The 144179-nt window shown below is 43.2% G+C and overlaps 3 protein-coding genes across 5 annotated transcripts in view; 2 read left to right on the forward strand and 1 right to left on the reverse strand.

Moving 5' to 3' along the window:
* Positions 1–19313: 19313 nt before the first annotated feature.
* NUDT22 (nudix hydrolase 22) lies at positions 19314–54421 on the reverse strand. 2 transcript variants are annotated; one of them, XM_053449707.1, is made up of 6 exons: positions 54338–54421; positions 22961–23553; positions 22511–22618; positions 21742–21839; positions 21565–21658; positions 19314–19737 (listed from the first exon to the last, which is right to left on the reverse strand). In XM_053449707.1, exons 2-6 carry the CDS (start codon positions 23546–23548, stop codon positions 19636–19638), a joined length of 990 nt encoding a protein of 329 aa, XP_053305682.1. In that variant the 5' UTR covers positions 23549–23553; positions 54338–54421; the 3' UTR covers positions 19314–19635. The 2 variants fall into 2 exon arrangements, with proteins under 2 accessions (XP_053305682.1, XP_053305681.1); XM_053449706.1 differs by lacking the exon at positions 54338–54421 and adding an exon at positions 30413–30473.
* On the forward strand, positions 54409–111072 carry DNAJC4 (DnaJ heat shock protein family (Hsp40) member C4). 2 transcript variants are annotated; one of them, XM_053449708.1, is made up of 7 exons: positions 54409–54470; positions 74184–74282; positions 74580–74673; positions 75104–75294; positions 77615–77764; positions 108195–108281; positions 110777–111072. In XM_053449708.1, exons 2-7 carry the CDS (start codon positions 74203–74205, stop codon positions 110874–110876), a joined length of 702 nt encoding a protein of 233 aa, XP_053305683.1. In that variant the 5' UTR covers positions 54409–54470; positions 74184–74202; the 3' UTR covers positions 110877–111072. The 2 variants fall into 2 exon arrangements, with proteins under 2 accessions (XP_053305683.1, XP_053305684.1); XM_053449709.1 differs by having other exon boundaries at positions 54442–54470; positions 74585–74673.
* Positions 111073–133814: 22742 nt separating this feature from the next.
* The window catches only part of VEGFB (vascular endothelial growth factor B), a 13533-nt gene continuing 3168 nt past the window's right edge, over positions 133815–144179 (forward strand). The window contains exons 1-4 of the mRNA XM_053448701.1: positions 133815–134430; positions 134635–134762; positions 137547–137589; positions 143387–143583. Of these exons, the coding sequence (XP_053304676.1) occupies positions 134697–134762; positions 137547–137589; positions 143387–143583 (306 nt within the window). The 5' untranslated portion in view covers positions 133815–134430; positions 134635–134696. The remainder of the gene's footprint in view (positions 134431–134634; positions 134763–137546; positions 137590–143386; positions 143584–144179) is intronic.

Consider the following 144179-nt stretch of genomic DNA (forward strand, 5'->3'; position numbering starts at 1 on the left):
ACGTTTCAACCTCACAATGAGGTCTTTTAGAGTCACAGACAATAACAGAGGAGAAGAGGGCCCTGCTCTTGTGAGCTTACAATCCAGTCGGTGGTTGAGGGGGAAGTGAGACAATAGGAGATTGCTTGGATGGGGATGAGTGGATCAGGTTGCTGTGGCACAGAGAAGATGTTAAAAGTGAAAAGTAGATGTTTAGGGTTATGGGAAAGAGAAGTGATTAATGAAATGAAATATGTTTGTTTAGAGAGATCAAGGTCCGATGTATAGGAACGGAGCATGAGTTTGTAGTGAGTAAAGTCTTCAGGTGAAAGAGACTTCCTCCATAGGCACTCAGCGGTACTTGAACACCTTTGGAGGAGGCGTGTGTGTGGAATGCCAGGAAAATGCCTGGTCTTTGGGGGGTTAAAGCCCCAGGGAGGTGTCTTGTATAGATTTTACGCACAGATAAGGTATAAATTATGTGTATGGATCCCTGGGGTGGAGCAGTTGGAGCAGGGTTTGCCAATGCTCTAACTTCAGTTTTTGTAATAGACAATGTTAGCAGGATTCAGTTCAGGATTTGTAAGCTTGCATCAGGTACAGGGTTCTGGACATTTAAACCACTGAATACTTACAACTGGGTCAACTGTGGAGGGTTCCCCAGTGCTCCCAGGGTAAGGAGAAGCTCTGAAGACCCCTGTGCTTGTCTGGACCTGGGTGTTTTGTCTAGAGGAGGTTTGTAAGTGACAAGTTTAGGCAACTGACTGCGTCGGTGGGCAGACCTACAGTGAGACTGATCAATAATCAGTGACCTAAAATGTCACTGATGTGATCAGGTAATAATTATTTATTATTTTTATAAATAATTTGTGGGTTTTCTTTTTTTTTTCTAAACAATTTATTCAAAGAGGATAATGCACAGATGAAGCAAATAAAAAGAAATAAAGGGCAAACTGATATACAGTGTACAAATACAATGAGTATGTATCAGCATCATAGGAGGCCCAAAAGGGTCAAAGCAGCATGACTGAATGCTCGGCAGACCCATGTGTAAGAGAATACATATAAAGAATGAGCCAGCAGGAAGGATACATAATACAGACAGTTCTGACATTAGCAGTTTATGAACGACGTCCGTATAGAAGGCGTGGCAGGTAAACAAGACAATCAAAAATATAGCGAACATGTATTAACATAGCCCCATCATAACTCCTGAAGTACTCCCCCAACCATAGCCCAAGAAGGACGGTTTTCCAAAAGGTACTAATATAGGAGCAAGCCCAGAGGTTATGATAAAGATCGGCATCAGGCTCCGCACATTTAAAACAATTAGAGCTATCACCCAACCAGGCCGCTACAGAGACTGAGGAGAATTTCTCACGGAACTGCTGCCAGGTAAGAACACACGAGGTAGTAGGGGAAACAAAATCAGTCACAAGGCGACCCCCAACACATTCCAGTGTCCTGAAGACGGGAGCAGATTTACCTTGCTGGAATCTGGGATTGCGTACCATGGTCACATAGGGAGAATGCAAGAATCCCAAACCTAAGCGCTTCCGCACCTGGGACCATGCTCTAGACGTGTGATACAACAGCGGATTTAAGGGTAAGTCACGCGGCCACAGGTGGGTAGGCATATGAAGGTGGGAGGGCAAACGGATATCGGGAGAAAGCTGGGATTCCAACCCAGTAGAGGCGAAACGGTGCCTGTCTAAAATCCAGTCAACCGCATATCTGTAATTGGCCGCTAAATTATAATCAGGCGGGTGAGGGATATTCAAGCCACCATTGTTAGTAGGTTGTTGTAATTTTATCAGTGCAATCCGAGACCACCTACCGCCCCACAGAAAACGCTGGAGATTTTGCCCACGATTTAAACAATTCGTCCACTTGTTGGAAAAGAGGAAGAAAATTTAGCTTATACACTTGGGAAAGAGAGGATGGGATCCAAAGACCCAGGTACTTGAGAGCCGAGGTGGCAGTCCAGCGGAAAGGAAAACGATCGCCCCAGCCATTCCTGGCCTGAGGGAAAATTGGGAAGGCTTCAGTTTTGGTTGCATTAATCAAAATCCCCGGAGCCCTATGGAACAACGCAAAAGGTCCATAAGAGGAGGGACGGACTGCTTGGGATCAGAAAGAAACAAAAGCAGGTCGTCGGCAAAAGCAACCACCTTCAATTCAGTGCCACCCACAGCGATGCCCTTCGGTTGGTTAGAGCGAAGAATCAGACGAAGCAGCGGTTCCATGGCTAAATTAAACAGCAACAGGGAGAGGGGGCAGCCCTGACGTGTACCCCTTCCCAACGGGAAACGTGGTGAGTTAAGCCCATTAATGAGGAGTTGGGTGAGAGGAGAGCTATATAGAGACCGAAACAAGTGAGTAAAACGAATGCCAAAATGATGGAATTTGAAAAAGGATGTTAAATAATGCCACAAAATACGATCAATCGCCTTGTCGGCATCACAACTAATAACAATGGCAGATTTGTTTTTGGTCAACTTAGTGGAGACAACGGCCGAGATCAGACTGCGAACATTTTGGGTAGAGTGCCTCCCACGAAGGAAGCCCGTCTGAGATGGTCCGCTCAACCTAGCTAAAATGGGTTGGAGGCGAGAAGCCATTATAGCAGTCAGAATTGTAAAATCCTGATTGAGGAGAGAAATTAGGAGATAGGAAGACAACAGCTCGGGGTCGCGATTAGGTTTAGCAATAAGGACTGTCCTAGTAAGCTTAAAGTCCCGTGGAGGAGGTTCACCTGCAAGTAGACGGTTATATAATTCCCAGAGATGAGGTAACAGATGGGGTGTTAAAATTAAAATTTTATAGTATTCCGCACTGAGGCAGTCAGGCACCGGCGTCTTATGAGTTGGCAGAGACTTAATAATGGACCTAATTTCTTGTAGAGAAATAGGTGCTTCTAGGTGATCCCTATCCTGTTGGGTGAGCTTAGGGATTTGAGCCCGGCTGAAGGTGTCAATCATTGCATCAAGAGCTACAGGTTCCTCGGTATAAAAACTGCTAAAATAGTCAACAAACAGTTGGGTAATCCTGGTAGGGGACGAGGTACGAGTTTGATCATGATCCCTCAAATGGGTAATAAAGTGTCTCTTATATTTAGAGCGAGTGACCAAATTAGCCAGGAGTTTCCCTGCCCTGTTGCCCCAACGGAAATATCTATTGCGCATATAGGCACAGGAGATCTGCGCCTTCTCAGTGGCGCAAGCATCATATAACACTTTAGTCTCTTTATAAACCTTCGCAGTTTCAGCAGATTGGGACAGAACATGGTTAGAGTATGCCCGAGACAGATCACGGCCCAGGTGCAGGTGCCGCTCAGCAGTCTCCCGCCTACGTCCCGACACATAGCTAATAATATGTCCGCGCAACACAGGTTTAGACGCCTCCCAAAATAGGTTCACATCGTCTATATGGGCGAGATTATCATCAACATAATTAAGCCACTCCCGCTCCAGAAAGAGCGGAAGTCGTCGGAGTGGAAGAGATTAGAGGGGAATCTCCAATTGTAGGAGAACGACCGAGGGGTAGCAAGCAGAAGATCTAGCTCTATCGGAGCGTGGTCAGAGATAGCTATAGGGAAAATGTGGACATCTTTAATCCTATATAGCAGAGGCTCCGGGAGAAAGAAATAATCTAGTCTAGAAAAGGAGTCGTGGGGATGTGAATAGAACGTAAAATGCCTGTCCACAGGGTGGACATGTCTCCAGGTATCTACGAGATGGAAGTGGTCTAACAGGGGTGTTGAAAGGAGTTGCGTGGGGCCAGAATCCGAGCAGGAAGTGTCCAGGCCAGGGTCAGCGGTAAGATTAAAGTCTCCCCCCAGAATAATATTAAGAGCAGACAGTTCTGACAATACAGCATATACCCGAGTCAGGAAGGAATACTGGCCTGAGTTTGGGGCATAGAGGTTTACCAGAGTAAAGGTGTCATCCCCCAATCGTATTTTCAGAATCGTATACCTGCCCTCAGGGTCATTCCTTTCCGCTTCCACAGAGAACGGCAACCGAGTCATGAGAATAATAGAGGTACCCCTGGATTTTTTAGAAAAAAACATAACAAGCTAGTAACAACTAGCAATCCAAGACGCTGTAAGTTTATTAGTTACCGGGTCACACCAATGAGTTTCCTGCAGATAAATTATATCAGGACGAAGTTGGTGAAGACGGGTGAGAATTTTTTTACGTTTAACAGGAGAGTTGAGACCCTCCACATTCCAGGAGATGAGTCTAAAAGAGTCGACAGTATGCACCCTATCCGCGGAAGCGTGTAAGGTAGGAGAATCAGAAGCCATCAGCCTAGACTCTTACGGGGAAGCAGGATTCCAGAAAAGTAAACATAACAGATTCCAAGAAATATATGGAATGCAGCAGGCATTACTTAGAAGTAACCGAGGCAGAAGGAGGAGAACGAGGAGAAGAAGCAAGAGGCGAGGACCCGGTGCCCCCTTGTGAGGCTTGTACGTGAGTCGGTAAATCCAGCGCTTAGCATCTTCCGGGAAGAGAAAGGATATACCAGCCAGCATGATGTATCCTCAATTTTGCTGGGTACAATAAGGCAAAATTTATCTTCTTGGAATACAACTCCATGCAAACTGAGGAAAACTGCCTTCTCTTTGCAGTGACTGCTGCAGAGAAGTCTTGAAAAAGCAACAGCCGATGTCCTTGGTAGCAAAGATCCCGTACTTTACGGTATGCCTCAAAGAGCCTGTTTTTGTCCTGGAAATTCAGAACCCGAAAGATAATTGCGCGTGGTCGAGCCTGGGAGCTCTTAACGTCAGGTCTGATACGATGAACCCTTTCCACAAGCACTTTATCATAGGGAGAGTAAAGACCTAATTGTTTCGGCAGCCAATTGCTGACAATGTCCATCAGGGAGGAGGCCTTCTCAGTTTCTGGGAGACCCAGCAGTCTAATATTGTTACGCCTGCTACGATTTTCCAAATCTTCGAGGCGGTCCTGTAATTGAAGGATAGCAGCCGCTTGATCTTATACAGCAGCCGTCAAAGATGTGCGGTCGTCCTCTAGGTCGGAAACTCGCGACTCCCGTTCGCCAATTCTTTGACTCTGTGAAGTAAGCTCGGCCAACGTACTATCTATTGAAATTGTCAGTTTGTCGAGTTTCACATCTAAGAGAGGAGAAATCAGATTGACAATATCTTGTGCCGTGAGTGGAGGTGGAGGCGTGCAGTCGTCAGGGGACTCCGCAAGAGTAGCCTGCTTTGGAGAATGAGGAGCAGGAGCAGGTTTGGAGGCTCCATGTGTCTTGTCCCGTGCCTTCCCCTGTCTGGTAGAGGATTTAGGTGTGGGATCCATGTAGCATTCCATGGAGCCCAGAAGGCACTGTGCACCCCCCGTTGGAAAAGAAGGAGGGAGAAAGAGAAGGGCGACAAAGGAGGAAAGAAGAATGAAGAGAGACATAGAGGGTGAGAAAGTACCAAGAACAGCTGCCAAGGTTACACAACAACTGTAAATCAAGTGGTAAGAGACACAGCACAACAGCTGCAGAGTAAGTAAGGTACAAGCAATGCGTTTAACAATATATAGTGCAGTGTAGACAGAACAAGGCGAACCGCGCAATTAAAAAATAAACACTGCGTGTTTCCTATGACAGTTCAGGTTAATGAGAAACAACAGAAAGCAAACTGTAACAGTGTATAAAGTCCAAGGGGACATTCATGTAAGTCCATGAGTAGGAAGGAAACCCTTAGTCCTAAAGCCCAGTCCCACCACCCAACCTATCTAGAGCCCACCCCACACCCTTACCTAGCTAGTAGCACAGGATACAGAGAGCAGCAAAAAAAAACAACCCTGCCACCCAACCTAACTAGAACCCACCCTAAACCCTTATCTATCTCATGCCACCAGTGAAAAATAAACACATAAAGGCCTAATAGCCACTTTGAGTCCAGAGCCTACCCCAGCAATCTTGCCAGTTATGAGGAGCAGGTGGAAGAAGAAATCAGGAACAGCCAGGCACAGCGAGGTCAGAGGGAGCAAGTAGTGTTGAGGTGCAGGAGATGAAAAACAGAGTCACCTCCACGTGATGAAGACGAAGGAGCCGTACCACTGGAAGCACAGGAGCACCGTGTTGCTGGATCACTCCCGTTGGCAGCAGTTGGCAGCAGCAGGTATGCGGAGGAGAAGAAGAGGACCAGTAACCGGATCCACCGTCACAGAGCAGGTAAGTGCCTCGAAGACGCAGCCCTATCCGCGACACCTCCGGCAGTGCGGCAGCCAGGCCGGAACGAAGCAAGTGCGTCGCCGGTAGGGTAAGGCAGGACGAGGATCGAGCCCCAGTAGCACTGGGGATGTAAAGGGGCGATGGAAGAGGTAGGTAGAGGCCTCAGAAAGGGGAAGGAGTGCGAGGTCCTGTGGCGTCGGGCCTAAAGCCCCAGACTAGGCCTTGACTCCCGGGCCGCAACCACGTTGCGCTAGAAAATACGTCCCATCAGCCGGAGAAACAAAATAATGGCAGGCCAATAAAATTTAACAGCACACCAGTCACCCGGAGGGGATAGGTTGGTGCCGTAGAGCCAAAAAACCTGCAGATGGGGACAGATTAAAGCTGAGGTGGCGGAGCGCAGCTAAAAAGTGGCCATCTGTAGGGCCCGCCTCCCAGAAGTCTCTAATTTGTGGGTTTTCTTATAATTACCTTAGATGACCCCTCTCTCTTTCTAGGGCAGGGTCATCCAGGGGCTGCCATGATGATCAAATCACTCCTATTGGCCAGGAGTGATCTGATCATCATCTGCCCACTTTTGTTTGGTTCTGCAGCAGTTTGGGAATGTGATCGCCGGTTTACTGGCGATTGCATGTTGAGCCTGTGGAATTGCTCTTGTAGGAGCAATCAAAGGCTCAGAGGGGACTCAGAGTGGCTGTGCTGGTCTGCCCAGACACCTGGGCAGACAGCAACAGCAGTGCTCCCACAATCACCACATAAAAATATATGTTTTCTAAGTCCACTTGCATGTGGTAGCTTTGGAAGCAACTGCTGAGATGGAGAAGAGGGGCAGTAAAAGCTGTTGTCCTTCCTTCTGCCTATTTTCCAGTAGACCCTACAAACATCTCTGTGGTTTATTTCTGGAGACAGTTAGTGGAATCCTTCCTGGGAAATTTTTGCCACAGTGTCTGGCAATATCTTTAGGCTGCAGAAGTGCGGTGTACGGGGGCTATTCAAAAAGGAGATCTTGGATGACTTTCTACTGGAACTGAAGGAAGTTATAATCCTTCCTGGTGCTTGACTTTTTATATAATACAAAGAAATTTAATGTAGCCGTTTGTATTCAATAAATGGCAACATTCTTGTATCAAATTTTTGTTTTGCAGTTAGGTTTCAGACAATTGCATGATTTTACTATTACCATGACGTAAAGTCATGATTTTATTAAAGACACGGAGGCGAGTATTGCTTAACTCTTTCTTTACTGACTCATATAGCAGCAAGAAAAATTTGAATAAAAGTAAAAGAAAAACACAACATGTGGCCCCAACAGCCAATCCCAACACAGCACTCAGCATAACTCTAGTCTCCTCCCGGAAGTCATCCTCTTACTTTGATAGGCGAACTTGATCAGCACAACCAGAACCAACATCCGGCGCGAGGCAGGCTGTAACGTCGTGAACAACAGCAGAAACCCATACGGAACTGGAGAATCCGTGCAATCAGGTCAAACTGCAGGGAGACAAGAAATACAAGGAATCTATAGATTAGTTCCGTGCAATGCAACATTGAAGCAGGAAGGAACCAAGAAGGCACAAACAGATCATGAAACTCGAGAAAAACCAGACAATATAGGAGTAGGGCAAAATAAACCAAAGCGACAAGCATGGCATCCAGAGAACAAAACAGAAATAACAAAATACATAATACCTACCCCATATCAACCGTAAATCATCGGGTGGGAGCGAGTTCCACAAAGCGAAAAAGGGGGGGAAGCAATACTCGCCTCCGTGTCTTTAATAAAATCATGACTTTACGTCATGGTAATAGTAAAATCATGCAATTTTATGACAAGACACGGAGGCTCCTATTGCAAGTTTAAAGCTGATCAACAATAGGAGAAAAAAGATGCGGAGAAGGTCGAAAATAGAATTCTTTAAAAGTAGACGGTCTGGACCAGTCAGCCGCTTTCATTAAATCTTTCAATCGTCCACCGAGACTGATAACTTTCGTTGCAACGGCACCCCTAGAGGAATGAGGCCCAAACACAGATGTGTCCACCCCAGTAAGACCCAGAATCCGCTTCAATCACCGAGCCAAGGTAGTGGAAGAAACTGGACCGAACAGTGCTTTAAAAGATATGAAAAGATTAGGGTGACATGGAGATCGCAAACGCACCGTACGTCTCTCATATTCCTGGAGACAAAGCACAGGACACATAATGGAGAAGATGGAAAAGCAGGGTAAGAAACAGACTTGATAGAAGTCTTGGTGCGTCTGGATATATTAAACGTAACCCCTGCCGGATCGAAAGAACGACCGTCAACATCCAGAGCGCGAACATCCGCGACCCGTTTGCATGAAATTAAACATAATAAGGTAACCAATTTAGCCGATAAGTTCTTCAGGGAAAGGTCCTCATTCGCAGGGCAAGAAGTCAAGAAGGAGAGAACACAAGAAACATCCCAAGTAGACGAATACTTAGGCAGAGGAGGTCTGCTAAGCCGCGTTCCTTTCATCAAACGACAAACTAGAGGGTGTTTCCCAATCGAACAACCATTGATCCCGTCATGAGAAGCTGAAATCGCAGACCGGTAAACGTTAATGGTGCGATAAGCCCTGCCCTCATCAAAGAGGGATGACAGGAACTGGAGAACCGCATTCAGAGGTGCTGAAGAGGGATCCAAGTCCCTAGCCAAGCACCAGCTAGACCAAATTCTCCAGGCTGATCCATAAGCTCTTCTGGTACCCGGGGCCCAAGACTCTGCCAGAAGTCGCCTAGTCGTGTCCGAAACTCCGTGGATAGACCAAGGTCCCCGGAAATTAGCCATGCCACCAGACGTAAAGACCCGTCCTGAATCAAAGGATGGGAATGACTCTCCGGACTCAGCAGAAGAAGAGGCAACTGCGGCAACAATCTGGGCCGGTCGATCGACAGTTCCAACAATGGAGGAAACCACGGTTGTGACCTCCAAAGTGGAGTGATGAGCACCAACTGAACCCCCTGACGCCGTACCTGGAGCAAGGTACGAGGTATCATGGAAAATGGGGGAAAAGCGTACTGGGTGCCCCCGGTCCAATCCTGTGCCAACGCATCCACTGCCAATGCTTCTGGATCCGGTCGCCAGCTGAAATAAGTCGGAAGTTGTGCGTTGAGTCTGGAAGTGAATAGGTCTGTACAAAGGGGACCCCACATCGAAACGATAGAAAAGAACACCGCCGGATCTAATCTCCAATCTCTGGAATCCCGCAGGAACCGAGAGTTCAAATCGGCCATGGTATTGTGTAACCCAGGTAGATATTCCGCGTGGACGACAATGTTCTTGCTCAGACAGTAGTCCCAGAACTCTCGAGCCAAATCCGCTAGCGCTTTGGAGTGGGTACCCCCGAAATGATTGACGTACCGCACCGCCGAAACATTGTCCATCCGGAGTCTGATACAGACGTTGGCATGGTCCTTCGAAAAACTCCGAATGGCGAAAGATCCCGCGAGGAGCTCCAGAGAGTTGATGTGAAGCCCAGCTTCCTCCGGAGACCACCTGCCTCCCGTAGCTAGGCCTTCGCAATGAGCTCCCCAGCCATGCAGGCTGGCATCCGAATCGATGGTGAAATCCGGACGAGGACCTATGATGGCCTTGCCGTTCCACGCTTCCAGATTCCGGATCCACCAGCGTAACTCGTCTCTCGAATCTGCGTCCAGAGGAACAAGATCCGCATAGGACGCCCCTGCGCGGAGGTGAGATATCTCCAAGCGCTGAAGAGCCCGGTAATGGAGCGGGGCCGGAAAGATCGCTTGGATGGACAACGTGAGAAAACCCACAATCCTGGCCAGGAAACGAATTGAAATGGTCCGTCGTTGCAGAGCACGAGTCAGTTCTTTGCGAATCGAACAGATCTTGGAAGTCGGAAGACTGAGCATCTCCTGTTCGGCATCCACCACGAACCCCAGAAACTCCATTTTGTGGGACGGCTCCAAACAGGACTTCTCCTCGTTGATGAGAAAACCCAGCCCTGAAAGGAATGAGATCGCCAATCGCAGGTGGGACAACAGAGTCCGACGATCCTGGGCCATGATTAAAATGTCGTCCAGGTAAATAATAAGTCTCACCCCTTGAGTGCGAAGCCACGACACCACTGGACGAAGCAACTTGGTGAAACACCATGGAGCCGACGAGAGTCCAAATGGAACACATGTAAAGCACCATTTCCGCACTTTCCAATAAAACTGCAGGAGATCTCGAGATTGGTCTGCCATGGGAACCGTGAGGTAAGCGTCCTGCAGATCCAACTTTGCCATCCAATCGTTCCGTGACAGCAAATCGCGAAGAAGATGGATCCCTTCCATCTTGAAGTGCCTGTAACGTACCAAATAGTTTAGAGATTTGAGATTGATGACCGGACGGAAACTGCCTCCTTTCTTTTGAACCAGGAATATGTTGCTGACGTAACCTGGGGTTCCTTCTGTGGCCACTTCGCTTGCGCCCTTTTGCCACAGAATGGTCAATTTGCTGTCTATTAACAGTTGCTCCTGTTGGGAAAACATAATAGGAGGGGGAAGAACCGTCTGATATGGGTAGACAACCAGTTCTATCGTGTAACCCCGAACACAATCCAGGATCCACGCGTCTGCAGTCAGGTTCTGCCAAGCGCGGAAAAAATGACGGAGACGTCCGCCAACCTGAATCGGGAAAGAAGGGGTGGTTAGTTGGATACTCACTATATGGACGTCTAAGGGCTCTTCCCGATCCCCTGGAACGCCATGGTCTGGCTCGCGAAGGGAAGAAAGGTGAGGGCTGCTTGAATTCCCAATGCGGGGGTTGTTGAGAGAAGGAGCCTCTCGAAGTTCGTGAAGAACCAAAGGAATTACGGCCGGCCAGACGGCCCCGGAATCTGCCGGCCCTGGTGGAGACTCGGGTCTCAAACACCCTCTTCATGGACGATTGGGCTTTATCCAAAGCCGTAAAGGCACCTACAAATTGTCCCAGTTCCTTTATGAAGAATCCCCAAATAGGAGACCCTGAGCATCTTTACCCGCCTCAGACAGGGCGAGGTTGGCCAACTTAGGTTCCACCTTGAGAAGGATGGCCTTACGCCTTTCTATGCAGAAGGAAGTGTTGACATTCCCTGTGATGCAAACGGATTCAACGGATTCCCCTTTCTCTTTGGCATTAGATGCCAGTTCAAATAATTTGGTTAGTGGGCCAAATAGTCCAGATGTTTATCCTGACAGGATTTAAGGGCAGACTCTAAGCCCTTTCTAGGGTTCCAGCCAGATTTGACTAAATATTGGATCATTTTTGGATCCACAGAAGGCGTGTCGCAGACCTTATTAGGAACAATGGGGCGAGGGCATTCCGCCCTCAACTTATTTTTGGCGGATTTGGAGAGAGGGCGTCTGACCCATTTCTCCAGGTATTGGGCAATATGTGTGGACGGTACCCATTCTGATGATCGAGGGTGGTGAAGATTCTCTGGATCAAAAAGAGAATGCCCCTGGGGATCCAAAATCCCTGCCGAGGAGGAAGAATGAGAGACCAGCTGGTCCTCTTGCTTGGGGGAACGTGGTTCCAAGGAATCAAAAGGTTCCTCATCCAAATCCTCCTCAAAATCTGAGGAACTCTCAGATGGCACGACCTCCTCAGCGGAGTCAAAGCTCCGAATCTGAGTCCTCGGGGAGTGTCTTGGCGCACTTTCACCGCCACGCCCGTTCTGCCTGGCACGGATGGGCTCTTTTGCGCGCTGGTGCCACGCTATCTAGGGCGGTATGTACATCGCCATGTCCAATAATTCTGGAGGACGGGGGGTTAACGTGTTTCTGCTTAGACAAAGCCTTTTTGGGCGCTGTTGCCTCCAGAGGAGCTGAAGCACCAAGGTGGGAAGGGGCAGTGGAGGCAGAGACAGATGTCTGATGACAAGTAGTAATAGCTTATGCAATTGAATGCGACAAGGTAGATGTCATTGAGCCCATGGCTGCTAAAATGGCCTCTGAAACTGATCTCTGAAAATCTAAATGAGGCCCTGAAGTGGAAGGGAGATTACTGGTGTCAGAGGTAATGGGCAAAATAGGGTCAGCATCTAAATCCCCTTCAGGGGAAAAAACGCTCTCTGCCTGAGAAGGCACATCTTTCATATTTTTAGGCATGGTAGCAACCGGAACCAATACAATCAATGAAACACCCCAACGAAAAACAGGGAAAATCCGTAGCAGGAGAGAGGGGAAAAAAGGACGTTTTCCCCAGCTGGTAACCAGGTTGGGAGCTTACCCCCGCCTGGAAACACGAAGAAACGAAGTTGTAACACGACGCGAACGACGGAACAGACTGCCGCAACCGAAAAGCCTCGTGGACGGAAAAATCGCGAAGCTGCTGTGCAGTAGCGGCGGCCGCGCGCATGCGCAGGAAACCGCCGATAGAGCGTCTCAGAGAGACGCGAGCCAGAGAAAACTACAGCCGGTAACGCCATAAAAGAAGTCGAAGAAAAGAGAAACAGGACATACCGGAGCAAGGTAAGTAAGGTCAGACGAGACTAGGACCCAAACGGGTAAAAGAAAAGACAACCGCCAAAACCGAAGGGAGACACAAGGGAAAAAGGGAAAGGACAACCAAATAGGCAATAAAGAAACAATAAAGGGCGATGAATAATCCAAATAATAAGGAAATTAAACAATGAGACACCGAAAAAATATGTAAAAACGACAATAGTATAGTAATATAATAAAATACACTGGATGGTACTTATCTGATCCAGTGAGCAGCAAAGAAAGAGGATGACTTCCGGGAGGAGACTAGAGTTATGCTGAGTGCTGTGTTGGCATTGGCTGTTGGGGCCACATGTTGTGTTTTTCTTTTACCTTTATTCAAATTTTTCTTGCTGCTATATGATTCAGTAAAGAAAGAGTTAAGCAATAGGAGCCTCCGTGTCTTGTCATAAAATTGATAAACCAACACCGCCCATGTGCCTAACGTGCCTAATGTAGTCTGACATTTTCCCCTCTAAAACATGTTGTCATGATTGAGTCATTGTGTATCATGGACAACACACACACACACATCTTTGCAGTCTGTATACTTAAGTGCCAACAACTCATTATGACATCACAGAACTCCAACATCGCCTGTTTTGTACCAGCAGCTTTGGGAGACCTGGGTCTTTTTCTGTACAGTCCCTCAGTACACGGTCTCAAACAAAAACAGATTTTTTTTTAAAGAACGCAACACTTGTGTAATAATCCATGTACACATAATACCCATAACTAAGAAGGTGTAGGATTAGATGTGTCATATATAGGCTCTCTGAGGCAGTCATAGTGTCATTAGACAGATTGTCAGTTTAGGACTCTTATGCCAGTAAATTGTATGTCTTCTCGTCTGTACACAATTTAGTCATTTTATATCTACATTGTGTACAAAATAATGTCACCACTAAAGCACTGCCTTAGCCGTTTCCCGAAAAAGTACAGGGTTCTTCACGTGCTCTATGTTGTCATCCACAAGGTTCCCCCATGTGGTCACTGATTAGACACGGGGGGAACTGCCAAGGCCTAGTGTAGGATGTTTTGGCATGGAGGTCCAAGCGAAGTGTAATGGGTGCATGATCTGAGATGAGGATATCTCCAATGGAACTATGTAGGATATGTGAAACCAGGAAGAAATCTAACCTTGAAGAAGTATATTGTGCACTAGACATGTGTGTTATCACAGGTGGTTGGGTGAGTTGCCTTCCAAGGATCAGCTAGGTGTAGGTTGCGTGCTAGTAATTAAATTCCTGCCCGGTCAGTGGGTAGTGTGCATTGAGTCGGTCCTGGTCTGTCAAGTTGCAGGTCCTGAACCGTACTAAAATCCTCACCCTTAAGAACATCTGTAAAAACAGTAGTTAGCAGATCAAACTGTTTACAATAAAATTGATAATTAGGAACATTGAGAGCGTTAATATTGGGCAGTAGTATGCGTTTATGTTCAATTGTGGCATCGAGCAATATGTATCTGCCCTCTGGATCCAAGATGGTAGAATGTACCTGATACGACAAAGATTTGTGCTGCAAGATAGCTACCCCTTGGATTTTGTTTTGTATGGGGCCGAAACACAGGTTCCCACCCAAGGGGCCCTGAGTGTAGACATATCCGTGTCCTTCCAATGAGTCTCCTGTAGAAAGATCACTTGCGATCACAGTCGCTTAACCCCTTAACGTCCAATGACGTGCCTGGCACAGAATTTCAGTAAAACAAGCTTAGATCTATGATCACTTTCTATGCTTAAACGGTGTTGCTGTAATACCTCAAGGTCGAGGCATTCAGCAACAACGAGATCCGCATCAGGGGCTATGTCAGGCCCCTACCTGGGCCGTCAACGTCTGCCATACACTGTAGGAGGCTTTACACTGTAGGAGGTTTAGGAGGCTGAAACGCCTCAATCTGTAGTTAACCTGCAAGGGGAGCCAGAGTTCTCAGGAGGGTCTAAAGAGACCCTCTAGCTAACTTTCCCAACTTTGTTATTTTTTAAAAGATGCGCCGCCATCTTGCGAGTGGCAAAGTCTCTCGCAGTGGGGTGGATGTTCTGTGTGGCTGAATGGCTTGCTACTTGCTATTTCAGTGACACCATTGTTGATTGCATCCTAAACTCTTTTAAAACGAGCGTCAGCTGCCAAAGTGTACCTGTGTACTGAATTCAACCATGCAAGTCAATGGAGCCCAGCTTTCTAATCACAATGTGATTGGTAAAATATTTAAAAAATAATTTAAAAAAATATGGAAAAAAAGAAAAATAGCTAAAAAATAAAAAAAATAATTATGCAGTGATGTCAACATCAAGAGAACCCATCCAGTTCCAGCAAACTCTAAAAAAAGTCCAAAAGAATACAATAAATATAATAAAAAATAAAGTTTATTGGTATGAGCAAGTGCTAAAATTAGCACTGTATCTTCCCAAAAATCTTGAAATTAAAAGAGTTAAAATAAAAGCATTTCAAATACCCAAGGGGTGTCTAATTTTGAAAAAATGAATGGTTTGATGGAGTAAATTGGAGTGCCCAGGTTCAAAGATAGGACATAGGCACAGACTGACCAAAATGGAAAAAGGCACACTTCCCAAATGTGGCCTTTTAGCTCCCAAACACTAGACAAACTTATGCATGGGTTGTATCACTGTATTCGGCAGATGTTGCTGAACACATATTGGGGTGTTGTTTGATAGTGATAAATACCTGGAGCTATAAATTTATACCTGATTTTTGTGAAAAAAATACCAAAAAAATTACTACCACAAACTTTGGCAAAGGCTGGTGGTAGGATCTCATGCATGGAAAGGATTAAAATACATTTGAATTACTTTGGGGTGTCTAATTTTCAAAAAAATATGGTTTGATGGGGTAAATTCAATTAGCCAGTGTCAGTGTGGCAGAGCCTGTCCTAGTTTGTGTGTGTTTGGGTGTCGGTGTAGCAGAGCCAGTCCTGGTGTGTGTGTTTGGGTGTCAGTGTGGCAGAGCCTGTCCTACAGTACACAAAGGGGGAAGGCTGGGACATTACATAAATCAATACTAAAAGGGATGCTGGCTGGGGGAATTCATACACAATGTGGAGAAGGCTGGGAATAATACACAAGGGGGGCTGGGGGCATCACTTCAATTAATACTACAAGAGGGTCTGGCTGGGGGCATAAATACGTGTACAAAAAGAAAAGTGACAAGGGTATCAGTAAAAAAACAATATGGTGAATAATTAAATGAATAAATCACAATACTTCCCCTTTTTCACAGCTGCTACCCTAGAACAGCATTCTCTGGATGCTGACATCAAACAACAAACTTCCACTTAGGGGTGCTCGTGAAAAAAAAAAAACAATAGTATAGCAAATAATAGCATATATAATATCTCAGTCGGTGGTAAGTATTGCACTCACGATATATCTGTGATATTTGTGCTTTTCTCCCAATCTTTACGTCTAGAGGGAGAGAAAACAGGAACAAAATTGTGTAGTATCCCACACAAATGATAGTGTTCTCCCTCAGTTCTGATCACTCTCGATTTGATTGATGATCTTCAATAATACACAATGGGGGCAGCTGGGGCCATTACATAAATCAATACTAAAGGGGGTGGTGGCAGAGCCTATCCTGGTGTGTTTGTGCCGGTGTGGCAGAGCCCGTCCTGGTGTGTGTGTTTAGGTGTCGGTGTGGCTGAGCCTGTCCTGGTGTGTGTTTGGGTGTTGGTGTGCCAGAGCCTGTCCTGGTGTGTGTGTTTGGGTGTCGGTGTGGCAAAGCCTGTCTTGCTGTGTGTGTTTGGGTGTTGTTGTGGCAGAGGCTGTCCTGGTGTGTGTTTGTGCCGGTGTTGCAGAGCCTGTCCTGGTGTGTGTTTGTGCCAGTGTGGCAGAGCCTGTCCTGGTGTGTGTTTGGGTGTCGATGTAGCAGAGCCTGTTCTGGTGTGTGTGTGTTTGGGTATCGGTGTGGCAGAGCCTGTCCTGGTGTGTGTGTGTTTGGGTGTCGGTGTGGCAGAGCCTGTCCTGGTGTGTGTTTGGGTGTCGATGTAGCAGAGCCTGTTCTGGTGTGTGTGTGTTTGGGTATCGGTGTGGCAGAGCCTGTCCTGGTGTGTGTGTGTTTGGGTGTCGGTGTGGCAGAGCCTGTCCTGGTTTGTGTATGTTTGGGTGTCGGTGTAGCAGAGCCCGTCCTGGTGTGTGTGTTTGAGTTTCAGTGTGGCAGAGCCCGTCCTGGTGTGTGTGTTTGGGTGTCAGTGTGGCAGAGCCTGTCCTGTGTGTGTGTTTGGGTGTCTGTGTGGCAAAGCCTGTCCTGGTGTGTGTGTTTGGGTTTTGTTGTGGCAGAGCCTGTCCTGGTGTGTGTTTGTGCCGGTGTTGCAGAGCCTGTCCTGGTGTGTGTTTGTGCCAGTGTGGCAGAGCCTGTCCTGGTGTGTGTGTGTTTGGGTGTCGGTGTGGCAAAGCCTGTCCTGGTGTGTGTTTGGGTGTCGGTGTGGCAGAGCCTGTCCTGTGTGTGTTTGGGTGTCAGTGTGGCAGAGCCTGTCCTGGTGTGCATGTGTTTGGGTGTTGGTGTGGCAGAGCCTATTCTGGTGTGTGTTTGTACCGGTGTTGCAGAGCCTGTCCTGGTGTGTGTTTGTGCCGATGTGTCAGAGCCTGTTTTGGTGTGTTTGTTTGGGTGTCAGTGTGGCAGAGCCTGTCCTGTTGTGTGTGTTTCAGTGTCGGTGTGGCAGAGCCTGTCCTGGTGTGTGTGTTTCAGTGTCAGTGTAGCAGAGCCTGTCCTGGTGTATGTTTGGTCATCTGTTTCCTGGCATTTTACTTACTGTAGGAATAAATTGAACGATTTAATTTTTACTTATCCAGAGATAAAACACCCTCCTGAATTTGTAGTCACTTCAGCGGACAAAACTTTTTAGGTCCAGAAATCAGTGAGAGGAAAAGTAAAGGTATTGTGTTGTTTACTTTATTTTAATTTGCATGCCTTATTAAAAAAGGATTCATTGCACTAAATTGTGGCTTCAGGTGTAAGATAACATCTGTACTGATGTACTCCAAATCCCATCACAGAGTCTATCCTATATTATCTGCCTAGCACTGATGTCATCTTTATCCAGTACACTTATTTGGACCTTTTAACACTTTTATAGAATGATTTATAGCTATTTGGATGGTAAATAGCATGGTTCAGATAGGCGTGTGTGAGGGGTATGGGGTGTGGTGTGTGGGCACAAGAGCTCAACCACGCGATACAATATGGCCGGTATCCATATATTTCCAGGGCTGCTTTTCATTTCCAGTCCGGTCCTGTAGAAAAGATTGTCCAGTAGAGGCAAACTGATGGGGTCGGAGGCCATTCTGGGTCATAGATTCACAGTCCTTGATTTTCCTGAAAACCCTTCCAAAAGTGGCGAATGTGTCTTTTTCCCTGGGGGGATAGGGAAAAGAAGCACTCTACTTTCATGCCATCAGGTCTATGTCTGCAGAACCCCTTTTGCGGGCCAAGATGGAAAAGACCTCTGATATTAAGGCTACATTCTCCTGGGAGTATAGTCTGATTGCCGAGAAAATCTGTATGTTGACAACTCCCCCAACCACAGGAACTGGTGTCAGTAGTGATGACAACCCAGTCTCGAATATGTCAGCATAAGCCTCCTAGGAGATGGTGGGGAAGCAATCACCATCTCAGAGATCTCCTGAAGGATACAGGCATCTGTACATGTTGATCCATGGAATCCAGAGACACAGCCTGTGACTGAAACCTGGGAGTTGCTTAATTTGGGGAGGCCACTTCTTATTCCCAGTTGTTTGCTCAGAGTCTCCAGTTCCTGTCTGAACAGTCTCGCCATCACAAGATGCTGCAGTTGAGCATCATCATCTACTGAAGATTATGTGTTTGGGAGCAGAGGTCTCAGGACCTGGTTTCCTAACCCCCTCCATGTGTTTGCTCCTGTTGTCTTCCTAAGAATTTCTTTTCTTAGCCTATATCCAAACAAAAAAAAGTACCCATTCAGATCATCCCCATTACCAGCTCCATAGCCTGGAGCAGGGTCAATCCTGGCACATTAACTCTGATCCCAGGGTTGGCAGTAAACAGGGGATTTTCAGGTGAGGTACCACAAGGAGGTATCCACTCCTCACTAACGTCCCTGGCAGGGAATGTAACAGAGGATTCAGAGTTAATCTGGGCAGCTGGCACGGCTAAAGTAATCTATATCAAATTGCGATGTACTGTCACTGAGATTAGTATTTGATGCCAGAATGACATATCAATCTTGCAAAAAAAAAATACATTCTTAGCCATTTTTTAATCTAAACTCAGTGGTGAGTTTTTGGTGTTTCACTCCGGTCAGCATCCCGAGGGCGATTTGCCCTCGCTAAAGTCCACCAGGACGTTCGAAGTCACTTAAATCCCCTTTCTTCCCCATTTTGATGCTTGATTTCAACTTCAGAAAGTTCTCTTGACCATGTCTACATGCCTAAATGTCTTGAGTTGCTGCTACGTGATTGGCTGATTAGCTATTTGTGTGAACAAGCAATAAAACAGGTGTGACTAATATAGTGGCCAGTGAGTGTCATCAGACTACAATCCAACTTGGATTTCCTAAATTCTAAAGGTTCCTTAAGAGAGGCTTTATTCCTGAGCCGGTTGGTCAAACTTCCCCCTAAAGCTTAGTAATAAAGTTTGTCTCAAAACTATGTAAACAAACATACTTGATGCACAGCATCAAACCAATTTATTGAAACATGAAATGTTCTCATATTTATGAAACAAATTAACATGCAAACATCTCTAAAAAATGTAATCATATATATATTTTTCTTAGTGTAAGAGTAAAAATGCAACTTCTACTTAGCTTTAGTTAAACATGAAACTATTTACAGACATTTTAGCCTATTAAATCTCAAAAACAAAGCAGGACAACAGCCAGATCAAATTGTGTAAAATCCATACTGGAAGATGAGAGCACCCTGTCCTGTTTTGATGTTGTCCATTTTGAGAAAAGGCTAATTTAAAAATAATCAAGACTGTTGCTCCCAAACTAGGAGATAAAGTTTTACACAGCCTTTTGCTGATGGGCAGAGCTCCTTCCACATTTCAGAGTGTTCAAGAGACAACATTTCCTAGGGAGAAAGAGAAAATAAATACTAATTAAAATTAAAAAAGCCAATCACCAATCCCTTGGAGGAGGGAGGAATATACATTTTGAAGATATCCTGGTTATGTTCTGGAGAGTAGTAGGGGGAATAAGAAGCCTGCTTTAATTGACAGACATTAGATGTGGTAGTCACAAACACAATTAAATTGTTTAATTGGATAATGAAAAATACTAAGCTTTCCTTACGATGATAAGGAATAATTATGACTAAAGTAGAAAATGAGTCTTTAGTCAAATTAGATAACATTTATGGTATGACCCAATAAAAAATATTAACTGAATAAAGACTGCATTGGCTAAAACAGCAATATATATTTTCCCTACTAAAGTGGAAATGGAAACAGTCAATGGATCATTACCCTTGAATGCTGTTTTATATTAATCTCTAAACTGCTGAGAAAAAGGCATTCTCTAAAACAGGATGGCAATCATGGGCAAAAAGAAATATTAATTTACGGAAAGGGTGGCCAATACAAGTGGTAAGTTCCTATGATAAAAATCAATGCTATCATAGTTGCAGTAACAATGTCAAATACTGTTATAAACACATAAAAATAACAGTACAATACAACTCAAATATGGACAAGCAGTAAGAATGGGTCAACAGTTTATCAAGCTTTGAACATATGTAGGAAATAATTTTGACATAACCAATTTCTGGTCAGTATGTGTGTCCTGGGAAAACACGGCCAATATGGTCTTCCTGCTTCCATGTCTAGGACTACTGACACATCCATCAGCCATGCTCAAAAATGCTCACTCCGGTCAGGGTCCATCCAGACTGTGGAGCTGCATTTCTCTGATTTTCCCTGTCTTGCTACAGTTCCCCCTTTGCTGTAATCCATCCCTGGATTTCCATATGCTCTGTTCTGTGCTTCTGATTCCAGTTCTGCTCTTTGCTTCAGCTTTGTTTCCTTTATAAAGTGTGCCCCACCCGTTTATGTTTGTCTCAGTCAGCAGTCTAAGGGTATGTCCTTCTTGGTTTTGTGTTAAGATTCAACGTTTAGTTTCAGTTTATTAATAATTCAATAGGCAGGGTTTAGTGTTAGGGCCCACCGAATATTTGAGTACTTTGGCGTAGTGGTGGGCTAAGCATACTATGGCCATATGGTGTGACGGAATCTCCAATTGTTTGTCTGTCTCTTATGTACATTTGCCCTCTTTTCCCTGAATCATCTGAGGATTTCAGTCCCTCTCTCCTCTCCCCATGTCCCAGTTAAGATGTCCTATCCTTGCTTAAAGGAGAAGCATCCGAGGATCCTTGCTCCTCACTCCATCCCTTGTGGTCCTTGTTCCCTGTTCTTTGTGTCCTCTATTATGCATGTCTTGTCTGGATATGTTTCTCGCTTGGTCTCCCTGTCCCTTACTCGCTATGTTTCAGCTGTTACTCTGCTTAGCTTCCATACTCCCAGCCTGCAGCATCCTGCACATTCGTCTGTAGAGCTATGTCTCATGCCTGCTCCAGGGTGCCTGTAGGATATCACCAAGTTCTGCTTTGTTCTGGATAACATCTGCTGCTATGTCACTGCCCACTCGGGGGAGTGCAGTCACCCTGCACCAGGCCCTGTCCAACTCCGCTACTGTGCAATACCTCCTGAACTCCATCTTTGGGCACTCTGGGTCATTACAGTCATCTGTACGGACCCAGTCCCTGACAACTTCATGTTTTATCTGAAGTAATATCCTTCCAATCAAGTACTCTACCCTTGTTAGATATTGCAGATATTGCTGTAACTGCAAACATATTATGTAACATAAGGAAAGACATCTTCATAAAAACATATGTAGTCACCTCTCTGTCTATAAATATAATATCTGTAGACTCATGAGCTTCTGGTCCCCCTTGCTGATATCTTTGCCGTACTTCTTCGGAATTTAGGCTGCACCTGAAATACAGAGGATATAAAGTTAGTACATTTGCCATTTTTATGCAATGTAGGCTTGTGTTCCACAGATAACCACTCATTACCTGACATAGAATTCAGCACTTGGTCTGCCAGCACTGGTATGATTACGGGCAATGCCCAAAAGAAGTGGGTCGCTAAGGGTAGACAGGGGCAGGTTAACCTGAAGGAACAAAAGGAATTAATATTAAGATATACATAATATAACTTTGCATCAAGTTATGTGCTAAATGGCTACATCTTGGAACATCTCATTGAAAATATGAAACTAGTACACACTATGTGAGCTGATACTAAGGAGTAATTTGACTCAGAAGACACTTTATGTAGGCTCAGTAATATGATAATAAACAGACATGATTAACAGAAGTTAAGATTAGGGATGGTTTCAAAGGGCTCGCTTTTGCACCAAGAAACCATGGAGACGCCTAGGACCTCAGGGGCTGCAAAGGTTTGTACACTGACGATGTACATAACAAAAGTAATTGCTCAATATACTGACAGATGCTGGTTATGGTTTTCATTGTATTATTTCACCATATTAAAGTGACATTGTGTGGTCATGGTGCTAATTACAGGAGTGCATCTCTACAGAAAACAAAACTTATCTTGTTATTCAGCGATGGTTGCACAATACATGTTGTATTTTAGAAGATTAAAGTGTTGATGCTCATAAAGAACATTCAATATGTTTTTTTTATAATTGTTTAAAGATTAATACTTAGTGAGCCTTTACATTCTGTGAAGTATTACAACAGTGGTTTTGTGTTGTCATGTGATACATGAACGCATTTATTTTACTTGTCATTCTAACACAGAACACACGTAACCCACCTCATCCCGTATTTCTGCAAGGATGGATGAAAACAGCTCCCTGATGACCAACTCTGGTTTCAGAACATCCAGGGATAGCTCTTCTTCAGGAACATTGGGTGCGACAGCCTAAAAAGGGTGAAAAAATGTTAACTTTTTCCAATCCTTCCCAGTCTTGCTATTCTTTATTCTTTTCTGTCTTCTCTTTCATATTTTAATATCAATCACTCATCCTTCTACATAAAATCCCTTGCCATTCTTGTCGAGCCCCGTCTAACACCTAAGCACTTCGCTTTTTCCTATGCCCTTATTTCCACATTCTTTCCCAGATCTAAGCTATTGCTTTGGCTTCTGTTCCTCCCCATTTGTGTTATGGGACAAGGCATGTGGTCTAATTTTCTTCAGCTGTTACCCATTGTTAACAAGATCATAACATTGCTGAAGACCAGTGTTGTTCTTCTCTCAACGCACCTTGGGCTCAGGGTGTCCTCCTGGTACATCAAGCTGACCAGGTGCCTCTCCAACTCTTTGACTCCTCTTAAGGAAGACAAAGCATCCATCCTCGCATTGCAGAGCAGCTCCCACTCCCAATGGTTGGGCCAGGTAAGCCTCAATGTCTCCATGCTCTCTCACTCCCCTCTCTTGCAAAGATGTCACATCCCCTGACCAGTTGGTGCCCAGAAAGTCTCTGTAGCAGGTAAGTGCAAGGTGAAGGGTGAGCCCTCCCTTTGATTTGTTGCCAATGTCGTCCCTTAATTTCTCAACATCATCCTCACTTCTTTTTTCTTCCAATGTATCTGTTTCTCCATTAAGCCTCTCTTGATATTTTCTACCTCTTTTTCCTTCATCTGTTTGAACAGAATGAAGCCTGAACTTTGCTCCATTAAAGACCCACGGTTGCTTTTGTTTTCGTTCTTCCCATTCCAACAGAATCCTTTCTTCTAGTGGAGGAGGCAGCTGGCGTCTCTGGTAAAGTGGGGATAGCTGGACTTTAACTCTCTGCTGGGGAAGTCCCTGAGGACATGGGCTGCTATAGAGGATGGAAATTTCAGGATCCATGAAGGCTGGAAAGATAAAAGCATGGAAAAAGTTTAGATGAAGCAACATCGAAACATTTATTCCACATTTTGCCCCCTTATATAAAACCACCATTGTTGTAGACTCTAAAAAAATAGGAACCTGTATATGACAAACTGTACTTGGTGTTGCACCATGCATCTTGTAGACAGAAATGTTACTAGGTCCATACAAGACCTGCAACTCCAATAGCTGTCACTACATCCACGCAATCCTATGACTCCCTATTAACACCTCTCCTTCTTGAAAGGTAAAGAAATGTATGCTGGCATAACAGCTTCTATCCTTGCACGTTACTTATACTGCTTTCATTTTGATCAATACTGATACTCTAGTAATAAAAAATTACTGATGAAGGTACACCCCAGTCCTAGTGTCTAGTAAAATGCATGTTGAATGCAATTTTGCTGATTTCCTACTTTCTAATCCCAAGAACTAAAGAATACAGGTACAGATTTTCATGCAGTATACTATACAAGACAAATACACATTATAAGAAAACTACAACATATTTTTAAAAACTACATTTTAATGTTATACTAGTATGAAAAAATGCTTTGGGTGTAATGGGAACCAACGGTCTGTACAGGTGATTCTCATGTGCTCTGGGAACTGCCTCCTGCAAGCCTAATTGGAAACCTAAGCACTGGGTATGTAGCTATTGCAGATCGCCTTTACAAAAGCTTGTGACTTCAATACTATAGCTCCTTTTGTTACATTTCCACACCCACCAGCACTGAGAGCGGCAGAGAATCGAACTTTATTGGGGAGGGGACATGTTTTGTTTTTTCTTTTATCCCAAAGAGATCAAGGGGAAAGATCAAGATAACCCAGATATAAGCACTTAAGTTTTGTAACCAAATACAGTGACAAATACACAAGAAATAATTAATAAGCATTGGGCTAGGTGTGGAGATGCAGAGAAGCAACCTTGATTATTAAAGCTATTCCTACAGAGCACCACCACTCCAACTCCCATCACAACTCTCCTTTCAAACTTCCCTCCACAATAAATAACAGCCACACATAAGCATATAAAAATATGTAATAAAAAGGCAGACGTGCCGAAAAAGGTGATCTACTTGTGGGAATTTATACTTTTTCCCTAGGTTGTGCTTCTTCGGTATGGCATTTAACCCATGTTGTTATGTGTGTCTACCCTGTGCTGTCACACACATGGACAATGTGTGCTATCAAAGTGTATGTAAAACCATATATATTAAATTTACTAAGGGGTAATAGTGGGTAATTTTAAATCAGATTTTTACATACAGATTACAATATATTAAGGCTGCAACTATTATTTCCATAATTGATTAGTTGGCCAATTATTTTTCGATTAATCTGCTTAAAAACGCAAATGTTTTGTTTAATTAAAATAATTCAACGAACAAATTGGGTGTTAAAAAAAGAGGGGTATCGGCAACTCTGGTCTCACAGCTCTTATCCCCTCATATGAGAGTATCGTCTGTGCTGCATGGTCTAGAAACCGATCAATTGTGAGTATGCCACTCCCCAAAGAGTATAGGGCGTCCAGGTCTAGCCTCTTGAAAGGCTGGGTAACCCACCTTCCAAGCTCTAATTGTGGTAATCAGGAGAGGATTAGCTTTAACTGAGCTGAGGAGAGCTGAGAGACAGAGGTGTGCAAAGCCTCCGCGAGAGACAATTCCCGACAAACGGCCTGCTCCAGACACGGATCCGTATACAGACCATCACGTCTAATTCAATCCACCTCATATCGCATCAATGCCACCAAATTATAGTTCCTTTGGAGAAGGCACATTGAGACCCATGGAGGACCTGGGCCGCTGTAGCAGGGACATGCTCAGTCTAGCTATTTTCCCCTGCCAGATGAACTTGGCAAATATTGTATCTAGTTCCTTTGCATCAGAAGGGGGCAACCAAATTGGGAGCATCTGCAAACGGTAAAGCAACCTAGGAAAGCTGATCATTTTTATCAACGCTGCTCTACTGAAAAGGAAAGATGTAGGCCTTCCCAGCTGCATAATTCATTCCTAATTTTTTGAATGATAGGGGGAATATTAAGAGCGTATAGCATTGACAGATCTTTAGACAGTTTGACCCCTAAATAAGTAAGCACATCAGACACCCACACGATGTCCAAGGACTGGACACCCTACCCGTCGCTAAGTATAGAGCTCTCATCTTTGAAATATTTACTGCAAAACCTGTGACTGCACCCCATCTGCACAGCACGTCGAACACCCCATCGAGAGAATTTTGCAGGTCCGCCACAAACAGCAGCAGGTGGCTAATATGACGCCTCCCCTGTCTTTTTGCCATTATGGCCAGTAATGTGCCTGCTTTATTCCCCCAAAAGTAAAAAAAAATTTGGTGTACTCCAATTGTTTTTGTGCCCATTCCAATAAATGAGCTTCTAACAGCTGCTTGATCTGGGTAAATTCTAATCCATTTTGTTCTGACGGGTTGCCTATAAGAGCCTGGAAGGCTTCTGAAACCCCAACATTCAGGGACTCAAACTTCTGCTGCCACTCCCTATGGAGCCTCGCCATATAAGAAATTATACGCTTTGGCTGTCTCCCAGAAAAGAAGGGGATCCTGCACATGCTGCACATTGTGATCTAGATAGTTGCCCCACACCATCTCCAGAAAGCAAATAAAATCTGGTTTGTTTACAAAATATGCAGGGAAAGGGGTCTGTAGTTTAACCGACATCGACACCGGGGCATGGTCAGAGAAATGGATAGTGTGAATCTTGGCATCACCAACACCCGGAAACAGGTGCGGCAAAGCCAAAAAGTAATCAACCCTAGCCATTGTTTGGTGTACTCCAGGCAGGAAGTTAAAGTACCCTCATGTTGGAGCGTCAAGGGACATGAGGTTGGTCATAATCTGTCCTGTACTTGGTCCAGGACGTAATTAAAGTTGCCCCCTAACATAACATTAGAGAGGAAAGTCTGACAAAGTCTCCAACAATCTGCCAAAAAAAGTCTTGTTAGGTGCATTAGGAACAAATATTTACCAACAATTATTTACAAAAATAAAGTGAATAACGGCGCTTTTGATATATATGTGAATAAATAGCGTGTGCAAAGTAAATATAATAAATAGCTGCCAGCACTAAACACATAACCCCTATGTGACAATAAAACAGACAAAAAATAAATAAAGTGCAGTGCTCCTTCTATAATATCTATATATTGATAGTGCTATGCAATTTTTGTTTTATATAACAATTGAATATATCCCTTCTTACAAATTGACACCCATCGTGTATAAAGTGTTTTTAAAAAAAAAATAATAAAAAAAAAGTATACTTAAATTCAAATCACAAACGATATGTTCTCTGGGAGCCTCAGCAGGTTTACATATAAAAAATGAAAATATACACAATTGTATAATACTGTATACACAAGAAAGATATTAACCCCTTAACGTCCATTGCCGGGTCAGGAACGTCATGCAAAACGGTCACTTAACGACCTATGACGTACCTGACACGTCATCAGACTTAAACAAGCTTAGAAAGTGATCAACGATCACTTTCTAAGCTTAAACGGTGTTGCTGTAATGCCTCGATGTCGAGGCATTCAGCAACACCGAGATCGGCATGATGGGCCATGTCTGGCCCCTCCCCGGGGCGTCAACAGCCGCCATACATTGTATGGCGGCGGACGCCCGTTTTAAAAGCGTTTAGGAGGCGATCAACGATCACCTCCTAAACTTCAATGGTGTCGCTGGAATGCCTCGATCAGGAGGCATCCAGCGACACCAAACACTTACCTCTAGGTGGGCTGTGACCGCTCCGGAGAGCGGTCACAGCCGCAGCTGCACGCAGTCTTCACCATCCGTAAGATGGCGGCGGCCCGGGAAAAAAAAATAATAAAGGTTTAAAAGTTGGCTAGACGGTCTCCAGACCCTCTAGAGAACTCTGGCTCCACTTGCAGGTTGAATGCAGGTACTGCATTCAACCATACAAGTCAATGGAGCCCAGCTTTCTAATCACTATGTGATTAGTAAAATATTAAAAAAATAAATAAAAAATTTTTAAAAAAAAAGGAAAAAAAGAAAAAGCTTAAAAAAAACATGGTAACATTTAAAAATTATTATGCTTTAGAGGAACTATCCAGTTCCAGCAAAATGTAAAAAAAAAAGTCCAAAAAGAGTAAAATAAATAAAATAAAAAAATAAAGTTTATTATTATGAGCAAGTGCTAAAATTAGCGCTGTATCTTCCCAAAAATCCTGACGTGGAAAAATTTAAATAAAAAGCATTTCAAATACCCAAGGGGTGTCTACTTTAAAAAAATGAATGGTTTGATGGGGTAAATTGGAGTGGCCGGGCTCAAAGATAGGGCATAGGCACAGACTGACCGAAATGGGGGAAAAAAAAAGCGCACTTCCAAAATGTGGCATTTTAACCTCAAACACCAGACAAACCCATACATGTGGGGTATGACTGAACTCGGGAGATGTTCCTGAACACATATTAGGGTGTTGTCTGATAGTGACGTATACCTGGAGCTATAAATTTATACCCAAAGTACAATTTGTGTGAAAAAAATACAAAAAAAATACTACCACAAAGTGTGGCAAAGGCTGGTGGTAGAATCTGATGCATGGAAAGGGTTAAATACTACCATTTTAAGTACCTTGGGGTGTCTAGTTTTTAAAAATATATGGTTTTATGAGGTAAATTGTAGTGGCCAGGCTCAAAGATAGGGCATAGGCACAGACTGACCAAAATAGGGGAAAAAAAGCGCACTTCCCAAATGTGGCCTTTTATCCCCAAACAGCAGTCAAACCCATGCATGGGTGGTATCACTGTACTCGAGAGATGTTATTGAACACATATTAGGGTGTTGTTTGATAGTGACGTACACCTGGAGCTATAAATGTATACCCAAAGTACAATTTGTGTAAAAAAAAATACCAAAAAAATACTAACACAAAGTGTGGCAAAGGCTGGTGGTAGAATCTCATGCATGGAAAGGGTTAAAATACTAGCATTTGAAATACCTTGGGGTGTCTAGTTTTCAAAGATATATGATTTGATGGGGTAAATTGCATTGGCCGGCTTCAAAGATACCCGAAATGGCACATGGGGGGAGGAATTACCAGATTTGGAAAAAATGGTTTTCAAAATAGCAAAACGCTACCTGTACTTAATGCTCCATAACGGGCAGAAAAAAGCAAAAAAACATAAAAACATTGGGTATTTCTAAACTCAGGACAAATAGTAGAATATATTTAGTAGTTTTTTTCATTAGCTTTTTTGGATGAGTAAAAGATTTTTGGGGTAAAAGTCAGAAAATGTGGTTTTTTTTTACATTTTTCATCATATTTTATTATTTTTTTTATGGGAAATTAGATAATATGATTAAAACAATGGTATCTGAAGAAAGCCCTCCTTGTCCTGAAAAAAACAACATATAATTTGTGTGGGTTCACTAAATGAGTGAAGAGAAAATGACATCTAAACACGAACACCGCAAAAGTGTTAAAACAGCCTCGGTCCCAATGGTACAAAAGGTAAAACACAGCCTGGTCCTTAAGGGGTTAATCCCCCAATATGATTTTGCACCAAGTTTGCTCAAACTATAGGGCATCTGTATAAGAATACCGTAGGATCCAATAGAATATCAGTTTCTGAAGATCAGCAGTTTGTAATGGAAATATTCCACTCAATGTTGTTGTTCCTCCGTGAGCATCAGCTCAGGATATACAGAGGCCAAAGAGAACAAATCAAGTAAACAAAGAACATCAAATCTTGTGCACTCATCACAGTCCCTGGTGCAGGGTAGATTACTTGCTTCACATTAACGCTTTTAGCTCTGCAAGCTTCTCCGATGCCGCCGTTGGGTCATCCAAAATGTAAGTATGTCCCTCATGTTGTATCCTCAACTTGGCCAGGTGCAGAAGGGCAAAACGCACACCCAGGCCATGGAGGGCTGTGCAGATCGGCAAGGCCTCACAACCACTTAAATAAGTGCACACACCTTGAATGGACCAAGCACAGGGGGCTCTGAGACCTCAGGCTTCAAGCCACCAGGCCTTAAGGCCAGAGGACCAAGCTTTCCCTTTCTTTCACTTGATCTTACCCAAAAGGCAGAGATGCAATTGATATTGATAATTATACATCTTAATAATGTCAGATACTATATGGAGCAATATCCAGACATATATAACACGGACCAAACTCCCAAAAGGTGATTTCCTTTTTAAGGAGACCAACCTACACTGTCACCAATGTGTACAACGGCAGTACCCTTTGGATACTTGTATTTGTTGGATAATGAAAACTAACAGTAATAAAGGTGAAAAGGTGAATTCACTGCCAATTCAAACAGACACCTACTGTGGGAATCAAAGAACAAAAATCCAGTTCTTCTATACTGTATCAATACCTCAAATGGATTAGTTTACACATTCCATGAACATGCCAGTGCCAGTATCACATAACGCCTATAACAGCAAACAAGGTGTGAAGTACTTGTTTTAACACACTTTATCAATAAAACCTTACTAACGCACAGTGCTTATCCCACCACAGAAAACACAATTATCACAACAAGCTATGCTAGCCAAAATACACACCTTTCAGCTAGTCCACACTGTGTGCTAACAATCTTTATAAGAATTACAACAAAGTGAGCAGTACCAGTACATGATTGTCAGTATCCCCCTCTACACAGGTTACTCTTATCTCAGTGTAGCTACTTCCAGATTTTGCATTCTTTTCACGACTATAACAGTATGTAGCGCCAACCATGACAAGTATTTTATACAATGTAGCATTTATATATACTCTATACACACATTATCAGTAAAATATCACAATCTATAATTTGCCAATATCACATACTTGTTACTTTGGTCCTCATGTCTTGCGTTTTCTGTAGATTCTGTGGTTTCTCTGTGTACTGTTCCACAAATATAAACCCTTCCACCACTCCCCTTTTGCACACGTCAATACTAGGACCCCTGGAATGTCACTTTGCATGCAATGTCCCAACCCCTGTTGTCATTGTTATTCACACTACAGGCTACACAGAGCTTCCACAAAAAGAGAAGAATCCACATGTAATACATACGGCTATTTATATTTGTTCCTGTGTATTTGTTTATTTATGAAGTTAATGTATTCATCAAACCCACCTTAAACACAGAAATAACACACAAATTGGTGGTGCTTTTACAAGTTTTCATACACAAATAAAAATGTGAGCTTTTAGGCTACATTTTATTTATAATATACATACTCACACATATTCAGAACTTTACAATCTGAACATTCCTATTTGTAACACTAAAAAAGAATAGTTCTATGAATATTAGCCAGGCTAGCCATCTACACAAATACATTTGTTACTGATAAACATAAATTAACAAATTTTGGTTAAAATCCAACTTGACAAAAAATGTATTTATTTTCTGCTCTGTGAATACTGTCATCTGCAAACCCCCCCCAAAAAAACTTTTAAAGATATGTCATAAACAAAAGTAAGACCTTTAACTAGGATATTTAATAAATCATGTATCACACCCTGTTTTACCCCGTGGACATTTCACAGTTAGGTGTGTATCCTTTAATCTCCCTTGTAAATGTGTAGGAATGAAGTGTCACATAGGCGAGGCTGTGATGTCATGAGATTTTCATTTACTTAAATTATGTAGCGGCATTACATTGCATTGGTTCTTGTGAGACTATTTGTCTCACAGGAACCAACTATATTTGTTCAAATAGAACAGTAAACATTGACAAAATAGATCCATAACACAGAAATGTTATGTGTATCATGTGAAAGTATTTATAACTCCGGCACGGTGGACTACCGTTCTAGTAGGATTGGTGCTTTGTAGGGCGACTGAAATTAAAGATACATAAGACAAGGCAAGAAATAACAAGAGATGCATATCGGTATGAACCACGTTAAGCTACAAAAGGTTTTTCCACGATAAACAAGAGAACACAGAACAACCCAATTCAGTGATTTAATCAATTTATTTGATAATTTAATGCGCAAACACTGAGCGGAGCCTTAAACAAGTGCTAATTAGTTGATCCCTCAAATGGAAATAGAGAGTTACAGCTAACACACTTTCTCCAAACAAAAAGACCTTTTGTTTTTCTTTTTTGTGGCAGGCTTTGATTGATCTTAGTTCATTCTTCTATTATTTATTACATATTAAGTTTATAGAGTTGTAAATACTGCTGAGGGTATCAGCAAAACAAAATGAGAAAATTAAATATTTATCTTGTTCAGATAATTTTTAAATTGAATGGATCAATGTACATATGAATTGTGTTTTTTATTTAAATAAGAATTTAAATGAATCTTTGGGACAAAGAAAATCTACATTCAGTTAACAGTCACAAGCCACAAATATCTTATCATGGGATAATTTGGATTATAATTCTATAGTGTGAGATAAATCATGATTAAAAAAGTTGTGTGAAGTCTCCAATAGTTCATGGGTTATGGAGTATAAACAGACCAAAAAGTTTTGAAAAGAATAACTTAAGGCTGCAACTAACGATTATTTTCATAATCGATTAGTTGGCCGATTATTTTTTCGATTAATCTGATAAAAAAATAAATGTATTTTTTTTATTTAAAATAATTTAATAAACAGACAGGATGTTAACCCCTTAAGGACCAGGCTGTGTTTTACCTTTTGTACCATTGGGACCGAGGCTGTTTTAACACTTTTGTAGCGCTCATGTTTAGATGTAATTTTCTCCTCAGTCATTTAGTGAACCCACACAAATTATATATTGGTTTTTTTTCAGGACAAGAAGGGCTTTCTTCAGATACCATAGTTATGATCGTATTATCTAATTTCCCATAAAAAATAAAATATGATGAAAAATGTAAAAAAAAAAAAAACCAAAAACACACATTTTCTGACTTTTACCCAAAAAATCCTTTACTCATCCAGAAAAGCTAATGAAAAAACCTACTAAATAGATTCTACTATTTGTCCTGAGTTTAGAAATACCCAATGTTTTTATGTGTTTTTGCTTTTTTCTGCACGTTATGCAATAAGTACAAGTAGCGTTTTGCTATTTGAAAACCATTTTTTCCAAATCTGGTAATTCTTCCCCATGTGCCATTTCGGGTATCTTTGAAGCCGGCCAACGCAATTTACCCCATCAAATCATATATTTTTGAAAACTAGACACCCCGGGGAATTTCAAATGCTAGAATTTTAACTCTTTCCATACACTAATTCTACCACCAGTCTTTGTCAAACTTTGTGGTAGTGATTTATTTTGTGTTTTTTATCACAAACACTTCAAGTATCACAAGCGCTTCAGGTATGGATTTACAGCTCTTGGTATACGTCACTATCAAACAACATCCTAATATGTGTTCAGCAACATCTCCCAAGTACAGTGATACCCCCCATGGGTGGGTTTGGCGGGTTGTTTGGGAGGTAAAACGCCACATTTAGGAATTGCACATTTTTTAACTTGGAACTTTTACATCTGGTCCTACTCTACCCCATCAAACCACATATTTTCGAAAACTAGACACCCCAAAGGTATGTCAAATGCTTTCCCATTCCCTGCATGAGATTCTACCACCAGCCTTTGCCACACTTTGTGGTAGTATTTTTCTGGGTATTGAATGCATGGGTTTGTCTGGTGTTTGGCGTTAAAATGCCACATTTTGGAAGTGCGCTTCCCCCCCCCCATTTTGGTCAATCTGTGCCTATGCCCTATCTTTAAGCCCAGCCACTCCAATTTACCCCATAAAACCATTCATTTTTTAAATTAGACACCCCTTGGATATTTTTATTTAATTTTTTCCATGTCAGGATTTTTGGGAACATAGAGCGCTAATTTTAGCACTTGCTCATAATAATAAACTTAATTTTTGTATTTTATTTTATTCTTTTTGGACTTTTTTTTTACATTTTGCTGGAACTTGATCGCCTCCTAAACTTTTAAAATGGGCGTCCGCCACCATACAGTGTATGGCAGATGTTGACACCCACGAGGAGGGGCCAGACATGGCCCATGATGCCGATCTCGGTGTTGCTGAATGCAACATCGAGGCATTACAGCAACACCGTTTAAGCGAAGAAAGTGATCGTTGACAGCACACTGACACAATACTTTTATAAATAAGTACTAGGTTAATCTTCACTGCCAGCAGGATTTAGATTCCCCTTAGTGTGCCCCCCCCTTACCTCTAACTGCACCTTAAGTTAACCTTATTAAATGAATTTAACCCTCAGTCCTCAGCATTACATTAACCCTTCAACCATACCTGCCCCTAAATTAACCCTAACAACCCCATCAACTAGGCCCATGCTGGCCATCGGGCACACCAGGCATTTGCTGATGGAGCTGCAGCTCCAAGCCCCTACCTTAAAAAACGCCCAGTCAGGACCGATTGACTGGGCCTATGCAGCCTCTACATCCATCCTGTCACGTCTACCACAAGCCAGAGCACTCACCGCTGAAGTTCTTCTCCTGGAGGAGTGCGCAGAGACGCAACCCCCAGGTATTCGATGATCCCAACAGTGAGGAGGCCCTGGAGTAGGTAGATATGGAGAGGTAGATAGTCTCTGGGTACAGCTGGAGAGATCTCCACCAAAGTAATGTAGGAGGAGGGCAAAACAAACGCAGAGTCAGACGAGCCAGGGGTCATACACAGGACGGGTAGTCAGCCAGAAGGTGGGTCAGATCCAAAGCGGGTAGTCAGACGATCCAGGTCATACACAGGACGGGTAGTCAGCCAGAAGGTGGGTCAGATCCAAAGCGGGTAGTCAGACGATCCAGGTCATACACAGGACGGGTAGTCAGCCAGAAGGTGGGTCAGATCCAAAGCGGGTAGTCAGACGATCCAGGTCATACACGTAGAGGACAAACACTGCTGCGTGTCCAGCAGAGGGAGCACGACCGCAACGCCGAGCACCCGGCCGACGCCTCCTCCTGACCTCGCCACGAGGTAAGTGTAGCGGCGAGCCGGGAGCCGAGCGGACGGACGCAGGACGACGGGGGACAGCGGATCCACGGGAGCGGGTGACATTACCCCCTTCTCGAGGGCCGGCCGAAGGCCGAAAGTTACCTGGTTTATCAGGAAATTTCTTGTGGAAATTCTGTACAAGGCGAGGAGCATTAATGTCCTTGACGGATACCCAAGACCTTTCTTCTGGACCGTAACCTTTCCAGTGTACCAGATATTGAATAGTGTTTCGGAATCTACGAGAATCCAGGATCGATTGGATCTCATATTCAAGGTGAGTATCAATTAATACCGGACGAGGACGCGGGATACTCTTGGTATAGCGATTACAAACAAGGGGCTTTAGTAAGGATACATGAAAAACTCTAGGAATACGAAGACTAGGGGGAAGTTGAAGTTCATAAGCAACAGGGTTAATTCTCCGAAGAACACGAAACAGACCGATAAAACGAGGAGCCAGTTTGGAGGAGGCGACTTTGAGCTTGATATTCTTCGTGGAAAGCCAGACACGATCTCCTGCCATATAAGATGGACCCAACCGGCGACGCCTATTGACCTGGCGTTTATAGGTTTCAGACGCTGTAGATAAACATTGACATGTCTTGGCCCAAATGGAAGAGAGTTGAAGTAAATAATGGTCAACAGCGGGAACAAGAGTCTCTGGAAACACTGAGGGCAAGGTGGCAGGGTGAAAGCCGTAGTTGCAAAAATAAAGGAGAAACTTTAGAGGCTTCATGCGTGACATTATTTCTTGCAAATTCAGCCCACGGGAGCAATCTGGCCCAGTTGGAGTGATGATCTCCAATAAAACAGCGAAGGATCTGTTCTAGGGATTGATTGGTTCTCTCGGTGCACCCATTAGTTTGAGGATGGTAAGCAGATGAGAGGGCTAGAGAAATCCCTAGTGCTTTACAGAATGTTCTCCAGAAGGTGGCAGTGAACTGAACTCCTCTATCAGACACAATCTGCGTCGGGAGGCCATGGAGTCTAACGATCTCTCGAACAAAAACAGGTACCAATTCGGGCGCAGAGGAGAGTTTGGGCAGAGGGATGAAATGTGCCATCTTCGAAAACCTATCAACGACGACAAAAATAACGGTGCAACCTTCAGAAACAGGTAAGTCCACCATAAAATCCATAGCGATATGGGACCAAGGACGAACAGGAACAGGCAGAGGTAGTAACAATCCGGCAGGACGGGAGTGAGAAGCTTTGGCAGTAGTACATTGAAGACACGCGATTACAAAATCATGACAGTCGGATCGAAGCTCAGGCCACCAAAAGTCCCTAGAGATGATGTCCGCCGTGCGCCGAGCATTGGGATGTCCAGCAATAAGGGATGAATGAGCCCAGTATAGCACTTGACGCCTTTCAGATTCAGGTACAAATAGAGTACCCATGGGCCAAGCACTGTGAACCGGAGAACGAGACTGAGCCTTCAATATGCGCTTCGTCAAAGAAGAATCGAGTTGTGTGGTAATAGCAGAAATTATACGAGCTGGAGGGATAATAGGTTCAGGAGTCGGATTGTCCTCAGAGGTAGAAATAAATTGTCTGGAAAGCGCGTCGGCCTTGACATTTCTTGATCCCGGTCTGTAGGAGATAATAAAATTAAATCTGGACAAGAACAGAGTCCATCGGGCCTGAATGGGTTTAGGCGTTTGGCCGCACTGAGATATTCCAGGTTCCTATGATCAGTGAGGATAGTGATGGGATTACGAGCCCCCTCGAGAAGATGTCGCCATTCTTGTAAAGCCCAAATAATACCAAGCAACTCCCGGTTACCGACGTCATAATTAGCTTCGGTAGAGGAGAATTTCCGGGAAAAATAGGCGCAGGGATGTAGACGACTGTGAAATTCTTTGCGTTGTGAAAGTACAGCCCCAACCCCGATCTCGGAGGCATCGACTTCGATAATAAAGGGTTTAGTGACGTCTGGGTGTACTAACACAGGAGCAGAGGAGAATGCTTGTTTCAGGAGAGAAAATGCTCGTTCGGCATCTTCGGACCAAATTTTACAATTGGCCCCTTTCCTGGTAAGGGCGGTAAGGGGAGCGATGATCTTGGAAAATTTTTTTATGAATTTTCTGTAATAGTTTGCAAAACCCAGAAAACGTTGTAGAGGTTTTAAGGCCGCCGGTTGGGGCCATTCTGCTATGGCTGAGAGCTTAGCTGGATCCATCTCGAACCCTGAAGCAGAAATAATGTATCCCAGAAACGAAATGCGTGGAACTGCGAATTGACATTTTTCGAGTTTAGCATATAAGTTATTCTGCCGAAGACGCTGAAGGACTATACGGACGTGCTTCTGATGAGTTTCGAGATCCGGTGAATGAATCAATATGTCGTCAAGATAAACGATAACAAATTGAAGTGCAATGTCACGAAAAATGTCATTTATCAATTCTTGAAAAACTGCGGGAGCGTTACATAGTCCAAAAGGCATTACAGTATATTCATAATGTCCCATGCGTGTATTGAAGGCCGTCTTCCATTCATCCCCCTCCCTAATGCGAATAAGGTTATAAGCACCTCTCAGGTCTAATTTAGTAAATATTACAGAGTCTCTCAAACGGTCAAACAGTTCAGGAATAAGAGGAAGGGGATACTTGTTTTTGACAGTAATATTATTGAGCCCCCTATAGTCAATGCAAGGACGTAAACTGCCATCTTTCTTAGTAACAAAAAAGAACCCAGCTCCAGCCGGAGAGGTGGATTTACGAATAAAACCCCTTTGAAGGTTGTCTTGGATATATGCTTCCAGAGCCTTAGATTCCGGAAGAGACAGCGGGTACGTTCTTCCCCTGGGGGGCATGGTACCAGGAAATAATTCAATGTGACAGTCATAGGGACGATGGGGAGGTAGCACCTCCGCTTTGTTTTTATCAAAAACATCTGCGTAATCCAGGCAATAGGCAGGCAACGGTGCAACAGCGACAGAGGCTAGGTTAGCCTTGGTACGGGAAGGTTTTAAGAGGCAATTCCTCTGGCAGTGCAATCCCCAGGCTGTGATATCTTTAAGTCTCCAATGAATGGAAGGATTGTGCAATTGTAACCACGGGAGCCCCAGGATAATGGGGCACTTGGGTGATGAGATGACCATAAGGGAAATAGTCTCTTGGTGAAGTAATCCAACGTGCAGCAGGAGAGGCAAAGTACTATGAGTGACGGCAGCGGGGTGTAACGGGAAACCATCAATGGCAGAGATGGCAATGGGAGAACCAAGAGGAGCACAGGGGACATGGTATTGCTTAACGAAGCTGGAATCGATGAATGAACCAGCAGCCCCAGAGACAATCATAGCCGTGGTACAAATCCGGTGACCACTCCATCCCACAGAAACAGAAATAAGGAATCGGTCATCAGGAATCAGAGGAGCAGAAAAATGCTCGCCCAGGACAGGCTCCTTAACTGCGCCTAGGTGCGAAAGTTTCCCGGCCTCGAGGGACACAGTCTGACAAAGTGACCCTTCTGTCCGCAGTAGAAACAGCCAAAGATCTCCTGCGAGACCTTTCTTCAGACGTGAGTTTCGTAGGGCAGACCAGCACAGCCACTCTAAGCCTGCCCCCAAGCTTACGATCACTCCCACGGAGTGATTCTGTAGGCTGAAACCGCGACTGCAGAAAAAGGGGCAGAAAAAGGGGCAGAAAAAAGGGAAGGGGGTGGTGTGTTGATTGGGTCCCCACACAAGTGTGGGGACCTCACACAACACCCCCCTGCTGCCTGATTGCTCCATGAGCTTCCCTGGAAGGCAGACCAGCAACAGCAAAAACGAGCCCCCATAAGCCCTGTAGGACTGATCAAAGAGACTCCTCCCCTGCAATCTCCAGTCTATGGGAGATTGTGTCCCAGCTGCCAGAGGCAGCTTCAGGGACAGGGAGACGGGGAGACGGGACAGGGAGACGGGGAGACAGGGAGACGGGGTTCTTTGGTCTTCACCCCCTCCCTTGCTCAATTAACCCTACCCCCCCTCTTGCTCAATTAACCCCTTCAATGCTGTGATTGTGTATGACCCCCATCGCAGCATCCCACAAGCTTGTGGGGACTAAATATCAGTCAATGCTGTGCTTCAATGGAGCATCAGCATTGAAAGAGTTAAAAAAAATATATGTATATAAAAAAAAATAGAAATAAAAATAACAGCAGTGACCTGAAAGTCCAGGGTGCTTCCAGGTCAAATACTGGGCTGATGATGATCAGATCACTCCTGGCCAATAGGAGTGATCGGATCATTATGGCAGCCCATGGATGACCCTGCCCTGCAAAGAGAGAGGGGTCATCTAGGGTACTTATGAAAAAACACAAATTATTAATAAAAAAATAAAAATAAACTATTACCTGATCACTTGTTGGTGACATTTTAAGTCGCTGATTATTGATCGGTCTCCCTGATTGATGTCAGCGGCCTAAACCTGTCACTTACAAGTAATCTGATAAATTGTTTTAAAAAGTTTAAAAATTGAAATGTGCATGTTCCAGTTTTGCCCTCAAAAATAGCTTCCTCAAAAAATGCATGAACCATGCATGTGAGGCCTTGTTGGAACCGGGGGATGTTGGTGAACAAAATGTGGTGTTTTCTTCCACTGTTGCACATATGCTGTGCAAGAAATAAATTTCAACATTGAAATGTATGCGTTAAAAACGCAATAAAATACATTTTCCGTGAAATTTTGGCAGACATCAATGAAGAAATGACTGCCTGAAAACTGGCAAAATTACCCTAGTTGAACACCTTGACTTGTCTGCTGTTCATAAATATATACTTTTATGGGGTAACTTACAGTGGAAGGCTTCCAAAATGTCCCAAATGGGATATGGGCGCAGTAAACAAATTACTGAAAACTTGCGCATGTTCCCGTTATGGCCTCATGGCTTCCTCAAAAAATGCATTAACCATGCATGTGAGGCCTTGTTGGAATCATGGGATGTTGGTGAACAAAATGTGGTGTTTTCTTCCACTGTTGCACTTATAGTGTGCAAGAAATTCAATGCAACATTTAAATTTATGAGTTAACGCTATAAAATAATTTCCCTGTGAAGTTTGGCAGACATCAGTGAAGAAATGGCTGCCTGAAAACTGTCAAAATTACCCTAGTTGAACACCATGACTTGTCTGCTGTTCATAAATATATACTTTTATGGGGTTATTTACAGTGGGGGGGCTTCCAAAATGTCCCAAATGGGATATGGGCCCAGTAAACGAATTACTAAAAACTTGCGCATGTTCCAGTTATGGCCTCATGGCTTCCTCAAAAAATGCATGAACCATGCATGTGAGGCCTTGTTGGAATCATGGGATGTTGGTGAACACAATTTGGTGTTTTTCTGCAGTTGCACATATTCTATACAAAATATAATATGAAATCTAAAGCAACATTGCAACATATGCAAAAAACCCCCCCAAAATATAAAAATACCTCGAAATTTGGCAGCAATTGGCGATAAAATCCCTGTTTGAAAGGTGTCAAAATGACCCTAGTTGTACACCTTGACTTATCTACTATTCATAAACATATAATTTTGGGGGGATAATCAGTATCTGTGACAACTATTGCAGTTATTAGACTACCATGCCAAATTTGAAAAAAAATACATTTTAAAAACATGATGCATGCTTTGCAATATTTGCCCTATACTGGTTAAAATAGATGAAAATCTTGGCTTTATTGGGTGGTTTCCAATAATGAATATATTTTGGATAATTTTTTCCCATTGGTTCAATGTGTGTACAATTTGTATGTATACAAAACTGTAAAAAAATTAGTTTTTTTTCATCACCCCCCAATGTTTCCAGTTTATTTCAAACAAAACAATGTACTACCCAGCTTAATATGGTTTCAAACGAAAGCCCTACTTGTGCTGAAAAAAACAATATATGATTCGTCAGGGCCGGCCAAAGGCAAAATGCCGCCTGGGGCGAATTTTAAAATGCCGACCGCCCCCCTTATCTACCCTTCCTCTTCCTCCGTCCCTGCCGCCCCCCCCCATTATCTACCCCCCCCCCGGTACTTACTTTCAGCAGTCCTGCGGCGAGTCTCCCTGTTCGGTCTCGGTGCCGGCTTGTAATGCTGAGCGCCGAAAATCTTCTGGCACTCAGCATTACAAGCCGGCACCGAGACCGAACAGGGAGACTCGCCGCAGAGGGGAGAGTGAGGGGTGCCGAGCGGGTACTGACAGCTTGGTAAGCGAAAACCACTCAGCGCCCCTTTCTCTCTCTTTCGCTTTAAAAAAAAAAAAAAAAAAAAAAAAAAGGGCTTGGGGCGGCCCTTCAAAAGTGCTGCCTGGAGCGGTTGCCCCATTCGGCTCCATTGTCGGGCCAGCCCTGTGATTTGTGTGGGTGCACTAATTGATAAGAGAGAAATTACAGTTGAAGAAAGATACAGCAAAAACACAAAAACGGCTCCGGTGCTTTAGCGACACCTTAGTATCCAGAGCCGGCCTTAGGCGTTGTGGCGCCCTGTGCGGACTACTCCTCTGGCGCCCCCCCTCACTACCCCCCCTCTCTGCCCCTTCAAACTACACGCCCTCTCTGCCCCTTTAAACTACCCCCCCTAAAACTACCCCTCCCCTCTACCCCTTCAAACTACCCCTCCCCTCTGCCCCTTCAAACTACCCCCCCCCACTTACCTTGTTGCCGGAGTCCTGCGGTAAGAGCGGGAGGCATCCGTCTTCTCGCTCTGCCGGCATTTCATGTTGAGCTCCGGTATAGTCCGGCGCTCAACACGAGATGCTGGCACCGCGACGGAGTCACGGAGAGTAAGGGGCGCCGAGCGGTTGCCGAGAACTTCACGAGCAACCGCTCGGCGCCCCTTACCGGGACTTAGATTAAAGCATCGTTTTTTTTTTTTAAACTTTATTTAACATCAATGATGTTAAATAAAGTTTAAAAAAAAACAACAAAAAAAAACCGATGCTTTAATCTAAGTCCCGGTCAGGCGCCCCTGCAACCATGGCGCCCTGTGCGGTCGCACAGGTCGCACACCCCTAAGGCCGGCCCTGTTAGTATCAAAATCCCGGTCCTGAAGGGGTTAATTTATGAAAAAAAGAAAAAGCCTGAATATAAGACGACCCTATAGGAAAAAGGTTTTACCAGTAAATGTTAATTCATGTAAACTACGTGAACAATTTTTTTAATGAAAGCTATGATTGAGAAAAATATTTTTCTTGCCACTCTGCCCCAGAAATGCCTTATACCCCCTATATGCCACTGTGCCCCATGATATGCCTTTTAACCCCCTTAATGCCACTCTGCCTCCAGAATTGCCTTATACCCCTATATGCCACTCTGGAATTTGGGGGGTTAAAAGGCATATTATGGGGCAGAGTGGCATATGGGGAGGTATAAGGCATTTCAGGAGGTAGAGTGTCGTATAGAGGGTAAAAAGGCATTTCTGGAGGCACAGTGGCATTAAGGGGGTTAAAAGGCATTTCACAGAGCACTCTGCCTCCAGAAATGCCTTATGCCCCCCATTTAACACTTCCTCCCCCTCCCTCCTCCAAACTTACTGAAGCATCTGAGTCCCCGGGGCGTAGTCCGGGCAGCGTGTAGAGCTCTATGCGATTCGCGTAGACAACTTCCGCTGCAGCCGGGAGGAGGTGCGGTTAACAGCTGGGGTTGTCTGCGTCCACCGCGCAGACCTTCCCCAGCTGTCAGAGATCACAGGGAACTCTGCCCAGACTAAGCCCCTGGGACTCAGAAGAACCGATAAGTGGGGGGGGGCCAGGAGGATCCAGGCCCCCTGCATTGCTGTGGGAGATCTGGATCTTAGTCTCATAGTCAGACCTAGTTGAGGTCTGATTATAAGACGACCCCGAGTTTGACCTCTCAGATGCACTAGGACTGAGAGGTGATTTAGACTTTTTAATTACACAGGATTGGGAACTGGAGAAGGCATCTAAAAAACTGTCCGACCATGTTCAACAGTATGCCCAAGTATCCATGGATTTTTGGGATTTCGTCGATTAACCCAGGAGGGGTGGATAAGACTGCGGCCTCCACATCTGGGTCCTCAGACTGCTGGCCAGTCTGCCGAGATCCCCCAACCCCCAGCTGAAGCGCTAACAACAGGGCAGAGGGCAGCTGGCCTCTGCCCCACACGGCTACTGGGATCCCACCCCTATATGCCACTCTGCCCCCTTGATATGCCTTACACGCCCCTATATGCCACTCTGCCCCCTTGATATGCCTTACACCTCCCTATATGCCACTCTGCCCCCTTGATATGCCTTATACCCCCTATATGCCATTCTGCCCCTTGATATGCCACTTGCCAGTGATATGCCTTATATCCCCTATATGCCACTCTGCCCCCAGATATGCCTTATACCCTCCAGGCCACTCTGCTTCCACGAAATGCAACTCTGCCTGAACGTCCGATGTGCGTAGACAACCTCCGCTGCTGCCTGGTACTTCCGTCCAATCTAGCAATCATACTTCTAGCAATCATAATTACCGTATTTGTTAGACTATAAGGCAAGGTCGAATATAAAAGACGAGGGGTATTTTTCAGAGCATTTGCTCTTATATTCGAACAAATATGGTAATTATGATTGCTAGACTTAAAAAAAAAAAAAAAAAAATTAGGAAAAATTAAACAGATTAATTTTGCTTATAAATTTCTTCTACATAGTAGGACAATGACCAATGTTATGTTCGGCAACCTCCCGAACAGAAATGGACTCTGATTTCATACATTTCCCAAATTGATCTTCGCCTCCGCGAAAGACAAGTAAAACGTGAGAGTCTGCGGCTACGTGACAGAGGTGGAAGACCTAATACACGGTTCACGCAACAGTTTTCTCCTGCTGCTACATCCTTTGACCCTCCTGAAGAACCGATGCAGATGAGAGCTGCTCGAGTGTCTGAACACGAGAGGAACAGGAGGAAACGGGAAGGACTATGTTTTTACTGTGGTCTCTCTGGTCACCTCATCAGACACTGTCCCAGCAGGCCGGGAAACGCCCACACCTAGGTAGGCCAGGGGAACCTACCACAGGTATAGTGAACCCTTCCCCTAACCTCTTAGTCACCAGTATGACAGTTCCGGTTCATCTAGCCTGGTCCACTGGTTCCATTGATACTGAGGCCTTTCTGGATTCCGGCGCTGCCGGCAACTTCATTGACTCCGTTTTTTTGTGATCAGCACCACATTCCCACCCTCTCCCTGCCTGCATCGTTGTCTGTGGAGGCCATCAATGGTAGACCGATCCTTCTTGATCGGATTACCCTCTCCACTGCTTCACTCAACCTTACCGTAGGCATAGTCCACAGTGAACACATGCAGCTGCTCGTGATCCTCTCACCCTCCATTCCCATCATATTGGGATTTCCGTGGTTACAAGTCCACAATCCTACCATTGACTGGAGTACTACTCAGATCACCGCTTGGAGTACATCCTGCAAGACTCACTGCCCCACCCCTTTGAAACATGCCGCGTGACAGTGCCCTCAAACGTTACCTCTCTTCTGCCTGAGCCGTACCGAGATTTTGCCGACGCTTTTGATAAGAAGGAGGCTGAGAAATTACCGCCTCACAGGCCATACGACTGCCCGATTGACCTGCTTCCTGGGACCATGCCACCCAGAGGCCGGGTTTATCCACTCTCCATCCCGGAGACCAAGGCTATGGAATCATACATTGAGGAGAACCTTCGCCGAGGACTTATCCGCCGGTCAATCTCGCCCGCTGGTGCAGGATTCTTCTTCGTGAAGAAGAAGGACGGGGAGCTTCGTCCATGCATTGATTATCGTGGTCTCAACAAGATTACCAGGCGCAACACGTACCCCATTTCACTTATTACTGAACTTGACAGGTTACGCGGGGCCACTATTTACACCAAGTTGGATCTCCGGGGCGCATAAAGCCTTGTCCGAATTCGAGCAGACGACGAATGGAAGACCGCCTATAACACTCGTTCTGAACATTATGAATATACGGTATTAACGACTGCCTTAGAGACTTTCTCCAGCAATTTGTCGTGGTGTATCTGGATGACATTTTGATCTACTCCTCTGATTTGCAGTCACACCACCCTCATGTTGCCCACGTTTTGTCTCGATTACGGCTACATGGATTATATGCCAAGCTCGAGAAGCGTGCGTTTGAGGTTTGCAAATTCACGTTTCTGGGATATGTCATAACGCCTACAGGGTTTGAGATGGATCCTTCCAAAGTGCAAGCCATTAGAGACTGGCCAAAACCGCTTGGCTCGAAACCCTTTCAGCGTTTTTAGGGGTTCGCTAATTATTATAGACGTTTCATCCGCGACTACTCCAAGATCGCTGCTCCTTACGGCTCTTACTAAGAAGGGGGCCAATACCCTGGAACGGTCTCCTGAGGCCATCTCCGCCTTCTCTCGATTTAAGACCAAATTTACCACTGCTCCTGTTTTACGTCATCCTGATCCTCAACTACCGTTTGTTCTAGAAGTCAACGCTTCCGAATCCGGGGTTGGCTCTGTTCTTTCTGAAAGGACCTCCTACAGTGGACCACTCCATCCATGCGGCTACTTCCCCAGGAGATCCTCCCCGGCGGAGAGAAACTAGGATATCGGGAACAAGGAACTTCTGGCTATCATCCTTGCGCTGGAGGAGTGGCGTCATCTTCTGGAGGGCGTACAGATCCGACGGACCACAAGAACTTGCAGTATATCAAAACTGCCAAGTGTCTTAACCCTCGACAGGCCAGATGGACTTTATTTCTCTCCCGATTTCCTTTCGTTTTGACTTATCGTCGGGGTTCCAAGAACGTCAAAGTGGACTCCCTCTCCCGTATGCATGCGTTCCCAGAGGAGGAGAGCCGTGTGCCTCAGCCGATTGTACTGGCTACTAAGGTCCTAGCTGCTCTGCATCTCCGCTGCCGTACTCCCTAACTGGAACGCATCTATGGATTACAATCCCGAGCTCCAGCCTCCCTGCCAGCTGGTAAGCTATTTTTTCCCGCTCACTTTTGAACCCGTGTTCTTAGTCTGTCGCCTGTCATGCACCAAGGATCTCGTGTCCAGGACCTTTTGGTGGCCAGAATGGACTAAGGATACCGCCTTGTTTGTTCGCTCCTGCGCCAAGTGCGCTGCCAACAAGTCCTCCAGGAGACACCCCGCCGTGTTGCTCCATGCATTGCCTCGTCCTTCGATACCCTGGACTCACATTGCTATGGACTTTATTGTGGATTTACCCAGCTCCAAGGGATATACCGTAAACCTTATGATCATTGATCGTTTCTCGAAGATGGCCCACATGATACCGCTGAGGAGACTTCCTACAGCTTCTGCGTTGGCTGACATATTCCTGTGTGAGATCGTCCGTCTTCATGGAGTTCCCACCGAGATAGTCTCCGACACTACCGTGACCCAATTCATAGCAGGCTTCTGGCATGAGTTTACGAGGGCTTTGGGTGTCTCCCTGGCGTTCTCTTCTGCGTATCACCCACAGTCTAACGGAGCAGCGGAAAGGGCTAACCAACATCTTGAACAGTACCTGCACATCTTTATAAACCACCATCAGGACGATTGGGTTGAATTGTTACCCTTAGCGGAGTTTGCCCCATAACAATGCTGTGCTGGAGTCTACAGGAGTTTCCTCGTTCTACTGTGTTTACGGCCTTCATCCGCAACTCTTCCCTGGAGCATTTCCGAATTCTTCTGGCTACTATCTAGTCCACTTGGGCTTTGGTGCGAATGGCCTTGGAGCTGGCTGGTGGGCGACAGGAACTTCAGGCCAGAGACGTTATGGTACCCCTGCTTATCCTCCAGGGGACAGAGTGTGGTTGTCTACCAGATACCTCCGGCTTAGGGTACCCTCTATGAAGCTTGCGCCAAGTTCCATCAGCCCTTTTCCTATCGTCCGCTGGGTGAATCCTGTAGCCTATGAACTTTCTCTGCCAAGAACATCCTGTATTCCTCAAGTTTTTTCATGTTTCTCTACTGAAGCCACTGATTTGCAATCGTTTTTCTAACTTTTTTTTTTAATAGTAAATTACATGATACGATCAAAATAATGATTTCAAGAAAGGTCTTCTTGTCATGAGCAAAAAAACAAATATATAACTTGTGCGGGTACAGTAAATGAGAAAAAGGAAAATTGCATCTCAACACAAGCACTGCAGAAATGTTAAATCAGCCATTGTCAAGAAGGGGTTAAAATTGTTCTTCACTCTGGTAAGCATTAGGGAACTGCCCCATTGTAGTGTTTACTCCTGGTGCAGGCCTAGACCCTTTTTTACTTATAGAGTGAGACTTCCAGCAACTTCATTCATTAACAAGAGAGCAATGTTGAAGACGTCAGGGTTGGAAACATGAGCGTAATGAAGAGCGAATAGTAATTGGGGCTACATTCACAAGAGCAGATGTGAGGGTGGAGTTATAGAGAGAGGTAGCAAGGTTAGGGCATGACATGCTTGGCATGGGAGAAAGGAGGGGGAGTAAATTAGATGAGAATTTCTGAAAACTATGATAGCTAAGGTCCTTGGTTAGGTGAGATCGTTGGGAGAAAAGGGAAGGAGTAGGAGACAGAGTGAGAGAGCAGAATAGGAAGTGGTGGTCAGAGAGGAGGAAAGATTAATTAGAAAAGTTAGTGTGAAACCACATGCTAGAAAAAATAATGTTCAGGGTGTGACCATCATCATGAGCAGAGGACTTAGTGTGCTGCGTGAGATCAAAAGAGGGGTAATGGAAAGAACATTTTGAAGCCACAGGACTCAAAGGGGTGTCTACGGGGATGTTGTAGTCTCCAAAAAAATAACAGAAAGGACATCAGAGGGGAAACCATGAGGAGAAGTGGTCAAGAATGATTGATGATATTAGCAGGGCCAGGGGCACTCAATGTCTCCCTACCTTCTCCGCCAACCCTTTTATCTCTGTCTCTTTTTCCACGGCATGGCTTCTTCTCTTGTTCTTGTCTTCTTCTGCTTCTCCACAGTATCAGCTCTATTACGCATGTACTTCTGCAAAAAGGTCAAAGTCTCCGCATATGCCCTCTCCCCAGATTGGAGCAACAGGGAAGAGGCTGTCCCTGTAGCCTCAATGATTTTGCAAAACTACTCCAAGAGGCCTTATATTGCTGATGGATTCAGAGAGAAAGCGAAGTGCAGAAACGCTTTTCCACAAATCTGCAATATTTTGACCTCTTGGACAGAAAGTGTGAGTGACAGAGTAACGAAAGCTAAAATTGTGTTTTTTTTTCTCAGTATCACAGTGTGTGTTTGTTAATATTAACTACTGTCCTTCCCTGTTTGATAGGTTTATAAAATTGTACCCCATTACCAGTGGCGGGATTCAATTTTTTTAGTAACCACTTCCGAGATTTCGTACTAAAAAATAAAAACCTCACAGACACTCAGGCAGTCTCTCTCTCATACACACACACAGACTCAGGCAGTCTCTCTCTCTCACACACACACAGACTCAGGCAGTCTCTCTCTCTCACACACAGACTCAGGCAGCCTCTCTCTCACACACACACACTCAGGCAGTCTCTCTCTCGCACACACACACACTCAGGCAGTCTCTCTCTCGCACACACACACACTCAGGCAGTCTCTCTCTCGCACACACACACTCAGGCAGTCTCTCTCTCGCGCACACACACTCAGGCAGGCTCTCTCTCGCATACAGAGACTCAGGCAGTCTCTCTCACACAAAAGAGACTCAGGCAGTCACACATAAATAAGTAAAACCTACTGTAAAAAATGCACTTTGAACAATTTCAAGCTGTTTAGTATAAATAAAAGCAGTTAATCAAAGTCTGGAAAAAGTATGCACTGGTCCTTTTTAGATAATTGATTGTGAGCCACTAAACATTTTTGTAAATCTTCTTGAAAACAAGGTGAAAACTGCAAGAAACTATTTGACTCAAATCGGTATATGCCGTTTTCACCTTTTTTTTTAAAAAAAGTATTTTTTTTTACAAATCTATGATGCCTCCTTTGATGTTTTATCAATTGCATTTGTCACATTAAAAAAATCTCAATCGACTTCTACTCACACATCACGGACCTCCTGTTGCCGTTCCGTAAACACCAACTCATAGTTGGTGGGGACTTTAATACGCTCTGGGACGGATTTCTAGATAGGAGGGGTCCATCTCCGCTGTCTCACCCTCCGCCGAACTCTAGGCGTTTAAAGGACTTTGCGACAACGGCGGCATTAGTTGACACCTGGCGGCTGCTTCATCCTAAGGACCTCGACTACTCTTTTTTTTCCCATCCTCATCAGTCGTACTCGAGGATCGATTATATCTTCGTAGGTCAACATATGGCTAATTCCCTTCATACTTCCCGGATTCATCCCATAATTTGGTCGGACCACGGGGCAGTGGAGTGCGTTCTTCATCTGTCTGATTGGCCCAGAGACGCCAGGCACTGGAGGCTAGACGAGTTCCTGCTGACGGACCCATTGATACTATCGGAAATCAATACAGATCTACGCGAATTTTTTGACTTTAACGAGACCCCAGACATGGATCCTCTCTTGGTTTGGCAAGCCCACAAAGCGTACATCAGAGGTTCCTTCCTCAGAATAAAGGCGCGTTGCCGGAAACTGCGACAAGCGGAGATTGAATCCCTCACGACTAGCTTAACTGATCTGGAGGCCCGACACAAGCGGCTTCTCGATGACTCCCTACTTCGTGATATTGTCCAGACAAGAGGTAAACTGAACCTTCTGCTGAGCCAAGATGTCCTATACTCTTTAAACCTTACCAAACAAAAATTTTTTGAAAAAGCAGATAAGCCAGACTCCATGTTGGCGCGGCGCCTGAGAACGCAACGGAAAATCCAGACTATCTCCAAGATCATTGACCCCCGCAAGAACACCTGGATACACCCGAGGGATATAGCGGCTCAATTTGCTTCTTTTTATCAAGACTTATATAATGGCAACAAAGCTCCGCTGAATCTCCAAGACAGGCGCCCTTTGCACCATTTTCTGGATTCAATCACTCTACCGAGCCTCTCGCAAGCTCAACGGGAGTTCCTCAATGGCCCTGTTACAGAGGAGGAAATTCGGGCAATGCTCTCTACACTGAAGACATCCAAAGCTCCTGGCCCGGACGGGCTCCCGGGGTCATACTACAAGAAATTCCAGGATCTCCTCACTCCCCGTTTGCTGGCCCTTTTTCAAAGATTCCTCAAAGGCGACCCCCCTTCCAGTGAAATGCTGTCGGCAAAAATTGTTGTGATACATAAAGAGGGTAAAGACCCTTCAGCGTGCGGCAGCTACCGCCCTATTTCGCTCATTAATTCGGACATCAAACTATACGCCAAATTGCTCTCAGCTCGTCTGAGTACAGTCATCTCATCCCTGATCCATCCAGACCAAGTTGGTTTTATCCCTAGCAGAGAGGCCCCTGACAACATCCGGCGCACGATAGACCTGATTGAGGCGGCCAAGGCTACTACTCAGAGATCTTTATTATTGGCTCTAGACGCCGAGAAAGCCTTTGATAGAATTGACTGGTCGTATATGTGGGAGGTTCTGGACCGATTTGGCTTTACTGGTAGCTTTCTGAGTGGTATTAAGGCTCTATACAGCCGTCCGACGGCGAAGGTAGCCCTGATGGGCTGTGAGTCTCCTTCCCTGGACATTAAAAACGGCACGCGCCAGGGTTGCCCTCTCTCCCCGCTCCTGTTTGCCTTATGTTTGGAGCCCCTTGCAGCCGCTATCAGAGCCCATCCGGACATACAGGGGGTTGAGGTACACCGTGTGCAATACAAATTAAGCCTGTTTGCCGACGACATTTTGCTAACCTTGACGAACCCCCTAGTCTCTCTGCCTAACCTTTTTCACCTCCTGACGGATTTTTCCCGCATCTCCGGTTACAAGATCAATGACTCTAAGTGTGAGGCGTTGGATGTTAATTTGGAACCGCAGGTACAACGACTTATTGCAGCCAATTTTAAATTCTCCTGGCAGCCTTCGTCTATCAAATATCTGGGCATTCGTGTCACCAGGGACTTTTCGAAGCTTTACCAAGCTAATTATCCGCCTCTCATGGGAGCCTTACGATCGGAGCTGCAACAATGGGCCAGATACAATATATCATGGATGGGGCGCATTTGTGCTGTCAAAATGAATTTACTGCCCAGGCTTCTGTATCTCTTCCGTGCGTTACCCATACCGGTGAAAAGGGAGGAGATCGTGACTTTTCAAGCTACTATCTTTGAGTATGTATGGGCCACGAGAAGGGCTCGTATTAAGAAGTCTACAATGTATAAACCGAAGCAAACAGGTGGATTGGCTGTTCCGGATCTATTTCTGTATTACGTGGCAGCAAGAGTATCTCAGCTAGAAGCCTGGTCTTACCCCACCCGCACCCTCCCCTGGGTAGACATAGAGCAGACGTACTTCCCGAACCACAACCTCGGTCAGATACTGTGGCTGGATAGCCCGACGCAACTATGTCCTTCCTCCTCCGCTACCATTTCGGCTGCACTCCTTCTCTGGCGAACCTGGCGCTTCAAACTTCGTCTGGCGGGTCCGGTATCCCCGCTTACGCCTTTGTTGTCCAACCCGCTCTTTCCGGAAGGCATGCATCCGCCGACGTTTCGGTGGTGGACCGCAGCGGGCTTAACCACTCTTGGCGACCTGGTCCGGGGTGGACAGTTGTTCACTTTTGCAACGCTACGGGAATCCAAAAATATACCTATGTCCGAAACGTTTCGCTATTTACAGGTGCGCCATTTTATACGTTCTTTATTGACTAGGGGCACGATGTCTCCTGTGACGGTCTTTGAACGCCGTTTCCTGGCACGGCGGAGGCTCAAGGGTTCTATATCGACACATTACTCCAGCTTTCTCTCGGTTACATCCGCTCTTCCTCCGTTGTATCGCTCCCAATGGCACAAAGACTTACTCACTACGTACTCTGAAGATGATTGGGACTCGGCCGCGACTACACTGCATAAGATCACGATTAACACACTGATTAAAGAGAGAGCCTATAAGGTGGTTGCAAGGTGGTATACCTCGCCTGTCCAACTGTCACACATGGTGGCGGGCTCCAGTGACTGCTGTTTTAGAGGGTGTGGAGAACGTGGCACCTACCTACATGCGTGGTGGACTTGTAGCTTAGTTCAACCTATTTGGGCCTCTTTTTCCGCCAAGCTGTCAAGAGCTTTAAACACCAACGTACTTTTGACCCCAGAAATTGCACTTCTTCTGATGAATATTCCAGGCAGTACCTTGTCGTCACCTAACAAGCAACTTATCCATAGGATATGTGCGGCTGTTAAACAAGCTATTGCGAGGCGATGGAAGGGTGCCCCTCCAACTCTAGGAGAAATACAGTCTAACATATGGCGTCTCATTACTATGGAAAAGATCTCCGCTAAATTGCATGATGGCATGCCAATGTTCGAGGCTATATGGGAGCCCTGGCTCTCTGCCTACTCTGGTCCTGGGCCGGTTCATTCCTTGCTACATCTATGACCCGAAGAAGGAGGTTCTCCTCTTATTCTTTTTCTCTTTTCCTCTCTTTTCGTTTCTCTTCTCTTCTTCTGTCCCCTTTCCCTACCCCTTATGTGAAGTGTTTGCCGATTACTTGCCCACACACTATGCCTATTTGTTTTGGGCGTTGTCAGTACCCATTTGAGACTTAATGTCCTTGATACTAATCTATGCTGTGCCCCTGTCGCAATTTTGACAATGTTCACGATATGGAATCGTCTGTATTGTGGTATGCGCTCATGTTACTGTGTCAAGATACGCTTTGATGTAACATTTTGACTGTGGCACCTGTCGCTTCTTCTGTGATAAACTGCAAATAAAATACTTTAAACAAAAAAAAAAAAAAAATCTCAATCATCTAAAAAGCACCAGTGCATTAGTCACATTAATTAACTCTGTCCCCAGTTTCCCATAGGCATCTTTGTCACTAAATAGCTTCCCATAGTCCCATGTTTAGCTACAAAGATGCCCATGGGAAACCGGGGACAGAATTTGTTTTCCATAGGCATCTTTGTCACTAAACATGGGACTATGGGAAGCTATTTAGTGACAAAGATGCCTATAGGAAATTGGGGACAGAGTTTGCCTTTGCCCCCGGTCTCCCATAACCATCTTTGTCCCATCCTCCCACTGCCAAGCATGCCCCCAGTTACTTCAACTTACCTGACCGAAGACCCCAATGTGCACTCTGTCGGATTCCCGCTGCCAAACATCTGTGCAATGCAGACAACCCAGCTGCTGCTGCCGGCGTCTCCACCCACCCTCCTCACTGAACGGGGCTGGCACCGCCCACAAAGGTCATTGAGCACTGCTGGTGCTGCCCACAAAAGTTATTGAACGGCGCCGGCTGACTCACTTCTATTTCGAATCGACAGGGGTGGCATTTTAAGAAGCCATTCCCCTTGATCCGAAAAAGAATTGAGTCAGCTGGCCAGCGCGACTCAGTGACCTTCGTGGGCGGTGACAGCCCCGTTCAGTGAGGAGGGTGGGTGGAGCTGCCAGAAAGGAGGATCCAAGTCCCCTGCAGCGCCGCGGGGGATCTGGATCCTAAACCCCATTATAGGCTGCACAGCCACTTTAAGTGGGGGGAAAGTGCGGCCTACAATAGGGTAATTAAGAAACGCTTCGCGCGAACTTATCATTTTTAAGAAATGGTTGAATCCGGCTGAATCCCACCACTGCCCATTACCCATGGAAAGAAATAAAGCAATATTGGTAAAGATCATGCCTATATTGGCTGAGTTCCAGTAGATTGCAAGTTTTCAAGACAACTAGGTCCCTTCTTCAAGCATATTAATTAATTTAAAGCTGGAATTACCTCATATTGATACAGGAATACAGAAACAGCAATCTCAGTGGTAAATGCAAATCCTTGATCACTTTAAGGTGCCAGTGTGAGCTGTACCACATGGCAAAATATGGTACTATAACTGTGCCTGTAAGATTAATCGTGTTAATAGTGTCAAATAAACTCCTTATCACAGTTTAAACTTGAATTAAGGGTGTCAAATCTTTGTTTATAGTTCCTTTCTTTCTCTGTGTGCCCAGAAGTTCTCAATCAATGCAGTTCTATGATACCCAAGGTGAGTGGGTAACTGTGCACCGGCTGCTAAAGTAAGTACCACGCATACCAATTATGCAGATTCTGGCTCCTGTGACCAACTGACGTATACAGAACAACCCCTGCATTTGACTACAAAGCCCAGACAATATTTTTCCCCTCCCACTATCCATATACTTTTTTTGTTACAGTACTTGATGACAGTAATAATACCCACAAGTACAACAGATCAAGCAATAATAGATTAAAGATAAATATTTCCATTAAGCACTAGATCCACACTAACATGTTTTAAAGCAAACATGTATATATCTCAAATTATAACCTAGTGGCTAAGTAACCATGGCCACAAGCATGTTTCAGTGCCCACAACAGCCACACATACATATCGAGCCACGCTCTTACATACACCCTATAAGAGACTGCCTGGGCAGTGCTCTACACGCATACATTTAGTGACCTACACTAAGGTAACCATAACGAATGCTACGAATCAGAGAACCCTTCACTTGTATTTTTCCTGTGACGCTTTTCTCTCTTGTTATTGGTGGACTGTGAGGTAAAAACCATATACAATTTCCGAAAAATGATATTCATTGGTATTCGTATATGTATATGCTAATGTTACATTTCCTGTATACTATATATATATATATATACTATCCCAGAATAGACCGACACTACGTAAATGTATATGCTGACTCCTTTCATACATACACGTTCACAAATTTAATTCCCTATGCTGATCAACCTTGCTTTTTATGTACATATCCATATGTATTGAGCACACGAGCACTGCTCTTACCTGGTATGTTCCTCCACCCGCCTACCACGCACCCATTGGCTACCAACGCCGGCTGCTCTACCACATCATACCATATTACAAAACACTACCGCAAAGCGCACGCGCAAACTCTAGAAGGTGACATCTGCGGACTGTAAGTAGGGATGATACCGGTGTACCCCCCGCGTGTTAGTTTGCTCCTAAGCCGGTAACAGCGATTGCTATGAATATATAATAGTAGCTTCGTAACCTTTAATTAGTGATAAAGGTGCACCAAGTTTTTGTACAAGAAGGTTACGGTCAACGTGTAGCTCCCATTCTACCTACAGAGGGCGCCGGTGAAATAAATCGTACAATCACATTGATGTTATAAAATGTAATGGAAGAGGGTGCGAATACGTCATGCCAACAGGAAGAACTTGACCGGCAGCCCCTAACGGCCTAATCGAGTAGAGGCTTGTTAATTGAAACGTCTATAAGTTGCTTATGGCCAATGAGAGTCGACGTTGTTGTCAGGTGGTTTCGCTCTTATAACTACGTACTCTGTGTCCTGAGGCTTGCTTTAGATGGAAAGCTAGAGGCTGTAGTGCTACTCTTGGTTTATAAATCAAACCAGGATTGGGACATGTTGATAACACAATTATCTGTCTGTTGGCTTCTAAGGGTAGGCTGATAAAAGGGTGTCATTATAAAATCAAGAACGTAGCATCATATACAAGTCGGCTTCCAGTTGTGTAATTAAGAATTTGTCTCCTTGACTTCACTGTACATTATGAAGCTTTTGCAGTAAGAAGAACATGGTGGGCTCAGTGTAATGCATAATAGACTTGGCCAAAAAATTACATTTTTAATTTAATCTTCGGTCCATTTGTTTCCTGGCCTTTGGGATTGTACGAAACTTGGAGAGCTTTTTCAATTCAGAAACAGCATCCATTGTTACCCTCCCACGCTCTCTCATACACACCTCACTATCTCTCACACTCTGAATGACTCCTTTTCTTCTCCAACAACATTCACCTCCCTGTCTCCTTTTTTGCAGCTTAATTCCTTGTCTTGCTTCTTCTCTATTATGCCTTCTTTGTTCTCTTTTGGTCCGCTTCTGCATTATCCAGGCATTCCTGAGCTGTTCTGCAAAAGGGCGGCAACTCTGTGCACAGCCTCTCCACTGATTGGAGAAATAAAAGAAGCTGTTCTTATGGGGTACACCATGGCTCCTCCCTTTTGCAGAAGTACTCCAAGAGACCAAAATAATGCAGATGGGCTCCCAGAGAAATAGAGTTACGGAAATGCTTTTCGTTCTCCACAAATCTATTATTTCTGACGTGGTATGGTACTTCTGCAACAGGGCGCTCTGGGAGGTCTGGTTTGGATAGCGGGGGGAAGTGGATCAAGAAAGAATGCAGAAGAACAAGTGGACCTGAAGAAAAAGAGTTGGTGGAGTAGGTAGGCAGACATTGAGAGAGCGTGAGAGTAAAACAAACTATGAAATGCAAACAAGCTTTCTGTTTAATTTTAGTTTGTTTCATTGAGGGTCCCTCCTCATTTTTGAACATTCGTACAATTTTTTTTTTTAAATTCATACAAATCCGAATGCACAAGTTTAATGCATAGTGAATTAGTGAGACTTCTACCAAATCCCCTTCACCCATTAAATTATGCATTACTCAAGACCAGAATAATATATATATACCGTATTGGCTCGAATATAGGCCGCACTTTTTTCCCCCACTTTAAGTTTTTAAAGTGGGGGTGCGGCCTATATTCGGGGTCTAGCGCCCGACGCCCGGGACATTCAGTCCCGGGCGCCGGGCAGGCAGCGGGGTTAAGATACAGATCCCCCGCAGCGGTGCAGGGGACCTGCATCCTACTGTCTGATACGCTCAGACAGCCTCCCCTGCCAGCACTTCCCACGGGGGGGAGTACCGGCACGGGAGGTTATCTAAGCGTTTTACCTTTGCCCACCCCCGACTTACCGGAGCAGACTCCCGGGTGTCTTGCGGGGCCGGCGGGAGACATTTACGCAATACGCGCATGCAACTTCCGGTACCGGTACCGGAAGTTGCATACGCGTATTGCGTAGATGTCCCTCGCCGGCGCCGCAAGACACCCGGGAGTCTGCTCCGGTAAGTCGAGGAGGGGGGGCAGAGGAGGACAGCGGCAGCGTATCGCGGGGAGGGAGGACAGCGGCAGCGGATCTCGGGGAGGGAGGGCAGCGGATCTCGGGGAGGGAGGGCAGCGGATCTCGGGGAGGGAGGGCAGCGGATCGCGGGGAGGGAGGACAGCGGCAGCGGATCGCGGGGAGGGAGGACAGCGGCAGCGTATCGCGGGGAGGGAGGACAGTGGCAGTATATCTCGGGGGGGAGGACAGTGGCAGTATATCTCGGGGGGGAGGAGGACAGTGGTAGCATATCTCGGGGAGGGAGGACAGTGGTAGCATATCTCGGGGAGGGAGGACAGGGGCAGCATATCTCGGGGGGGGGGACAGAGTGGCAGCATGTTTTTTTTGGTGCTTTTTTAAAGAAAAAAACTTTTTCTTTAAAAAAGCACCAAACTTTTAGGGTGCGGCCTATATACGGGGGCGGCCTATATCCGAGCCAATACGGTATATATATATGTACCATATTTAAAGAAGACATTAATGAGCAGGCACATTTCTTTTATTTCTTATGGGATTCATATTCAACTGTAGATTATAACAGAATGGCACAATCATAAAACAAAACATTGCAACAAAGCAAAAAATGAAATGACCCCTGTTCAAAAGTCTACATACCCTTAGTTCGTAATATTGTATATTGCCCCCTTTAGCATCAATGACAGTGTTCTTTTGTAATAGTTGTCCAAATGCTCCAAATTCTTGCAGGCAACATATCTCCAGGTCATGCATAGTTTTTGGTCGTCTTGCGTGAACCACACATTTGAAATCTCCCCAGAGTGGCTATTAAGGTTAGGAGACTGTAATGGCCACTGAAGAACCTTTACCTCGTTCTGCTGTAACCATTGGAGGGTCAACTTGGCCTTGTGCTTAGGGATCATTGTCGTGCTGGAAAGTCCAGGAGAGTCCCATGCACAGCGTCCATGGGGAAGAATTCAAATTATCTGCCTGTATTTTCTGATAACATGCTACAATAATCTTGCCATGAATTTTCACAAGATTCCCTGTGTTTTAGAGCTCGCACACCCACAAAACGTCGGCGAGCCACCACCATGCTTCACAGTAATTCTTTTCGCTATAGGCCTTGTTGACTCCTCTCCAAAGATAGCGCTTATGGTTGTGACCATAAAGCTCTATTTTGTTTTCGTCACTCCAAATTACAGTGTGCCAGGCTTTTTTTGAGGCATTGGCACAGTAAAGGCTTCTTTCTGGCAACCTGACTATGCAGCTCATTTTTGTTCTAGTATCGTCGTATTATGCTCCTTGAAATAATCACACCGTCTTTTTCCAGAGCAGCCTGTATTTCTCTTGAGGTTTCTTTGTAGAGCTCCCCATATTTTCCATGATTGAACAGTGCTGACTGGCATTTTCAAGACTTTGGATATCATTTTATATCCTTTTCCCATCTTTAGAAAGTTCCATTAACTTATTACGCAGGTAGTTTGTCTTTTCTGCTATCCATGGGTCAATATTTAGCCTGCTCAGTGCATCCTCGTGAGAGCTAACAAACTCATTGACTATATAGACACTAATTGCAATTTAAAAAGCCACAGATGTGGGATATTAACCTTTAATTGCCATTTTAACCTGCGTGTGTTACCTTGTGTGTCTGTAACAAGGCCAAACGGTCAAGGGTATGTAAACTTTTGATCAAGGCTATTTGGGTGATATCTGTTAACATTATGATTTAAAAAGGAGACAAACAAATATGGCTTCATATGATCACTAGCCTTAAATAAGATCAGTCATATTTTCAAAACCAATGCCAACATTTCACATTTTCTGCTAGGGAATGCAAACTTTTGAGCACAACTGTGTGAATGTATATGTCACTGTCAAACAACTCCCCAATATATGTTCAGCAACATCTTCTGAGTGCAGTGATACCACCCATGCATAGGTTTTCCCTGGTTGTTTGGGTGCCAAAGAGACACATTTGGGATGTGTGCAAGTTGGTCTTTGACATTTGGTGATCCCGTGCCCATGCTTATTTGGGACATCTTTGAACCCACCCAATTCGGTTTAGCCAACGAAGCCATATACATTTGAAAACTAGACACCCCAGGGTATTTCAAATGCTGGTATTTTAACTATTTCTATGCACTAATTCCACCACCAGGCTTTGGTAAATTTTGTGGTAGTCATTTGTTGTGTGTTTTTTTCATACACATATTTTAGGTATGAATTCATAGCTCCTGGTATATGTCACCGTCAAACAACACAACAATATGTGTTCGGCAACATCCCCTGAGTACAGTGATACAGTTGTTGGGTTGTTTGGGGGCTAAAAGGCCATATTTGGGAGGTGCGCTTTTTTTTCTATACTCAATTTTGACATCTGGTCAGCCTGCGCCTTTGCCCTATTTGGGACATCTTTGAACCTGGCCAATTCAATTTGCCCCATCAAACCATACATTTTTTTTTAAAGCAAACGCCCCATGGGTAGTTTAAATGCTAGTATTTTAACTCTTTTTCCATTGCCAGTACTTTTGGGAAGATACATCGCTAATTTTAGTACTTATAAACTTTTTATATTTTGGGCCTTTTTAAAAACATTTTATTGGAATAAGTGTGATATTCACTTATTCGTCAGAGTTGTGATACAAATACGAATAAAACCTCATTTGCTGCAGCTGGGGGTGTAGTTTCTAAAAATATATAGTTTTGTTGGCATATTTTAACATCCCAGGCAGCTAGAGCTGTTTAATTGACGGCAGCCATGCATTACATTTTTTTTTTTTAATATTTCAAATAGTCTTTATTTTGTTTTAAATATAAAAACATAGACAGTCACAACGTATTAACATAGAGACAAAAGATGATCGGCACCTTTGTTAGAGGTAAGACAGTACGAAGATCAACTCAAGGACTCTTAACATATGGAATGACCTTACTTTCATGTGCTAAGCCATTTTAGCGAAAATTAGATCAAGAGCAGAAAGAAACCAATTATTATAACAACTAAGACTACATACCTCCATCTCTAATACGGGCGCCCATCTGTTTAATATTTATTCTAGGTATCTTCCCCTTCCAAACATAATTTATAAAGGAGGTATGTAGTATCGTAAGCCAGCTCTGTGGAAATTTTAATGGTAACATTTGGAATAGGTAATTCCATTTTGGCATTATGTAAGAATTAATAGCGTTTACTCTGCCCCACCACAAAAGCTCTACTTTTTGCCAGTCTCTCATAAGTTGGTTTGATATTCTTAATAGGTGTAAAAAAAATTTCTACAATATTATCTGTTTTTTCAGGGATAAGAATCCCAAGATATTCAAATTCTTGTACTTTTGTATTTAGAGAGAAATAGTCATGTAATTTATCCCTACTTTGACGACTGATATTTTTAGCTTAGACTATGGTTTTATCTAAGTTTAGTTTATAGTTGGAAACTAAACTAAACCTGTCCACCTCCTGTAATAAATGTTTCACTGAAATTATAGGGTTTGTTAGAGAAATCACATCATCAGCATAAAGTGAGATTTTAAATTCATCCTATCGATCAAGATACCCGTTATATCGTGATTATCGTGTACTCTCCTGGCAAAAGGTTCTAAAGTGAGAATATATAGAATTGGTGATAAAGGGCAGCCACTGTCTGGTGCCGTTCTAATGGTCGAACCAACTGGAACAAAGCCCCTGACCTACCACTCGTGCGCTAGGATTTGAATAAAGAGATATAATTGCAGAGTAAAACCAACCCGAAATTCTGTCGGAGAGCGGCCTTAAGGAAGCTCCAGCTGACCCTGTCAAAAGCCTTCTCTGTCTCTAATGACAGAGTCAGGAGGGGACATCCAAAGTTTTCAGCATAATCTAGTTCATCAATCAATCGTCTTATATTATTAGTCGAGTCTCCCCCTGGGACAAACCCCACTTGGTCTGGATGGATCAGAATATGTAGTAAATGTTTTAATCTGTTTGCCAATATCGCTGAAAATAATTTGATATCGACATTTATTAGGGCGATAACATGCATTAAATTTAAAGATGTCTTTTGTGATCCTCTAGTCTAGGACAGAAACCTACAATTAAGCATTCACTTGGCTGAAACTGAAAATGCCCCCCCATCTTTAAAAAAAATTAAATAACCACAGATTTATTAAAAATAAGGAGGCGTGGCTAGCTGTTGGGGAAATGGACGCTTGAGACTTGAGCTCCATCGGTCACCCAGTTAGCACCTACACGCTATAATTTGCGACGATGGCACGCAACAAACGACAGTCCTCGACCCAGTCGACTTCTGGGTATGGTGCTGCTTCGTCCGCGCCGTGTCTCAGGGAGTACTTTTGCACACCAGCGGTGTTGGCCTCGCAGACACCTGAGGACCATAAGGCAGCTTCGCCCTTGAGTTCCCGCGAATCCCACAGCGGGGCGGTGGTTGTACCTTGTTGTTCAGCGGACAGAGGTCCCTTGACATCACCACAGAGGGATGTGATATGTTGTATCGCAGACTTCCATCTGAAGGAGCAGATTATGCGCCGGGTGAGGGAGGTGGATTCCTGGACCTACAATGGATCTGGCATCACCTTTTATCAGGATCTCTCAGACATCACCCTCCAGGCCCGTAGAGAGCTACATCCTCTCACTATCGAGCTCCAGTGGTGTGGAATGCAATATTTTTGGGGTTACCCCTTCAACCTCAATGTACGGTCTGGGGCCACTACCTTATACCATCAGGAGTTATCAGCTTTCCTACAGGATTTGCACTTATCAGATATTCTGATTGCAGACTTGAGTTACCACGGGAGCGTGGAGCTGAATCTAGGCATCCAAAGTCTTCAAGTCGGAAGGCGATGGTGACAGGCAGAGCTACTCAGCGCAGGAGGGTGACATCGGTGGTTCCTGACGCTGCGGCCGCAGAGGAGTGATTTCTTCAAAGGGGCCCTGTGAAGGTCCCGGGGGTATGCTTGTACAGACGTAGGTTGGGGGTTCGTGTTCTTTGCCGTTCCGGGGGGGGGCGCAGTGATGCCTTTGGCTGTCCCCAGGCCCATGCTTATGTTTTCCATCTTTAGAGTTGGGCCCTTTCCTTTCCATCTAAGGCTCTGGTGCGTGGTTTTGGTTGGGACCTACTTCTTTGTTTTTCTGGTCTTTTATGTTTTTTTACGTTATTTTTGGGACTGTCATTATGCTGCAGTTTGCTTGGTATTCCCGCCCTCGTGTCTTACAGTCAATAACCAATTTCCTCCTGATGCTTTGACCATCTGCTGAGGGTCCTGAGGGTGGGGATTGCTTTAGAGGTATTTTCGCATTATGTAAGGCAAAAATAATTTTTATTTATATATATATATATTTATATGTTTTTACAGGGGGAGGTGTGTTGTGGAGGAATGAGAGGGAGGTTTGCTTTTCGTCGTTTGTGGGTGGCGGGTTGTTTTCTTTTCCGCTGGTATCCATAAATCGTTATGGGAGATTTGTGCCTTTTTTTGCCCCTTGGGGGTTGCTGTTGCTTGGTTGGAAGCAGGGGCCTTGGGCACGTTGTGATGCACCAGGCCTGTTTCTTAGTGAGTTATGTCATTGCTCACGGTCCGTTTTCCCTGTTTTCAGTTATTATTATTATTATTATTTATTGTTTTATATAGCGCCATCAAATTCCGTAGCGCTGTACAATGGGTAGACAGGACATAACAAGTAGTATGTAACATAACAAATTGACTAACAGAGACAACAGGTGAGGAGGGCCCTGCTCAAACGAGCTTTCAGTCTAGATGGAGTTAGGGTGTATTACACAATTGGTAAAAGTGCCGTTAGGGATAGACCAGTAAAAGTATTGCAGGAGAGGGAGTAGGAAAGGTGAGCAAAAGGAATATGGGAGGGCATTAGTATGCTATGTTGTAACCATCCTTAAAGAAGTAAGTCTTGAAGGATTTTTTTGAAGGAATAAAGGCAGGGGGAGAGATGGATAGACCGGGGGAGGGCATTCCAGAGGATAGGGGGAACCCTTGAGAAATCTTGTAAACGGGCATGGGAGCTAGAAATCAGAGGAGAGGATAGAATGAGATCATTGGATGAGCGGAGAGACCGGTTAGGAGCGTATTTATAGATGAGTGAGGAGATGTAGGGAGGGGAACCGCTGTGAAGGGCTTTGAAAGTAAGAGTGAGGATTTTGAAACGAATCCTGAAGCGCACAGGCAGCCAGTGAAGAGCCTGACAGAGGGGAGAGACGTCAGTAAAGCAATGTGAGAGGAAGATAAGTCTGGCAGCAGCATTCGTGGTGAATTGTAGAGGGGTGAGACGGTTAAGAGGGAGACCGGCTAAGACAGAGTTACAGTAGTCAAGACGGGAGATAATCAAGGCATGGACAAGAGCCTTAGTGGCATGCTGTGTTAGGAAGGCACGGATGTTTTTAAGATGGAGGCGACAGTTTTTAGAGACAGACTGAATATGGGGTGTGAACGAAAGGTCGGAGTCAAGGGTGACACCAAGACAGCGTGCATGAGTAGACGGGGAGATGATGGCACCATTAACATTGAGGGAGATAGATGGGGGAATCTTAGCATTGGAGGGATGGAGGGAAGATGAGGAGTTCAGTTTTGGAGAGGTTAAGTTTCAAGAAACATTCAGACATCCAGGTAGAGACAGATGCAAGGAAGTTAGTTACACGATCTAAGACAGGGAGAGAGATCAGGGGAGGATAGATAGATCTGGGTGTCATCAGCGTACAGGTGGTATTGAAAGGATGAGATCAGTTTGCCAAGGGAGGAAATGTAAAGAGAGAACAGAAGGGGTCCTAAAACTGAGCCTTAGGGTACCCCAACTGAGAGGGGGAGGGGAAGTATTACTGGAGACAGAGACGCTGAAGGTACGATCAGAGAGGTAGGAAGTGAGCCATGATAGAGCAGTATCATGGAGGCCAAGATCATAAAGCATTTGAAGGAGAAGAGGGTGATCCACAGTGTCAAAAGCAGCAGAAAGGTCCAGTAGGATTAGCATGGAGTAGTGGCCCTTGGATTTAGCAGTGAGTAAGTCATTATCAACTTTAGTAAGGGCGGTCTCAGTAGAGTGTCGAGGGCGAAAACCAGATTGAAGAGGGTCAAGCAGGAAGTTGGAGCCTAGAAACGTAGTTAGTTGTATATAAACAATTCTTTCAAGAAGCTTGGAGGTGAAAGGAAGCAGAGAGATGGGACGGTAGTTGGAGAGACCAGTCGGGTCGAGGGAGGACTTTTTCAATGGTAATGGTAGCATGCTTGAAGGACGATGGGACAGATCCAGTAGTGAGGGAGAGGTTGAAGATATGAGTTAGAGTAGGGGACAAGGGTAGATGAAAGAGACTGGGTGGGATGGGGTCAAGGGGGCATGTGGTTGGACAAGAGGAAAGAAGAAGAGCATGTATATCCTCTTCAGTGACAGCAGAGAAATGAGTTACTGTAGTAAGGGGACAAGAGGTCAGTGGGTAGGGGGGCGCATAGTCATAGGGAGGGTGAGGGCAGGGAGGTGACTGTGCAGATATGTCATCTCTGATAGTTTGAATTTTATTATTGAAGAATGTAGCAAAGTCAGATGCATTAAGGTTAGTGGAAGGGGTAGAAGGGTTCGGTAGAAGCAGGGAATCGAAAGTATTAAAGAGTCGCTTAGGGTTTTGGGACAGGGAGTAGATGAGGGAGGTGAAATAGGTTTCTTTAGCAAGGTTAAGAGCAGACTAGTGGGAACTTAGCATAAATATATAGTGCAGAAAGTCAGAGATGGAATTAGACTTTCGCCAACTACGTTCGGCAGTGCAGGAACATCGTCGTAGGTGTCGGGTTACAGTCGTGTGCCAGGGTTGGAAATGTGAACGTCGTGAGGAGCGAGTAGTAACTGGTGCTACATGTTCAAGAGCAGATGTGAGAGTGGAGTTATAGACAGGGGTAGCGTTGTTAGGGCATGACATGTTTGAGATTGGAGAGTGGAGAGGGAGTAAATCGATTGAGAAGTCCTGAAGGTTAATAGAGCTGAGGTCTCTGGTTAGGCGGGGATGGGGTGCAAGGGGGCGAGTATGAGGCAAGATTAGAGATCAGGAAAGGAAGTGGTGGTCAGAGAGGGGGAAAGGGGAATTAGAAAGGTTAGTCTGTTAGACTGTTGCTTTATTGGGGACACAGTGGCTTATATGTTTGCGAGGGAAGGGATCCTTCTTTCTTTGTGGGAGGGAGGGGGTTTTCCATACGTCCATCGCGCTTACACCCTCCGACTGTCAGAGAATTCCCTGCACCGATGCGCGGAACTCTGATCTCTGACAGCCGGGGAAGGTCTGCGCGATGGACGCAGGCAACCCCCGCTGCTAACCGCACCTCCTTCCGTCTGCAGCGGAAGTTGTCTACGCAAATCGTGTAGACGTGTACACGCTGCCCCGGCAACACACCAGGGACTCCCGTAAGGGAGGAGGGCATAAGACAGGAGGATCCAGGTCCCCTGCAGCGATGCAGGGTGTCACGGTCAGGACTACTTGCCAAGCCGTGACTGTGTGGAGGGCGTGGGCATGAAGGGGTTAATAGCACCAGGCCTCTGGATTTACTAACTTGACCCCTTAACAAGGCATAAGTTACACCAAATTAACCCCCAAATCCTGCCTGTATCCCCCCAGGTAGTCTGCCACCACTCACGATTTTGATACCGGATTCGTGAGAAATCCGAATTAGAACCTTTATCTCTATATATATATCAACCCACCCCGGGCAAACAACATATATATATATCCTGTAGAACTCAATAACAATACGGTAACGTGTTATCCTCTCTTAGGGTTTGTGGATATCGATACTAGAGCCCAAAGACAGACTTGGATTATGAATATTTTAATAACAAAAAGACAAAGATTACACAGTGCCAGAATTACAAAAAACAAGACATACAAAAGAAAAATAAAACAGGCAAACAGTTCTTAAAAACAAACGGACTTAAACACAGGACCCTCACTCACGAGTTTCTCCAATAAGTAGGCCTGTGGGAACTCCTTAAGTCCAGATGGTTTCTTATGATGTTGTTCTGATCACAGAATATCGTGGAGTTCTGCTTTGAGGTCGCTGCATTGTCTCTAAATCAGACTTTTGCAAGCAAACGCCCCTCTGGGGAGGATTTGCTCTGAAAAAAACCTTGTCTTATAATCAAGCAAATACGATATATTTTGGCCACCGATCGGTGCATCCCTAGTTTAATGCAGTACCAGCCGGGAGTTCTCAAGAGGGTCTGACGCCATTTTGCATAACTGTGTAATCATCAGTTATGTGAAACTATTGGCCATTATCCCAACATAGTCATCTCCATACCTAAAGGACATAAAGGAATAATGAAACAGAGTGTCTACAGATAATAGCTTATGCATAATCAGTAGCAATGTGTCTTATTTCATCACACATTCCCCAAAGAACAAACCTCATAAAAAAACAGATTTTTTACTTTTGAACAATATTTTTAATTGAGGAGGTGTTTTAAAGTAGCAGGCACCAGTTACATCACAATTCATGATCACAGCAATGGATCATCTAGCAGCATTCTCAGACTTTAATTCTGCCAAAAAGTAATCTGTTACTATGGTAGCATGCATATTACACTGTCCGCTCCATGGGCTGATCATTACCTAAGTACAGCAGTATATTTAACATTAAACAACCAACTTTCCTCTTAAACAGAGATCTTGTGAATTCTGTTGAAAATGCAAGACTTACTCTGGGTACGGCAAGATGGCTGCCTGTTGACTACACTGCAGAAAAGGTTCAAGTGATTGCATAAGTGATTGTCGTCTCCTCAAGTCCACTGAAAGGGTTAAATTGCGTATGATTACTGGAAGCAGAGATACAGTTTTCTATGGTATACATATAAGTTGGGTCAGGGCTCGACAAATCCTAGGTCGCCATTTTGTCCTGGCGCCTAGGTCAGGGACGCCCAACATGCGGCCCGCCGCACTGCAGTGTGCGTGTGTGCGCGGTGTGCGCAAGCTGGCCACCTAATAACTGGTTGGGCTGGCAGACCAACCTTCACGTAGTGTAGCCGCGAGGTGAGGTGGTAAGACGGCCGTGTGTGCATGCCAGCTGCTTTAATTTTTTTAGGCAGCCGGCTTGCACACACCAAATAAGTTCGTGGTCAAGGCAACTTGCTGAAGTTCAAACCGAGCATCAGAATGGGGAAGAAAGGGGATGTAAGTGACTTTGAACGTGGTGTGGTTGTTGGTGCCAGACGGGCTGGTCTGAGTATTTCAGAAACTGCTGATCTACTGGGATTTTCACGCACAACCATCTCTAGGCTTTACAGAGAACGGTCCGAAAAAGAGAAAATATCCAGTGAGCGGCAGTTGTGTGGACGAAAATGCCTTGTTGATGTCGGAGGAGAATGGAGAGGAGGAGGCAGACTGGTTTCAGATTACTGGCAACGGTAACTCAAATAACAACTTGTTACAATCAAGGTATGCAGAATACCAGCTCTGAAAGCACAATACATCGAACCTTGAAACAGTTGGGCTACAGCAGCAAAAGACCACACCAGGTGGCACTCCTGTTAGCTAAGAAAAGGAAATAGGCTGCAATTCGCACAGACCAAAATTGGACAATGGAAGACTGGAAGAAGGTTGCATGGTCTATTGAGTCTCAATTTCAGCTGCGACATTCAGAATTTGGCGTAAACAACATGAATGCATGGATCCATCCCCCTTGTATCACTTTAACTTTAGGCTGCTAGTGGTGGTTTAATGGTGTGGGGGACATTTTCTTGGCATACTTTGGGCCCCTTAGTACCAACTGAGAATCGTTAAAACGCGACAGCCTACCTGAGTATTGTTTCTGACCATGTCCATCCCTTTATGACCACAGTGTACCCATCTCCTGATGGCTACTTCCAGCAGGATAATGCACCATGTCACAAAGCTCACATCATCTCAAACTAGTTTCTTGAAGATGACAATGAGTTCACTGTACTCCAATGGCCTCCACAGTCACCAGATCTCAATCCAATAGAGCACATTTGGGATGTGGTGGAACGGGAGATTCACATCATGGATGTGCAACCAACAAATCTGTTGCAACTGCGTGATGCCATCATGTCAATATGGACCAAAATCTACAAGATGCTGGAAATATTCCTGAGAATGTATTCTAACGAAGACTGAAGGCAGTTCTGAAGTCAAAAGGGGGTCCAACCCGGTACTAGCAAGGTGTACCTAATAATGAGTGCGTTAATAACATAATAAATATATATATGTATGTATATATACACACAATAATGTGCAAAAGTTATAGGCATATGTGAAAAATGCTGTAAAGTAATGCTTTCAAAAATAGACATGTTAATAGTTTTGCTTTTATCATTTAACAAAATGCAATGTAAGTGAGTGAATAAAAGAAACATCTTAATCAAATCAATATTTGGTGCGACCAACCTTCTAAACAGCATCAATTAATTTAGGTACACTTGCGCTCAGTTTTTTTAAGGAACTAGCAGGTAGGTTGTTCCAGACTTCTTGGAAAACTAACCACAATTCCCTCAGTTGCATTTTGTTCTCTCTTCATCTGTTCTCAAACAGACTCAATGATGTTGAGATCAGGGCTCTTTGGGGGCCAAACAATCAATTCCAGGACACCTTGTTTTTCTTTACGCTGAAGATTTTTAATAATTTTGGCTGTATGCTTTAGGTTGTTGCAGAATAAATTTGGGGCCAATCAGATGCCTCCCTGATGCTATTGAATAATGGATTAATATCTGCCTGAGACTATTAATTATGACCAAATCCCAAACTACATGCACCCTGTGTCCCATTAGGCACAGGATGTGTAAGAATTTGCAACATTGCAGTATTGAGAGTTTTCCCAGAGGTGTATATTTACTCCATGGACTGGGGTTTGTGAGTGGACATGGAAGATAATGGGGTAGGTGCTGAGCAGCCAAGACTGCAGGCAGCCACAGACCGTGAATATAGCATGAGTTCCGTGGACATCCTGTCTGTGGAGTGCTCTATGATGATCATGCAATCGAGAAGTGTTTCTGGATTAATCGAGGAGGCTACCCATATGTAGCGGGGGGCCAGAAGCATATTGATATGAAACCCTGCCCAGGTACCAGTTGGGACGCTCTGGCCTCTGAACCCATGGGTGAATAAGGAAAAGGGACCTTGGAGTGTCCTGCATGGATGATGTTTGTGTGAACCTGTGATGAAGGTGCCCAGCCCCTGTATCTTGGGGGCTGGGATTGTTCCAAAGCAATTAGAATAGAATAAGTGTAGTACATGGGATATGTGTTTATCCGTGTTTATTTCCCTCTATCTGATTTCATGCTTATGTAATGGCCACTGGGTTGCACTACAAGTATTGCTGGGACCTGGATCTCCTTATGGTCCCTGTTGCACTGCCAGTATTGGAGGTCCCTTATGGATGAAACACAGTCTATGCAAAATTGTCTGCAGACTAGGCTTCATTTCCTCGCAATCCTGTATACCTTCTGGCTGCTCAAGATAATTTTGATATGAATTCCTGGACTTCCCTTTGCTGTTGGCAATGGTGGTCCTGTGCCTCACATCCCGGAACCCTTGGCTGACGTTGGAGATTTGACAGTGTCACCTTGCATCCATACACTTTTGACTGCCGCTGGGGATAGGACTCATCTGCCACACATCTCTGCATCTCTGGCTGTTGGTGGAGAAGGGGCTTTCACTGTACAAGGGGTTCTGTTACCTCATGTCGCTGCACCTTCGGCTGCTGCTAGCAATGGGGTACTTGCATATCGCATACCTCCACCACCAATTGCCATTGGGAATGGGGCTTTTCCGTTCTACTGGTCTGCAATTCTGTCTGCCACTGGGAATGGGGTACTGTCACCTCACATCTGTACACCTCTGACTGTCACTGGGGTTAGGGCTTTTGCACCTCATGTTGTTCCCTGTCATATTCTCTGAGCCATTCCAACACATGCAAGTACACATGTGTCCTTCCATCAGGACAGACACAACCCAAAGTAGTTTCAAGTCCAGGATGTGGTCCAAAAAGAGCTGGCACCTCACTCTCAACACCTCTTTGGAGAAACATTATGGTTTGAGGACGTTGTGTTTCTTGAGCAGACATCCCACTTGTATTGGTTCTCCAGAAGGGCTGTGAACAACATTTGCTTAAGGGCAACATTAACCCCTTACTGACAAGACCGTTTCTTACTCGTAGTACATTTTGGGACAAAGGCTCTTTTAACATTTTTCAGTGTTGCTGTTTAGCTGTAATTTTTTTCTTTCTCATTTTGTGCATCCACACACATTATATATTGGTTTTTTTTCAGGACAAACAGGGCTTTCTGTATATATATCATTATTTGTATCATATCATCTTATTTACTATTTTAAAAAAATGATAAATATGGTGCTTTTTGAAAAAAAATTACTTTTTCTCACTTTTTCCCCCAAAGCTGGTCATTTTGCCCCATGTGCTATTTCGGGTATCTTTGAAGCCGGCCAATGCAATTTACCCCATCAAACCATATATTTTTGAAGGTGTTTTAAAAGCTGGTATTTTAACCCTTTACATGCACTAATTCTACCACCAGCCTTTGTCAAACTATATGGTAGTAAAACATTTTGTATTTTTTTCACACACGTTGTACTTCAGGTATGAATTTACCACTCCTGTTATATGTCACTGCCAAACAAAACCCCATATATGTTCAGCAACATCTCCTGAGTGCAGTGATACCCCACATGCATGGTTGGGAGGTGAAAGGCCACCTTTGTGAGGTGCGTCAGTCTGTGCCCACGTCCCATATTTTGGACATATTTGAAGCCGGCCATCTTATCATACATTTTTTTAAAGCTAGACATTTATAATGCCAATATTTTAACTCTTTCCATGCGGGAATTTTTGTGAAGATATAGCCTGAATTGTTGGGCTTGCTCATAAAAAACTTATATATAATTATATATTACCGTATTGGCTCGAATATAGGCCACACTTTTTTCCCCCACTTTAAGTCTTTAAAGTGGGGGTGCGGCCTATATTCAGGGTTAGGCCGCAGGCAGGCAGCGGGGTTAGGATACAAATCCCCGCAGCGGTGCAGGGGACCTGTATCCTACTCTCCGATACGCTCAGACAGCCTCCCCTGCCAGCACTTTCCACAGGGGGGGTGCCGGCACGGGAGGTTGTCTAAGCGCATCGTGCGGAGGGTCACCGGCTGCGGCGATGCGGGTAAACAGCCTCTGCTGCCGGCACGTCTGCACGATGTGCTTTAACAATCTCCCTTGCCGGGAATTCCCACGGGGGGAGTCCCGGCAAGGGAGATTGTTAAAGCACATCGTGCAGATGTCCCGGCATCGGAGGTTGTTTACCCGCATCGCCGCAGCCTGTGACCGTCCGCACGATGCGTTTTACCTCTGCCCCCAAGACTTACCAGAGCAGACTCCCGGGTGTCTTGCGGGGCCGGCGGGGGAGATCTACGCAATACGCGCATACAACTTCCGGTGCCAGCACATCCGCTGAGTGCCGGCACCGGAAGTTGTATACGCGTATTGCATAGATGTCCCCCGCCGGCCCCGCAAGACACCCGGGAGTCTGCTCTGGTAAGTCGGGGGGGGCAGAGTGGCAGCATATCTCGGGGGGGGGCAGTGGCAGTATATCTCGGGGGGGCCAGTGGCAGCATATCTCGGGGGGGGGAGGACAGTGGCAGCATATCTCGGGGGGGAGGAGGAGGAGGATAGTGGCAGCATATCCCGGGAGGGGGAGGACAGTGGCAACATATCTCGGGGGGGGAGGAGGACAGTGGCAGTATATCTCGGGGGGAGGAAGACAGTGGCAGCGTATCTCGGGGGGGGGGACAGTGGCAGCATATCTCGGGGGGGGAGACAGAGTGGCAGCATGTTTTTTTGGTGCTTTTTTAAAGAAAAAAACTTTTTCTTTGAAAAAGCACCAAACTTTTAGGGTGCGTCCTTTATACGGTGGCGGCCTATATCCGAGCCAATATGGTATATATATATATATATATATATATATATATATATATATACTTTTTTGGTGACAGTGGGGAATTATTTTTACATGTTACCATATTTAAATTTTTTTATTTTTTTTTTTACTTATCACACTGATTAGTGAGCTGGGCGTCATTGACCTTGCATGGTTTAATGCAGTAGCTGCAAAGTATAAATGACAATGTATAAATATTACATAGTGGCTGCAGGTAGATATGACAATATATAAATATTACTTGCTCCTGAGAAGCAAGAGTGGCCAATAGTGGCTGGAGGTAGACATGACAATGTATAAATATTACATAGTCCAGGTTGGCAGGGTGGAATCCTGACAGTACCCCCTCCTCAAGGAGCAGCATCTGGATGCTCCTAGGACTGTTGAGAGGCAGTATCCAGATCTGTGGTAAGTTCTCCTAGCCCTAGCACGTAGAGCTTTTTCAAATACCTGTAGGTCAACTTTAGTCCCATTAGAAGCCACCAAACAATCTGGAGGCAGAGCATCTGTAGTGCTGGCCTGGGGTTTATTAAAACCAGATACTGGATTAACAAATAAGGGGCACATTTACGCTTGTTTTCTTTCTTTATAGTACCACACCAGGTACTATGAAGGTGCCAAGGACATAAGGTTCAATGGAGGGTTGAGGGGCGTTTCGGGAACTGGAATGAGTCGAGACTCATACATGGCTCAGCTGATCAGAATAATTAAACGGGTGCTCCTGAGAGGGAAGGGTGGACACTAGTGGCACTATGAGGAAGGTGACTGCTCTATCCCTGGGGAGAAGATGTCAGCGAAAGCACCCCCATTTTGGCAGAAGTTCACCACAGTGGCATCTCATACTTGGGGGGCATATGGCCAGTACTTACGCCGGGGGCTTCTATGACGGAGCACCAGCATCACAAGACCTTCCGGTGTTCCACCATAGAAGCCCCTGTGGAAGTGCTGGCAGCAGCGGAGTCTGCCAGAGACGAGGATCCAGGTCCCCTGCAGCGCTGCTGGGGATCTGGATCTTAGTCTTGTAGTCAGACCTCTATTTGAGGTCTGATTAGAAGAGGGTCTCGAATATAGAGGAGTAGTCAAACTTGTCTTATAATCTAGCAAATACGGTATTTCAGCCATCCCTACCCAGCACCCAGGTTGATCACCCGCAGGATTTGTCCGAGCACTCAGATTACACACAGACACGGGACTTGCCCCGACTGCATCCACAGGACTCACCCCACACACAGAATGCAGCCACAGTAGTCTTCTCTCAGTCTGAGCACTGTTCTCAGTCTTTATTCATTCTATACCCTTTAGGCCCAAAACAGTAATCAGAATATACACATATACACTAGTATTACAACTCCCTGCCCAGAAACACTTACATATGAACCCACATTCACACTTGCTCGTACATAAACACCCTGATTTACGTTTGCACTTGCATGCACACACATATTTGCTCTAATATACAAACACTTTCAAAACACAAACACACCTTTTCTTTCCCGTTTCTCACAATTTCTTATTACCGCTCACCTTTCTGTCCATCTCGGGTTAATCTACTCTCATTATGCCTTGTCTTTGACCCTATCTCTCTCCTCTGTACATATTATACCTCTTATTCATGATTAAATGTGGCCTCTCCCCCGGTAACTCACATATACACTGGCACACATTTTTACACACTCACATTTGCACAGACTTACACACTCATGCCACACGAACTTACACGCCCATTATTAAACACACATACCTGTGCTCACACATACACATCCGTGCTAACATGCATACATCCGTGATCACACACGCTTACACATACACTTTCATGCTCACACATACACATCCGTGCAAACATGCACTTACACCTTACTTACCAACATGCCCCTTCTGGGTCCTGGGACAGAGAATGCACTGTGCATAGGCACTATTTTTAGGCCAGGACAGAACCCCCAAAATTTGGGACCGTTGGCAAGTATGACTTACACATACACATCAGTGCTCACATACCCTCGCACATACACTTCCATGCTCCTATATAGACATACATGCTCACATTTCCCACCTTCCAATTTCCCTTCTTCCTTCCCTCACTTACCCCTCCTTGGCTCCTTTCTATTCTTATTGCAAGCAGACAACTTGTGGGGTCACGTAATCTCGAATTACGTGACCCTGCTACATTCCTTTCTTCGTGGGCCAGTCCAAAGTTGTTCATACAGGTCTGTTCTGACCTGACCTGCTTGGACCAGGTTGGATTGGCCCTTTGTGAGCAATTTTGGGCTGGTCTGTGGGATACTGTGTAGGATACCGTAAATAATAATACCCTCAGATAAATCACTGCTACCGAGGTTATACTGTAGCTTTCCACAAGTGGAGTGTGTATGTGGGAATTTGTACCCATTCAGCCAAAAGACCATTTGTGAGGGCAGGCACTGATGTTGGACGAGATGTCATGCCTTGGAAAACCGAGGTTCGTCTATCAGACCTCCAGGTAGTGAAACACGGTTTCATCACGGAAAAGAACAGGTTTTCACTTCAAAGGACTGCATCTCGTAGTCTTACTATGAAAGTAAACAAGCTTGTGTACCAATTATTCACGTGAAGGTCAACCTAACAGTTGGACTGTATGGTGCTTAACTAGTTAACACAGCCTCTTCCAATAATTCACCTTTGATCCCTAGTATGGTCAGCTTCACAGTAGCAGGTAACCCTGACATGCAAAGATAAATATATGTGACAATTGAAAAGATAAACTACGGAATTAAACAATAAGGTGCAGCAGCTGATATTAAAGTAGCTTGACCATTGAAATATTATTTTCATCCACAGGACAAAACATGCCACTATAATGCTGTGTTGGGGGCTGTTCAAGGATCATTTCTGGCTTTGCACCACAGCTGCTCAGCGTTATGCAGGGACCTACACACGGTGAGTAAACAGCCATGCTACCATTTTTTGTTTTAGTGCTGTCAAGACTTTTAACATGCTTGTCTTGTCATTCATATTTTGGTTGGTCCACTCCCCTGAAGATAGTTGTAATAATATACAGGATAAACACGGGAGAGGCATGCTGTGTCCAGCCTCCAAGCCTTCATACGGACAGCCATGGAACATATTCTGTTTATTCACACAAGTGGTGACACTGGTTCGATGTGGATGATTTGTTATGCTACTAGATTATGTATCTTAAGTATATTTTAATAAAAGTGTCTTTATATATTTCAGTTCAGACTCCAAAGACTATTATGATGTGTTGGGTGTTGGAAGAAAGGCAACAGTGACAGAGATTAAGAAAGCATTCTTTATACAGTCAAAGAAGGTACCTCTTTGCAAATCTTTTCAGTGCTCTTCTCATTATTTCTCCATTGGTCTGCTTTAACCAGTTGCGATGTTTAATGGACATGCTGCCAAGAGTTGGGCCTCACTGCCCATCTTTACAGCTTAGATAAAGATACTTTAATGTAAATTGGACAGTGGGTAAGAAATCAGAAGGCAAAAGGCATGTAATGTAGAGTTATGACTCAAAATCATATAACCTGGTGCATTTTCTTTCAGAGAATCAATATTAGTTGTAACCGTCACTTATTTAAATTGTTCTTTTTTTCACTAAATTCATCCCCACACACCTTCTCAACTATTCCTCTAATCTGCAGCTCATTTCTTGTGCTTTACATTGCAGCTCATTTCTTGTGCTTTACATTGCAGTACCAATAGCATTATATTTATTGTTTACAACCTTTTCATTTCAGTTGCATCCTGACAGTGATCCTTCAAATCCACTCCTGCACTCACAGTTTGTTCATCTGAATGAAGCTTATAAAGTACTAAGTAAAGACAGCTCTCGAAGGCAGTATGACCAGCTTTTGGAGGCAATAAGAAGAGAGCAATGGGTTACTGGGACTAAAAGCTCTTTCTACAGAGAGAATGAGCAGCCTTCTAGGTAATCTATAAAAAATAACAGTTCTTAAATATAGATAATAAAATATATATAAGGGAAATCTCCGATAAAAATCAATTTCATTAATAGTCCCTTATAGCTCAAGTTTACCGATGTACCGTATTTGCTCGATTATAAGACGACCCCCCCAAATCTGAATATTAATTTAGGAAAAAGAGAAAAAGCCTGAATATAAGACTACCCTATAGGATAAAAGTTTTACCAGTAAATGTTAATGCATCTAAACTATTTGCCTTTTAACCCTATATGTCACTGTGCCCCATGATATGCCTTTTGACCCCCTATGTGCCATATGTGCATATAGGGAGGTTTCAGGAGGCAGAGTGGCGTATAGAGGGTTAAAAAGGCATTTCTGGAGGCAGAGTGGCATTAAGGGGGTTAAAATGTCTGATCTCTGACAGCCGGGGAAGGTCTGCGCGATGGACGCAGACAACCCCCGCTGCTAGCCACACCTCCTTCCTGCTGCAGCGGAAGTTGTCTACGCGAATCGCGTAGACATCTACACGCTGCCCCAGCTACACACCGGGGACTCAGAAGTACCGCTAAGTGGGGCGCGGGGGGGTCGGGGAGACAGGAGGATCCAGGTCCCCTGCAGCAGTGGGGGATCTTGATCTTAGTCGTCTCATAGTCAGACCTATTTGAGGTCTGACTATAAGACGACCCCGATTATAAGACGAGGGGTATTTTTCAGAGCATTTGCTCTGAAAAAAACCTCGTCTTATAATCGAGCAAATACGGTATTTATAATTTGAAATATAGTCAATGAGTATTGTAAAATCTATTGCAGATATGGATGGTGGATTTAACCCTACTGGACTGTTATCAGGGACACTTAGTGGGCTTTATTTTCTTCTTTTTCATAATTAAATATATTTTTTTAAATATCCAATAACAATACTGGTAATTGTCACGTTCTACCCAGGCTGTGGAGCTGCATATCTGTCTTGCTTCAGTTTCTCTGTTTTGCTTTAATCCATTCCTGGATTTCCGTATGCTCTGTTCTGATCTTCCATTCCTTGCTTTTAGTTCTGCTCTTTGCTTCAGCTCTGTTTCCTTTATAAGGTGTTCCCCACCTGTGTGTTCTGTTTGTCTCAGTCTGCAGTCTACAGGTATGTCTCTTATTGTTATGTGTTTGGGTTTCATGTTTGGTTTGTTTCGTACCACTGTCAGCAGGGATTAGCATTAGGACCCACTGTCATTGGAGTACTTTGGCGTAGTGGTGGGCTAAGCATACTATGGCCATAAGATGTGACGGAATCTCCAATAGTTATCATACAGTCCTAGGCTAGTTCCTGTATTTATGTGTGTCAGTCTGAAGTAACCTGTATCCCCGGCAGCGGGGTGTCCTGTCTCGTATTCCTGGCAGCGGGGTGTCCTGTCTCGTATCCCTGGCAGCGGGGTGTCCTGTCTCGTATCCCTGGCAGCGGGGTGTCCTGTCTTGTATCCCTGGCAGCGGAGTGTCCTGTCTTGTATCCCCGGCAGCAGGGTGTCCTGTCTCGTATCCCCGCCAGCGGGGTGTCCTGTCTCGTTTCCCCGGCAGCAGGGTGTCCTGTCTCGTATCTCCGGCAGCGGGGTGTCCTGTCTCGTATCTCCGGCAGCGGGGTGTCCTGTCTTGTATCCCCGGCAGCGGGGTGTCCTGTATTATGTATGTCTTGTCTGGTTATGTTTCTTGCTTGGTCTCTCTGTATCTTGCTCGCTCTGTCCCCCTTGCTTGTTTCTGCTATATCCTTTGCTTGGCTTCCATGCTCCCAGCCTGCAGCATCCTGCACATGAGTCTAGTGCTATGTCTCATGCTTGTTCCAGGGTGCCTGCAGGAAATCCCTTCGTTTCATTTTGGACTACATCTGCTGCTATGTCAGGGTGCTGGAATGTGGCTGCACAACCCTAGGTGCTCAACACCCGAGTGCGGTCGCTCTGCACCAGGCCCTGTCCAACTCCGCTACTGCACCGTAACTCCTGCAACAGTCTGCAATGTTTTGGCTCTCAATTAACTCCCCATGTTAATTTGTCTTTTTGTCTTTCCTTTTTTTACCCCCCTCACCTGCCCTCTTTGTTGGTATTTCCTGGTCTTTCCTAACTCTCCCTCCTTCTAACTTTCCTCATACCTTATCTTAGAGATTTGGTGGTATTATTAAATTCCATCTAGGGATGCAAATCATAGGGGTAGAGGGAAGAATGTAGTCTTATCTATAATTAAGTCCCAAACAAGTAATTAACAGTTATATCAGTATTAACAATTGTACCATGCCTGCCACTCTCCTGTTATCATACCTGACTATTATTTATCTTCCTGTCCACTTAGGTATGCTTCAGAGAACAATGCTCAGTACTGGTCCCAGTTTGCTGCCAAAAGTGCCCCTGTTCAACAAAGGAAGAACAGGAATAGACGTCTGGTTTGGTACTGCATTCTGCTGATGACTGGAAGCATGATAGTACATTATGTGGGCTTCAGGTAAATAATTGAACACACATCTGTATAATATAGCAAGTGGTCTTAGTTGTTTGTAAAAGTAACCCCTTAAGAAGAGGGTTTTTTTTATTTTTTTGTACCCTTCGTGACAATGGCTATTTTAACATTTCTGCGGTGCTTATGTTTACCTGTATTTTCCTTCACTCTCATTTACTATACTCACACAAATTATATATTTTTTCTTCAAAAGGGCTTTCTTCATCTAATTTACTATAAAGAAATTATAAAATATGGGGACAAATTGGCAAAAAAAAAATTGTACTTTTATTTGAAAAACATTTTACTCATCTACAAAGTCTAATGGGAAAAAAACTGCTATATAGATTCTAATATTTGTCCTGAGATTAGGAATACCCTATGGTTTTGCAATTTATAGGACAATAAGTACAAGTAGCATATTGCTATTTCAAAACCATATTTTTCCCAAAATTGGTCATTCTGTCCCATATCCTATTTGGGACATCTGTGAAGCCAGTCAGTTCACTCAAACCTTATATTTTTCTAACTAGACACCCCAGAGTATTTCAAATCCTCGTCGTTTTTAACTCTTTCCATGACAAATGATAATTTGACAATTATCAGCCATTGTAAAACTTTGTGCTACTAATATTTTTTGTGTTTTTCCCCCCACACGCATTGTACTTTTGTCACTGTCAAACACCCCAAAGTGTGTACAGCAACATCACCTGAGTACATTGATACCACCCAATGCATAGGTGTGTCAGGTTGTTTTGGGGCTAAAGGGACACATTTTGGGAGGTGTGCATTTTTGTTTTAGAATTTTTACATCTGCTCAGCATTTGTCCATGTCCTGTTTGGGACATCTTTGAAGCCGGTCAGTTCAGTGTACTCCATCAAACCATATATTTTTGAAAACTAGACACCTCAGGGTATTTTAAAGGGTAAATGCTGGGAAGAAACCGCACCAATATTAGCACTTGCTCATAAAAATTATTTTTTTGGACATATTTTCTTTGAACTTGGATGGTGACATCACTAGGGTCTTTTTTTATTTAAAAAAAATTTTTAACAGTTTTTTTTACATTTTTATTAAAAAAAAGTTTTCTGGGCTTCATTGATCTGGATGGTTGGCTGCAGTACTTGTAGTCAACTTGGATAGCCCTTTTGAAACTCTTTTATTCTGAATGGGCGCTGTCATCTTGTTACAGGCAGCATGTCTCTAACAGGTGGAGTTTTTAAATGCTCCTAGGAGCGATGAACCGGGGCCCCTGACTTTTTTATGTCGTTGAATACCTCTGTATCGAGGCACTTTAGCAGCACTGAGTGTTTTTTTTTTAAGTTGCTTGTTGCTGTCATAGTTGAAAGGCATATAGCAGGGGCGTCCAACATGCGGCCCGCGGGACCTAGAGACCTCGAGGTGCGGCCCACGTGAGATCGGCAGCCAGGGATCACAAGAGCCCTGCTGCTTACCTGTGGGAGAGTCTTTTGTACTGCACAAAGGAAGCGGAACCCAGCAGAGTCACGTGAATGTACGTGACATCACATGACTCTGCTCCAGTCCTGCTTCCTCTGTGCAATACAAGTGAACGCAGAGGGAGGACGCGCCGCCTGCTGAAGTCTGTGAGCAGCATCGAGAGAGCTGTAGTGGAGGTAAGGGGGTGGGGGAGGTTGAATGAGTATGCCCTGTACCAGCATGTACTGTCTGACTTGGCATGATAGGAGTGTGATTGCTAACAGCAATCACAGTCCCATCATGCCTAGGTTCCAGCATTTACTTGTTGCCTGGGTATGATAGGAGTGTGATTGCTTTTAGCAATTGGTATCATGGCACCTGCCAGTGGGTGGGATGTATTAGGCAAAAAGTGAACATTTTGTCCTCAAAGTTGATGTATTTGAAGCAGGAAAAATAGTCAAGTGTAAGGATCTGAGCCATTTTGACAAGGGCCAAATTGTGATGGCTAGACAACTGGGTCAGAGCATCTCCAAAACTTCAGCTCTGGAGTGGTCAGTAATGCTGGTTCTGATAGAAAGGTGAACACACAGTGCATCACAGTAGGGCTGCAACTAACGATTATTTTAATAATCAATTAGTTGGCCGATTATTTTTTCGATTAATCGGATAAAAAAAATGAATGTAAATTTTTCATTTATTTAAAATAATTTACTAAACAAATGATGTTAAATACAAACAGCAGAATAAAAAAACTTTGATAATACATTTCTTGTCTTTATTTCCCAACCAGCCCCCCAATATATGCACATTTGAGCCCAGGCTTGCTACGCTGCCTCCCAGACATGCCATGCTGCCCCCCCACATATCCCACGCTGCCTACCACAGCACTCCACGCTGCCTCCCACATATACCACACCACCTCCTACATCTGCCACTCCACGCTGCCTCCCACATATGCCACTCCACGCTGCCTCCCACATATGCCACTCCACGCTGCCTCCCACATCTGCCACGCTGCCTCCCACATCTGCCACTCCACTCTACCCCCCACATGCCACTGTGCCTGATACGCCTTATACCCCCTGAAACACCACTCCATCCTCCCCAGACATGCCACCCTGCCCTCCCCACATATGCCACGCCATGCTGCCTCCCACATCTGCCACTCCACAATGCCTCCCACATATGCCACGCTGCCTCCCACATCTGCCACTCCACGCTGCCTCCTACATCTGCCACTCCACGCTGCCTCCCACATCTGCCACTGTGCCTGATACGCCTTATATCCCCTGATACCCCACTCCATCCTCCCCAGACATGCCACCCTGCCTCCCAGACATGCCACTTCTCTACCCCCAGATATGCCACTCTACCCCCAGATATGCCTTATACACCCTGATACACCACTCCGTCCTCCCCAGACATGCCACACTGCCCTCCCCACATATGCCTTATATACTGTATATGCCTTATACCCCCAGATATGTCACTTCACTGCCCCCAGGATTTAGATTCCCCTAAATTAACCCTAAACTCCCCATTAACCATAACTGCCCCTAAATTAACCCTTAACACCCCCTTAACCACAGCATCCCCTAAATTAACCCTAAAGACCCCATCAACCACAGCATCCCCTAAATTAACCCTAAACACACCATTAACCACAACTGCCTCAAATTAACCCCAAACACCCCATTAACCACAGCTGCTCCTAAATTAACCCTAAACACCCTATTAACATAACTGCCCCTAAATTAACCCTAAACACCCAATTAACCATAACTGCCCCTAAATTAACCCTAAACACCCCACTAACCATAACTGCCCCTAAATTAACCCCCACCTCCCCTAACTTTCAGTAGCCCAAATATATATTATATATATTACATACATATATACACATTATATATATATATATATATATATATACACACATACACATTATATATATATATATATATATATCCACATATATACATATACTTACAGTTAGATGAGTGTCACAGCCATGTGGTTCTGGCCTGGAGAAGGAAGGGGTGGGGCCAGTTGTCACAGTGATTACAGGGAGGGGGAGTAAGTAGGAGCTGCTGCTGTGAGACGGTGAGTCAGACTAAACGGATTATATAATGAGGGGGATTTTTCAGAGCGTTTGCTCTGAAAAAACCCTCATTTTATAATCGATAATAATCGATTCAACTAATCGATAATGAAATTCGTTGCCAACGAATTTCATTATCGATTATTATCGATTTTATCGATTAGTTGTTGCAGCCCTACATCACAGTTTATTGCATATGGGACTGCTTAACCACAGACCACTCAGGGTGACCATGCTGACCCCTGTTCACTGCCGAAAGTGCCTACAATGGGCAAGTGAGCAGCATAACTAGATCACAGAGCAATGGAAGAAGGTCTGGTCTGATGAATCGCTGTTTCTTTTACATCACATGGATGGTCGTATGCGTTGCTTACCTGGAGAACGTATGGCACCATTCACCATGGGAAGAAGGCACGTCAGGGAGGCATTGTGATTTTCTGGGTTATGTTCTGGTGGGTACCCTTGGGTTCTGCCACTCAAGTGACACGTTACTTTGACACGTACCACCTACCTAAGCATTGTTGCAGACCATGGACACAGTATTCCTTGATGGCATTGGCCTCTTTTAGTAGGATAATGCACCCTGCCACAAACCAAAAATAGTTCAGGAATGGTTTAAGGAACACAACAACGAGTTCAAGGTGTTAATTTGGCCTCGAAATTCCCCATATCTCAGTCCAATCGGGCATCTATAGGATATGCTGGACAAACAAGTCCGACCCATGGAGGACTTGAAGTATCTGCTGCTAACGTCTTGGTGCCAGATACCACAGCGCACCTTCAGAGGTCTAGTGGAGTCCACGGGTCAGGGCTGTATTGGCTTCAAAATGGTGACCTACAAAACACCACCACGTCATATAATCCACCTCCAAATAATCTCCAAAATATAATCTAGAAAATACTCTCCTAATATATAGCAGGTAACTCTTATGTATTACTTCCATACTGTCAACCATCCAAGAACAAGAGGCGCTTAAACAAAAAAGGAAATACACATATACATAGTGTACATCCACATAAACATTGAAAGTTTTATACATAAATCGGTGGTTGTATTCTCACAAACGACCGGGAACACAGGGCTCTTCATATTAAAATTAATATACAGTCGGAACCAAAAGTTTTGAGAAGTATGGTCTGCACAAAGCTTGCTGCTTCATTTTTGTCAGATGTTACTATGGTATACTGAAGATTAGTTACAAGCTAAGTGTCTGTCACGCTCTACCCAGGCTGCTGAGCTGCATGTCTTGCATTTCCCTGTCTTGCTGTGGTCCATTTCTGGATTTCTGTATGTTCTGTCCTGAGCCTCTGATCCCTTGATTCCAGTCTTCTTTGCTTCAGCTCTGTTTCCTTTATAAGGTGTTCCCCACCCGTGTGTTCTGTTTGTCTCAGTCAGCAGTCTACAGGCATGTCTCTCTGATATGTGTATAGATTTCATGTTTAGTTTGTTTAGTACCTCTGTAAGTAGGTTGTGCCCTGTATTATGTATATCTTGTCTGGTTATGGTTCTTGCTTGGTCTCCCTGTCCCTTACTTGTTCTGTTTCTGCTATATACTCTGCTATATAACCCATAGGGATAAAGGAAGGACTTCCCCTTCCTTCTCAAGCTTCTCAAGCTATCATATCAAAGATAACATCTTCAAAGAAGCCAGACGGAGACAAGAACTAGACGATCCCTACAAGGGAATTAAAATCTATACAGATCTTTCAACTGCAACAAGACAAGCAAGAAGAAGTTTCCAGGACTTAACAAAAATCCTGAGTGACAATTTGATTTCATATAGTTGGGGATTCCCAACCTCTTTGATCATGCACTATGATAATTCGACTTTACAATTTAATGATCCTATACAGGCCCGGGATGGTTAAAATGGTTAAAATGGGCCTTATTAAATAGAAATGTATGCTTTGGAAGGCACTAATACCATTTTTTTAAGTGCTTTTTTGTGTTTTTTTTGTTTGTTTTTTTTTAAACCTATTTATAGTAGTTAACACAATGGTATTTAAGCACACAATAATAACACAGAGACACACTTTTTTTAATTTCCTACATAGGGGAAGTAATTGGTCGTGACAATCTGAAGTCTTTATAAAAAATACTTATAGTAACTAACACACAGGCACCTAAGTTAGAAGCAAGTAATAATAAACCGAGACACATTACACTTAATAGGAGTTTATATGTAGTTCTACATAGGGAATATAATTGGTCACGATTTTTTTTTTTTAAACTTATTGATAGTAATTAACACATCGGTATCTAAACACATAATAATAACACAGATCTATAAATAAATCTATAGTAATTAACACATAGTCACCCAAGCACATAATAATAACAGAGACACACGTGTCTTTTTTTTTTTTTCATTTATTTATCTTTATTTTTTTGTGTCTGTGTGAATCAAATAATAAGTCTCATCATACATTCACTGTGGTTTAATGAACCTTATAAGCATATTTAGAGCCTGTATTTAAGGGAAGGAAGAAAAATTGAGAGAGAAATAGGCATGTAAGATGAAGGGAAAAGTAATTGAAGATATTCAAGATACTAGATGCCTCATGACCCACTCGCCCCAGGGTTTCCTGTAACGGTAGCGGGATTAGATTGAGTATGCCAGGTAGAATAATACTGAATGGTTTGAATGTTTTTAGAATGAAAAAGTTAAGTATGTATGTGTTGAATGAAATAGGGGAAGCTATGTCTCATAAGACAGGGAGTAAAAAAAAGTATTTAGCGTAATTAAGAAGAGGATATACAAATGACATTAAAATGTATGTCTCTAAATTGCCAGGGATTGAATTCGATTGAATTTGATTGAGAATAATACTGATGTGGCCCTAATACAGGAGACACATTGGGGAACTTCACCTCTGAATATCATTTAGACTGTTATAATAAAATCTGGTCTAGTTGGAATATATATGCGACTGGGATCTCTTAATTGAGTTTAACCCTAGCCTACTCCGCCAGCGACACAAATTCCTTTCTGTTAAGACCCAAAGTTTAATTTCATTGAGATTAGTTACCATAGAGCATTGTTTTATTGATTTTTAGTAATCTATGTCAGTTACTAAAAATTATTATTGTTTGTTGTCTATGTTAAGTTTGTTCTATTTATTGACTTGCAATTTATGGATATTTGTGTGTTATAAGTTTCGATTTTAAAAAATTCTAATAAAGAATAATTTAAAAGGCAAAAAAAAAGAGGATATACAAATGACATTAAAATGTATGTCTCTAAATTGCCAGGGATTGAATTCGCTTCAGAAGAGGGGGCATTCTCTATAATTCCTTGATTGAGAATAATACTGATGTGGCCCTAATACAGGAGACACATTGGGTAACTTCACCTCTGAATATATGGAAATATGCATGTTTTCCAACTTTATTTTAAGATAATCTGGAAGATCAGAAGAAGAAAATAAATGGGGGTAGCGATACTCATTTCCAATAAGTTAAAATTCGAACATATCTATGATGATAGCGATAAAAACGGGAGATATCAAATACTGATAGCTAAAATAAATATTCCATACTCCTTAGTAAATATCTATGCTCCTAATAAATCCTCCCTGAAATTTTTAGAACAACTAATGATCAGACTTGAACAAATTCAGATGGGTAGATTAATAATAGGTGGAGACTACAACTGCATCAGATTATAAAATTGACAGAAACTCACCGAAAACAATTCAGCATACAGGGAAAAATCCCTCCGGATTTCAAAATTTTAAAGATAAAAATTTGCTGTATGATAGTTGGCGAGTATTCAATCCGAATGATCGAGACTATACTTTGTTCCCCAGGTCCACCAATCATATAGCAGAATAGATTATATTTTATATTCCCAACAGCATTAATTATCTACTATAAAGATAAAGTATATCAATTTAAGGACCAGGCCTCTCTCAGAGAAAAGATGATCCACTGGGGCTTAGTAGAAAGCTGAACAGAGACCATTTACATTTTTTACTTTGATATACATACATATTATATATAGCTTTTTTTTCCCCCTCACTCTACATCTATTTCCTTTTTAACACTCTTAACTAATTTCCATAATCTCTATACTTCACAATCTAGACTTTAAGTCTTTATACCTGAGATAAAGTTTAAAATACATTGGTAGTAATTATCTATCTCACATATTTATTCTCTTTCTTACTCACCCATATAGGGGAGCAATAAACAATTCTTATAAATTTACACTTACACTTGCGCTGCACTCCATATAACACACGATCATGACTCTTCAACATGACTTTTCATTATACTACACACACTTTTAACACACATTTAATTAAAAAGGTAATTATTTATCACTTCACCTTTTTTTTTTTTTTACTTATTTATCTATTTTCTTTTTTCTCTCTCGTTATACATTTACATCCTTTTTAATTTAATACTTTCTAATCAATTTTTATAATCTCTATATCTTACAACCTAGACTTTTAGTCTACTTCGTGGATATAAGGTTCCAAACAAACTGGTAGTAAGTATTTATCTTACACACTTACTCTTTTTCTTACTCACTCATAAGGGGAGCAATAAATAAATTCTTATACATTTACACCTACACTTGCTCTTCATTTCATATACCACAAGATACCAAATCTTCAATATGTTTTTTCATTATACTACACAAATCTCTAACACAAATTCAACTAGCAAGGTAATAACTTACCACTTCACCTCTTTTATATATATATATATATATATATATATATATATATATATATATATATATATATATATATATATATATATCCCCCCCCCCTCTTTGGGTAGACTTTCATTAAGTCTGTGAGATCTTGTAATAGGGGGACATCTGAGGTTCCTTTCTTTCCCTACCGTACTAGGGACAATAGGAACTGTACTGAACACTTAGATCTTTACTTATTATATCTATTAAGTGTTCGCTATTTCATGAGACCTCTCCTCTTTCTAAATATCGTTATAACTTATGCTACGCTTAGACGGGTTGCCACGTTATACTCTGAACCCCTTTCCCTTTATAAACCTATTAATGTGCGAATTTCTTTGGCACTGATTGTATTAACCACTTGACTGCCTGTTATTATCTATACTGTTAAATTTAGATCTGATTTTTTCTTTTACATTTATTGTTATATTAAGCTTTGACCTGTTCAGACACAGGCTATCAGGCACATTTTGACAAGTCTGCAGGCTCTCTTTCCTCCATAAATATATAGAGTAACAAATTATTCAGGGGTTAATCATACTGACTATTAATGTTCAAATCTAAGATTTTTTTTTTCTAGGCATGCTACCATGAGCCTGTACGAGACCTTTTGAGGACTCCCCTCTCATATAATTGTGCATTGGAAAAATATGCCCAGTACAGATTATACTGATAGCTATTAGCCAATTTAGGGTTGACTATATGGGCATTATTAGTTATATTCAGATACGATTTGGAACGTATTATGCTGAGTGTCATGAATTATGTCAAGCTGTTGATATGCGTGACCTCATATTTCCTCAAAAATTGTTATCGAATATAAGGTTCACGGAGCTGTAACAGAAGCTGTAACAGAATGTTACATTGTGAGGTGTTGCTATGATCCAATCTGAATATTATGCCTTGACTTGACTATATGTTCATACAGAATGTTACATTGTGAGGTGTTGCTATGATGCAATCGGAATATTATGCCTTGACTTGACTATATAGTGCGATTTTAGGCACGTTACTAAGAGATTATATGATACTCATTGAGCTTCTTTTTTCCTCACAATTGTATAAGGGAATATGCTCACAGTTGATCACACTGATCATTACTGTTATCCTTTTTTTTTTTCTTTTTTTTTCAATACTTAATTATACTTCCTCTCTCTCCCTCACTCCCTACATAACTCCTGTGGTGGAAACAGGAATTTTTAGGGTTAGCAACATAATTAGTTTGCTTGAACTCTAGAGACGATGTATGTACGTTATGATTGTTTTGTAAAATTGAAGTATGAAAGAGGGAGGAGAGAAACATCAGGGCCTTTCCCCAGATATGTGAATCTTTTTTCCTACCACCATCTGAATTATTCTCTTTTCTGAGGATCAAGAATCTTATTAACCAAGTAGGAATTGATAGGAATCCCGAACTAGAACACTGGTTAACAACACACAAAAAAAAGAAACAAATCTCAAGTTCATCTACACTCTTACTATCTCTGCAAAAAGATGAGAAAGATCCCCCTATCCTGAAGTGGGAAAGTGATCTAGGTATTGAGTTCTCTTTGGATCAATGGCGTCAGGCTTTTGTTTTCATAAAAAAGTATGTCCACTCAATAAATCTAATAGAGATTTACATCAAGATAACCTATAGATGGTATTTGGTTCCAACTAGACTCAATAAAATTAGCAGTACACACTCAAACAGATGTTGGCGTTGCCTCTCCCATACAGGCACATTTGCCCATATTTGGTGGGAGTGCCCGCAACAACTAAATTTAAGAAATAATCTTTTGCAACTACTTGGATCACTTTTTCACTTTCAGGATCAACTAGATTCACAGATGTTCCTTTTCCACCTGGGACTTGAGAAACTCCATTTAAATTATAGAATTTTAATTACGCATGTCTTTATGGCCGCAAAGATATGCATAGCTAGACATTGGAGACAAGCAGGCCTATTTAACTGGAGACTAGTTATTAACCAAACTAATCATCAGGACTTAATGGAAAGAGGATATTATATCAAAATCAATAAGCTCGATAAATTTGACAGTATCTGGCTACCCTGGAAACATTTTCGGGATATTGATCCATAGAGCGTCAGAAATCCTACCTGAGGCCTAACTCTCTCTATTCCTTTTTCATTCCTTTTTTTAAATTATTATTATTATTTTTTTTATTCCTCTCTTTTTTTGTTTTCTATAATACCCCTGGGTGGATATCATATCATGACTTAACTTATGATCAACAGCTAGCTCCCATATGTTTCTCATTCTCTCCCAAGTGTGACTGTTTGATATATGAATGTTATATGTGGTTTTGTGATCGGAACCTGGTTTACAGTTTATACTAAATAATACTTTTCTGCCTTTTCTCTATTCGGTTGGGTCAGAAGTTTATTGTCTGCTTGCTTACAAAGTCTTTAACCCCTTAACGACAATTGCCGGTCCTGGCACGACACGGAAAAGCATGTGCTTTACGACAATTGACGTGCCAGGACCGGCACGTCTTTAAACGGGTGCAGAAAGCGATCTACTTTCGCTTTCTGCACCCAAAAAGCGTTGCTGAATGCCTCGACCTCGAGGCATTCAGCAACGCCGCGATCGGCACGAAGGGGCCATCTCTGGCCCCTCCACGGGGCGTCAACATCCGCCATACTTTGTAAAAAAGGCAAAAAAAATATAAAATATATATATAAAAAATATATTTTTGTGAGCAAGTCCTAAAATTTGCATATTAGCTTAAAACAATTCTCGCATGGAAAGAGTTAAAATACTGGCATATTAAATGCCCGTGGGGTGTCTACTTTTAAAAAAGGTATGATTTGATGGGGTAAATTGAATTGGCCGGGTTCAACAATGTCCCAATTAACACGGGGGGAAGGATGGCCACACATCTAATTTCCAATTAGAAAAATGCACACGTACCAAATGTGGCCTTTTAGTTCCCCAAAAAATGACAAACCCATGCATGTGGGGTATCACTGCATTCAGGAGATGTTGCTGAACACATTATGGGGTGTCGTGTGACAGCGGCATATACCAGGAGCTGTAAATTCATGCATAAAGTAGGTGTGTGTGGGAAAAATACACACACAAAAATACTACTGCAAACTTTGAAAAAATGCTGGTGGTAAAATGTGTGCATGCAAAGAGTTAAAATACCAGCATTTAAAATACCCTGGGGTGTCTAGTTTTCAAAAATATATGGTTTTGTTGGGCACACTGAAATGGCCCGGCTCAAAGATGTACCAAATAGGGCATGGGCAGTGGATCCCCAAATGCCAAAGTTCAACATTGAAAAATGTGCATGCCCCAAATGTGGCCCTTTTGCCCCCAAACAGCCAGGCAAAATCATTCATGTGGGGTATCACTGCGCTCAGGAGATGTTGCTGAACACATATTGGGGTGTTTTGTGATAGTGACATAAACGAGAACATTTTAATTCATACCTGAAGTAAAATGTGTGTGGCAAAACAAATGCAAAAAAATGACTACCATAAAGTTTGACATAGGCTGCTGGTAGAATAAGTGCATGGAAAGAGTTAAAATACCAGCATTTGAAATACCCTGGGCTGTCTAGTTTTCAAAAATATATGACTTGATGGGGTAAAATGCATTGGCCGGGTTCAAAGATACCCGAAATGGCACATGGGGGGAAGAATTACCAGATTTGGAAAAAATGGCTTTGAAATAGCAAAACGCTACCTGTACTTATTGCCCCATAATGGGTAGAAAAAAGCAAAAAAACATAAAAACATTGGGTATTTCCAAACTCAGGACAAATAGTAGAATCTATTTAGCAGGTTTTTTCATTACCTTTTATAGATGAGTAAAAGATTTTTCAACTAAAAGTTAGAAACAGTCATTTTTTTCTAAATTTTTCACCATATTTTATACTTTTTTTAATAGTAAATAATATGATACAATCAAAACAATGTCATCTAAAGAAAGCCCTTCTTGTCCTGAAAAAAACAATATATAATGTGTGTGGGTTCAGTAAACGGGAAAGAAGAAAATGACAGCTAAACACAAGCAGCGCAGAAATGTTAAAAAGGCCATTGTCACGAAGGGTACAAAAAGTAAAATCAGCCTTTGTCACGAAGGGGTTAAACAAATATACAACTTATTGTAGTACCAAATATAGAAATGAATAAGGACTGGACGCTCTGTTCATTTTGAATAAGCGTTTAAATTCTTACAATTCCATTCAAGAACATCCAGGACTACCTTTTTCTTTGTTGGTAAAATGGAATTGACATTGTAACACCCTACCAATGTACTTTAAATCTGTGAACAAAATGTTTGAAAATTTAAATAAATATAAATAAAAAAAAAACAACAAGTAATAAATAATCATATTTCGGCGGCTTTTGGCCATTATTATTAATCATTATGTAACCCCAAATAAATACTCCTAAACAAACAATTTTGAACTTCCTATCCAAACTGGCATTGCCAAAAATAGCAGCCGAATAATTGGACAAGCTTAATCTCCCTATAACTTTAGTCGAAATCAAAAAGGAAATATCTAAATTAAAATTAGGCAAAGCACCAGGTACTGATGCCTATACAGCTATCTTCTACCAGAAATTCGAAGAAATTATAGCTCCAATTCTGCTAAGGGTATACTTAGAGCTTCCAACCCTAGAAAGAATACCAGATGAATTCCTCCAGGCCACGATATTCCCAATTATAAAACTCGGGAAAGATCCATCAAGAATTCCGAATTATAGACCAATTTCCCTGAAGTTGTCCCTGATTTAATACACGAAGACCTGGAAGGTTTTGTGCAAGGCAGAAGTGCAGCAGATAACATACGTAAGAATTTGATACATCAACAGGAATCTGGACAAACTGATCCAGGTACTGCAGACATTCGGAATTAAGGGAAGATTCAAGGACTACACTATGCTTCTCTATTCAAATCCAACTGCTAAAGTTATAGGACCAATGCTAGAATCCGATCAATTTAATATTCAAAACAGGACACGCCAACGATGCGACAGTCTAAAGAAGTAAAAGGCATGGAGGTTGGCAAACAGGAATATAAGACCTCACTATACGCAGATAAACTCCTTATGTCACTATCTAGCCCACTTACCTCAATGCAAGCACTGTTACCCTTCGTGGCTCTCTCCTTCGTGGCGGCTGCTGCGGAGGTGGCCGTGCTGTGGAGGGGGGTCTCCCTCTCCTTCGTGGCGGCTGCTACGGAGGTGGCCGTGCGGTGGAGGGGGGTCAGGTGAGTAACACTGGGTAAATAATTATAGGAAATTAAACCCTGTGAACTCTAAACCTATAATTAGCGGAATTATACATACTACTAAATATCTAAGAAAGAAATTTGGCGCAATAAAATATCTTCCAGCTTCTTCTCCAATACAAGTACTATACCTGAGTATTGACAATCTACAGTTAAATCCAACATATTAAGTTCAGATAAATTAAATACATTTATCCAGACTCAGGAGAATTTCAATCTTCCTGCAAGGGAAGTTTTTACTTACCTAAGAATAAAGAATTTTTTGAACACCCGAGAAATTATTCTATCACATGAATTGATAGACTTTTTAGAAAACCTGCAAATTACAAGAGCAACAAATCTTTTACGAAATTTAAGGAAAGAATCAAAGGCCCCCTATTTAGTAAACTGGGAAACAGACGTAAGTATGAATTGATTCTGAGCGATGGATAAAGGGGGTGCAACTGATTAGGAGCAGTATACACTGTGTAACCTTAGCAAAACTCCACTATAATCTCGTATAGATGGTACATGGTACCCACGAAATTGCATAAAATAAATAAATCAAACACCCCTATGTGCTGGAGATGTGGAAAGTATAGGGGAACTTTCCTTTATATATGGTGGGAATGCGAGAGACTAACAAATTTAAAACATAAACATGATAGTTTGATAAATTCTTTATTCTCTATAAATAATATACTGCCCCCGCGGACTTTCCTTCTCTTCATAGATCTTCCAGAAATAACTAGTGAACAAAGAAATTTGTTTGTACACATATGCTCGGCAGTTAGGATTTGTATATCAAGGAAATGGAAAAAGACAGAGGAAGTGACAAATCAAATACATTATCAATATAACATGGAAAAAGGCTTCTACTTCAGAGAAGGAAAAATAGACCTATTCAGAAAGATATGGGACATCTGGCATCAAAATAATAAATGCTTTTATTAAGCCTCAAGAGAATAAAAGTGATTTGAATAAATGAATCATTGATATAATCTAACTCTAATATTGCTCTTCTCATAAATTAAGATTTACTATAAATCTAAAAAAATTTGGGGTTAGGGTTTGATGGCACTGTGACGGGATGCCCTGTACCCCGACTGAGTGCTCCTTCCAAACTGCACTTCATTCTGGGAACCAGTGGCTAACCCCTTCAGCGCCATACAGAACCAGCGTTGTAAAGAGAATGGGGATGCCACTGCACCAGAGCTGTATTGGCGCTGTGGCTAGCTGTAGTGTATTCAGCGCATGTACTGTCCTGAAAAAGACAGTGAGTTATTACAGCAGCCTACCCCAAGCATCAGACAGCACCAGTGAGGTGAAAACAGAACTGAGTTTTATTGAAAACACACCAGTGTTTATACAGTACAAGGGGATAATTTACATACTACAGTCACAGCAAACCACACATAGTTCTCCATTCCTTTGCTCACAGAGCAGTATTTGCACTTGGCCCATCTCAGTCCAGTAGAGGGTAGTCTGTGGGGAAGATGGTAAACACAAGCGGTTCCCTGACTTCAGGATGAAACCGGCTGGATATCAGATCTTGGTGCAAATACTAGCCATGGAGGTCTCTGTCCTGTAAGTCCTCACCCGATGGAGAGTTACAAACCACACATAAAACCCCCTCCCAAAATGCAGATTTCCAGGAAACGTGGCACTCTGTACCAGGGGGAAGACGTATTCTCAGTGGACCCCTTGTACCCACTTCCCCAGGGCACGGAGGCATTAAATCAAAATGTGCAAATCAGCATAGGTTACATACAAACAAAAATTTGGAAAACCAATAGCCATTTTAAGCCCCCCCCTTAATTCATAATGCACCTTACTTATAGATGTGCCCCCCTAGATATGCCACTCTGCCCCCCAGATATGTCACTCTTCTCCCTTGATATGCTTTATGCCCCCCAGATATGCCACTCTGCTCCCTAGATATGCCACTCTGCCACCTGATATGCTTTATACCCCCAGATATGCCACTCTGACCCCCGACTTACCAGTGCATCCCCAGACTCCCTGGTGTCTAGCGGGGGCAGCCGGTGGACGTCTGCGTGATGCACATAGACAACCTCTGCTGTTGCTCGCCACTTCTGCCGGCGGTTCTATGCCAGTGTTCTGTCATAGAAGCACCGGGGAAAGTGCTGGCAGCAGTGGAATTCGTCTGCGCACATCGCACAGATGTTCAACGGCTGTCAGAGAGGAGGATACGGGTCTCCAGCAGCGCTGCAGGGAATCCTCATCTCTGAGTGGAACACCGGAAGGTCATGTAACACCATTTAGTGCCGGCAGCAGCGGGGGTTGTCTGCATCGTCACCTCCAGCTGCTAGAGAGGAGGATCCAGGTCCCCTGCAACGCTGCAGGGATTTGGATTGTGCCCGTACTGCATGTCCCAGGCTTCAGGTGATACGAATTGCGCATCCCTGTGCTAAACTCCGATTACAGGCCGCACACCCCCACTCTAAAGACCTATAATCGTGCCAATACGGTAAAACCAAAAGGCGGAAGCCATGTGTGAAAAACTGAGTACACCTTATGATTCAATGCGTCCACAACCACCATTAGCAGCAATAACTTGAAGTAATTGTTTTCCTTATGACTATCAGTCTCTCACATCGTTGTAGAGGAGTTTTGGCCCACTTTTCTTTACAACGTTGCTTCAGTTCATTAAGGTTTGTGGGCTTTTGTGTATGCACAGCTCTCTTAAGGTCCAGCCACAGCATTTCAATCTGGTTGAGGTGTGGACTTTGACTGGGCCATTGCAGCACCCTTTTTCAGCCATTCTGTTATAGATTTGCTGGTCTGCTTGGGATCATTGTTCTGTTGCATGACCCCATTTCAGCCAAGCTTTAGCTGACAGACAAATGGCCTCAGATTCGACTCTAGAATACTTTAGCACACAGAAGAGTTGATGGTCGACTCAATGACCGCAAGGTTCCCAAGTCCTGTGGCTGCAATCATCACTCCTCCTCCGCTGTGCTTGACGGCTGGTATGAGGTGTTTGTGCTAAAATGCGATGTTTGTTTTTTGCGAAACATAGCACTCTGCATTATGGCCAAACATCTCCAATCTGGCCTTGTCTGTCCAAAGGGCGTTATTCCAAAAGTCTTGTGGTTTATCCAGATACAACTTTGGAACCCTAAGCCGTGCTTTCTTGTCATACCCCTTGAATATATGTAATATATTAAGCCCTGCGTAAGTGGTTGGCACAATATTAATAAAAGATAAGAATAATAATTCTCCTGGCAAACAAGTCATACTTGTTCAGTCTTTTTCTAATTGTACTGTCAAGAACTTTAACATTTAACATACTAACTGAGGCCTGTAGATATGGGTTTTTGCAATTTCTCTGAGCATTGTGGTGAATTTGCTGGTCCACTCCTGGGGAGATTTGGCATCTGTCTTGAATGTTTTTCACTTTTTTTTATTATAAATTTAGAAAAGTTATAACAAATACAGTAATACATTTTTTCTTTTATATTTGTTTGTTGACAATGACTAAATGAATAGAAACAAATAACAAATACAGAAACATAAAAGACATTAAAAATTCCCTTGCTCCGACATTAGCCTTAGTTATAATTGGGTAAAGTCACCAAGATTTATATATTAATGTTATTTTATTGTATTATTTGCCTTCGTATTTCTAGTTTGAACGTTCTATCAATCTAGCCTGTCTTGTTGTATTTGGTCTATCCATAGGCTCCAGAAAAGATATCTGTTTTGATTCCAGGACGATTGGGATAAGATTCCATTTTCCATCTGGAATTGATAGATCGATTGAGTTTTAACTTTATTCCAGATAATCCCTTCCGAATTCTTCCAGTTTCTTGCAATTTATATTTTAATTGCTGTTAATAAATGGAAGAGGAATCTCTTCCAAACCTGGAGTCAATCTCCATTCTGGACCAAAAATCACTTCTATTCGGGAAGATATCTTTTTCCAAAATCTATAGATAGGAATACAATTCCACCAAATATGGAGCTCATCTCCTCTTGATGAACCACACCTCCAGCAATTAGGAATGTTATTTCTATACATTTTTGTTCGAGTTGTTGGTACTCTGTACCATCTATTCATTAGTTTAAACTGTAGTTCGTTCAAATTCAGACTATGAATATATTTGTTAGTAAGATTCAATGCATAGTTCCAGTCTGATATATCAATTTTTCGATTTAGATCTTTTTCCCATTTTTTTAGTGATGGTGGGGAGTGGGTCTTTTTTATAGGAGTTAATCAACATCATGGACTTTGTGATCATTTTCCTGTGGTCATTAGCTTTTAATATTTTTGTGAGGAGTCCAATAGATTTATTATTGTCCTCTATATATAATAAATTAGCTAAACAGCTTTTTACCCTCAAGTATTTAAAACAGTCCCCTGGGGACAGGGAGAATTGTAGTTGTAATGTGGCAAACCTTTTGATATTTTTATTTTCGTATAGATCTGCTATCGTATTGATACCTGCTTTTTTCCAATCTGATAAATTTAGGTCCTCGTCTAGATTCTGAATTATATTTAACGATAAGCATGGAATAATTTTATCTCCAAGCCTAATCTTTTTTTTATGTAATCCCAGCTCCTAAGCAATTGTGTAAGAACTAGATTATTCGTGGTCTTTATAAATTCTTTAGATTTTCTTCTGGAGAGCCAGAAGAGAGACTGAAGATCTCTAACTGGAATATCTTTGCATTCCAAGTCATACCAGGCTTCATAATTTGCTTTATCATATAAAGTCATTAAGATATGGGACAATTGAGCTGCTTGAACATAATCTTTAATAACTGGCATACCCAGGCCACCATTATGTCTATTATAAGCTAATAATTGAGTGTTTAGCCTTGGTCTTTTCGAGGCCCAGATAAATCTTGTAAATTATTTTTTAATTAAATCAGACCAGGCTGTGGGTACCGTTAATGGAATCATTCTAAAAATAAATTTAGGTAGAATGTACATTCTGACTACGTTCAATCTGCCCATCCAAGAGATATATAAAGCCTGACATTTTTTAAAGGATTGATTCATTTCTTTTATTAGTGGAAGAATGTTTATCCAATCAGCTGGATTTACTGCAATTTTTAAACCTTGGTAATTTAATGAATCTTTAACCCACGAAAAACCAAATTTTTCGATTTGTAGTATTTGTGGATGTTCCAGAAATAGGGGAAGTATCACTGATTTTGAGACAATCAACCTGTAATTAGATAATTGGCTATATTGGTCAATCAAGACCATAAGACTTCTCAACGATTCAACTGGATTCCGCATTGTCAAAAGGATATCATCGGCATATAATTGTATTTTATGGGTTCCCTCTGTGCCACAACCTGAAATCCCTCGACTTAACCTAAGTTCTAGGTTCTAGGGAAAGAACATAAAGGAGAGAGGAGAGGGGGCAACCTTGCCTGGTACCATTAGATATTGGGATATGTGGTCGGTACACACAACGTTATATTTCAGAAATTGGCCCAAATTTTTAGCCCAAATCCTCCAATAAAACTCCTCTCTAAATGCTCAGAACTAACTAACTAACTTCTTCCGGTTAAAAGAAGGAAATAAGGCAATCAAAAAGGTGATAGCACGATGGGAAAAGGAATTAGACACCTCAATCCCGACTAACGAATGGTTAAAGGAGAAGTTATCCCCTAGAGTACATGACCTCTCTCTTTTGGAGACCCAATTTAAAGTCCTAAATAAATGGTATTTAGTACCAACCCCACTTGCAAGAATGTCCCCAACTAACTCCAACCTATGCTGGCGTTGCCATCAGTCAATAGGGTCCTACCGACATATCTGGTGGTCCTGCCCTATAGTTAGTAAGTTTTGGAAGGAGATCTTGTATTTCTTGAAATCTATAGATAAGATTATCATTCCAGACTCTCCCCTTTCTTTATTACTCCACTTAGGTTGGCCTTCCATGACTCAGGTACAATTAAACCTTCACACATTCATACATGCTTAGCAGCTAAAAGACTTATAACCAGGGAATGGAAACAAGACAACCAATTTATTATGACACAGTTGGTAACCCAACTAAAATTTCAGGTCACAATGGAGAAGGAGGTCTCTTGGATCTTATATACATCATTTAGGAAAACTCAAATATGGGAAAAATAAATAATGCAAACTCAGACAGTTAGATACTCATCTATAGACTTACCTCTTATTTCTCCATGCCCGAATACCTCTTGGTCTTTTTTTTTTTTTTTTGTCATTGAAGTATTGATGTACTCTTTTATTTATAATTATTATTATTTATTTATTTATTTATTTTTTGTTTTGTTTATTCGATAAGAACAACGATAAAAAACATGTTAATGGTATCACCATCTTTATATGCATTGAACTACTGTTTTATTATATATATATATATATATATATATATATATATATATATATATATATATATATATATATATAAGAAAATAAAGATTATTTAAATAAAAAAAAGATATTGGGAACCACATAGATTCTATTCCCTGACCCACTACTCTACCCGTAGGGGTTGTATATACTGCCATAAATGCCTGATGAATTCTTCTGAGAAATCCGAACGATGCAAAAACCTCAGACATATATCCCCAACTGACCCTGTCAAAAGCCTTTTCGGCATCTAATGACCTCCCAAAATATCAGCGAGAGCGCTTATATGGTTAACCGAAGACCTACCGGTTATAAACCCTACCTGATCTCTATGAATCAACTTGGGGAGGACTAATTTCAATCTCTGAGCTAGAATTCCGGTATAGATCTTAATATCTAAATTTAGTAAGGCTATAGGTCTATAGCTGGAAATCTCTTCCAGGTTTTTTCCTATCTTTAGAATAGGTATGATGTTACCCCTTAGTAGTTCACCTGGGACAACCCCTGTATCCATGAATTCATTAAAAGCTAAAGTCATACGTGGGGCTGATTCATTTATAAAGAGTTTATAGAAGTTCGTATTGTATCTATCTGGACCTGGTGTTTTTTTAAGTTTCAGTGCTTTGATTATATCTTTTACTTCTATAGTTATAATTCTATTTAAGTCGGTTAAACACTCTTTTGTTAGTTGAGGAAACACTTTAGAACTGAAATAATTTTTTATCTCAGCCTCTGAGGCTTTCTGAGGAATGTTATATATAATGTTATAGAATTCACTAAAGGCCTCTCCCATTTGTCTAGGGGTCATCAGAATTTTGCCATTCTGAACTATCTTTGTAATATTATTTCTGGTCCTTTTATTCTTTAGTAAGTTAGATAACACTTTACTAGCTCTGTTCCCTTGGTAGTATCTTTTCACGTTTAAAGAATTCAGAGATTTATTTGCTTTTTCTATAAGTAATCAATTTAGCAGTATTGAATGTTTTTGAGGGGAGTTAAGCCCCTGCACGTTAATAGTGGGAAATCTAAGCATTAAGTTCTAAGATAACATTAAATAATAATAATAAATAATATCTTGGTGGAATCATACAGTTGGTCATTTGCAAAGGGAAATCTACATAAACAAAGAATAACATTTACATAACATATAACAAAACAGAAAACAAAAATTTGTAAGCATCCCACTCGAATGGGTGGTTGCATACTTCCACCTGTGATTCTCCAGAATACGCGAGTGGATATTGCCATTTTACCGATGGCCATCGGAGCCCTCCAAGGGGCAATAATAATATATGTATCTTAATCTTAGGTCTCATGCTTCAGTGTAAACTCTAAACTAGTATGTTACGTGTATACTTGGAAAGATACCCAGGTCTATTAATACAATCTAGTGGATTCTCGGGTCAGACTGTGTTGTGTAAACAATATGAAAAACGAAAAACACCTTCACGTGAAAATAAATAGTGAAGTAATGTGAATAGAAAATAATAATAATAAATATACTCCTACACGTTCTGCAGCTCCCTGGAACAACACTCCTCACAAGTGTACAGCAATGTCAGAAAGAGGGGCGCATAAACGTGGAGAAAAATAACAACACAATAGTGTAATACAATCAAATATGGTGATGTGATAAATAATATATTGCACTCACAAAAGTGATAAGTAAAGAAGGCCCATCAGATGGAAGATAATCTTCTTGATGTCTGGAAAGCAAATAAGGAAACCAATGGTGCAGTATTACAAAGCTTATGTTTAATAAAAAAAGCTGGAAAACTCACAAGAATGTTGGCATAACGGATAATGTTATGCTAAAAGGCACAAAATACAATGTCCAACGAATAGAAGTAATATCAATCTCCAACGAAAGATAATGACGACAGTCTCAACGCGTTTCGCCGAACTCCGTTGGCTTCTTCAGGAGAAAAATGATAAATAACGTCCAAATGGATGTCGAATAATCTACAGAAAAATGATAAATAAAGTCCAAATGGATGTCGAATAATCTACAATAATCTTATCACTTTTGTGAGTGCAATATATTATTTATCACATCACCATATTTGATTGTATTACACTATTGTGTTGTTATTTTTTCCACATGTTTATGCGCCCCTCTTTCTGATATTCTGTGTTGTGTAAATAAGTGAAGAAAAAAGGGAGGGGAAAGAAAAAAAAATTGAAGGTATGTGAAGTGATTATACTCTTATTGATTCTTCTGTGTAGACTTTAAACTAATATGTTATACAAATACGTGAAAAAAGTCCCAGGTCTATTAATACAATCTAGTAAATTGTGGTGAACAATATTAGGTAGTCAGGTTTGTGTTATGCAAATAGGTGGGAAAAGGGGGGGCGGGAAATATACACCCTGGTCTATAGATACCATCTTGTGGATTCTTGTCCGTGAGTCAAATTGTGTGTTGTGGATAAATGTAGGAGAGTTGAGAAGGAAACAAACAAAAAAATTGTGAGTAATCTCGTGAGAAGGTACCCCAACAGTAATTTAAATATAATTTATCATCTAATTCTATTCTTCCATAAGGAAAGTATTATGAGCATATTGTTAATTAAGAGCTTCTAGTAAGAAAACTAATAATAAGATAAATGCATTTGTAAAAAAGAAAAAAAAGTCTCTTCTCCTCTGTTTCTTCATTCCTTGTGGATTAGGCATCTTGTCTGTTGTCATTGTAAATTTTATTTAATAGCATCCATTTTTTCAGTTTTCCAGGTGAGTCAAAGGACCAAGTTTTATAATCAAAGGTTAGAACAATTTTCACCAGCACTGCCCATCTGTATCGGATATCTTTCTGTCTCAAGATCTCCGTGAACTCTGCATATTGATGCCTCTTAGTTCTGGTATAGTGTGATAAATCTTGTAAGATTCTGATACCATCATATGGTTTAGGTGGCGTTGTATTTCTTGCCTTTTTTAAGATAGTCTCTTTTAACCTTGAGGAGGTGAAACGAATTAGGACGTCTCTTAGAGTTTCTGAGGATATACTGGTTGGTTTAGCTGTTTTATGGCACCTATCCCATAATTTACCTCGAGTTTAATGCCCAGCGCTTCCATAAAATTCTCCACAAACTCCTCAAGTTTTTTGTTTACGAATGATTCTGGGATTCCTCTGAACCTAAGATTATTCTGCCTAAGATCTTCTTGGTCTACTACTTTCTGTTCTAGCGATTCAATTTGGATTAAATTCTGTTTAATAGTGTCCTGTAAGAGTTCTGCCTGTGTCTCTAGTAGTCCCAACTTTTCTTCATTATAATTCACCCTTTTTGCAATAGCTATTAGATCCATTTTTAGATCTTGTATATTGGTCTCTATCACTTGTTTGATCTGATCGAATTGAACATCTAAAGCTTCAGTTAGCTGATTATGTATCAGTTGTTTCATATCAGTAGTTACAGGGCTTTATTGTGAAATATCACAATCTATTTGCTTAGTTGTGTTGGAATTATCCTCTAGGTCTAAACTCTAGACCTTTTTAGGTCTTGCTTAGGTGGAGGGGTAAAAAATGACAATCTTTTTTCTGTTTTCTTTTTCTTTTTTTTTTTTTTCTTTTTTTTATATTTTATTGTATCAAAAGGTAAACCATTTCTTATGCGATACAGAAGATAACCATTGTACACCAATTTTTAGTTATAGTAAGAAGAAAAAAGTAAGAGTGTACAGTAGATATCTAGTGCTATTCTATCAGCTTAAATATTTGTTAATTATTCCTGCTATTTTAAACAAGTATAAAAACCAACATTTAAACATTCATTCTGACCCATTCATCCATCAAACATCCACAAGGAGGGGCCTAGGACTTTCTATCAGGGCGAGTTATCTGTCCGCTGTAAGATGGTCTATGTCGCCCAGGGAAAAAAAAAGAAATCTAGAGGGGGAAGAATTAGCGCATTTTTGTGTTTTAAACCCCTTTTAATTTACAGTTTCATCTAGTCCTGCAACCAGAGCTGCTTTCCATGGTTCCCATACTTTATCAAATTTACTGATATTATTGGTTTTAGTGGAATAACCTCTTTCCATTGAGTATTGATAATGTATTTGATTAGAGACTGCGTTCCAGCAAATTACCGTATTAAATGGGGGCATAGGGCATTTCCGGAGTGGCGTTAAGGGGGCATTTAATAGAGCACTCTGCCTCCTGAAATGCCTTATACCTCCCTAAATGCCACTCTGCCCCATAATATGCATTTTAACCCCCTAAATGCCAGAATGGGATATAGGGGTATAAGGCATTTCTGGAGGCAGAGTGGCACATAGGGGGTCAAAAGGCATACCATGGGGCACAGTGGCATATAGAGGGTTAAAAGGCACATCATGGGCCACAGTGCCATATTGGAGTGGCAAGCCTGGGGGCAGATGTGCGTAACTGGGGGACAGGTTGGAAAATACAAGAAATAAAAACAAAAAAAATATTTTTCTCAATCATAGCTTTTATTAAAAAAAATAGTTTACATGAATTAACATTTACTGGTAAAACTTTTTTCCTTTGGGGTCGTCTTATATTCAGGCGTTTCCTTTTTTTCCTAAGTTAATATTCAGATTTTGGGGGGTCGTCTTATAATCAGGGTCGTCTTATAATCGAGCAAATACGGTATATCTTCTTTTCTCCACTGCCTGGCCATACTGATTTTGGCCGCTAAGAAGACATGAATCACTAAGATCTTTTGATTTAATGAAAATTTATCTAGATCTAGATGAAACAAAAACATCTGGGGAGTCAATTGGATCTGAGAGTGAAAAAGGGAGCCAATTACAGATGTTATTTTTTCCTTAAGATGAAATAGTTGGGGGCACTCCCACCACATATGGAAAAAGGTTCCAATATGTACCGAGCATCTCCAGCACTTATCTGAATTTCAGTTACTAATTTTCTTAAGTATGCTTGGGACTAAGTACCAGCGATATACTATCTTAATATAGAGCTCTGTCAAACTTATGGAGTGAACATATTTTTTCACCAGCTTAAATGCTTGTCGCCATTGTTCCAACCCGATCTCAATATTGAGATCGCTTTCCCACCTAAGGATTGGTTGGTCTTTCTCATCAATGGAGAGTCCTTGCATTAATTTATTTGTACTTGAGATTTGTTTTTGTTTTTTATGTGAAACCAGCCAGTGTTCTATATCAAGATTTGTTTCTATTTTAACCCGCTTCAAAAAGATCTTAATTCTGATATAGGAGAAAAATTCAGAGGTTGGTAAGGAGTAGCAGTCTCTAATCTGAGGGAAGGACATAAGTGACTCTTTTGTTCTAAAGAGGTATAGTAATTTGGGAAGAAAATATCCATTAATTAGATTTACTCGTCCGTACCATGAAATTTCAAGATTTTTCCATGCAGAAAATTGTGTCTTCGATTTTTCCTTTAAGATTGTGTAATTGTAGTTTATAAATGAAGGGAGGTCTTTTGTTATCTTTATTCCTAAGTAGTCAATTATTTGCCCTTGCCAATCTAGATTGTGCCTAGCTCTGAGTTCTTTTAGTTCATCCTGAGAGAGGCCTATCGTAATTGTCTGTGTCTTTCCAAGGTTGATTTTATAGTTAGAATATGAGCTGTATTGATCAATTAAATTAAAAAGTAAAGGAATAGAGGAAGGCAAATTTGTCATAGACAAAAGGACATCGTCCGCATATAGGGAGATTTTGTACGGTTCCGAATCAATTTCTATGCCAAAGATATCAGGCGTTTGCCTTATTATTTCTGCTAAGGGTTCAATGCTTATGGTGTATAGAAGGGGGGCAAGTGGGCAACCCTGTCTGGTTCCATTTTTAATATGAAACCAGACAGAGTCTAACATATGGCCCACCACTTTGGCGGTAGGGTTTGAATACAATGACATCACGCAGTCCAAGAAGAATCCCTCAATACCAAAATTTCTTAATGCAGCCTCTAAGAATCTCCAATTAACCAGATCAAACGACTTTTCGGCGTCAAGTTTTTGTTTGGTGGAGATTGGCCTTATGAATAAGGTTTAAGATTTTTCGGATGTTGTCCGACGCGCTTCTACCCTCCACAAAGCCCGTCTGGTCCTTATGAATGATATGCGGGATGACTTTATTCAATCGTTGGGCTAAAATTTTAGAATAGATTTTGATATCAAGATTTATTAAAGAAATAGGCCTGTAGTTCTGCGTTAGGGTGGGGTCCTTACCCTCTTTCAGGATCGGTATTATTGCGGCTTGCAGGAGTTCTGAGGGAAGCTGCTCTTTTAAAGATAATGAAGTAAATAATCTCAAAAGTAGTGGAGCTATGGTCTTCTGTAGGAGGACATAGAAAGGAGAAGAAAAACCATCTGGGCCTGGGGCTTTGCCTGGTTTTATATCCTTAATCGTTTTTATTATTTCTGTTAATGCAAAGGGTTGGTTTAAATATTCTCTTTGAAGACTCGTAATCTTAGAGAGATTTAAATTTTGTAAATATAGGTCTATTTCCTGCTTAGAATGAGTAATCTCTGGTAGATTGTATAATGATTCGTAATAATTGGCAAATGAGTTCGAAATATCTTTTGGAGTTAGATACTTGAGAGTTATCCACTATGATCTTCTTGATGATTTCCGATTTACGTTTGGATTTCAACTTACCGTATTTGCTCGATTATAAGACGAGGTTTTTTTCAGAGCAAATGCTCTGAAAAATACCCCTCGTCTTCTAATCAGAAGTGTGTGTGTGTTAAATAGGGCATTTCTGGAATGCCTTATACCCCTATATGCCACTCTGGCACTTAGGGGGTTAAAATGCATATTATGGGGCAGAGTGGCATATAGGGAGGTATAAGGCATTTCAGGAGGCAGAGTGGCATTAAGGGGGCATTTAATAGAGCACATAATAGAGCACATAGCAACCGCGGTGGCAAGGAAATCAATACTTCAGGTGTGGATGTGCGGCATTTCAACCTTCACCCCAGGCATTATGTCTTGGGCCGGCCCTGTTTGTACTGCTACCAAAACCTTATTAATGTGCCCATGGGTTTTTATGCCCTAGGTGGATTATCTTGCACAAAATGATTTATATACAACTAAAGAACAACTAAAGTATTTCTTTATTTAAATCAAACATACAGCCACATATAACACCTAAGGATATCTGAAAAGATTTAAAAAAATAAAGTGATTGCTACCAATGGCAGCATATGGAGAGATAGTCTTTAAAGTGGCACATAATTCCTACATCCCACAGGATAAGCTCTATAAAATGGGTCTGGCGGAGCACAATGACTGCCCCAGGTGTGGACAGCCAAATGTGAACATTGTCCATGGCTTATGGCAACAGTTCAAATTATTTTTAAAACGGGAAAAAATCTGTGATATACATCGACACCCAGAAATGGCGATTCTTGATATACACGGGTGTAACAGGTTCACCAAGAGAGCTGTAGTAACTCCCAGAGATCACCCAGATGTATTCTCCTGTTGTCCCCGAAATCACTTCCAGCACCAGTCAGCATGCACACCTTGGAACCCTGCTATGTTTACCCAATAAGTAGACACAACTACCTTGAATTGAGTACAGCAGGAATGAACAGTTTATTTTTGCAAAACATAGACTCATATATCCACAGAACTGCATCAACATAAATTAACAGATACATGTATTCAACCCAACCATTAATTCTCTTGGCAGTCCTATTGATGGGATTAGTTAAACAATGGGGCTATCTGTGCTATCTTTGTTTGACAGCCAGGCTGGAGCCATCTCTGAGTACCTTTGGGCCCTGTATGACAGGTCATTCTATCACAACGGACATACACGAAGGCTCGGCACTCGGATAGAGCACATAGCAACCGCGGTGGCAAGGAAATCAATACTTCAGGTGTGGATGTGGTCAGAAGACCCCACAATAGCACTCTTTATTGCACTTTATTTAAATGGACTAGACAAATGCCATACAAGATAAGGAAGATTGAAGAAAAAAAATATTAGCCTCCCTAGCCCTGTGTTGTAGCTCAACAACTGAAATATTGTTGCAAGTTTCTCATTTTAATTGGCTATTATATATAATCACTATTTTCCTGTGTCAACAGCATGCGCTGGTGGTTTGGCCATTATCATTGCGCACATTGTGGTGTGATCAGGTAATACAGTAATTTACTGCTTACTTGAGAACAGTCATTCATTAGCTTTTAGTCAGGAGCGGTGAACTGCTCTATACAGCTGTGTTCTTTATTTTCCGACACCACTAGAATTAGTCAAGTCTATTGAATAAAGGTCAATATTTCATGACTGTAACTCCAGAGGACATGATAGTACACCCTCCAGCTTGGCACAGAAGATCAGACTGTCTCATTGTGGCCTGGTCTCTTCTCTGCCAAAGCAATCCAGTTTTGCTAGCTTCGCCCAATATTTCTTGTGCCAAGTGCCATTACACTTAAAGGGAATCAAAAAGAATCTCTGATGATCCCCCTGCAGCTGATTACATACAGTGTGATTAGGAAATCAGGGCTTTTCTTTATTGTGTGATGAGCAATGATAACAAACCACAACAAATACAAATATTATTAATAACAATAATAAATATTGAAATTGATCCCATTCATGATGTCATGAAATAATTAGGGTTACTTCCTTGTCACAAGAGAGTTCCATGGGATCCACAAAGCCCCCAATGGGGATTTATAGTAATTTATGAAAGAGCAGAGTAAACAAAAGTTGAAAAAAGTGAAACAATAAAAGAAAAATAAACATTTTATTAAAAAAAAATCAAAAAACATCTTCTAGTAGACCTAAACTAAAAAAAAATTCAAAAAACCCTTTCAGCGCCCACTAACCCAAATGTTTTTAAAAAATGGTGTTCATTTCTGTAGGTACTTGATGACAGGAGAGGAGTGGTGTACTGTCCGTCACATAACACTGTACAACTTTTAAACATAGAAGATGTGTACAGTAAGACAAGGAGCAGATGTGTTACCAGCATGAATGTATATGAAAATAAATATCCAATAACATACACATAACTGACTAATCCCTATTGGTAGGTCATCAGTAGTAGGCTTAGACTTGCTGAGTCCTTCTAGGTTGTTGACCTTTATTCTCTCACACCTTTTTTTGGTACCTTGACAAGCACAATGAGTTGCCAATCATTCTGACACCAGGATAACCTCAATTTGTGAGGGACCATCACAAAGCACCAGGGTGGGGGACACTGATCTCTGACAGCTGGGGAAGGTCTGCAAAATGGACGCAGACAACCCCCGCTGCTAACCGCATCTCCTTCCGGCTGCAGCAGAAGTTGTCTACCCGCTGCCCGGACAACACACAGGGGAGTCAGAAGCACCGGTATGTTGTTTGGGAGGGGGCATGAGATCTGCAGGGGATCTGGATTTTAGTCTCATAGTCAGACCTATTTGAGGTCTGATTATAAGACGACCCTGATTATAAGACAAGGGGTATTTTTCAGAGCATTTGCTCTGGGAAAAAACCCTATCTTATAATCGAGCAAATACGGAATACCGATCCTGCCGCTTGCACCTCTCGCATCTGCCCATTCCTCATCCAAGAATCCACAAAAACCCTAGTTAATTCCTTTATCATTTCCAGTGCCGAATATTGCATTGGCATTCCACAATACCTTGAAACTTCAGATACGAAAAACATTCCAGGATACATCTTGGTTTAGTGTACAGTTGCTCTCGGGAAGAAACCTGTGTGCATAAGAAGTTAAATGGTTTACTTGACAACGGGCAGAGTGTGACTACATTCTTGATTTTATCTTTATTCTTGATAACCATGTTGCAACGGTTTGTTTGGAGGGAGGGAATTACAGTTTAGAGTTTTCTTACTAGCTTCCCTGTATCACAGTGTTCTTTTCATTTTTCTTATTCGATGGTCATTTGGGGGATGTTACTGGGGTACTGTATCATTTTGCAATGCAACTTGTTTCTTATTATGTTGTACCCTAGTTTCCTTCTTTTTGTTTTATCTTTGAAAACTCAATAAAAATGTTCAAAAGTAAAATTATTGTACTAACATATAAAGCCCTCCATAACACTGCTCCTCCATACATTTCTGCCCTTCATTTCCCATCTACAAGACTTCACTTGTGTTGCCCCTTACCTATGGAACCTACTTCCACCAAACCCTCCTTCCCAACGGTCAAAAAAATCTTAAAACCCACTTTTAACCCCCTAAATGCCAGAGTGGCATATAGGGGAATAAGGCATATTATGGGGCAGAGTGGCATATAGGGAGGTATAAGGCATTTCAGGAGGCAGAGTGGCGCATAGAGGGTTAAAAGGCATTTCATGGGGCACAGCAGGGGGGTATAAGGTATATCTGGGGCACAGTGGCAAGCCTGGGGGTAGATGTGCATAACTGGGGGGGGCAGGTTGGAAAAAAAAGGAAATAAAAACAAAATTTTTCTCAATCATAGTTTTGATGGTTCACATAGTTTACATGAATTAACATTTACTGGTAAAAAGGGTCGTCTTATATTCAGGCTTTTTCTTTTTTCATAAATTAATATTCAGATTTTGGGGGGTCGTCTTATAATCAGGGTCAACTTATAATCAAGGAAATACGGTATATGCAGACATTGTATATTAAGTTATCAATCTAAAAAATGAATGTAACTATATGTACATTTTTGCAGCATTCTACAAAAAATCCATAAGGAGCTCGTTGAAGAGCAGCAGCAACATCTCCTAAAGATCTATAATGAAACAAAGATGGCTGCCAGGTGAGCAAATCCATACAGGGCACAATACAGCCAAGTACAAAGCCACACAGACCGGATTTGTACTATGTGTAAGGCAAATGGGCTCCCTGCACTCTCACTTGTCCTGCTTCCTAGCCCCCTGTAGGCAAGGCACCCAGCAGGGTCGCTTAATACATATTATGTGACCCTAAAGTTGAAGCGTGGCAGCTCACACATATAGTGCTAGTTGCACTGAAGATAAAGCCTTCTGCAAGGTCAGAGGGAGAGAGTTGTGAGAGAGTCAATGTGTGTATGATATCAGAGAGTGTGTGTATGTTGGTATATGTGTATGGTGTTAGAGTGTCAAGGGTTAGTGGTGCTTGGGATAGAGGGAATGGAGGAGAGGGAGCGATTATGTGTGTATATGTCTAAGGGTACAATGTGATAGTGAGTGGTTGTTAGAGCAACTAAGGTCACCAATCTGCAGGTGCCTGTGATACAAGTGGCATCACCGTGATACTATAGTTACATGTCACAGTTAGAGGTGGGCTTTAGTCCAAGATTTTTTTTCAAACCTTGCACCCCTGGTTGCTAGGAAGCCACAGTGAGAAAAATGCAGCGCTCCATTACATGATGTTATTGGCAATGGGAGACCTCACATAATTCTACATTCCACTAGAGACAGTCTGTAGTCAACATTTTCTCTGCTTTTATGGTAAAATATCCAATGGATATCATTTGTTTAAGCACAATAACTTTTCCGTAGGAAGAGTCCCAACTAATTTTGCTTTAAACACTAGATCATAAGCTTTTATATAATATCTGTATAAGCCACCTTGGGGTTGTGCTGGATCCAACCCTGACTCATCGAAAGGGAAGTGAGAACCAAACCAAGTCAAAATCTTCTATGACATCGGTAGTTTAGTCTTTCCACATAGAACACCAAGGTCATTTTGCCCACCCTGGATATGTCTCTAAACAATGCCCTCTGTAGAAATTTGTTATTGCTTCCAAATGTTAGCTTCTCAATTCCAGATAGGATAATTGTTCAAAACAACTGGTCTCTTTTTTGCCTTCCTTGCCTGGTCCATGAGTTCTTGTGGGCAGCCCTCTCTTGGAACGTTTTTAATTTAGAGGCTTCAATGCAAAATGGGGTGAATACATATGCAAGCACCACTTTTCCGTTTTTTATTTTTTAGAATTTAAAAAAAAATATATGTTCTTTATTTCACTTCATCAATTTAGTCTATTTTGTGTATGTCCATTACATGAAATCCAAATAAAAATCCATTTTAGTTCCAGGTTGTAATGCAACAAAACAGGAAAAATGCCAAGGGTGAATACTTTTGCCGAAACCCGTACTCCGCTGTAGAAATCGTCCTTGCTGTGAATGCTCCTCCCAAGCACTAGTCGAGACTTAGCATAGGGTACAAACAGAATTCAGTTTATTGAAGACAGCAAAGATATTTATACACAACACATGATAGGATTAGTGGTATAATCTCATCAACCACCAGACAGCCTGGCGCCGCCATACAGTTTTATGGCCAGCGATGCCCACCCGACAAAGACTCACTATTTCAGGGTGATCGGGGTGGTACCAATGGAGAGCTCATGGTCCAAAGATGTTATGGTCCAAAAAGCAACGTGATCTGACGTCGGGACCCTGAGCGATTGCGTTGGAAACTTCCCCCGGGAATAGTCTGGGCGGTAGCTGGGCCAGAGTTCCATAGCCGCGGCTGGGTAAACCCTGGTCCTAAAGATTGGAAATAAAACCAGGGTTTCCAAACGAGCTTCCTCTCTGTAACCACCACCGAGTGTTGCTCACCACAAGCTTCATGTAACCAAAAAAGAGAGACTAATAGTCTCAGTTCCAATTGTCGGCAGGCATCGTCTCGGTTTCTAGCGGCCGTACTGTTCCGTTAGTTTGTGGCTAGGTCCCGGTCTGGCACTTCGAGCATTTCCTGGCTTGGACACACTAGCTGCTAACTATATAAGAGAAACATCAACAAGAGATGGGGATAAAGGAAGACTCCAGCATTTTAATGCATATCATAGCTGCGTGGTCCCGTTACATTTTCATGTGATCCATTTTGTAAATACATAGGGTGATAATAGGAAAATTCCCCCAAATGCATTTGACCCTTTACACACCCCAGCTAAATGCCTTGTTGGGAGATGCATTGGGCTACACTGACATCCATTCAGCTCCACCACTGGCTCGGGGAAAGCTGGAGGCGGGGGGTCTGTTCAGATCACAGTGCACATGTGTGAAAACGGCTGACATAACTTTAATTAATGCACCTTCCTTCCAATGATTGACCGCTTCAAGCAGCCGATCGGTGATAAGAATAGTTGGATCATTAAGGAGGAGGGCAGCTGCTGCTGCAGAGCAGCCTCTTCTGTATTAAGTACATGCTTTATTTTTATAAATCATCAAATGATAACTAACCACTAATTGAGGATTGATATATATATTATAAGAACCTTATAATCGTATAGTCTAACAAACTGATAACATGTTTTCTACTTCCTAGGGCCAATGGTATTAGGAAACAGCAGGAGATTTTACTTCAGAAACATGCAGAATTTATTGAAAAATATCGTGGGCGAAATCGAACAGATGGGTCTAAGTGATAACAGATTGCTAAAGGGCTAGTGGTGCCTTTGTTTCAAACTGCCCAAATGGAAGAATACTGATTTGTATGAAGTTACTTGACTAAGGAACTCAGAAGTGTATACTAGATTCAGGACAGAAATTAGAAAAAAATACCTCAAATTATTCATATTTTTTCTGAAAATTCAACTTTGTTAATAAAATATCTACAACATCTGTATTATTGTTCTTTTAATTTTCTGATTTATTGGTACAATATGTGGCTACACAAACTACTTTTTCAGTTTATATGGCAACACTCTTTCAGTGCCTGCATTTGTGTCAAGTGACAATGAAATCTTCCTAGCAACAAAATTATGAATGATACCAAATGTAACATCATTAAATAATTAATTCCATGAAGGCTTTAGGTAAGGGGAATAATGTAAAATTTAGTATAGTAGAAGGAACATCACTAAACTTTTAATAGAGGTGAAATGATTAACAAAGATAAGAAACATATCCATGGGAGCTTGGCAAACTGTAGTCAACTATATTCAAAACATGTCAAAAGATGACTGTTAGAGGATGTGTTTTTTTTACAGTATGGGGAATGTAGAAAATAATATTTTGTTCCAAAAAAATAAGTAAAAGGTTGATGACATAAGGTCCACTTAAGTTGCTTAATAATTCTTTGTAGGGGAGTCAAACTTAAGAATAAACGAACAAACATTTGCATTACCACTTGTTTTTTCATTGATTTTGAATGTTGGTAGTGTCCCTTTTTCAAATGCATGGGAGGGCGTTGCAGACTCCATTCATATGCATTTGTCCCTTTCACCACTCCTTGCTATATTCCATTCAGGAGATGTGTTCAGCCGCACATATCTCCTTGCGTGTGGAGATATCTCCAGTTAGTTCTAGCGCACTGCAGACAGGGGTCTATTCAGACCCCAGTCTCCATGTACAGAAAGGGCTCCCAATAATTTCAATAGGAGTGCTATCCTGCCACTGCAATCCGTTTAATCTTTCTTAGCTTTATTTGTTTTTCTCTTATCTATAGATATCAGCTTACACCAAGCTTAAATTATATAGTATAAATTGTAACATTTGCTGAGTTACTGTTTTAATTTTCATAGCAGAACTGCCTACAACACATAGGGACAAGACAGTATAAAAATAAAAAAAACTGTTGACCTTGCGTTATTTACACTTTCCCAAACACAGAGAACACTTTTAAAGTATGACAAGCCAAGACTGCAGTTATAAAATGTTTCATGCTGAGTCAACATTGTTTCTGAACAAACTGCCCAATTTAATAATAATAATGAGATCTTCGATGCGCTCTACTGGCCACGTGTTAATTTTAATTTTCATAATAATTGTGCTGCTTCTAATGAGCATGTCAGTTGCATTTTAATTTAACCCCTTCAGTCCCCTATGGACGTACCGCTACGTAAAAAAAAGCATCCCAAGAGTCCCCTATGGACGTACCGGTACGTCCTGCCCTTTTTGCAGCGGCAAGGACACATCCCTGCCACTGCATGGGAGATCAGGCTGTCGTTTGATGTAACAGCTTCCGGCACGAACTGCTGATGTCACCCGGAAGGTCATTGGAGGACAGGATGTGATCATTCCAATGAGACACAGGCACTGATCTCTATACAAGTCTGTGGGGACTTGCATAGAGATCGCAGTGTGATCGATGCAGGGGCATCGCAAGGAGGAGAGTGATAAACCACATACTGAAACACAAAACGAAGAAAGAAAAAAAAATGATTTTAAAAATAAATCACTAAAACACAATAAATAATAAAAAAAAAACAAAGTGAGCTAAGTGATGTCATTGTGACATCACTGGCATTAATAACATGTTCAAGAGGTCCCTGTAACAACTTACCTCTCCACAGAAGCCTTGTCCCGACGCCATTTCTCGCATTTGCGGCAAAACAGCAGACTTAGTGTAGCTGCTTCTCGCCACACGTCTCCAAGCAACCTGCATGTGAGTCATAGGAGGGGGCGCGGCCAGGCTGGGAGATGACTGGGGGCGTTCCTGCTTGGGCAATCTCCAGTGCAGTTCCGGGGGCGTGGCTTGGTGTGGCACCAAATCTAAAAGGCCTGCTGGTCTGCTGCACTTTACCCTTGTGTGGTCTTTGTGTCTGACGTGCTCCTAGTAGCTCCTACTCTGATTACTCCTCCGTGTACTGAATCCTGGCTTGTCTGATTAACTCCTCCGTGTACCGACTCCTGGCTTGATTTCTACACTCCGTTTTGCAGTTCCGGTGCTACCTTTTTTACCGCTATTTATTGCCTATATCTTGCCTTCTGGCTGCTCATATCTCTTCTGCCCTTGGTGTTCCCTTTGGGCCTTCCTATTCGGTATCACCCAGGGTGAAGTTGCGGCTTGTTCAAGTTTCGGGGTATAGGTACGTGACAGTCCCTAAGAGGATAACCCTCCTACCCCTGTTCATAACCCCCAAACCCGTTAAGCCATATGCATAAAAATTCTACGAATAATGTACACCTTATAGTTCTGGGAAAGTATGCAAAATCTATATAAATTAGGTATTTCTGAAAGCAGGAATACCTGAATTGATAAATTTGGAGGGGGTTTTCCATCACTTTACTTAATTTTGTGAGGATTCAGAGGGAAATTTTATTAAAAAATAGGTGGTTTTTTTCAAATTTTCGCTAGTATTTACTAAATTTTTCATTCTAAATTTTCAGTTACTCAAAACTATGGCATCAAAAGAAAACTCTATCTCTCCTTGAACAAAAACAATATATAGTTTACGTGGGTACACTATTCACAGTAAAAGAGAATTATCGCTGAACCGACAAAAATGGCAAAATTGCTCTGGGACTTGAGGTACCAAAAACCCCTGAGATTGAAGGGGTTAAGGAGTGGGCTTATTTTTTTTCTTGCTGTACCCTTTAGGATCGAGGCTGTTTTAACACTTTTGCGGTACTTTTGTTCAGCTGTAATTTTCTCCTCACCCATTTATTTTACCCACACAAGTTATATATGTTTTTTTCAGGACAAGATGGGCTTTGTTGATCATATCATCTTATTTACTATAAAAAAGAAAATAAAACATACCTCAAATTATTCATATTTTTCTGAAAATTCAACTTTGTTAATAAAATATCTGCAACATCTGTATTATTGTTATTTTAATTTTCTGATTTCTTGGTACAATATGTGGCTACACAAACTACTTTTTCAGTTTATATGGCAACACTCTTTCAGTGCCTGCATTTGTGTCAAGTGACAATGAAATCTTCCTAGCAACAAAATTATGAATGATACCAAATGTAACATCATTAAATAATTAATTCTATGAAGGCTTTAGGTAAGGGGAATAATGTAAAATTTAGTATAGTAGAAGGAACATCACTAAACTTTTAATAGAGGTGAAATGATTAACAAAGATAAGAAACATATCCATGGGAGCTTGGCAAACTGTAGTCAACTATATTCAAAATATTATGACTTTTATTTGAAACATCTTTTACTCACCTACAAAAGCAAGTAAAAAAACTAGCTTAATAGATTCTAATATTTGTCCTGAGTTTAAAAATACCCAGTGTTTTTATGTACAAGTAGCGTTTTATGATTTCCAAACCTTTTTTTCCAAATCTGGTCATTCTGCCTCCATCTCCTCTTTTATCAAACCATATATTTTTGAAAATATATATATATTTGCCGCTAGAAACTTTGTTTAAGAAACGATCAAAGGTCATTTTTTCCCCACTCGATATCGAGGCATTTCAGTAACACCAACTGAGTGAAGCAACTGCCGATCGCTTCCTAAACACTTTTACCGGCGGCATGGCACCGCCTTATTTAAAAGACCGCTCCTCGACATGTTTTTCTGTGTTGCTGAATGCCTCTATGTTGAGGCATTACAGCAACACAATCTGAGTGAAAAAAGCAATCTTTGATTGCTTTCTGAACTGATTTAACCCCATGATGGTTCAGGACCGTCAAAGGTCATTCTCAGACCATTTTTTCGTGACGGCCCTGAACCGTCATCAGTTCTCTTTGTTTATTTTTATAATTGCACCAAAGGGTCTTACAGTTGGTTCATATTCAGTTACAGACACTGAGCAAGTCAAATGAAAGAAGGAAAACAAATTCATAATGTTCCAAGGCCTGGAAAGGAGAAAACTGTAGGTGTGAAAGGCTACTGGAAAGACAAACAGCAAACATGGTTTGTTTTGGACAAGACATGCTATCTAAATGAGATATGATATCCAAACCTGTGATTGTATTTATTTTTTGTACCCCTTCATGACAATGGAGGTGTTTGTGTGTAGCTGTATTTTTCTTCTTCTATTGTTTACTATACCCACACAAATTATATATTGTTTTTTTCAGGACAAGAAGGGCTTGCTTTATATTTTATTATTTTCTAATAACTAATTATAAAAAGAATATGGTGAAAAATGTCTGACTATTTTTTTTAGAATCCTTTACTCATTGTTACACTCATATCTGTGGCCATTCAATCCCTTAATCAGTCCCCACGTTTACATATTTTTTTAAATAAAACTCAGGGTATTCAACTTCAGGTATTTTGACACTTTTCATGCAGCCATTTTACCACCAAACTTCCACAAAAAATGTGGCTAGCCAGGTGTCAAAGCAAACAAGAAGTCACCACTGCCTTGGGTCAAGGGGGTTTAAAATGAACGTATCCTTTACACAGGGCCGGCCCAAGGCAAAATGCCGCCTGGGGCGAATTTCAAAATGCCGCCCCTCCCTTATCTACCCTTCCTCTCCCTCTGTCCCTGCCACCCCCCCATTATCTACCCTTCCTCTCCCTCCCTCCCTATTATCTACCCTTACCCCCCCCCTTGTACTTACCTTTCAGCAGTCCTGCAGCCAGTATCCCTGTTCGGTCTCGGTGCCGGCTTGTAATGCTGAGCGCCGGAAATGAGGTAATCTTCCGGCACTCAGCATTACAAGCCGGCACTGAGACTGAACAGGGAGACTCGTCGCAGAGGAGAGAGAGAGAGGGGCGCCCAGTGGGTACTGACAGCTTGGTAAGCGAAAACCACTCGGTGCCCCTTTCTCTCTCTTTCGCTTAAAAAAAAAAAAAAGGGCTTTGTCCTTATTGTGACGGGACCGACCTTTACCCCGACTGGGTACACCCGCCAGATGCCGCCGCTTCTCCCCATAGCCACCAGGAATACAAGACTTCATTTGTTAGGTGGAGCTAGCGTCGAAAACAGCAGGAAACACCACTCCTCAGGAATCTCAATGGACAGCACTGAGGCTTTCCCCAATAACAGGACAAAACTCGTGTTGAGGTTGTAAAAGATTCTAACACATTTAACATCTCTTTTAACCCTAGTAATATGAAATGGACCATATATAATTATTGGTATAGGCAGTAGTCAAAGATATGTAATCATTGTTCATAAATAAATGATTATTAAGATATATTAATATGTTTCAATGATAGGCTTCAAGGTTTCCTTGACCTTAAATATAGAATGAAGGATTTGCTGAACAGGCATTCTATAGATAGTATAGTAACTTGCTAATGCATGGTATAGTTGTAACTGTAAAAGGGCATTACAATATACGTACAGTGACCATCTAAAATAGGGTTTCGACGTGTAAAGATCTTAGTGAGCATGTTTACCCAATTAGGTGAAGACCAATAGACTGACATCATTATTCAACCGTATATAAGCTAGAGGGGAGATGTACTTGCCATCCACGGACTCTTCACGTCCCAACACTCCCTCCCTCCATCATTAATGCATAGGACAGATGACATGAACTAAATTCCTCTCGAAGGTTTTGTAAGACTTGTTTCGTATTTTTTTTTGTTATCTTCTTTTTATATTCTTCTTCTATTTTTGTTCATATTAAATGTTTTACCTTTGTTTGCATCTAAGTGACTCTGCCTATTTTTGACGCACATACATTTATATGTGTTGATCCAATTATTTGAAGTTTGTATTGGCCCTATATATTTTATTATAGACGTAAAACAGGAACTGACTTAATTGGGAACAGCACTGATATTTATGCAGACAACATAAATGGATCAGGGGTACAATTCCATCAACTACCAGACAACTCAGCACCTCCATACAGTTCTATGGCCAGAAATTGTGGACCTCGCACAATGTGCAAGGAAACTCTTTTCCTGCGCAGGTTCCTGCTTCCCCTGGGCGGGCAAGAGGGTTTTCTCACATAGTGTGCAGGTGCCACAAAAGAAAGCTACGGGCCCACATTAGGCAGCCTTCAGGCCGCATAGACATCTGCACTGCTCCGGTGCTGCTTGGCCAGCCCCTGAACCAGTGAAAACTGCAGGTGAAGTAAGGGAGAGTGAATGGGTGAATGAATGAGTGTTATGGGGCAGAAATTGGACACAGAAATAGGACACGCAGGCTATCTAGGGGGTGCAGAGGTGGCATAGTAAGGCTGCTTCAGGGGCAGCAGTGGCACAGGCAGGCTGCTTCAGGGCCACTGGTGGCACAGGCAGGCTGTTTAGGGGGTGCAGAGGTGGCAGAAGCAGGCTGTTTAGGGGGTGCAGAGGTGGCAGAAGCAGGCTGTTAATGGTTGGTAGAGGTGGCACAGGAGGCCTACCACATCAATGTCTAGCTTAGTATACAGTGATAGGGGTTATGCTGCATTACTGTCAATGTCTGGCTCAGTCTAGAGTGATCTAGAGTTATGCTGTACCGTATATGTTCAGTAAATGTTATTCATTTAAAGTAATTTATTTACAAGTTAATATTTTTTTCTGATTTCAAATTTTGTTCAGTTGACATACAGTTTACAAATTTGTGAAAAAAAATATGGTTGCCAACATTCATTTGTTTGTGTTAGGGGGTGCCATATATAGGATCCGCCCCGGGTGCTAAATACTCAGGTACACCCATGATGCAGGCGACTATAGTTCCCCCATACGCCCCGCTCCCGCCCATTTGCCCCCAACGTCAGCGGGACCGCCCACCGACGTCAGGGGCAGTCCTGGCAGTGTCCCGCAAGGGAAGGCTCCAGGTAGCCGAAGCGCAGAAGTTCCCAGGAATGCATATTCAAGCTGAGGCCTCACCATTGCGTTATAAAGAGATACAATTATATTTTCATCTTGTGATTTAATACTCCTCTTTATGCATGCCAGTACCTTACTGGCTTTTGCAACCACTGACTGGCACTGCACTTTGTTGCTAAGTCTATGGTCTACAATTATACTGCTCTAGTAGAAACTTATAATAAGTGGTTTTATAATTTCCATCATCAGGGTTAAGACATGCAGATCAGTAGAATGCAAGGTCTAAATTTGACTGTAGTATGTGCCTTGGTTAACTGCTTGAAATTGGATGGAATAAGTATATATCTGCTGGGGCACTAACTTCCATAAGCCATAGATGCCACAAGATAAGGTGTGCACTTGAGCCACCAACACAAAATGCCCCTGTGCCCTCTTCTGCAGATGTTTCTGCTCTAGGTAGGCTCTTGTAGATGTTATGACTAGGGTGACATTTTATTTCTGCCATTCAGGGACACACTATGAAGCCCATGAGATCATACACACACAGATATTGTGAACAGAAATACACAGCACATTAATTATATACATAGCAAGACATGCATACATGGTACAGGCAGGGGTGTACCTAGAGTATTTGGCACCCGGGACGGATCCTGTAAGTGGCACCCCCGCCCAAATGTAAAGACATGTACAAAATAATGTTGGCAAGAATATTTATTGCACCAATTTGTAAACTGTATGTCAACTGTAAACAACAAGAAATCTGAAAAAAATTAATAACTTATAAGTAAAATAAATACGTTTTAAATAACATTTACTGAACATATAATAGTGCTTTCTTTAATAATCCTCCAAAAAAAAACAGCGTCCACATTGCCCACATTGAACCTGACCAGCACCCAAATTACACACACATAGGACGTGCTATCTTTGCCCCCAAACAGCCCAGCATGAGTCAGCATTGTTCCCAAACAGCCGAGTGTTCGCCATCTTTGTCCCATAAACACGCTACCTGTGCCATCTTTGTCCCATAAACACCCTGCCTGTGCCATTTTTGTCCCATAAACACCCTGCTTATACCATCTTTGCCTTTTTGACAAATCAACTATACACCTATGATTAACACAAACAAATTCATTAATTTTCTCACTCATTCACACAATTCATCCACACATTAATCCATTCGTTTTCGCTCTCACATTCTGACTCTATTTCAATATTCTTGCTACCCTCCTTTCTCCCTATCTACCCATTCTCACCCCCTTCTGCCCTATCTACCCCTTCTCACTCCCTTCTCCCTATCTACCCCCTCCTAACTATCTACCCTCTCCCCCCTTTGAAGTTCACTTACCTTTCAGGAGTCCTGCGGTGGGGGTGCAAGGCCTCTGTCTCCCAGCTCTGCCACTGAATGGAACAGTATAGAGTGATGGGAGTTATGATGTACTTTAGAGCATAATTATATAATGAAAAAGACATTGGAAATGGTACAGCATAACACCCATCACTCTCACACATTTACCAATCCACATTTACCAATCCACGTTTACCAATCCACAGATTCCACGCATACCAATCCACACATACCAATCCACAGATTCCACACATACCAATCCACATATACCAATCCACAGATTCCACACTTACCAATCCACACATACCAATCCACAGATTCCACACATACCAATCCACACATACCAATCCACTCTCACTGTCACTCTCACTGAATGCTTTCCTACCTTTCCTCTTTTCTTCTTACAGCAGTCAGCTCCTTTTCTTCCTCTTCGCTCCTCTTCTTCTGTCTTCTTCCGGGTTCAGAGGGCACGGACGGCGGTGGGCGCGGCTTCAGTGTTGTGCGCCGGGATCTGACATTGCACTGAAGTTGCCACGCGGATCGCGAGGGAGCAGTATCGGAAGTCAACCGGTTCAACCGGCTTAAAATCACTCAAGGGAGCCGGAGGTCTTTTAAAGACCTTGCAAGCCTTCTCCTCCAGTGGCGGACATTACTGTCCGTCTCTGGAGGGGTGCCAGGTGCCGGCAAGTTGGCACCCCCCTGACGAGCGGCACCTGGTGCGGAAAGCCCCCTCTCCCTCCGCTAGGTATGCTACTGGGTACAGGATGCCACAAAGGACAGGGAACAAGGCAAGGAACACAGGGGATGGAGTGAGGATATCCTCAGATGTATAAGGGAAAGAGAGCAAAGGTACATAAAATACAGACACAAATAAACACAGCAAGCTGTGGAGAGGAGTTCAACTCCCTCCTCAAAGACGCCCTCTGGGCGTATACAGAGTGACCGGTTGTAATATAATCCTCCAGGTCAGATTCACTACCAGTTAGGGAGTCCCATTCATCATAGGAATCCACTGCATCAGCCTCTGGCACAGCTGGAGGGTGTTCATCACCATTAACAATAACCGCTATACCCCCCAGCAGTTCCCTCTTTTCCCTTGGGGAGGTCTACAGGTGTGGTATTCCTGGCGCTTAGTGCCTTTTCGAATACCTCCAGATCGTGCTTGAGCACTATGGTGCCATTGGAGGCATAAATACAGTCAGGTGGTAAGGTTTCATTGGCATAACAAGAAGTATTTCTGGTACTTGCCACATTAGTTCCAGTGAGGGTATTAGACACAGGCTTCTCAGGGAGCAAAGAAGTTGCCTATAGGACATGATGTAGAGGCTTGTCAGGAGCCACAGTAGCAGGTGCATGGGGAACGATGGAAGTAGCTACTCGAGGGTTTAGTGGTCTCCTCTGTGAAGCCAAATGTGGATAGTTGTGATACCAGCCTGTGTGCCCCTCAGATTGATGTGAAGAGGCGGCAGGGTGGACAAACACAGTCCCAATATGAAGAGCTTGAGGCTGAGGCGGATGTGTAAGCAGTATGTGATAAAGTGCCCCTTCTTACCAATTAAAGCATAAGCCATTATTCCGTCTTCTAGCCTTTTCTTTAAGGGACAGTGTAGCTCGGAGTACCCCAATTTGCATGGGCTCCTCAGTGTCCAAGGTAGGTGCATCAGTCATGCCAGGAACCTCAAGGCTATGGGTAGGTGTGCCTATAGGATCCTCTGGGATGATAGAAGTACTCTTAGGAACTCCTGTATCCATAGACACCTCATATGGGTCAATATAGCAGGGCAAACCTAGGTCACTCTTATGTTTTCTTGATCTCTCATGGTCAGCCATGTAGTCCTTGCAAAGGCTCTGTTTGCGGGAACGAGTAGAAGGACAAGGAACAGAGGGATCGTGGAAACCTGCAAATAGAGAGTCCATAGCCTTCAAAAAGGAGTCCCAAGCAGGGCCAGCCCAAGACTTAATGCCACCTGGAGCGAAGTTTAAAATGTCGCCCCCCCCCTGCCGACGCCGGGAGGGGCGGTATTTTAAACTTCGCCGACGCCATTATCTACCCTCCCCCCTTTGCACTTACCGTTAAACAGTCCAGCGGCGAGTCACTTCCGGCGCTCAACATTACAAGCCGGCACCGAGACCGAGCTAGAGGGCCCGCAGAGGAGAGAGAGGGGCGCCGAGCGGGTAAGCGAAAACCACTCGGCGCCCCTCTCTCTCCTCCGCTTCATAAAAAAAAAAAAATGCGCCAGGCGGCTGTGACGGGACCGACCTGTACCCCGACTGGGTACTCCCGCCTAATGTTGCTTCCTCCTGCCGGGACACCAACAATTAGCCCCTTCAGCGCCAGGCAGAACCAGCGTTGTAGATAGAAGGGGGGGCTTCGCTGCACCGGAGCTACCTTGGCACTGTGGCTAGCCGAAGCTTAGCTACACAGCGTGGTTATTGTCCTGAAAAGGACAATACAGGATCGTATCAGCCCACCCCAAGCATCAGGCAACACTCATGTTGAGGTGAAAAAAGGAACTCTGTTTATTTGGGAACACAGGGGTATTTAAACAGTACAAAGGATTGAGTTACGTCCAATAGACACACAAGGGAATTGCGTCCAATAGACACAAGGGAATTGCGTCCAATAGACACAAGGGAATTACATCCTGCCCTCCTTTGCATATGACTGAGTATTAGCACTTAGCCCAGTAGGGGGTCTCTACTGTAGTCTGTGTAAGGAGGGAGGGGGCAGGACATGTGGCACCTGGACAGGGTAGCAAACAAGGGGAACAAAAGCACACACCATAATTACAACATATACTGGGAAATGCAGGTATCACAAACAAGAACTATCACAGACGGCACCGATTAACCCGGGGCCGTCACATCTCCCCCCTCGACCCATAGTCCGGCAGACCCGGCTAGACCCTTAACGGGTTGGCTTGGGGCTGTCCGGGAAAGATAGGTGGGCATTAGGTCGTCTCTGCTCCCAGTCTTTGGAGTGTGGCTGTCCGGGGAAGTTAGGTGGGCACGAGATCGGTTTGCCGTGAGAGTCCATCAGCGTTCCCGTTTTGTTTGCCTGGACGATACTGAACCGTGAAGTTGTAGGGTTGTAGGGCTAGGCTCCATCGCAGCAGGCGTCCATTGTCCCCGGAGACACGGTTCAGCCAAATGAGGGGATTGTGGTCAGTAAGCACTGTAAAAGATTGCCCGTACAGGTAGGGTTGGAGTTTCTTTAGAGCCCACACCAGCGCTAGGCACTCTTTTTCCACGGCGGCGTACCCGACTTCCCTGGGTAGCAGCTTTCGGCTGATGTAGGCTACGGGGTGCTCACTGCCGTCAGTTCCTACTTGGCTTAGAACTGCTCCTAGCCCGAATGTGGAGGCATCTGTGTGGACAGAAAAACGCTTGGACGGGTCAGGCGCGGCTAGTACTGGGGCGGAGGTCAAGGCACTCTTTAACTGCTGGAAGGCGGCTTCGCACTCTGGAGACCGCAGGACCTGTCGGGGTAACTTTTTTTTGGTTAGGTCCGTCAGGGGTTTGGCAATGGCGCTGTAGTTGGGGACGAACCGTCGGTAGTAACCCGCTGTACCCAAAAAGGCTAAGACCTGTGTCTTGGTTGTAGGGGTGGGCCAGTTAGCCACTGCCTCTATCTTCGCAGGTTCAGGTCGTTGTCGCCCGCTGCCCACCCGGTGGCCTAGATAAGATACCTCGGAAACCCCTATCGTACACTTGTCTGGTTTCAAGGTGAGACCCACAGACCTGATGCGATCTAATACAACTCCCAGGTGAACGAGGTGTTCGTCCCAGTTGTCGCTATATATCGCGATGTCGTCCAGGTATGCACACGCAAAGTCCTGGAGGCCATCGAGTAGCCGGTCAATCATCCGTTGGAAAGTCGCTGGGGCGTTCTTCATCCCAAACGGCATAACCTTAAACTGGTATAAACCGAAAGGGGTGATGAAGGCCGACTTCGGAATGGCTTCTGGGGCCAGGGGGATCTGCCAGTAACCCTTACACAGGTCTAGGGTAGTGAGAAAATTTCCCCTAGCAATGCGGTCCAAGAGTTCGTCTACTCGGGGCATGGGGTAAGCGTCGGTTGTAGTCCGGTCGTTTAACTTACGGTAGTCCACACAGAAGCGGGTCGTGCCGTCCCGCTTCGGCACTAGCACTACCGGGGAAGCCCAAGGGCTGCTGAAGGGCTCAATAACTCCTAGATCTAACATTTCTCGTATTTCGGACCGCATACCTTCCCGTACAGTCTCGGGTACCCGGTAAGCTGCTTGCCGCATGGGAGGCTGCCCCGGGGTCTCCACCTGGTGCACTGCTACAGTAGTGTACCCAGGGGCAGTGGAGAACATTTGATGGCGCTTAGACAGTACATGCCGGGCCTGTTCCCGCTGGGTCGCCCCTAATTGATCCGCAATTCGGATAGCCTCTATGCCCGCTTGCCCTGCGCCCCGTTGGGGTAACTCTGGTAGCGGAAGATCCTCTGAATCCTCTGCGGCAGGGGCACAGATAGCGGCCACCTCGTCGGGCCGTTCCTGGTAAGCCTTAAGCATGTTTACATGGAAGGCTCGTTGAATCCTCCTATCGGAGCATTTGGTTACCAGGTAGGTAGTGTCACACAGTTGTTTCACTACCTGGTAGGGACCCTGCCAGGCAGCTTGTAATTTATCGGACTTAGCCGGCTTGAGGACAAGAACTTTTTGCCCAACTTGCAGAGTGCGGTCTCGGGCGGTGCGATCGTACCACCGTTTTTGCCGCCCCTGCGCGGCTTCAAGGTTCTCCCGAACCATTCCGGCGAGTGCCTTCAGCCGCTCCCGGAACTTTAAGACATACTGTATAACCGGGGTGCCCTCGGTGGTTACTCCCCCCTCCCAATGGCTCCGGATCAACTCTAAGGGGCCCCGTACCTGCCTCCCGTACACCAACTCAAAAGGAGAATACCCGGTGGACTCTTGGGGCACCTCCCGGTACGCGAACAGGAGGTGTGGTAGGTACTTTTCCCAGTCCCGGTGAGAGGTAGCGAACGTCCGAAGCAGTTGCTTCAGTGTTCCATTGAACCTCTCGCATAACCCGTTCGTCTGGGGGTGGTAAGGGGCGCTATACACAGGCTTAATCCCGCACAACCTCCACAGCTGCTGGGTAATCTCCGCGGTAAATTGGGTCCCCTGGTCGGAAATTATCTCCTGTGGAAAGCCTACCCTGGCAAAGACCCGAAGTAGGGCATCGGCTACAGTCTCCGCATGTATATTGGACAGGGGGACGGCCTCGGGATACCGGGTAGCATAATCTACCACGGTCAGTATGTACCTTTTCCCCGAAGGGCTAGGCCGGGGTAGGGGCCCTACTATATCCACCGCTATCCGGCTGAAGGGTTCATCTATGATGGGTAGCGGGCGTAATGTGGCTTTCGTCTGGCCACGCCCCTTCCCTATTCGCTGGCAGGTGTCGCAGGTGCTACAGTACTGCTGGATATCCTTGGACAGCCCTGGCCAGAAAAAGGACCGGGTGACTCGGTGATGGGTCCGTCGCCTCCCCAAATGGCCTGCCAGGGGAATGTCGTGTCCAATACGCATGATCTCTTGCCGATACTTTTGCGGCACGACCAGCTGGCGTTTGGGCACATGGGTCTCTCCCTGCCCATCCGTAAGTCGGTATAATAGCCCCTGGCTCCATTCAATTCTGTCTTCCTTGTCCCCACCCGCCCCTGCCCGATCCCTATAGCCCTGTAAGGTCGGGTCATGTAAGGTCTCCTGGGCAAAGTCAGCGGGGGAGGCCCAGGGCAAAGTAGGGGCCGTCGGGGAATAGTCGGGAGGGATGTCAGGGTTAGCAGTACTCACCCGGGTCTCGTCCTCGAGGGCGTGGTCCGCCTTCCGTGCCTGCTGGCGAGTGATGGCTCCACACTGCTCGGCGGTGTCATCCGGGTGAAACGCAGTAGTTAGGTGACCCAGATCGTTGCCCAGTAGAACTTCCGCGGGTAGGTTCTTCATGACACCTACTACTACTTCGCGAGCGCCAGCTCCCCAATCCAAATGCACCCGGGCGGTTGGGATTCGGAGCACCTTTCCTCCCGCCACCCGTACAGCGACCGAGTGGCTGGTCTGCTCGGTCGCGGCGACCATCTGTGGCTGTACCAAGGTAATGGTAGCCCCACTGTCCCGTAATCCTTGAGCAGGGCGACCGTTAAGCCATACGACTTGTCGGTGATGATGTCGATTGTCCGAGGCGGCGGCCTGCACCGGGTCGGCCTCGTATAGTACCCCGAAATCCTCTTCGACCCAGTCGTGGTGTGGGGAGGATGATGGAGCCTCCAGGCAATTAGCAGCTGCCCGGATGGGCCCAGCTGGTGGGCGCCCTCCCGGTCTAGCAGCGTGGTTAGCGGGGCATTCCCTATGCATGTGCCCGACTCGATTGCATCCGAAGCACCGGACACCCGAAGGTCGACTGTCCCGGAAGGTAGTGGGCCGCTGTTGTGCCGGGGGTCGAGGTGCGGTGCGGTGAGCCTGAGGTGGCCGAAGTGGGGGTGGTACATAGCGGGCCCCTGATCGGTGCTCCAGTGGGGTAGACCTCCGGGAGTCAATATACTGGTCAGCTAGAACTGCGGCCTGGTCTACTGTGTGGGGTCGTCGGTCACGTACCCAGTCTCTTACTGCAGGGGGGGTCAAGTCATAGAATTGCTCCAGTATGATCAGCTGGAGGACATCTGTGACGGAGGAGGCTTGGCACCCGTGGATCCACCCTTCGGCTGCCCGGGTCATGTGATGCACCCACTCGGTGAAGGGCTGCCCATCTGCGCGTCGGAGGCTCCGAAATTTCAGCCTGTGGGCCTCGGGGGTGATACCATATCGAGCTAGTAAGCGTTCCTTTACCCGATAGTAATTGGTACTGTCCGCATCTGGGGTGGCCTCATAAGCCTCCAAGGCTCGTCCCGACAGCCGACTCACCAGTAGTGTCACCCAGTCTGCCGCTTCCACGCCCTGCAAATCGCATTGTCGCTCAAAGATCTGAAGGTATCTATCTATCTCATCTACGCCATCTTGAAATCGGGGAATGGCGTCGTAGGGTAGTTTAGCTTTGTTCGAGGGGCCACTCCGATCTGTCGTGGGCGCCCGTTCTTTATCTCTCTGGAGCTCTGTGATGCGAAGCTGGGTGGCCTCGCTGACTATCTGGGCGATGAGCGCCTGTGGCGGTTCTGATCCCAGGAGGCTGATACGCCACCGGATTTCTCGCTGGAGCTCTGAAGTTTCAGTGCCCTCCGATGAGGCGAGGCTGTTCCGGTCTCCCTCCATTAGCTCCGCAATCAAGGTAGCCTTTGACTTGTTGCTGGCCGTCTGCCCACGGGCTTCCAATAAGTCTTTCAGCGTCTGCCTCTTCAAGCCCTCGTAACGATGCTCCATTCACTGGAGTGTAGTCCCGGTGGTGGTTTGGATCTCCCGGTTCTGAGGAAGCATCCCACCGCTGCCACCAATGTGACGGGACCGACCTGTACCCCGACTGGGTACTCCCGCCTAATGTTGCTTCCTCCTGCCGGGACACCAACAATTAGCCCCTTCAGCGCCAGGCAGAACCAGCGTTGTAGATAGAAGGGGGGGCTTCGCTGCACCGGAGCTACCTTGGCACTGTGGCTAGCCGAAGCTTAGCTACACAGCGTGGTTATTGTCCTGAAAAGGACAATACAGGATCATATCAGCCCACCCCAAGCATCAGGCAACACTCATGTTGAGGTGAAAACAGGAACTCTGTTTATTTGGGAACACAGGGGTATTTAAACAGTACAAAGGATTGAGTTACGTCCAATAGACACACAAGGGAATTGCGTCCAGTAGACACAAGGGAATTGCGTCCAATAGACACAAGGGAATTACATCCTGCCCTCCTTTGCATATGACTGAGTATTAGCACTTAGCCCAGTAGGGGGTCTCTACTGTAGTCTGTGTAAGGAGGGAGGGGGCAGGACATGTGGCACCTGGACAGGGTAGCAAACAAGGGGAACAAAAGCACACACCATAATTACAACATATACTGGGAAATGCAGGTATCACAAACAAGAACTATCACAGACGGCACCGATTAACCCGGGGCCGTCACAGCGGCAATTGCCCCACTCGGCTCCATTGTAGGGCCGGCCCTGGTCCCAAGTGTCCAAAACAGGGCTTTTGGTGGTTAGCAGTTTGTGTGCCCAGGTTTTCAGTTGCCCTGACAACGCACTTTAACAAAATCTGTAGCATAGGTGCATGGTTTTAAGGAGAAGAGTACCTCGCAATTCATCTTAAAGGTGCTGTATTTAGAGTGAGTGCCAGAGAATTTCTCAGGTAGAGCAACATCAGGTTCAGGATATACAAGTTCCTGTGTATGGTGTACTGTCTCTTTAAATAAAGCAAAGTTCTGCTGCAATTTATGAAGAGATTGGGATAGCCGGGACGCCTGCAGGGTAAGGGTACTGAGCTTCTTACTTAACTCTGCGGACTCCATAATGGTTTGGCTCAGATATTATGACAGGCACCGTCTTGTACCTGTGGTGTAAAGGGAGGAGGAGCCCAATATGCAGGGGTGACTAGAAATCAAAAATCAAACTCAGTAGGTAAACCGAGGCCAATGTTCAGGCAGCTATCAACAAGCAAGGTCTGTAGGTAATCCAGGGTCAAAGTTCAGGCAGCAATCAACAAGCAAGGTCAGTAGAGCCTGGCAACCCCTTAGGGGCTTGCATAGTGTAGTACGGAGGAGGCAGAGTCACTCTGGAGCTGGATGGAGGGCTTTACCTGACAGCCCCTATAAAAACCCTACACACCCTTAATTAGCTAGTTTTGTTCTGCTCAGTCCCAATTCCTCCTGTGATCTACATAATCTGCTCAAAGTACTTCTTTGGCATCCGACGACCTTGGCTTGTTTACTGGACTTTGTGTATCTCTCCTATCCTGACATGGCTCGTTACCCGCTTGGCACCTTTGTCACCTGTCCTGATCCCGGCTCACCTTCCTGACTTCTGTTTTTGCCTTTGGCTCTTACCTTTCAGACTCCCTTGAATACCTGTTGGCCTCCTAGCTCCCCACCCTGCTCTATGCTCCCAGCACATCCCAACAATGAATATGTATGTATAAGTGTGTGAGTATGGACAAGGTTGGCACTGTTCAGCTGTTTGGGGACAAACATGGCAGAGACAAGATGGCTGGGCACAAATATGTCAGAGACAAACTACATGGGTACAAAGTATCGCACGATTAAGCTGTTTGGGGACAAATATGGCACTGTATATATGGCACAAAGTGTGTGTGAATGTACAATAACAGCCGTTGCTGTTACACGCATCATCCTTACATCATGGACTGACCTTGTGCTAATGCAACCAACTTGTGCATCTTTGATCCTTTTAGTATGGTTGACATGGATGATGGTGTCACGAACGCACCCTACTCCAAGCGGCGCGTGACTTGGTTCTGGTAGTAAAAGGGTTAAACTTCACTATCTTTCTGCCCTAGACCAGAAATAGTGCTAAAAATAAAAATATCCACCCTTAATACCACCCACAATTAACTATAATGATATAGCTAATATTATAACGCTGCCACCACCAAGACAATTTATAAATGGAGTGAATTAGACTAAAAACCCACACAATATGCTTTAACACAATAGTTATGTGATTTCAAATTACCAATAAAATGGTCTAATCAGGTAACGTGAGTTTTTACCAGACAAAGGCAGAACTTAATAAAGGAATATTTATTATGAACAAAAACTAGTCTCGGTGCATACAAAAAAACACATGATAAACAGATTACTTCCACCAAACAGATAAAAATAAAAAGCAGAAATTACAGAAAATCTAACTACTCACTTGAATGGTAAAGTAGCAGTTTTTCTGTCCGTAGGGCTCCGGCAAGGAAAGATGGCGACTTTAAAATTAGATCTTGGCCCCTAGTAAGCACACTGACCAATTTCCCATCAGTAAATGTATACTTTTTTCATTTAATCTCGAGTTTCCAAGCCGGCTCGGAGGTGGTATAAGCAGAGGAACCATAAGTGACCTCCCCCTTGTGTTGTGGAAACACTATATATCAGTTAAAATAACTAATTTTCATTTTACTCTCCCTCCTGTGCTCACCACAGCAATAATTCTTGTATTTATGAATTTATTGTAAATTATGAAGTCCATAGGTATGTCACACGTGCTACTTATGACTGAATACCACGGACTTCACAATTTCTTCCAAACAGCTTAAGTTGCACTAGCCATATTTGTATTCTTTTTGTAGGGTTTGCTTTCCCTGTTCTAGACTTTCCCAACTTTCCGAGGTGGCATAAGGTGTCTAGAGCGGATCTATAATCAAACGGAATCCTCCTGGGACTTTGGGAACCAGGAAGACTGGAGAGTAAACCCCCTGACCTTGCTCCAGATGAGGGACGGGAACCAGAGCTTGTAGAACTGATCGAAGGCAGGTAACAGGAAGGTCTGCTTCGCCAGGTCTTGAGGTAGGTGGGAAACTAAAAAACGCTCTGGAGGTCTGAGAAGGAATTGTAGCCGGTAACAGTGAGTTACAATGCATCTCACCCAGGTGTCTCGAGTGATGGTGAACCATCTCTCTCTGAAAAACTTGATCCTCCCTCCACAGGAATGGGGGTGGCGTCATGCGGAGCTCTTGGGGTCCTGGGGCACTTTGGGGAAGGAGAATCTGTCCACTCTACCCCCTCTCACGAGGGGGTTTGCCCTGGAAGCCTTGATTGTGTGAAGAGTGAGAGAATATCTGGACTGGCCCGGGACGTATGGCCAAAAGGACTGAAGCATTCTTTTGGAAGCAGGTCTTCGTTGTGGCCTCCATCGCTTGTCCCCTGTAGTCTTTTCCAAAAGGGACTCCAGTTCTTCACCAAACAAGGTTTTACCCTTAAAGGGGATTCTAGGCAGTCTGTTTTAGTGGCATTATCCGCAGCCCAAGCTTTCGTCTAGCCGCAACAGAGAGTGCAGAGGCCCTGGCCGTTATTCTGATGGTCTCAATAGAAGCATCAAAGAGAAAGTCCACAGCTAGATTAACAGCAGCAACATTCTTAAGGATAACATCCCTAGAGGTGTAGGCAGCAATATCCTCCTCAATCTGTGAAAGCCAAATCTTAACTGTTCTGGACACTGAGGCAGAGGCGATTCCTGGCTTGAACACAGAAGCAGAGGCCTCAACAAGACTTCTTAATGGCTGCTTCGGCTTTCTTTTCTATAAGGTCAGAAAAATGTGAGCCATCTTCGAGCGGCAATGTGGTTCTTCTGGAGACTCTCATAACCGCTGTATCCACCTGTGGAGTAGCACAAAACTGGCCAAAGTCCTCATCAAAGGGGAATAAACGTTTCACACGCCTAGACAAGTTAACCCTTGTCTCCGGGTGATGCCATTCCTGCTTGATAAAATCAGACAGAGCAGGATGGAACTGGAAAAGAGGCGGAATGCTTGGAAAAGCTGGCAAAGAAGGGGTCACTCTTCTGGGTAGCAGTCTCTTCTAGATGCATAGCAGACCTTACAGCGGAGATAAGGGTATCAATCTCCTCCACTGGGAAAAGAAAGGAACTGTCTTCCCGGGTTCACCCTCTTCAGATGAAAGCTCTTCCACCTCAGGGTAATCAAATTCTGAGTCTGATAACTAGGGCTGACGACCCAGGAGAATGGGATCCTGTACTGCCAGGAGGTGAGGGCAGGAAGATGCAGAGACAGCTTGACGAAAGGCAGAGAAGGTAGACTGGATCTCCTCTTTGAGCCAGGCCAGAAACTCTCTTCCTCCAGCCGCATCATAATCTGCAACCGACTTCAGGCAAGCGGTACAAAGCTTCTTCCTGGAGTCTTGCAAGGCTTTGTGAGCATTGCTCATGTTAGTTTTAATTAACGCCTTCTTAGGCTTGTCCCCTCTTGAGGGGGGCCTCATAATTATCAAGAGCAGACATGATAACTCAGGATGCAACAGCACCCTAGAAACACAAACAGCACGCAGCAGGAACTGAAGACCAAAGTTTCCTACTCACCCATCTGTTTTAATAGCTTGTAATCAGGCTGCATGCCGCATGAGCTGATGAGAAAGGGGATCAAAGAGAAGAGGAATTCTGTGTAAGTATGCACCAGGGGAAAGGGAAAAGAAAAAAAAGGAATGTGGAAAAATAAGAGAAATACAGTAGCTGCTACCACCTCCAGAGAGCAATTCGGTGATGCTCAGAAGAAAGAATGTACAATAGTGGTGTGTTGGAGTGAGCTCTAGTTTAACTTACAGACAGTGGTAGTTTAAAAACAATAATTTTAGTATTCAATGTGGTTGTAAAAAACAAGAATATAAAAATTAAGAATTTTGGTTGTCTCTTAGAGAAAAATGGTGGTGTGGAGAAACTGACGCGTTTTGCCGATACTGGCCTTTTCAGAGCTAAGTGTTTATGAAATTGGACATGAACAGACTGTCTAACATAAGAAAAAAAAAGAGAAAAAAGTGAGTAAAGAAGATGCAGAAAAAGATCCTAATATTAGATAGCCCAGTATCAATGAAACATTGTAGCATTTGTGGTTTTGCATAAATACTTCTATACATCATTTACAAATTATTTGCTGGACATTTGCTGATTTAGTAATGTATACTTCTACTACTGTATGTAATGGATTAATAAGCTTGGGTAGAATATTCAAGTATGAGATATGGGGGCTGGATGACTGAATTGCTGAAAGTGTCAAGTGCAAGTAGCTCTTTAAGGATGCCTGTATGGAAATGTGGAGTGTTAGTGGCGTACAACAGAGGGCGTAAATTCTTACAATTGACACTGGAGATGAAAATGTATTCATTTGTGAACATTATATATAAAACTTAGTGTGTCTGTAACAAATCAAAGTGTTATGTGTGTTTTGACTACCTATATGTGAGGTGAGCTAAAGAGAAAGGGGAGGAGAGATATACAGAATGGGCACAGATAAAGTACCAAGGAAAATACAAAGCGAAGAGAAAGGATGGGAAGGTAAAGATAGATAAAAAAAAAAGGGGGGGTAACGATAAAGAGAAAGTTGAGAGATAAAAACAGATAAAAAGAAAGAGGAGAGATAACGAGAAATAGCAAGGAAAAAAGACAGAGGGAGAGTTAATTGGAGGGGGGTCAAAGAGAAGAGGGAGAAAAAGAACAGAGATAAATAAAAGGGGGGATATAAAGACAAAGGAGGAGAGAAAGAGAAAAGGAAGAAACAAGATTGAGAAATGGGAGAGATAATGAGAAAGGGGTGATGTAGGGAGAAAAAGGGAGAGATACAGAGAAAGATAAGAGGAGACAAATAGAAAAATGAGAGATAGGGGAAACGGGTAGTTAAAGAGAAAGAAGAGGGGCGAAAAAGAGAAATGGTGGAGAACAGAAAGTGTTTGTATGTTAGAGCAAGTTTGTCTAAGGGCAAGCAAGTGTGTAGATGCAAGAGCAAGTTTGCATGTGCATTTTTTATGTATATGTGTATGGGCAGTATTCTATCTATTACTGTTGCTGTTGTGGGCCTAAAGGGTATAGAATAAATAAAGAGTGCGCGTGAGCTGGGATCCTTGACTGAGAGGAAACCTCTATGGGCAGGGCAAGACAAAATGCCGCCTGGGGCGAAGTTTAAAATGCCGCCCCCCCTTATCTACCATTCCTCTCCCTGCCCCCCCATTATCTATCCTTCCTCTTCCGCCCCCCCTTATCTACCATTCCTCTCCCTGCCCCCCCATTATCTATCCTTCCTCTTCGGCCCCCCCCCCATTATCTACCCTTCCTCTTCCTGCCCCCCCCATTATCTACCCTCCCCCCGTACTTACCTTTCAGCAGTCCTGCGGCGAGTCTCCATGCTCGGTCTCGGTGCCGGCTTGTAATGCTGAGCGCCGGAAATTACGTCATCTTCCGGTGCTCAACATTACAAGCCGGCACCGAGACCGAGCTAGAAGGCTCGCAGAGGAGAGAGAGAGGGGCGCCGAGCGGGTACTGACAACTTGGTAAGATAAAACCACGCGGCGCCCTCTCTCTCTTCTCGGCTTTAAAAAAAAAAAAAAAAAAAGGGCTTGGGGCGGCAAAAGTTCAAAAATGCCGCCTGGAGCGGTTGCCCCACTCGGCTCCATTGTTGGGCCGGCCCTGACTATGGGTACAATCTGGGTGCTGGGTAAATCCTGTGTCTGTGTGTGTCTGGGTGCTGTGGCGAGTCCTGTGTGGGAGCAATCTGGATGCTGTATAATGGATTGTATAATTGCAGCCTCCACACACACACACACTGTTGTCCCTGTCCCCCATGTGCCTCTTTATGATTGCAGGAGATGCCACTGTATCTCACATTCTAACTTCTGCAGTCTGTAACTGCTGCTACTGACAAGTTAAAATGGCATCAGCACATTTAAATACTTATGCTTGTCCCTTCTCCTTGTAAATGCTGATCGAGTAAAGTAAAAAAAGTTTTTTGGCTACTGGCAAACAGATGAACACACTGTAACAAAATGTCTTAAATTCTGCATTTTCATTTGTTTCGTTGCGGACCCTCCTCGATATTGGCAAATTTAGAAATAAAGTTTGTAGAAATGCATGTCTAATAATTACCTACTACAAAAAAGAATTTCCCCCAAATTAAGACGTAATAGAAATTAATTATTTACTGGAATCTAGTATGAAGTTACTAATGGACAATTCATGACAAAGAAATATATCATATATTTTGGGTGCTTATTTCAGAGCAATTTGCCATTACAGGTTTGACCATTCTTGTTTGGGCGTAATTTGTTGGCGCTTAATAAATAAAGATTAGAAAAAAAGAAAAAATGTCTGGCATCCACAGGTTTTGTTTACCCCTTCTTAAATGTACCCTTATCACCCTACTATGCAGACTAACAGGCGCAGTAACACTGGTGCGTCACACTGCATGCAATAACCCGCTCTGCCCCACATATTTCTCGTCCACATAGTGACAAGCAGTGACACAGTCAGAGCATGCAGTTCATTCACAAGCTACAGAGGCACAGATAGGGCGTGAGTCTGCTAAACTGTTCACTATTCAACCACAATATCTCTCCAGTTACACACCCTACCACCGACTGCACCTTCCACACAGACTTTATCGTCTAATCTTTGTTTTGAGTCAGTCTCTTCATCTGTGCAGAGATAAAAATACAAGAAAACTTCAGAGGGAAAGGGGAGAGATAGAGAGAGAACCAGACATAAAGAAGGAGATAGGGGAAAAAGAAGATAACGAAGGAGGAAGAAATGGCATTCAGTTTTCACACGAAGGAATTCTGGTAAGCAGAAATATTTTCTTTTTGAGGTTGAACTGTTTGCTTCCAGTTGTTTATTTAGTTAGAGGGTGGCTGGCTAACGGTGTCTTTTTATAAGTTGACTCCGTACTCTGAATGCCTGAAACCTTTTCTCTCTCAAATGAACTGACTGTGCATATGAATTAATCTGTTTAGAAATTATGCCAGAAATAATGTATCACTTTTAAGATTTAGGACTGAAGTCACTGGACATCCTTCATCATCCTGTACATCATTACACTACAGGCAAGATGGAAAGCTCCCTAGCCAGGTCAGCCATTTGGCTAGTAGTCTTACTGACGTGCACCCTCACCATGGTAAGTAGCCTTAGTATTTTTATGGAACCATTAAAGGATAGTGAATGTTATGTGACGCACTAGGAAAGCTTATGAAGAAATATTTTGCAAAGCACAGGGATAAAGTTAATGTGACATTTTGTGACCAAGGAAAGATGGTAATAGTTATGTTTTTATTATATCACTTATTGTTTTGGAAATGTAAGAGTGACAAAAACACACTGCACATTGTATTGTGGAAAGGAGAAAACTCTAATGTATCATGCAGGTTTGACCCTAAATATTTTTAGCATTTGGGCCAAGTATTTTTTACATTATTTGAAAGTATATTTTTAATAATATTACTAATACTATAAACAGACTCTTGCTGGCATCAGCATGTGGATAAATATAGATTTCATACCTGTGTGATTATCATTTGGTCTTGGGTCCAGATTAAGAAATTGCTAAACTTCAAGACAAGGATGTCTTCCCATGAGTCCTACATTTTAAAATATTTTAGATAGCTGTACCAGACTTTATGGGAGTAACATACACTAAGACAGGGAGTTGCCTGAGTATTTGTATATGGCATTCTAGAGAACATTGTAATTAAATAGAACAATTCTAGAGAATCATAAAGGTTTGTTGTGATATAGTTCAGGAGGATTTATAATGTATGTTAAGTGGAGCATAATGCATGGGAAGTGTTATGGGGCAGATATATGGATTATATGGGTCAATAAGGGGTGTTATATGGAACGTTAACAAAGAGCAATCAGGGGTGTTATAGTGAGGGGTTAAATAAAACCATAACTTAGTAATATGAAGCAATTTGATGTGTTATAGGCTGCAGATATGTGTTATAGGAAGCAGCAGGTGATGCTATAAGGAGAAGTTATATGAAGCAATGAGTTACAGGGGAACCTGTATTCCGTTTCCATGTATTAGGAGGTATTCTGGCCATTTATTTGCATACCTAGGGACTTTCGAAATGCTGGGACTACTTAAGTATTAACCTTTTCATTGCCCACCAAGCAGGTTATATGTAGCAACTGGTCAAGTGTGTTAATCAGTTGATCCAAACACCTGTCCTCATGGAAACCTTAACTTGCAATTATTTAAAGATACACTTAAAATTGAGGGAACAGGGAAATCAACTATAACACACTGGCTGCAAAATCCCTAATTAAGAGTCAATGTAGAGTATGAATGAATCAGCTCCAAAGCACCAGTAGGGAGCATTATATATGATCACAGCAGTGTAGGATGGCTCAGTTCCAGATTGTGTGTGCTTGAGAATATGCCCATTTACCCTGAGATTTGGGCAAAAGCCCTGAGGCTCAGGGTCAAACCTTGATAGTTCCCATGAATGGTTATATTCGAATTTATATTTGGCAATTGGAATGCTAAGTGTAGCAGATAATCTACACTGTGGTGGTAGCCAGAGTATACCCGTGTGCTTGGTCTGGTGAGTGATATCCAGAGCGGGCCTTAGGGGTTGTGGCGCCCTGTGCGGACTACTCCTCTGGCGCCCCCCCTCACTACCCCCCCTGCCCCTTCAAACTAAACCCCCCTCGCCCCTTCAAACTACACCCCCCCTCTGCCCCTTCAAACTTCACCCCCCCTGCCCCTTTAAACTACACCCCCCCTGCCCCTTCAAACTACACCCCCCCTTTGCCCCTTCAAACTTCACCCCCCCTGCCCCTTCAAACTACACCCCCCCGCCCCTTCAAACTACACCCCCCCATGCCCCTTCCAACTACACCCCCCCCTATACCCCTTCAAACTACACCCCCCCACACACACACTTACCTTGTTGCCGGAGTACTGCGGAGAGAGCGGGAGGCATCCGTCTTCTCGCTCTGCCGCGGTGCCGGCATTTCATGTTGAGCGCTGGAATAGCCGGCACTGCGACGGGACTTAGATTAATGCATCGTTTTTTGTTTTTTTTAAACTTTATTTAACATGAATGATGTTAAATAAAGTTTAAAAGAAAACCAAAAAAAACCCGATGTTTTAAGTTAAGTCCCGGGCAGGCGCCCCTGCTACCATGGTGCCCTGTGCGGTCGCACACCCCTAAGGCCGGCCCTGGTGATATCTACTTCGTTTTTTGGTTTGAAGAACATTTAGACATGATCTGCAGACACTTTAAAGGTGCACGTGGTGAGATAACTCTCATAATAAACAGTGGGTTTTTATATGCTTTTAAATAACATTTTTATCAATGACTACTTTTGCATGGAAATATAGTTTCTATTTATAAAGATACACAATCTCAAACAGAGCATTAAGGTATATTTTATGCCACTCACCTAGGATCAAAACAGAAACAAATAAGTTTCTCTACTACCATGTAGGCAGCAAAGATCTGTCTCTTTTTTGCGGATCCAAACAATATCCATATGGTAAGCAAAAAGTGACAAAATCATTCTACCGACAGTATACTTAAATAAAATAGAAAATGAAACCAAAACTACTTAATTATTTTGCTCATCACTAACATATAAATATTCTAGGTAGTTATTATGATGCTTTCAGTCAGTTATTATAGAAAGAACATGAGCAATGAGCACCAACCAAACTACAGGCACTAGACAAGTGACATACAGAAATATGTGTTGAATAAGGACATGGATTTGTTTTCATAAACCAGGCAGACAGTCTGACTAACAAATTAAGATTATCTTTTATAGGGGAAAAGGCTTGAGCTGATTGTGGAGGAAAGGGTACAATACACAGGGGAGAGCATAATAAAGTAAGGATTATTAAATAAAGATGCATCAGAAGCCTTAAACAGGCCCATATATTCTCTTTTATTTACAGGTTTGTGGATTACAGACCCAGTCAGCTCACAAATTTGGAGAAGGTAAATGCACACATATATATATATATATACTGTTACAAACTCAATTGTCATTTTAACATACAATTTCAGTTATATTAATTTTCATGACAGCACATATTTATCATAGTGTAGAATGTAACTCTGTTAAAGTAACAATGCTGTTGGTGTGTTATGTAACAATAAACAACTGTATCATAGAGATATCTGTTACTTGGATTTTAAATGTAAACCAGGAGGGTATATCATCCAAATGCTCCTATAACATAAGACCCTCTAAACAAATGCTTCACTCCAGAAGAATATGTTGCCACAAAATAAAGTGAGATTTAACACAAACTACTGTAAAGAAAACATATAAAGAGAGAGCACAAAGTTGCATGTTTTTATTCCAATCACTAATTTTGTTAAAAAAAAAACAAAAACATCCATTATTAAAAAAAAAAAAGGTTATGTACTATAATGGTAAAGAAATAGTCTCCTGTTGAATAAAAACACAGGAGGAAGTAATGAAGTGGCTAGAAGGAACATATTTATTGGCTGAAGGGATAGTAGGAGAGAGATAGTAATTAGGCTAGTTTTTTTTATATATATATAAGCGTCATTAATGGCTGTGTTTTCATGGATGACTAGACAGGAGACTGATTACATTACATTTATTTATAAAGTGCCAGCAGATTCAGCAGCGCTGTTACAGTCAGTAGAACAATTTCACATACAAAAACACGTACAATAACAAACTGGTGCAAAGGAGAGGAGGGCCCTGCTCTTGCGAGCTTACAATCTAGTTGGTGGTTGAGAGGGAAGTGAGACAATAGGAGAGGACTGCTGGGATGAGGATGAGTTGATCTGGTTCCAATGATGTGTTGAAGCTGTTGATTGTTCAGATGGCTTGATTATGATGGTTGGGAGTACTGGGAAGGAATGTTGTACACTTCCCCGAACAGGTGGGTTTTCAGAGAGGTTTTGAAAGCTGCGTACGAGGTAGAGAGTCTGATGGAACGGGGAAGGGAATTCCACAGGTGGGGTGTGGCGCGGGTGAAATCCTGCTTTCTGCAGTGGTACTTGGTATGTAGTTTCCCTCCAGTGTAACTCTTAACTGCCCACTTATGAAGAGTCCAGTTGGGGTAAGGCCACAGCAGCTACATTTCCAAGTGAGGCCTAGGAATTTATAGGGCTGCCTCACAAGTGGTCAGATAAGGTGATTGCATATAGGAGGCAGCTGCTTCACACCTTGGCTAACAAATGCAATTAAACTAGACTAGAGGGCACAAAATGTAACCCTTTGAGAGCAGCAGGGTATGGAGACATGCAGGATAAAGAATTGCCGGGTGGAAAACAGGGATAACATCAGAAAATGAGGGGTTCAGGTGAAAGGTGTGATAGTCATACTTATGAAGAGTCCACTTGGGGTAAGGCCACAGCAGCTACATTTCCAAGCAAAGTCACATCATCCTGCTTTAACCCCTGTCATTTGTACTAGTATCAGCAAGGTATAAAAATGGTGCAGCCACAATAAGGTATGGAACCAGTGGACTGAGCCTAGAATGTTAATGAAATCTGTCTTCTTTTCTTTCTTTTCCATTTCTTGGTTCTTGGTCCACAAACACAATATGGAGTAGTAGAGGCATTATTAAACATTTATCCACATCTACCAGACAAGCCAGAAGGCTTGTTTTTCCCTCAGAAATCCCATGGTGCTGCCACAACCACAAAGAATTCTGGGTAGGTGAATGCAAATAAGGTCAACAATGATCACCTTTTGCCTCTATATCCACTTTATACATGGATCCCTTGAAGGTAAATGCCCGCTGTACAAGACAGGTAAGGGGTGCAGTAGCCAGATCACCACTAATGGACAGCTGTTCCGTCCTTAATGGGACTCGTCAGCATGAGGTTGTGATACTGGCTTACTATATGCGGCTTGGGGAAGCACAAGAAATACCAATAGGGCTGCAACTAACGATTATTTTAATAATCGATTAGTTGGCCGATTATTTTTTCGATTAATCGATTAATCGGATAAAAAAAATGTAAATTTTTCATTTATTTAAAATAATTTTAACAAATGATGTTAAATACAAACAGCAGAATAAAAAAAGTTTGATAATACATTTCTTGTCTTTATTTCCCAACCAGCCCCCCAATATATGCACATTTGAGCCCAGGCTTGCTACGCTGCCTCCCAGACATGCCATGCTGCCCCCCCACATATGCCACGCTGCCTACCACAGCACTCCACGCTGCCTCCCACATATACACCACGCTGCCTCCCACATCTGCCACACCACGCTGCCTCCCACATATGCCACTCCACGCTGCCTCCCACATATGCCACTCCACGCTGCCTCCCACATCTGCCATGCCACGCTGCCTCCCACATCTGCCACTCAACTCTACCCCCCACATGCCACTGTGCCTGATACGCCTTATACTCCCTGAAACACCACTCCATCCTCCCCAGACATTATTATTATTATTATCTTTTATTTATATAGCGCCAACAGTTTACGCAGCGTGCCACCCTGCCCTCCCCACATATGCCACGCCATGCTGCCTCCCACATCTGCCACTCCACAATGCCTCCCACATATGCCACGCTGCCTCCCACATCTGCCACTCCACGCTGCCTCCCACATCTGCCACTGTGCCTGATACGCCTTATATCCCCTGATACCCCACTCCATCCTCCCCAGACATGCCACCCTGCCTCCCAGACATGCCACTTCTCTACCCCCAGATATGCCACTCTACCCCCAGATATGCCTTATACACCCTGATACACCACTCCGTCCTCCCCAGACATGCCACACTGCCCTCCCCACGTATGCCTTATATACTGTATATGCCTTATACCCCCAGATATGTCACTTCACTGCCCCCAGGATTTAGATTCCCCTAAATTAACCCTAAACTCCCCATTAACCATAACTGCCCCTAAATTAACCCTTAACACCCCCTTAACCACAGCATCCCCTAAATTAACCCTAAAGACCCCATCAACCACAGCATCCCCTAAATTAACCCTAAACACACCATTAACCACAACTGCTCAAATTAACCCCAAACACCCCATTAACCATAGCTGCTCCTAAATTAACCCTAAACACCCTATTAACATAACTGCCCCTAAATTAACCCTAAACACCCAATTAACCATAACTGCCCCTAAATTAACCCTAAACACCCCACTAACCATAACTGCCCCTAAATTAACCCCCACCTCCCCTAACTTTCAGTAGCCCAAATATATATATATATATATATTACATACATATATACACACATATATATATATATATATATATATATATATATATATATATATATATATATATATACACACACACACATTATATATATATATATATATATATATATATATATATATATACATATACTTACAGTTAGATGAGTGTCACAGCCATGTGGTTCTGGCCTTCTGGGCGGGGCCAGTTGTCACAGTGATTACAGGGAGGGGGAGTAAGTAGGAGCTGCTGCTGTGAGACGGTGAGTCAGACTAAACGGATTATATAATGAGGGGGATTTTTCAGAGCTCTGAAAAAACCCTCATTTTATAATCGATAATAATCGATTCAACTAATCGATAATGAAATTCGTTGCCAACGAATTTCATTATCGATTATTATCGATTTTATCGATTAGTTGTTGCAGCCCTAAATACCAATAACAAAAGTTATGGTAGGTAAAGGCGATGGAAAACCCTTCCACCTACAATTAAGGGGTAGTAGAAGCATTATTAAACACTCGTCCACATCTACCAGACAAGCCAGAAGGCTTGTTTTTTCCCCAGAAATCCCATGGTGCTGCCACAACCACAAGGAATGATGGTTAGGCGAATGCAAATGATCACCTTTTGCCTCTATATCCTATATACACAACCTCATGCTGACGAGTCCCATTAAGGACGAAACAGCTGTCCATGAGTGGAGAGTGCACCTCTCACCTGGGTTTTGTCTAAAGGCTGTCTTGTACCGGGGGCATTTACCTTCAACGGATCCATGAGGATATAGAGGCAAAAGGTGATCATTGTTGAAAAACAAGCCTTCTGGCTTGTCTGGTAGATGTGGATGAGTGTTTAAAAATGCTTCTACTACCCCTTAATTTTAGGTGGAAGGGTTTTGGATCACCTTTACCCGCCATAACTTTTGTTATTGTTTTTTCAAACACAATATGTAAATCACTTGAAGTAGAGTAGGAATGAATCAGCTCCAGACTGTGGATGTTGTCCCTTCTAGAGCCCTGCACGGGACTGCATTTTTAATCCCACTCCCGCCCGCTCCCGCTGATTTTTTGCCCAATCCCGCCTGCTCCCGCAATTTGGTTGTTGCGCTCCCGCCGCCACATTTGTGGCCAATCCCACCCGCTCCCGCCACATTTGCGGCCAATCCCGCCCTCCTCCTTACCTGAACTGCAGATTTCCCGCGCAGTCCCGCAAGGCTGCCCTCGAGTTGCTCCCTCACAGCGTCTCATCTTTTGCTCCGCCCAGGAACAAGGCGGAGTCACGGGGATGTGATGTCACATCACGTGACTCCATTTTGTTCCTGGGCGGAGCAAGAGAGGAGACACTGTAAGGGAGCAGCGAGAAGGCAGCCTTGCAGGACTGCGCGGGATTACCGGGACCCACAGGTACAGTGCCTGACCACCCACTCCCGCCCGCAACCCCAGCAAGACCGCCCGCAAGTTTTTTGGCTGGTCCCACCTCCCAATGCAGTCCTTTAGTCTCATCACTCGGTGATAAGAGCAACAACACCGATACTCAGGGTCAAACCCTGAAAGTTTCTAGTTATGCATTCTGGTAGCGAAAGCACCAATAGGGAGCATTACATATGATCTCCGCAGTATAGGATGGCTCAGTTCAAGATTGTGTGTGCTTTCATTAGAACATTGGGTAAAGGATACACTGTAAATGCACAAGAGTGCTATATTGCTATCGGTTTTATTATTTTTTAAGTGTAATTTTTGGAATAATATTCAGTCATTTTTTCTGTTCAGTATACTGAAAAAACCTATGTAATTGGTTTTACCGAGTAAAAAAAAAAGAAATGTATGTTTTACCAGTAAATCAGTTATCTAACCTACTGTTCCTTGTTTTCAATGTATCTTGTCTATGCATTACACCTAGTGTCTCTCTTTTGGAGACACAAGACACGGCCCTAACCACAAGCTATGGCCCTAACATCACCTAAGACAAAAGCATCCATATTCGGCCATTTGAAATGACTATAGAAATGCCTGCAGTCAGCAGCGCTTTGAAAACGGTTACACTGGTTGACAAGCAGCAAACTATAGTAAGTCTGAATAAATTTAGTTATGCTGAAAGCTTCCCTTTTAAAAAGTAGAATGAGCATGTTCTGAAAGTATACAACATAAACTTCTATACATAGCTCATGTATTAAGTATGCTGGGTTTAAACCTTGCATGGTCAAAATAGTTTAAAAGAGCAGTATTGATGTCATTGTTAATAAATCCTGCTGCATGCGAGTCAGAAAAAAAGGAAATAATGGTTTGCTGACTCATTTGGCAGAAAAAAGGGTTTAGCATTCAAAGGATGTGTCATTTATCATACCATTTTATTTAAGAAATATACTTCCTGTAATGTCACGTAGAAATGTTAACAGGAAAATAATTGTGTTAATGTGGATCCTCTTCCACACTTTACACTTGTAATAGTGTTAACAGCTATTATATAAAAGCCAACTAGATTACCAAATAGAAACACTCATGGGCTTTTAAATTCTTCAAAGAGTTTTGCACTTAAAAAGTTAAATACGAACGGCAACTGTCATGTTTCTTGCAGGCCTTTCCATTATGGACTTATATAATCGAAGCCAGTGCCAGCCTCGTTGGGTACTTCTCAATATTCTAGTTGAGTTCCCACAATTTGCAGAGTTCCTTTTCTTACCGTCCTGTGTGTCTGTCCTTCGCTGCACTGGGTGCTGTTTGGATGAAGGTCTAAGTTGTGTTCCCACTAAGATGCACAACATAACCATGCAGGTGATGCACAAAGCTTGAGACAATATTATATACCACTATACGCATAGAATATTTCTGCAGTAATACCTGGGGCATCTACATACATGTGCATAAAATATCTAGGAATTATCTGTTTAACCCAAGAGTTCCAAGGTTTTAACAGCAGTCTCAAGGTCAAGGAGTCTTTTTCATTTTCTACATTAATTAAATTATATCTGAGCATCTAGGCTGGTCCTTTTCTCATTAGTATTTCATATGTGAAATCCCTGCTTGAATACAGTTGACAAGTAAGCTTTATGTCTTCAAGGTGACTGATTACATAAGGGCTTCATAAGCAAGTCACTACACTAACCCTGGAAGATTATTAAAGGTAGAGATCCCTAGGCTATAGGTTACTCTAGATTTGAGAAAGAGACCGAATAGCAGCACTATCACATCAGAACAGAATTATGAAATTTCAGGACAGGACAATATTTTTGGAGGGTTCCAAAACAGTGTTGAACTGTACTAACATCTGCACAGATTTTTAGAGCTGGTTGAAGAGTGAAATATTCTTCCTGCAAGATAAGTTGCAAAAGCTAATTTACTTTTTTTTTTGGGGGGGTTAACTTCCTGAA

Source organism: Spea bombifrons, chromosome 10, assembly GCF_027358695.1.
Source record: "Spea bombifrons isolate aSpeBom1 chromosome 10, aSpeBom1.2.pri, whole genome shotgun sequence".
In the NCBI taxonomy this organism is placed as follows: Eukaryota; Metazoa; Chordata; class Amphibia; order Anura; family Pelobatidae; genus Spea; species Spea bombifrons.

What these genes read in the sequence shown, in the direction of transcription:
- NUDT22 (XM_053449706.1), bottom strand. An exon ending in TTGCAGAAATACGGGATGAG is followed by an intron (nt 21,840 to 22,510) that starts GTGGGTTACGTG and finishes TTGTTCCTTCAG; the next exon opens with GTTAACCTGCCCCTGTCTAC. An exon ending in AGTGCTGAATTCTATGTCAG is followed by an intron (nt 21,659 to 21,741) that starts GTAATGAGTGGT and finishes TCTGTATTTCAG; the next exon opens with GTGCAGCCTAAATTCCGAAG.
- DNAJC4 (XM_053449708.1), top strand. Translation starts at nt 74,203, where the DNA reads ATGCTGTGTTGGGGGCTGTTCAAGGATCATTTCTGGCTTTGCACCACA. An exon ending in TCTTTATACAGTCAAAGAAG is followed by an intron (nt 74,674 to 75,103) that starts GTACCTCTTTGC and finishes TTTTCATTTCAG; the next exon opens with TTGCATCCTGACAGTGATCC. An exon ending in GAGAATGAGCAGCCTTCTAG is followed by an intron (nt 75,295 to 77,614) that starts GTAATCTATAAA and finishes CTGTCCACTTAG; the next exon opens with GTATGCTTCAGAGAACAATG.